The following is a 132659-nucleotide window of genomic DNA, read 5'->3' as shown; positions in this document are numbered from 1 at the left end:
CTCCCTCCCTCCCCACCCCTTCCCTTTGGAAGGCAAGCAATTCAATATAGGCCATATCTGTGTAGTTTTGCAAATGACTTCCATAATAGTTGTGTTGTATAGGACTAACTATATTTCCCTCCATCCTATCCTGTCCCCCATTACTTCTGTTCTCTTTTGATCCTATCCCTCCTCATGAATGTCGACCTTGAATTGCACTCTCCTCCTCATGCCCTCCCTTCTATCATCCCCCCCACCCTGCTTGTCCCCTTATCCCCCACTTTCCTGTATTGTGAGATAGGTTTTCCTACCAAAATGAGTGTGCATTTTATTCTTTCCTTTAGTGGAATGTGATGAGAGTAGACTTCATGTTTTTCTCTCACCTCCCCTCTTTATCCCTCCACTAATGAGTCTTTTGCTTGCCTCTTTTATGAGAGATAATTTGCCCCATTCAATTTCTCCCTTTCTCCTCCCAATATATTTCTCTCTCACTGCTTGATTTCATTTTTTTTTTAAGATATGATCCCATCCTCTTCAATTCACTCTGTGCACTCTGTCTCTATGTATGTGAGCGTGTGTGCATGTGTAATCCCACCCAGTACCCAGATACTGAAATGTTTCAAGAGTTACAAATATTGTCTTTCCATGTAGGAATGTAAACAGTTCAGCTTTAGTAAGTCCCTTATGACTTCACTTTGCTGTTCACCTTTTCATGGTTCTCTTCATTCTTGTGTTTGAAAGTCAAATTTTCTTTTGAGCTCTGGTCTTTTCATCAAGAATACTTGAAAATCCTCTATTTCATTGAAAGACCATTTTTTCCCCTGAAGTATTATAGTCAGTTTTGCTGGGTAGGTGATTCTTGGTTTTAGTCCTAGTTCCTTTGACTTCTGGAATATCCTATTCCATGCCCTTCGATCCCTTAATGTAGAGGCTGCTAGATCTTGTGTTATCCTGATTGTATTTCCATAATACTTGAATTGTTTCTTTCTAGCTGCCTGCAGTATTTTCTCCTTGACCTGGGAACTCTGGAATTTGGCCACAATGTTCCTAGGAGTTTCTCTTTTTGGATCTCTTTCAGGCGGTGTTCTGTGGATTCCTTGAATATTTATTTTGCCCTCTGGTTCTAGAATCTCAGGGCAGTTTTCCTTGATAATTTCATGAAAGATGATGTCTAGGCTCTTCTTTTGATCATGGCTTTCAGGTAGTCCCATAATTTTTAAATTGTCTCTCCTGGATCTATTTTCCAGGTCTGTTGTTTTTCCAATGAGATATTTCACATTATCTTCCATTTTTCCATTCTTCTCTCTTTGTTCTGTGATTTCTTGGTTTTGCATAAAGTCATTAGCCTCCATCTGTGCCATTCTAATTTTGAAAGAACTATTTTCTTCAGTGAGCTTTTGAATCTCCTTTTCCATTTGGCTAATTCTGCTTTTGAAAGCATTCTTCTCCTCATTGGCTTTTTGAACCTCTTTTGCCAATTGAGTTAGGCTAGTTTTCAAGGTGTTAATTTCTGCAACATTTTTTTGGGTCTCCCTTAGCAGGGAGCTGATCTGCTGTTCATGCTTTGACTTCATGTCTCTCATTTCTCTTCCCAGCTTTTCCTCTACCTCTCTAACTTGATTTTCAAAATTCTTTTTGAGCTCTTCCATGGCCTGAGCCCATTGGGTGGGCTGGGACACAGAAGCCTTGATTTCTGTGTCTTTGCCTGATGGTAAGCATTGTTCTTCCTCATCAGAAAGGAAGGGAGGAAATGCCTGTTCGCCAAGAAAGTAACCTTCTATAGTCTTATTTCTTTTCCCTTTTCTGGGCATTTTCCCAGCCAGTGACTTGACCTCTGAATATTCTCCTCACACCCACCTAGCCTCCTGATCTTCCCAGCCAGCGTTTGGGGTGTGAGATTCAAATGCTGCTTCCAGCCTCAGGGCTTTTGGCGGGGGCAGGGCTGCTATTCAGTATGAGATTATGTTCTGGTGCTGAGGTCGGGGCAGGGCCACCTCTCAGGCTCAGTTCCCTCAGGGGGTTTATGCACAGACCTTCCACAATGGATTCAAGCTCCCGCCTGCTTGGGGAGCCCCTGTCTGCAGCCGCCTCTCAGCTTCTACCTCCCGGGGGGGCCTGAATTATGGGGGCACCCCACTCCCCTCTCGACCCGCCAAAGAGACTCTCTCACCCACCCCTGTCACCTGTGGGTGGAGGGACTTGTGTGGCCGCTGGAGATCCCGTCCCTGAAGCCTGATCGGATCTGTTTCTCTCGGTGCCGCAGCCGTGGCCGCAGCAGGTCTGGGCTGGGCTTTGCGTCTGCAGCGCGATGGACCTTTTGCGAGAGGTTTGCAGATCCCTCTGTGGGTGGAGGGACCCGCGTGGCTGCTGGAGATCCTGTCTGTGAAGCCTGCTCGGATCTTTTCCTCTCGGTGCCGTGGCCGCTGCAGGGCTGCACTCAGCTCCCAGTCCCGGCGCCCAGTCCGCAGCGCGAAGGACCCCCCGCGAGAGGTTTGCAGGTCTCTCTGGAACCGAAATCTCCCTCACTCCAATGTTCCGTGGCCTCTGGGTGCGGAATTCGCCGTGAGTTACTTCCCTGTAGCCATTCTATGGGTTGTGGGTTCAGAGCTATGTGTATGTGCGTCTTTCTACTCCGCCATCTTGGCTCCGCCCCGACTTGAAAAATTTTGAATGCTAGATGAAAATGCTTCATCTATAACTTTGAAATTGGAAGTAGGCCATGACAAGCAATAGACTGGAATAATTTATAACTGTAGTAGTACATAAAAGTTGTTTATCTAGAACCAAGCTTCAGGAGATAAGAAAACACTAAAAGTGCCCACTCCATCTCTTGGAGCTCTTCAAAGAAAATAGGTTTTTAGCCTTGAGAATTACATTTACACACATAACATATGTGCAAAGTTTCCCCAAACCCGTACGAAATTATTTTTTAAAAATTATCTATAAACAAAGTGCACTCTCATTTTGGAAAATGATTAATATTTACACATGCATAACCTTGGTGAACTACTGATAAGAAGCCTGTAAAAAGGGGAAAAAATAACAGTGTCTATAGAAATGGGCACGGAGACAAGAAAATTTTTTGTGAATTTTTACCTGAGAACATGGACCATGACAAGTAGAAATTTAATTTGAAGTTTCAATTTAATATCTATATTATAAAATGATATGTAGATTTTTAAAATTTACATATTTAAATACGAACAATTCCACACCAAATAGAGAAATTAAGACAACTTCCTTTTTTCATCAGACTGGGTCAGAGTGGCAGCCTAGAGAAGGTTACTGATCGGTTGGAACTTACCTTTAAGAATAATGCAGCTCACAAGAACTGGGACTAATTAGAACATAAATTGTAAAGAGACTGATTGTACAGTATAGGTGAGAAACTTGGTGATGAGTCACTTTGTGTACATAATGTAGTTAATTGTCTTTCCTGTTCAAAGTGTCTATATTTCTGCCTCCAGTAAATCTATCGCTGCTTTCCCTATTTATCATAGTTTTGGAACTGTGCATGAGTATGGACAACTGTGAAAAAGCTACCTCATTTTCTATGGCCCATTGAATTGGAAGTTTTATTCATCTATAGAAGATTTATCTCATCAGAAGTATTTAAGACAAAAACTCAGTTACATAACCACTAGGCTATATTTATTGCCTTATTTAGTTTTAAATTTATGGATTAAACTGTAATGTAATAAATATGGTGAACTCCAGTTAGCATGCAACTGTGCTCTCAAAATGCGAACAATCTTCTATTTTAACATGAGAGTAATCCTGCAGAAACAAAATTTACAAGTAAGCACACAAAGGCAGGACTAAAAGGTCTTTGGTTGTTTTCTTGATGGGGAGGGAGTTGGTTTGTTTGGGTTTTTTTAATTCTAGGGTAACCAGAAGGTGTCACTGTGGAACAAAGTTGCCTGAAAACCCTCACTCTTATTCCTTCTCCTCCTCCCCAAAAGAGGGAAGAGCTGATTCTTTCCCACCCACAGTTTTCTCCTTCCATTAGACTGCCCAGAGCACAACCTTAGCGTTGGATCTCATTTTATTCCCCACCCAGTCCTCTTCCAGTGAGAGTCTGAAGTGTTGCCTGATGGACCTCTAGTTTGAGCAGCCACACCCATACAGCCTTTAGTTGAGCTCATTTTCTAGTGCAGGAACAAATGACCCTAGTTCTCCTTGTATCCCATTCTCTGCTAGGTTAGGGACTATACATAAGACAGAAAGTTATTAATAAAATGATAGTTCAGAGCCCCCATTTAGGAAAATGTTTAATTTCAGGCAAAGGTTTAGATCCCTGACCTATTTAAACTTTCTGTTTTTTCAGCTAACCCCTGTTTTTTTTCTATTGCCCTTTATTCAATGTATAATAAGTATAGAGATATAGAATACACAGAATTTGAACATTTTATATGAAACAAAAATCAAGATGAATAAACAGCTTAGTCAATTAGTAGAAAAGATCATATATAAATGCCTGTTAGCACAGCCAGGGGAATTTAGGGAAACCTTTTGGAGCTTTCCTCAGTTCTTACAGTGGTAATTTTAAGCTGAAGGCATCTTCAGTCTGAATACTTTGTTCCAAGATGGGCGCAGGTGATGGGGTGCTTGGGTGCCTGTGCTTGGACCTCAATTCTAAAATTTTATTGCTCTCTAAAAATCCCATTTCTCCCTGGCAGTTTCTTCCCAACCCAAGGACAGCCTGCCCTAGATCTCTTCCTGCTACAGTAGCCAGCTGCACCTATAGAATTTATTAATTTGAACCAACTGTATATTGGCTGAACTTGCTGTGTACTGGGTCTTAAAGATACTTACTAGTCATTGACCTATCATACGTATCCTAGACTCAGACATATATTGCCTCACGTTTATCTTGTCTAACAAGACATTGATGGGAGCAGCCTGAGTATTTCTCAGTCAGCTCGGACCATTAGTTGACTTAGTGATGTTTCAGGTCTAAAACTACACCTCCATGTAGCTCCCCTTGGACTATTTCTCAGTGAATTCTGGGTAAAATACCTGCATAGTAAATACTAAAAGTGCATGTTCCTTTAAGAACTAACCACTCCCTAATCGCTCCCAGAATCACCTAGTTAGCATATTTGGCACATGTTTTGCTATAGAATATTCTATATAAACTTTACCAGTGCCTTTTTCAAATTGCAAGTTCCCTGAGAACTCTTGCCTGCTGAAAAGCATAACAATAAATCTTTACCACTTTGACTTCAAGAATGCTTGAATCTGTGAATTGATTCCAGATGGCCCACCCCATGCTCCCCCTCTGAGGGGGAGAGCCCCCAGAATTTGCACTGCACTCATCACAAGAACAGGAAAGGTTCTTTCCAATTGCCTCTTCAGTTGCTACCTATTCGTCTCTCTACTACAGCTCAGCTCTCTCTACTCTCTCTCCCTGATCACCCATCATTATTGCCCCTCAGCTGCCAACTGCTTGATTCTCTCTTGGTTCTATGACAAACTGTCTTATCCAATAGTCTTCCAACTGACTTCAGGGAGTCTTTCTCACCTCCCTGTCATAGGTAGTAGATAGGCCAAGACTGGTTTGCCTATCCCAACCACCCTCACCCCACCCAACTAAAAGATCACAGTAGTTCATAGATGTTGTATTAAGTGTTGCCCTTAACTCCATCTCTGACCAACATGAAAGTATCTATAATTTCCCTAGAAAAAAAAAAGGTAACCTATATCTGCACTTCATTGTAGCCTTGGGTTGGAGGGGAGGTGGGAAGAGGGGAAAAAGAACTCAATAAAAAGTGTACAGCAGAAAACAAAAGAAAACTTAACAAGGAAGAAAAAGAATAGATGGACAGCTCTCAGTACAATGAGTAGTATTTATTATATAGGCTTTCTTAGATGGACATTGTAAGTAAAGAGGATTTTGTTATCCTTTTAGAGTTTAGTTTCTCAGGAACCATGGCCATGGCAATGTCTACTTTACAGGTGTTAGATAATAACTCTGAGAATAACCCCAAGGATCCTAGATAGTAATTCCTAGAATCATGGTGACAGACAGTCCTATTGAGACTGCACCATGAAATATGGAGATGACATAATTGATATTTACTACTCTTGTACAGAATGACAATATTGCTAAAGTTAACCTGTGAGCTTAATGGTGGCAGGATGCTCTCTTTGTCTGTTGCTCTATAAAGCAAGTGGGCACTCACTAGTCAGTGAGTGGGGAATCTGTGTGTTCCTTGACCAGCCCTCATCAAGGCTTGAGGGGAACCCATAGGAGAATCCATTTGGCATTTGGGTAGAGGAATGCATGTACCTGCCTCAACTGGCCCCCACTGAGACTTGAGGGGATTTAGGGGTATGCACAAGCTGTGCCTGTCTTGTCTATTGACCTCATCAAGATGTAGGGGTAGTTGTCTCCCCTTCTCACCTGCCCCTGCAAGAAGTGTGATTAGAGAATGCTGTAGGAGGTGATTATTAACCCCTCTGAAGCTTTCTTCCTGTCCTTCCTGTCTGACCAGATCAAGAGTGAACCTGTTAGAGGCTGGAGTCCAAAAACTCCAGCGTCTCCCGAGTGCTATCTGTGAAACAGACCTTTATTGCTATATATTTTGAATCTTCTCTTATGTTCTGCTGTGCACATGACATTCTCTTTTCCTCTTTTCTTATTTTGTATTTAAGTTTCAATATTTAAGTTGATAATGTTTCCTTTTCTTTTCTCTATGCATTTAAGTTTTAGTATATAAGTCTAAAATTTAAAAAAGAAAACTGAAGATGTGGAAAGGAATTTTAGACCTTGGCTTATTTCTATTTTAGGGTTATTTGGTTCTATTTGTGGTGTGGTTTCTCTGTTGTACAATGTTGTCCTTTCTCCACAACAAGGAAAGAAGTACGTAGCATGCTATGCTACATCTGTTTCATACAGAGAACTTTAGAAAACAGAAATAAGGAACCTGGAACACATTGAGGTTTTAAAGAAACCATCATTGTTTTAGTTCTTACAATATTTGTAATATCAAACTTTCATCTAGAAGCACTGACTGCTTAGGATATCCAATTCACTTCTTATTTACTTACATGTATTTTTGAGTCCTCCAAAGAGAGAATTCTTGATTATTGATTGTAAGTTATTGATTATCAATTTTGGATTACTGATTTTGGATTCTTATTGAGTCTTTGGAAAATGTGTTATGGAATTATTTAAATCATTATTGAATATTATTTATATATTGAAGCTTTATTGAAACCATAATTATTTGATACTTATTTTTCCTCATAGACAATTATTTTCCTTATGGTACAGTACAAATTGTAAACTGAGTGGCATTCTCCACAGTCTCTTGACCCATATGCTCATATAATGTTGAGAAAGACAGTAAAAATAATGAAATATCAGATTACCTTTACACTTTTGTGTATGAAAAGTTGTCCAGTTGCTGTGAAACATGGATATTGTTTATTAAAGACTTTCATTCCCAAGTTTAAAATCTCCATGCCAAAACATTGAGGAGAGGAACCCTCACTTTGACACATTTTGGGAAAGGACCTTATAAGGTGCCTTAAACTACCAGAATTGCTATTAAATGGTGGGACCTTCCACTTTGGATTCTCAAGTCCCACTTTTTTATTCTCTCTAGAGGTTAACATTAAGACATGAGAGCAGAGTGCTTGTTACAATAACTTTTTCCTTATCTGAGAAGAGGAAAAAAAATACAGACCTGACAGCCTTGAAGTCATCAAAACCATTTTTACTAATCTTAACAGATCCTTTCCTGGTTTTGAGTGAGCTCCTATTACTTCTTTGTGAAATCTCACAGTCATCGTTTTATTTTTTACAAATGTTCATTTGAATATTTGCTTTGAAATATTATTATTAATTGTATGCTTTATGTATATAATAATATACATAGAGTAATGCTAGTTGCACCAAAGGCAAAGATTTTAAAGCATTTAAAACAATTTATGTGATCATTTGATATAAAAGATGTTTTCAATATTATATTATCATGCATTATGTTGCAATTGTTACAACCCCAATCTTGTCCTTAACCTTGTGGGATAACTCCTATTTCCCATCATCTTGAAGATATTACTGATAATGGCTTAGAGATCATATCTACAAGTTCTTTCAGTACCCAAGAATATTGGGCCAGTTGACTCGAATTCATCACAGGCAACTTGGTACTTTCTTATTATTTCCCTACTTATCTTGGGAGCCTTGTTATCCATTTTTGTTCTGTCATTTCCCCTACAAAGGTCATTCTCCTTGGCAGAGAAAACCAGCAAAATATGAACTCAGCAGCTCTTCCTGCACAGTTTTCAGTTATCATCATCCTATCCATCCCAAGCAGAAGTCCTATCCTTTCTTCAATCTTTCTATTTCTCCCAATATAACTTATTTAAAAGTCTTCTTTGTTGTCCTTAAATTCCCTCACCAGCCTCAGCTCATTCTGAGCTTTAGCTCTCCTGACACTATTTTTAGGACTATCCCACATTCTTATAATTATCTTCTATCCCCTGGCCTTGCTTCCATCTTCTATACATTTCTCTTTAAAATCTAAGTTGGTCTGTGAGTTCCTGGTGCATCCACATACATATTTCTCTTCATATATTTCTCATTTTTGCTCTTCATTAGAATTATTATTTCCCCTTGTGTCTTCAGACTTTTATTCTTGAGAAAAGCCCCTCCTGTACTGACTTCTTGTAGAATTCTCTTGTAGTCCATTGGGATTCTATATATCCTTCCTTTGAAACTTTTGAAATCTGCTTTCCCAAATCTAGGGTGTATGTCACCCTGTGTCTGAATTTTCTCTTCTTCTGTATCACCAACTCTAGGAGGGAATGGTTACTTCTCCCTAGGGTTCCTGTGATTTTTCACTAACAAGCAGAAGAACTGGTTGCTGGGGGTGAAAATTATCAAGGCAAGTCAAAATGTGTTATCTGAGAGAAAGCTCCAGCAGATGTCTGGATGACTGAAGTCTTCTGAACCTAACAAAATAATTGAAACTGTGCAATAATTTTTTCTTTCTCTGGTACCCTGTTACTTACTCAGACCTTAATAGCAAAATGCAGTGTGTTGTCTTTTGTTGTAAGATCGTCTGCCGGCAAAGACTGATGATATTTGATCATGCTGTAGGCATGAATTGACCATTTTGTCCTAGATTTCACTAGTCTGGAACGGTATACTTTAGTAAATCTAACTTACTGTGAGCATCGTTGTGTATTTCTAATGATGTCACCCTTACAACTTTTCTGCCTGAAGACTTTAGTCAGGGTCATACTTGAATAGACCTCTTGCCCCATACCTGTATGATATAATCAGAGTAATTAGGAAAGTCCCTCAACCCCAGTTGGTGCTACTTCTTGTAATGCTATCCAGAGACAGTGTGGAATGCTCAATAAACTTGGACTAGGACAACTTGGTTTAAGTACCCACATTTATGGGCCTGGGGAAGTAATTTAACTTCTCTGAGACTCCGATCCTCATCTGTAAAATGAGGGTAATAATCCTTGCCCTGCTTACCTCTTGGATTATAGTAAGAGGCAAATGAACATGTTGTGAGCATAACATAGCTTTATATGTGTAAAGTATTGTTAACCTAAGAGATTCATTCTTTCATTTGGGGAGGCAGGATAGTACAGTGGAAAGAAAAATGGATTTGTAGTTAGGAAATCTGGCTTCAAGTCTTGACTCTGCACCCTTATTATCTGTGTGACCTTGGACAAGTAATTTAATCTTTCTGGGTCTCAGTTTCCACATTTGTAAAGTGAAGGGAGGAGAGTTGAACTTCGATTCTTGCTCTAAATCTATAGTTCTGTGTTTAAGGAATTAGAATCTTCAAGAGTCCTTTGCTGAAATACATTGACCATATATTATGTCTCACTCTGCCAGGTTACTGAGTCCAAAAGGACTGACATCATATCACAACCAGAGTTCACCGCAGGGAGGGCTGATATATAGAGCTATTATCAGCTCTTAACCCTGAGTTGAAGAAATACCTTATTCATCTTTGTATTCTTTGCTGTGCTTGCACATAGGAAGCACTCAAATATTTGTTCTGATTTTTTTCTTTAAAAAATCATATATTGAGCAGCTAGCACATTAAAGGCACTGTGCAAGGTACTGGGGATACAAGGATAATGAGATATAGTCCCTGCCTTCCAAGAACATAGTGGGGAGAAGGAAGAATGTTGTTTGATGAATGATTTTTGGTTTAGTTCAGTAAACATTCAATGGATAGATGAGATCCTTTCTAGGCACAACTAGGCGAGAGATGTATAAGAATGGAATGTGTCCTAGAAAAATTGGTTTGGGAGTGAGGGAGAAGGGGAAGAGATAAATCCTGAGCTTGGAGCACCCTAGTAGGAGCCATGGGTAGCCAGGGACCAGCACTGGGTACAATGGGAACAAGGAATAAAACAGGAAACAGACACTGAAGGGAAGGGTGAGGCTTCTTGGCCTATTTCACATATTAGCCAAGGGTCAGTCTAGGATTTAGCATTTTCTTCTTGACTCTGCCTCCATCCCTAGAGAGAGGGTGGAAGGCAGGCACATAGACAGAGCCTGACTCATTTTTTTGGAAAAAAAAATAAAGCAAGTGGCAGGTTTCCCTATGACCTGATTCCAGCTAAGTGTAAACAAATGACATGATCCTATATCCAGTGGCTATTAACTCTGGGAGGAAAAGAACAGGTGTCCATCAACACCAGAGAGCAGGATCATAACTGCCTGCCAATGCCACACCTCCAGGGGTGTATGTAATAGCAGCCTACTCGCCCACTGGCAAGAGGCAAAGTTAAAAAAAAAAAACAGCTGCTGGCCAACCTGCTGGCACCAGAGGGAGTAAGGCAGCTTCTTCACAAACTGCTGGCAGTAGGGGTAAAGGACAGCTGGATACTTATCCTCATTGGCAAAGGGCATGGAGAAGGAAATACAAAGAGCAGCTGCATCGCTCAGATTTGGCATAATGATGACTTTTGATGGGCAAGAAGCCGGCCTCATTAATCCAACAAAGCAGGGTACAGACAAGGGACACACTGTGCCTGGAGTATCTCCCTCCAGGTTATTTCAGATGAAGGCCTGCTGCCCTTTTAATGGTAGATGCTATTTCCAAAGACAAGAAATCAGAGAAACTGCATAATAAATAATTCTCTGAATTTATCAGATTGGTCAACTGTTCCCTCATGTCCTGGCTAAGTTCATGAAATTGTTCTTATAACCAAGGATGAAGAGAGACCTAAGTCATTGCAATTCTCTCTCCATCCAAAAGGATTGACATCAGTATGAAAGGAAAATTCTGATGATCTGATGTGCAAAGAGACTTCCTCTCCTCTCTAATACACTTAGGTATTCACCCACATTGCTTTTTTGCCTCATATGATGTTCTGTCTTGCCCTCTGATTACTGAAAAATCACTGAACACAGACATCCATCCCATTTCCCTTTCTGCCCAGTTCTAAGCACCAGGGAGGAAAGCATAATTAGACACAGTATTTCCTGCATCCATGTTTGTCTTGAATCCCACAGCAATGATAAGGTTACAAGAGGTGCCCAGGGAACATCTGTTTTTCTAAGGATGGAATCTCCTAATATGAAGGTTCCTGCCTGATAGCTCACTCAATTGGTCACTAGGTTCCTGAGACCTAGTGATGAGAGTGTATGGAGGAGCTGTCTTATCTGTGTCGTTGCCATAAACAGCCACAACACATACCACAAGGAGGGTGAGAAGTCCAACAGGAAACCACAGGAACTGCAGGCTTACCTCTGAAATGGTGACACATATCACTAAACAACCAGGAGGGCAGCTAAAATGACCTGGCTTGTTTCTTTTTTAAGTTACTCATCAGTTCCTAGACTCATTGGACCCAAATATAAGCAAGAACAGAAATCAGAAATCAGGGTGGAAGGAACTATGAATGTACAAAGAAGCAAAGTCAAACTCTGCTTGATTCTTTTAATAACAAGCTATCCCGTGTAGGAGTCGGGCTAAGGGATAGCTATCCCATGTGGTCACCAAATGTGCCAGGTGAGCAGGCAGCATCTGAGAGACTTTTCTACCCTCGGATACCTCACAGCAAGCAGGGTTCGTGGGTATCCTTTGGACACAGCCTTTTTACTTACACAGTGACACTCCCCATCCTGTCAGGGTCCTGAAAAGGGCATGAGAGGGTAACAAGTCAATCATGAGGAAGGCTTGAAAACGGAGTGAATAGGAATTGATCTATCCATATAATAAATCTTTCCTCAACTTTGCTATAGTCCAACCACCACTAGTCCTGGGAGCTGTAAAGAATTTCTCTGGAACTATGTGCTAAAACCAACTTTCTCTGGGGTAAAACTGCATTCAGTGGGAAGACAATAAGACTACTTTTCTTATTTTCCATGATTTACGTTGCTCTATTTAGTAACCCTTTGAACATTTGCTAATTAGTTCCAGTAATGGGAGTGGAAATTGTTTCTTCTGGGAAACTCAGCTATATTACTAAGCTGTTAAGGGATTTGTATCCTGTTGGAGGCAGGACATTGCCAGTCCTTCATTCTCATATGTTCCCCTCTCTGATAATTTCATATGTATTTTACAGTTGCACAAAAGGGCATTGCAAAATTCAGGAATAGATAGCATTTTTCATTTAATAAGAATTCCGTGGAATGTAGATGGAGTGGAAACAGCAGTCCAGGAGGAAAGTGGCATTTCAGGAGGGATTCATCTTGGTGCTTGGATATCAAGGAGAGAAGGTGCTGGTCATGGAAAGATAAAAGATTGTAGTTAGCCTCGGCACTGGGAAAGAGGCTGAGGAGCTGGCTTATGGCTCAGCATTGTGTTTGATCAGATACCCGCTAAAGGTGATGTAGGTGTCAAACTCATCACTGAAGATGGCATTCTCTCGCTCCCCTTTGAAGAGCCGAACCCACACCTCATCCTGCTCTTGCAGCTCCAGCATCAGGCTCTGGCTCTGCATGATGCTTCGGTCGCTCACCTGGGCATATAGTATTACCACTTCAGCATCATTCTTCATGATGTGGAGATAAGTCTCCTTCTGGTTCCAAGTATGCACGTTGAGACTGAAGAAGTAGATGCCTGGCACATAGCAGTAGAATTTACCTGTGAACATGTTGAAGTGACTGTAGAGGTTGACAAATTCCATGTCAAAAATCAGTGTCTGGTAGTAATCGTTGCTGTGCAAGGGCTTCTTCCGTCCCACTGAGAAGGCAGCATAGTGGTTTTTACATCGGTCTCCAGGAGCCCCCATTGTGCCCTTCTGTCCCTTTGGTCCAACATGACCCCTGGCACCTATTGATCCTGTTTTGCCAAACTTCCCTTGGAGGCCTCGCTCTCCTCTGTCACCCTTTTCGCCTAAAAGAGATAAAAACATATAGCATTAAGTGGTCCACATCTCTGTTGTCATCCCAGGAATCAGGTTTCAATCTCTCTTCCCTCATACTCTCAGCACTAGGCTAAGGGTTCCCAGACTAATTCTTCATTCATGGGGCAACCCTGAAAATCCTAACTTCTGCTTTGGCCATCCCAACTTTATTTTTCCTGTCCTGGGCACAAGGATGATTTGATTCCCAAATAATCCATCCAAACAACATCAACCCCAAAGAACTTTCTATTTTGATCCAGAACCAACAATTTTTTTCTCTTGAAAGCCCTGGCAAGGAAAAAGGGAACATGTGGCTTTGTCCAAAAGCAGCAGTTTCAGTGACCAAGCCCATGGCTCACTTTAAGCGAATTAACTGCAGATGTCGGAGCTCCAGGATCCAGCCTCCTCACCACAAAATCCAGGTCACATGTGTTCCCAGTTAGATTTTGCAGTGTTGTGCAAGGTTATCTGATGCTCGCAGTATTGTGGCGTTCAGGTGGCATTTCAGAAAACAGGCTAGGGAGCACCAAACCTCAAAACAAAGAACAAAGAAACTTGCAGTCAAGAATGCAAGTATGGGGAGAAGAGATCCAAACTGTCTCTATGCCTTGTTCTGCTCTGTGTTATCCTGGGGATACATCTCCTGACCCACATCCTGAAGAGGTAATCACAACCTTGCCTAGAATCTCAAAAGGGAGGGGAGGAGTTTCCTTCTCTCCCCTCTAGGCAAAGAACCACTATGGCCTCCTAGCCCAACCTGCCCCAGAAGAATTTATCTCCCTTCTAATTAGAGTATTCATGCTCAGCTATGGGGGTTAATCCCCTGGGTTCATTTTTGAAGCATTCAGAGAGCAAGACCATCTCACTGACCTTTTAAGATAGTGATATTGATCTGAGGCATTGGCATTGGTTGGTACATGGGGTTGCCAGAGTCACAACAGCGGAAACATTTCGAGTCAGAGGACTGTTCTTCCAGGCTGGGGTTCTTCTTTTCATGGTGATTTTCAAGCCTGAGTGAAAAAAGGATTGCAGAAAAGAAAATAAGACTTTCTGACTAAGGAATAACCCCTTTCAGTCATTCCACTAAATAACTTCCACAGGAATGTGGAAGGAGAACTGGATTTCGAGTCAGAGAATCTGGGGTCACATCCCATCTATAACTTCAAGCTTGTCAAATTCATCGCATCTAGATGTTGTTGAAGTGTTTTAATCACATCTGACTCTTTGTGACCCCATTTGGGGTTTTCTTGGCAAAGATACTTGGAGTGGTTTGCTACTTCCTTCTTCATCTTCATTTTACAGATGAGGAAACTGAGGCAAATAGGGTTAAGTGACTTGCCCAGGGTCACACAGCTAGTAAGTATCTGAGGTTGGATTTGAAATCAGGTCTAAGTGACTTCAGACCGAGCGCTCTATCCACTATGTCACCTGACTGCCGACAGTTTGACTAGAGTTACATAAGGCTCAGATGGCAAGTAACCTGCCCATGATCACCACACTAGTCAGTTTTAGAGGATGGATCTTAAATCCTTGTTTTCCTGATTCTAAGCGTACTAACAGGATAAATCTAAGTGACATAGAACACCTTGCATGTAGTTTATTTTTATGAAAATAAGAATAGTAAAATATAAAATAAAATTCATTCTTGGCTTGGTTCCTCACCTGTCCCATAAGAAGGTTATTTTTAAAAATTATCTACAAGACCTCATCCAGTTCTAACTTTCCATGTATTACATCTTGAAATTGGTTGGGCTAGAAAAATCACTAGGGCTATGTATTTCAGTTTCATGCTACCACCCAGTGGTTTCCTGTTGAATTGCACTGAGATATCTTGAGTCAAGGACAATTTTTAACTAGGAGCTCTGGGTCACGCAACTGATCCTACACAGACTGGGAAATAGTGTTCTCATTAGGCTTAAAATTTTAGACTAGAGTTACATAAGGCTCATACAAGTGAAATGATCTTCCCATGGTTACCCAGCTTGTCAGATTTATTGTCTAGACCCAACTTCTCTTAATTCTAGATTTTTTTCCTTTTTTCTACCTGAAAGAGAAAATTAAGTCCAGAAGTTGCCCGTATAGTGCTACTCTGATGCTTTGTTCTCAGCCCAGTTCAGGTCCCCTTTCCTACGTCCTCACCACAGAGATAAGGAACAGGGGAGATAAATTCTCAAGACAATTAAGAGAAAAAAGAAATGAGGTGACAATTTCAACATAGGTTTTTTTTTTAGTCTTAGAAGAAACTTAATGTACTTTATAAATATTATGACAACATTCCACATACGTTGGAGTCTACACACCCAGGGCAAGTGGAGAAAGATTCAAAGTTTTTCCATGGAACAGCCTTCTCTGATCTTGCTGCCTTAATAAGGAGATAGAAATCATAAGAGAACAAGAGGAGACAGTGTGGTACAGTGGAAAAAAATATAAGATTTGGAGTCAGAGGACCTGGCTTCTAAGTCTCCCTCTCTCTCCATACTACCTGTGCAAGGTTAGGCAAATTGACTCACAGCCCTAATTTCCTCATCTATAAAATGAGAGGATTAGACCAGAACTTCTAGTCCTAAATGTATGATTTCATGATGTATCCTATGATCCTTCTGCACTAGAATCATAGGATTCAGGACTAAAAAGGGCCTTAAAGATCAACCAACCCTCTCCCTCTGCAGGTGAGGAAACTGAGTCACTGAAAAGTTAGGCGAATTGCCCAAAGTCACACAGATAAATTAGTAGTGGAAGCAGGACTTATCTCATGCATCCCCACATTCCTCTACATGTGGAAGGAGACTAGGACTATTCAGTTATTTATTTTTTTTTAATTAACAACCATTTATTAAGCCTGTGCTGGATAGGCAATGAAAATATAAAGATAACTAGGACACAGATCATACTCTCAATGAGTTTACTCTCTAAGAGTAGGGAAAGACATGCACTTATATAGATAATTATATACAAGTAGCATGGTATAAAGGACAGAGTGTTTGTATTGAGGTCAGGAAGGCCTGCGTTCAGATATGACACAGTAAATCTGGGCAAGTCACTTAACTTTTAGTATCCCAGGCAACTCTAAGAAAATATGTTATAGACAGTGATGATCTTCATCAAAGGAAATTTCCGTACTGGGAATTAGCTATGAGTATCCAGACTAAAAGATTATTCATTTTCGAGATAAGGAGATTGTGTCACTAACCAGAATGTTCTGAAGATTGCAATCTAGCAGGAAAGTTAGGCTTAGAAAGCAGGAATCCTGTCATATTAGCTAAGGGCTTTAGACCTAGCAAAGTAATAAGCTTGTGAAGCTGGGAGACCCTGTATCAACCTCATTAACCAATGATTAAGGGCTCACATTCATAAAATCATAGGATTTAGAATTAATAAGAGATCATATAGATCAATGTTTCTTATTTTACAGAGGAAGAAAATGAGATTCCTCAAGAATAAATAACTCCCAGTCAGTAGGAGAGTCAGGATTTGAATCCAGGTTCACTGATTCCGAATACAGGACTGTTTTCATTATATCACACCACCAGGACAGATAGGTCCCATAGTCCCAACTCCCCTGCCCTATACCAGTGCCCTCAATGTCTCACTTTTCAGGGTGATCCAGCAATGGTGGTGGTAGGTCCTCCACCTTAACCTCTTCCTGAGTCTCCTCCTGCTCCTTTGGAGGTTGCTGCTTTTGTGATGCCCTGCCCAATGCTGTGTCACACCACATGAGAGTCAGCAGCAGGCAGGATCCAAAAATGAATCCCAATTTGCAGAAGCCAATCATTTTTCTTTGCTCTAGGATAGAAAGAGAGACCCAAAAGGAAGGTTAGAGAGTCAGAACCATGGTAGATGAAACAATAACTGAGGTGCCCACCCCTTATCTACAGCTATGGAAAAATGCCTCTGCCAGGGCTCATTTTGATCTTATAAACTATAATGATAGAAACCACAACCTGGGACCTGAGCCCATCTGTTTGAGGCTGGATAGATGGGAGCTGACTGGCCAATCGCTCAGAGTAACAGTCACTGCCCCGGCATAAGAACAAAGGCTCTTCTAAAACCTTAAAGAATGAAACAAATGGAAATTCACATTTAGAACCCCATTAACCATTTCTATCCCAGTTATTAGACACCCAGTTATTTAGAGGAAGCCAGATATGATGCAACAAGCACCAGACCAGGAGCCAGATGGTTTGGGTTTGAAACACTGCTCTATGAGTCACTGGTTGCATGAAGAGCGAGCTACCTCAAGTTTCTGAGCCATGTTTCTTCATCTGTAAAATGGAGATAACAATTCTTGCCTCACCAACTCATAGGATTGTTGTGAATATAAAAAGAGGTACTAGGTGCTGAACTGGGGCTGGGCATGCATGGCTCCATGGACAGACATGTGCTCTGGCCCAGTGCTGAAGGGTATGGTTAGCAAGCAGCTCCTAGTAGTCTTTGTGTGTCCCTGTGATTAAGTGAAGATGAAGGACAACCGAACCAGGAAGAGTCACCCTCACTAGGATTTAAGAGCAATTTAAAAAACAAAAACAAAATTCTGCCTTCTGCTCTTTTTTGGCTATAGGATTTCCCTCCCCTCCCTATGGCACACACACAAGGAAGCAAGAACATGGGCTGGCTTACCTGAGCCTGAGACTGGACCTCAGGTTTCTAGCTCCCTGTTCCTTTTTCTCTTTCTTTCCCTAAGCCCAGATCACTGAAGAAAGGGTCATTAAAAGCCCTGTCAGTAACCTTGTAAATCTGAGAGGTCGGGACCTGGCTGGGCACTAGAAGGTGATTTTCTCTACATTTTCTCACAAGAGAAAATGATAGCTACCACAAGGATCCTGTGGCTAAAAAGACTGATAACATTGAATAACATCGAAGCCATATCATGTCTTACCAGGAGATATATATGAATTTCTGAGTTGCTCAGACTCAGATCTAAGGTGAACATGAAATATCTTTTGAACAGTTCTACAAAGTTGTCTTTAATTTCCAGGAGAATATAATAGGTGATGAGCTACCCTTTCATTTTTTAAGTATTCGTTAATGTACACTTATGAGGCATATGAGTTTGTGGTAAAGGAAATAAATACTATCCTATACTTGATATCTGTTTTGTATACTGAGTATCTCTTTTAGAAGAGACCCAATTAATTTCTTTAATTTAATAGAGACCCTAGACATAAACCGTGCCTGCATTTTATTTAAGAGATTTCTTGTGGCACTCTGGGGTGAGTATAGTGAGCCAAAGAATGTGAGAAAAGCCTCTCCAGGATTGAAATCCAGGTCCAGGTGAATCCAAAGCCAAGGTTCCCATGGAAAGGAGGGCTCTCCCTGGGCCATAGGTAACACATAGAAAGTGTTATTCTAGAGTATATAAATGTGAACTGTTATTACTGGACCCACTTAGAAAAGGAGAAAAATCCCAAGTGAATTTGGAGTCACTGCAGTGGATAAATCATTCCATGATAGTACTCTATGTGACACTGGATTATTTTCTTCCATTGTCCCTCCCCAGTAAATTAGGTGGTTAGAAAAGTAGGCACATTAACTACAATAGTCCTCTAGGGAATTATTTAATATGCCTCCTGAAACATCTAATTTAGAAAGAGTATTCCTGCCCCCTTCAAATGATACTACTCTAATCCAACTTTCATTTCTCTTTCATATCTGCTTTCTTAAAAAGCTTTAAACCTTAAAATCCTTAACAAAGTCTCAAAGTGTTCATTTTTGAAAGAAGCTATAGAGTGTTTGATGAATTATCTGTGGCAGGACAATTCTTGAATTTAAAATAAGGAAAATTTCATACATGTTTTCACCATTCAGAACTGGGCATTTCAAGGCTCTCTTGGACAGTGTCAAGTTGGTTCTTCAAGTTACTTCTACAGTATGAAGTTAAATTTAGGCCTGATGCTTGTATATACTAAATCTTGGGATTGGTAATCTCACAGGAGTCAGAATGATCTCTCATCTCCGATGAAGTCCACTCTATCAGACCTGGCTTGACTTAATAGACCTAGACTCCTACAGCTGGAAGGGGCATTAGTAGATAACCTCATTGTTTTAGGGGTATAGAAACTGAAGTCTAGAAAGTAAGTGATTTGCCCAAGGTCACAAAGTCTGTTCCTGTAGAGTACAAGTTAACTGGGACAAAGTAAAATAATTAAATTTATCTACTTCTACAACAAACTTTATAATTTTTTATATCTTAAAAAATTTTTAAATATGTAAAATATGCTATTTTTGCTGCAATCACTTTTTTTACACAATTTGGCATTGAGTTCCCAAGAATATGACACATATTCTTTGTCACAAACCAACACATTCCTTTGGATATTAAGTATATATCAAAGTCTAGCTTTAATTATAGGTCACAGTTTTTGTGGTGGGAGTTATATCCTAACCCCTTATCTCTGTTGAGGTCTGGGGATACTGGGACCCCGAAATTCAAGGGCAAATGATGCAAGTTTGCCTTGAATGAATTTGACCCAAAGTTTCTTTCAGCTAAAGACAAGGATTATTAGAAAACTGGTAAGGGTGGGCGAGATTTTAAGAATTTTGAGAATCTGCCATATTTGTGACACTTGTATTAACAAGCAGGCCAGATTGAATCTGAGCATTGGCCAGACTCTTAAGGAATCTGAGCATGTTAATGGAGACAAGATGGACATTGTATTCAGAAGAACAGAGAAGATCTGGATGTGATATAAGAGTGGCCAAATGGTCTGGGCTGACTGGGAGGTAACAGAGAAGGACCATGGAAGGGGTCTAGATGGAATCAAGGAGTCCAGGGTGGGGTCAGGTGCAAACACCAGGGCCACAATGAAAGGAAGGGAAGGGTCAGGTGTCCCAGGGAACACCAGGGACCTGGGCCACGTGGGAATGTTCAGGATTTTTTTATCTTTTCCTTTTGGTGGTTCAGATCCCAAATCCATCACCTCCATGCAAGTTAAGCTAATTTTTTCCTCCAAAGGTATTGAAACAATCCTTGAGACAAAATTCTCAGGGAATTAAACTTTGGGCTGTTAACAATACTTCTAGGTTGCCTGAGTACAAAAGAGCCACAAGGAACTCCAGGTGCTCTCTAATGCTTGGCTGGTGGACCACCTCAAGCAATTTCAGAGGCAGAGTAGCTTCACTCAGATGAATCAACTTGCAGTATCCTCAATACATATCCTTGTTGAATATCCTTATCCTTCTGTGGCTAAGTAAATCTCCTTTTGTTAACTGTTGAATGACAACAGGTGTCTCATTCCATTCTAATATCAGATTTAAAATACCAGGGAACAGTCTTGAGATTGGCCCTGCCCACACAGGTTTTCTATGGGGTTTAAATCAAGTGAGTTCCTACAACACTGAAAGGAGTTTCTCTCTCTCTGTCTCTCTCTCTCTCTCTCTCTCTCTCTCTCTCTCTCTCTCTCTCTCTCTCTCTCTCTCTCATTACTTTCTTAACTTTTTATGGCAAGGTACAAAGATGTGTTTGTATTATTTTACCTCTTTGGGGGAATTCCTGTCATTCTACAACAGTTACTGTCCTCAACATATCAATATACTTATTCCCTCAATGGCCTATTGGAAATAAAAAAAATCACCCAAAATTTGGGGGTGGGTGTCTAGTGAAGACATTCAAACTTTACAGGGTTATCTAGATGACTTCTGGTATTCATATGATCTTCAGTGGAAAAAGTGAGTTCTGTCAGTAAAAATTACCTTTGAGAAGGCTTAGTACTCCATATTTTGTATTATCTTTCCCGTAATAAGCAATTTTTTTATAGCAAGAGTGGTTTTTTCTCTTCTTGTAATGTTTTGAACATTATTAACATCACAGGTGATATCTTGACTCATGAGTGAATTGAATTTAAATGAGACAGAGTTGTACAGTCATCAGCCTCACTCTCTTTCATCAAAATTCAGTGGCAAGACAAAATTCAGGATAACTGTTGATGGCCTGGGGTGCAGTGGATGATCTTGGCATCTTCCATGTCTGATCAAGCAATAAGTGCTCCATCATGCCTGTTTCAGCCTCCTTCATAGCCATTGGAACAAATTGTTCTACATGTTTTCTGGCATCCTCACTGTTTTTCTAATTTTGAAAGACCTATGCCTCACTATAGAGGAATCAGTAATAACTGCTCAAGGTTCTAGGTCCCTCTGAAGGTCTTTACTTCTTTCCTGAAGATTAATTAGACTGTTTCACCTAACAATAGCTTGGTGGGTTCTTGGCATTGTTTTTGTCAACTGTTCAGTTTGTGTTTTGATGTAACCGACTTTATTCCATGGTAGGCTTGATTGATCCTTCAAACACCAGTAGCCACTTCAATACCTCTAACAGTCATTGAAATATGCTCTTTAAGAACTATAACTTTTGCACATTTCTTTGAATAACACACATTGTTTAAAACCACAGAATAAAAATGAAACAAATGAAATACATCTGTATGGAACTAAGTCCAACAATCAACTGGCAGAGAACTCACTAAAAATGGGGAAACCAACTCAATCCAATTGGATCTGGTCAAGGTTTTGAGTGACAGACACATATGACTATTGCTGTTACATAATGAAATCATATCAAAATTATTGTTCTCAAGTAATTTGTGTTCTATTGTATCATATTAGCAATCGAACGTAGATCTCTTGTGCTCCCAGTCCAAAACTGTGAGGAAAAATCAAACTTTATCAAGAGGAAAGGAAGAGAGAAAATTTATAAAGGTCTTATGCATGGTTTTTTAAAAAAATCATTTTATTAGTGTCACTGTATACAGCAACAAGATTGCTTTCATCAGTTTATCCAGATGAGTTGTGTCATTTTTCATTGTGTGATGATTATGACATTAGTTCTGACACTTTAAAAATTTGTGGAGGAAGGACTCTCTTCTTTGATTGTTGGAAATGATTTGCATCGTAAATGTAAAATAATTGATAAGATTCTGGAAGATCACTTCCTTGGAGATACCTGAGTGATGGATGAGACCAAGGTAGCCTAGAGCACTAGGTAAAACTGGCTACTTCAACTGGGAAAGGAAAGATCCTTCACTGAGCTCAGGATTAATCAACTGTCTTTGTTTTACAAATGAGGTAGTGTCCCTCAGACAAGAAACAAGAACTTGGGGGATAAAATATTGTATTCTTCTTATGTATTTATTATTGTCTTTTGCATTTTCTTATGTATTTATTTACATGTCAGAGAAAAGAAGACACTCTCTTCTCCACTCCAACCCACCCTCCTTTCAGCCGCTAAAATGATATTCCCAAAACCCATATACCCACACCTACTCAGTAAACTCTAGTGGCTTCTAACTACCTCCAGGAACAAATAAAAAATGCCCTGTTTGACACTCAAAGTCCTTCAAAACCTAGCCCCCTCCTACCTTTCCAGTTTTCTTACAACTTACTCCCCAACAGTAATCTTAAATCTGGTGACACTGACCTCCGAGTTGTTCTATGAAAAAAGACACTTCCACCTCTTGGGTTGCAGCATTCTCTCTGGCTGTCCCTCATGCCTGATGTTCTCCTCTTCAGTTCCAACTAATGACATCTCTGGCTTCCTTTAAGTTCCCGCTAAAATCCTGCCTTCTACAAGAAGCCTTTCCCAACTCTTCTTAATTCTCATACCTTCCCCCTGTTAATTATCTCTGTTTATCTTATATATAGACTACTTTGTATATATTTTGTTTGCATGTAATCTCCCCCATTAAATTGTACACCCTGAGGGAAGGTTTGGTCTTTTGTCTCTTTTTGTATCCCCAGCACTTAGCAGAGCACTTGACATATAGCAGGCGCTTATTAAATGTTTATTGATTTATTGATGGAGTGACACGTAGAGCCAGATTCCAACCCAAGTCCTCTGATTCCAAAGGCAAAACTCTTTGTACTTTACCACACTGCTACCTCGAAAGACATCAGAATTCTGATCAATACAGTAACCATTTGTGACTTCAAAAGACTTTCCTTTGATGAGGTGGGATTACTTTGAATTGCCTCTGGGAATGAGGTTAGGGGGAAAAAGTGGTTTGTCTGCCACTTGGCCTTGGCAGAAGTGAGCTCTTGGCCACCTCTGTCTCTTTGTGTATGTTCTTTCCTGATCTCAGATGAAAAAGCATTATGAAATTGACCCTGTGCATTTGGAAAATCCAGGGGTCAGATATGAAAGGTGGCAGTAGCATTGTCCACTAGCAGTGCAAATACCTACAACAGACAAGGATGGCAGCAGCTTCTGGGAGTACCGCTTCTCGTTGCAGAGGGAAGTTCCAGCCATGGCCTTAAGGGAAACTTCATGAGAATTCAACAGAGAAAAGGGCTTCCAGGGCCAGGAACTGGGAGGTACCCCTTGGTCACATGTGTTCTCCACATGTGTGCCTTATTTCCATTATGCGTTAAGACTGAGTCAACTCTCCCCATGGACATTATGTGCATTTATGGGAAAGTGTGTCCCAATGTTTGGGGAAAATATTTTGTACCAACTGATCTTGTTCTAACTTTTCAATAAAGATTTTCCAGTAGCTAATTAAGTTTTGTTGATTGGCTATTATTGGGGAATACTCGTGTGAGGAGATTCGACTAAATAAAAACAATGCTAGCAGCACAGTCCTGAGGGTTACTCCTAGAATCCTGAGCAAGTAGTAGCCATCACTCTTCTAGGGCTTCCAAAATGCAAGTGTGAGTGTGAGATGGCAGAGTGAGCCACAGAAAGGGTGCTATGAGTCCTCTGGAGTTACTTGGTCATTGAGCTGATTTGAATCCTGATATCTTTTAAACCTGTTGTCCCTTATATTACTGCGGGCATTATAGTCATTATTTTCTTGGTTCTACTTACTTCACTCTGCATAAGTTCATCCAAGTCTTTCCAGGTTTCTTTGAATTCCTCATATTTGTGATTTCCTATTGAGTAATCATTATTCTATCAAATTTACATGTCACTGTTTGTTTAGCCATCTGGGTACCTACTTTGTTTCCAGTTTTTTGCTACCCCAAAAAAAGCGTTGCTATGAATATTTTGGTCTATTTGGGATTTTTTCTATTGTTGTTTTGTTTTGTTTTCTCTTAGCCTCTTTGAGCTATCTACCCAGTATCTGGATCAAAGGGTACAAATAGTTTTGTCATGTTTCTACAGGATTCCAGATTGTTTTCTGGAATAACTTTCCCAATTCACAACTTCACCAACTGCTTATCCATGTGCCTGTCTTTCCATAGCCCCTCTAACATTAACTGTTTCCATATTTTGTCATTGTTGCCCATTTGCAGGGTATAAAGTGAAATTTCTGAATGCTCCTTCTACTATGCATTATGGCTTCTCTAAATCAAACTTCAAAGGATATAGGTTTCTTATTAAGGAAATATTGAAAAGAATATTCCACAGACTCAAGATTTTTTCAAAAGGAGAGTTCCTATGGTGTTTGGAAGTCATGCCAATTCATTGAGGGCATGCCCGTCCTTCCAAAGTAACAACACACCTTTAGATATGCGAATATCTAGGAAGTAGAGAACGTTATGTCATCATTCCCAAGAATATGGTTCTTCTCTAGTGAGAGACTTCTTTACATGATCACTAGTTCCTCCTGCCCATTCAACATTTAGCTGATGCCATTAAAAGAATAATAGGATTGACATATGCACAGTGGGCTAAGGGTACCTATCTCTCAGTCAGACTCCGCTTACTTTGGATATTTCCTTGATGTAGTAGATTTTGCACTACTGCAGCTCTGGCTAATCGACCACTCCCAAGTTTACCCACCTACCTGCCTTGAACAGTCATAAAAACACTCACACTTTCCTGCTGTTTCAAGAGGTCTCTCGAATTCAGATTTGAGGGAAAGAAGAAAAGATGCAACCCCATTGGTCTTCTCTAAGATAAGGGGAAGAAAACCTTTCAGTAGTTCTTTCCGTCTTCCCCAGAGAGTTCACTCATCACACTAATTGTTCATTTACCAAAGTGAAGGAGGTGAAGAGAGGGAGAGCAGCTTTTAGTTGATGGATGATATTTGCTTACGTCTCCAGAAAACCATTTAATACCTAATTCTGCTGCTATATGGCAACTCAGATTTTGAGTTGTTCCCAAGCGCTTGGTCCTGGAACTAGGGGGGGCAGGAACAGAGTTTTTGTGGTGTTTTGTTTTCATTTATCATTAGGGTTTCCTAAGCTCTGAAGAGCTTTGGATTTAACCTAGTGGGAGACTACCCAGAGTACCACTAACTCTGACTTTCCCAGAAGAGACTTGTGGGTAGATGAAAATGGAAGACAGAGCAAATAGAAGGAGTGAAGGTGAGTAAAATGGAGAAGGAAGCTGTCACAACAGGAGAGATACACTCAACCCACAATTTGGAGCCATCGAGTGAGGACCTGTTGGAAAGCAATACTGATCCCGTGCTATGACCAGGTACCAATGAGAGGAGCATCTCGAGGACTTGCAGCCTTAGAGTGATGACAGCTGGCTGATGGGTCAGAACTATCCCTTTTCCCTTTCTAGTCAAGTTGCTTATCCTTTCTTCCAGTCCAAGTGCATTCTTGTTTGTTTCATATCTATTATTCGAAGGTTAGATTTTATTTACCTACCATAAAACTCTGTTGAACAGCAGAAATGCTAAACTCACTGTGTGTTTCATTTAATGATTACAAAAGAGAAAGTATTCCCTCCTTTAAAATGACAAATATTTGATCCAAACATATGAATGGCTAGACATGGGGACAGAACCATTAGGGTAAAGCATGAAGATCAGTGGTGTTTAACAACTAGTTCACCAGGAAAATGTACATAGGACACACTTTTAAATTTAATCTGCCTTATTAACATCTTCTCCATCACACTTTCTTAAGTCTAGAACAAGTCTAGAACAAGTCTAGAACACGTGGCCCTCTAGCTCCTGAAGTGTGGCCCTTTGACTGAATCCAAATTTCACAGAACAGAATCCTTTTATTAAGGGGATTTGTTTTGTGAAGTTTGGATTCAGTCAAAGGGCCACACTTGAGGACCTAGAGGGCCACATGTGGCCTCACAGCCGCAAGTTCCCCACCCCTGGGCTAGACAATCAACCAAACAATAACTGAAGTACAGATTGGGAGCATTTGCTTATGTCTGAAGTATAAATGCTCACACTGAAAATTTAACAATAGAGTTGGCTCTACTACACCCCTGAGGGGAACCTAGAACTAGACTGTTGCAAGCCTGGCAAAGGATCCCAAAATTCAAAATCTGAAGGCTTTAAAATGTATGCTGATACTAACCCCAAGCTGTGAGTGAGCAAAATATAGGCATTTTCCTTCTCCCTCCCCTCTTTTTTTTTCTGGCAGCAGATATTTGGCACATGGAGTTTGAAAAATAAATCAAGATCCTACAAATTACTTAGGCGGAAAAAACTAGGTCCTGGAGGGAAAAATAAGCAGGAGGAAAGCTCCATCAACAGGAAAAGAGGTGGATGATTTGCTTGAGCATACCCAGACAGGTCCTTTGGCTCAGGAGATGACTGACAGCTCAATCTTGATTACCAGTGCCACCTGGTGATTTACTCATACATACATACATACGTATTCATATATGTGTATATGTGTGTGTGTGTGCCATATAAACAGATAATTGCCTGGTCTCACCAAAACAACTGAGATTTTGAGGTTTTGATATGTTTCATTTTCTGAATCTTCTATTTTTTTTACTGTTTCCAAAAAATTCTCTATCTTTAGAAAAGGAACGATTAGTTGAGATGAGAAGGGGGACAGGAGTTTCTTTTGTTAGAACTATTCATTGTAAGACTAAGGGTAGGGAGAGGATACTCTTGAGCTGATTTCTGGTTTGTCAACCAGTGGTTTCCTTCCTTCTGGTCTGGTCTATAGCAAACATAAAAGAGGGAGAAAAGACAGCCTTGTAGATAGATATCAGTGGTCCCACAAGGGTCTAAGCAAAGTTTCCCCCTGCCTTATAAAGTCCCCACTTTCTCCTATTGAAATTTCATGCTCTTCGAATCAAAAACCTCCACAGTACATGGTGAGTCTACTCCGTTCAAAGCACTGAAGAGAATTTGGATCGCCTGGAAGTCTAAGGACCAAGACTGATCTCACTGTTAGAGTGAGCTCTGCCAGCTCTGCGTACCAGTTTGGCTTTCTACCCTATTATTCCATCCCAGTAGAAACACCAGTTTCCTCTGGTAAAAAAGATGTCCTCATGTTACCTCCTAGCTTCAAGCTCTCAAGCAGGAACCTTACTTTCTATCAGAGAAACCCATGTGTTAGAGCTAGGATAGGAAAAAGAAGATTTCTAATGAGACTCTTTGTCAGAGAAAAGATAGACTTCTGTCTTGTCTATGACTGATTGCTCTCATCAGTAGCTGGTGACACTTTTGAGACCTGACAGCTCCCACAGTGAAGGGTAGTAAAGTGTTTTGGTTATTCGTAAGGCTTTATGTATCCAGAACTCTACTAGGATTATTGATTGATTGACTGATACCAGGAACAAAAATAGCTTTCACCAGCTCTTCCAAGACTTGGAGCCTCCCCCCAAACCTTATCGGCTCCCAATCCTCCAATCACCACCAAGTAAAGCTGCCTAGAAGATAGAATTTTATTCTGCTTCTAACTGCAAATAAGACAAACCGAATATCCATTGTAACCACATAACAAAAACAATTAAGAGGGTTTATTTTTTATCTTTCAAGTATATGCTACAAAAAGCCATGGATCCATTACAGTATCACTGTCAATGTAGCAAAATAATCAATAATAAAGATTCAGTTTAGAGCCATCAGATCATGTCGTAGACTTCTTGGCTTTTGAAAGTATGGCAGTAGGTCTAATCTTGTTCCTATGGAGGATATAGGAAGCATGACTAAGTTAACTCATGGGGGCAGCTAGGTAGCACAGTGGATAGAAAGCTGAGCCTAGATTCAGGAATACCTGAATTTAAATCTAACCTCAGACACTTACTGGCTTTGTGATGCTGGGCAAGTCAACCTCTGCTTGCCTCAGTTTCTCATTTGTAAAATGAAGACAATAATAACACAATAGGGTTGTAAAGATCAAATAAAATAATAGTTATAATTTAAAATTCTAAATTTAGCACAGTGCCTAGCACATAGTAGGTGCTTATAAATGCTTATTTCCTTCCTTCCTTTGTTTTCATTCTACCTGACCTATTCAGTTTGGGACCATAATGTACCTTTGCTCTTCATTAGACTTTTCTCCTCTTTTTCCATGCATAGGTCAAGCCTCTATGAAATAAATAGAACAGTATAATACCTTGGTCATAACAATCCTCTCCTCCTCTTGCTTTTACACAAGCAGTAAGCAGAGTTTAGATCCATGTAATGAGCTTGGGAGTTGGTGTTGTTTTGTGCACCAACTTGGGTCAAATCATTATCTAAGGATAACACATAAATATAAACCAGCTTGGAACTTAAAACAACAATCCCTATATATTCATATATACCCATACCCTCAAATGCCCCTTTGGCTTCCAGGGTCAGTCTCCTAGCTGGAGGAAGAGTGTGCATAGTTGGAGAGATCCCCAAATTAAGTATTTGGCATGCATTGTAAGCACTGAGTGCTACTGAGGTTGCTGGAGAGCATGCAGGGATAAGCAACAGGGATGGTGAAAGGCCTTAAGATCATGTCTTAAGAAAATATCTTGAAGGAATTAGGAATGGAATAGAAGAGAAAATGAACGCTTATTAATTCAATAAAAAATATTTTTTTAAACGGCGAACATGGAGGTTCTGCCATAGAAGGCCCTGTAAAAATAGAAGCTCATTGAAGGCAAAGAATATTTTTTTATTTTTTCCTTTATATCCCCAATCTTGCAAATAGTCAGCATGTAGTACTATAAAGTACTATAGTCCTTGAGAGAGTGGCTTCAAGGAAGTAAGGAAAATGATAAGAGGGTAGAAAGTAAAGCAAAGAAAGCAGACAGGTACCAGAAGATGAGTTTCATGATTTTTGTAGGGCCAGTTCACTTTAGAGAGCACAACAGTCCCCCAGATAAGTATAGCTACTTTTATTGAACACCAATTATATATGAAGTTGCACTCTCTCAGTTTCTGATTAGCAGTGTGATCTTGGACACAAGATCAATTAAACTCTGTAGTAAAAGCAATATTATTTCTTACTATATAGGCAGGACTAGTTTTCTCCCAAAAGTCAAGTCAAACTTCCTCTGAGCCATGACTGTTCAAGAGGACCAGGGCTGGAGCCACTGACATGACTTTGCAGTTGCCTAACACATAAGAAAGACAGCCCACAAGGAGTTAGTGTCCCTCAGACAGGATGGATGGTCTCCTGCCATGTAAATCAATACATTTTTCTGACCCTTTGACCGGATGCACTTCTGTATGGATTCAAGAATGGTTGTGTCTACTGAACCAGTGCTGTATCCTTGCTGAGTATCCTCTCCATGGTCTATGAGTATCCCACTTCCTTCCAAACCAACCTGAGTCAGCTCCAACCCAAGATAGCTGTTTCTTCACCCATAAAACAGAGATGATAAAACCTGTGCTATCTATCTCATAGGAATGCAGTGAAGTAGTGCTTTGTAAACCTTAAAATGCTAAATAGGTGAGTTATTTTTATTATTAAAAGAGGCATGATCCTCAGTCTTGCAGAGATCACATTCTATAAGATTAACACCACAATGAAGAAGATCTATTATCCACAAGCTTACCTAGATCCATATATTGCATATTTTTGTAGTAACCCATATTAGACTTTTTCATATACAAGACCCAGAATGGCCTAGTGAACAGAGCATTAGGCTTGGAGGCAGGAAGAACTGGATTAAAGCTCTGCTTCAGCTGTGTGATTATGATAGTCACTTTAACTCTCTTAGTTTCCTCACCTATAAAATTAAAGCATTGTCAGTACAACTCCATAGGAATGACATATACCTCATCCTAATTCCCATATGATTTTTATCTCCTCTGCTAAGTGTCTATACTTTCAAAGTTTTTTTTTTCTAGGAAGTTTGGAAATTGTAGGTATGTGGCATGGCGGCATCTTTTAAAAACATTGTTCTTAAGTTTTTATGGATCAGTGTGATGGTGGGTGATTGTGGACAACAGGGAAGTTTCTGATAATGATGCAATTCCCGTCCAGTTTATTGATTGATTTCTTCAGGATATTCTTGAGGTTTGAGTTTCAACTATGGGGATTTATTGGTCCATGAAAGACACCAAACTTGGGTTATATTATTCTAACCACCAGGAAATGTCTTTTTAGGTATTTGATAGGGGTCCAATTTTTGCATCCTGCAAGGATACATTTGCATAGTTTCTAACATGTCTTTATATAATCTACATTGATTAATAAATCTCCTTAAGTATAACCTTCCTGTAATTTTTTTGTCAAATGACCTGTCCCTGAATTGTCATCATAAACCTCTTTATGGAGCAAAACGACTTTCAGCTACATCTGACAAATCTAATGTCATGTACATATTGCTAGCCTTTACTATTGTTCTGTGAAGTGTTGCCTTCTTATTCCAAAAGTTTTTCTGTCGGTTTTTGACATGCTTGTCATGTGGTACAACAATGTTTGTCTTCTTTCTCTTTTTTTTTTACTGCCTTATGGTAGTGTATCTATAGTCAGTTAATGTACAAGTTTTTGTTAGGATACTTTCCAAATCTGTTATGATTCATTCTATATTTCCAAAAGTGAACAATAAGGCTAATATAACAAAAATATTAACAGTTTTAAATGTATTCTCTCCATTTAGCTTTATTTCAGGACAACACCAATTAATAAGCATTTATTAAGCTCCTTCTTTGTGGCAGGCAATTCAAGATAGTGCAAATGTAAAGAATGAAACAATCTCTGTACCCAAGAACTTAGATTATAATAGGTCAGAAAACGAGTACTTATATAAGTATATATAGAATAAACAGAAGGAGAATAAATTCAAGGTAGTTAAGGAAGAAGGGCATTAGCAATTGGGAGCATCAGCAAAGATTGCATGTGGAAAGAGATGCTTGATGTATATTATGGAGAGAGAGACAGAGACAGAGACATATATTCCAGGCATGGGTACTGTCCAGTTCAAAGACATAGATTCAGAAATGGAATGTCTTGTATGAGGAACAGAGAGAAGGTCAGTTTGTCTGAATGGCGGAATATGGGATAAGTCTTAATGTACAATAAGGTTAGAAAGATAGGTTGAGTTCAGGTTATGAAGGGCTATGAAAGCTAAACAAAGGAATTTATATTTTATCTTAGAAGCAATAGGGAGTCATTTGAATTTATTGAATAGGGGAATTGCACTTGAGGAAATTACTTTGATCCCTATGTGGAGGACAGACTGGAGTGGTGAGAGACTTTGGATGGAGACTAATGAGGATGCTACAATAATACTCTAGGTAAGAGGTGATAAAGTTTTGAACTAAAGTGGTAGATACATGAGGAGAGAGAAGGGGTAGAATGTGTGATATGTTATAGAGGCAAGAATGGCATGATTTGGCAATGGGCTATGTAGGATGAGGGAGAATGAGGCACCAAGGATGACTTCAAGATTATGAACCTAAAACATTGCCAATAAGTCTCTTAATATTCAATCTTACCCTTCTCGATATTTTTTGATTCAATGTATCTTGCCTACAGGAGGTCAAGGCATTTGTAGGTATCATCTTTACCCAATTCAATGTGACCTCCAGTTTAAAGCTGGAAACCTCTTCTTAGCCTATGTTAAGCCAAGTCCAAATACCATTTTTATATCATTGGAGAAAGATTCCATGAGATGAAGTGTTTAATATATTTTGTGGTGAGACCATATGCTTGATGTCAGTTGTGTACATTAACTAATTTATAAGATGCTTTGATTTGACTTCCTCTTTAATTTGGAAGTCAAAATTTAGGAATTTTGAGTAAAGGAGATATTAGGTTAGGCAAACCATAATGAGCTTACACTGTCTCTCTGAAAAATATGTTTTCTATAATTTGTTCTTGACATGATTGTATGATGTTAGCATGTTTTTTAAATAGAGAACAGTTTTCCAAGTAGATGAAAAGTATAAAATACTCTAGCACTTTCACTATACTGTACTTGTTTCTATTTCATGTACAGTATTGTATTACATAAATAAGTCATGAGCGTGGAACCAAATCCAAGGCTTTGAAACAATCAACAATAGGTATCATCATCATCATCATCATTATATGTAGACCAAAAAGAAAAGTACTGTGTGTTGCAAGGCACTAAATCTGGAGAACACACACAGAAACCTTTGGAATAGAGTCCATAATTGGAACATCTTATGACCAAGAACCTACGTGCCTCTTGCCCAAGTACCTCAGGAAAACGTCAGTCCTGGGTGGCTTTCATAAATCTGAACTATTGGGAAATATAATCCACTTCTCCTGTGTTTAGTTGCCAAATATTCCACATGGGGACTAGTAGCCAAAGCCGAAAGGGGCTTTTTTTTTGGAGGGATGCAAAAATTAGAACTTTGCCCTAGGCCAACAACAACAATATTTGAACTATCCTTCCCTCCTCCCTCTTTCTCTCTCTCCTTCCTTTCTCTTTTTTCCATTGGTCTCCCTGCCTCTTGTTCTGTTCCATTTCATTTCAAGGAAAATTCCTGCAGGAGCCAGAGAGATGGGCATACACTTTGAGCACATCCTGTTCTACTGTAATGCAGTTCAGAGTCTTTAGCACCAGTCTTGCAGAAGAAAAAAGCAAGGCCTGGAAACAGAGAGAACTTCTGCTTCCAGCTCACCACACAGTAGTTGTTGGGTTAAGGATTGCTCCAAAGCCTGTCAAAGATATTTCAGGGGCATTATACCTGACCCCAAAACTTTTCTGCTGCTATGGACAAACCTGTACATACCTCAGCCACACTCTTTAAAGCCAGACTGTGCCAGCAGGGATGCCAAGCCCAGTTAGGAAAAGCAAGCATGAACAAGAATATGGAGATTTAACCATATTATAAAATACTTGAGAGGACTACTTATCTTGCCTGGTTAATAAGCATAATTTAGTTACTATTGTAAAGGAAAGTCTGAGATAGGTTTTTTTCTCTGTAAGGGGATTAATGTTTTCTCTCTCTCTCTCTCACACACACACACACGTGTGCGTGCACACACACACACAGTATCTTCACACAGAGAAGAAACAGGATCAAAGAGATGTGTTCAAGCAGTGAAAGTCCCAATACTTCACTCTAGGGATCAGCAGAAAGGAAAGCCCAAAACACTCACTTTTCACTTCCATGTTTATAGTCAAACCTTGTAGAGAGCAGACACAGAAATGTGACTAAGAACTAAGGAAGGTAGAAATGAGTTATACAATAAAACAGCAGTTTTGTAGTCCTATACCAAGTCACCTGCAGAAATAAACAAGAAGGAAGGAACAATCATTTATTAAGCACCTACTGTATGCCAGGTGCTAGGCTAAGCACTTCACAAACATCTCATTTCATCCTCATAATAACCCTGGGAGGTAGAGATTATTATTGTCATTCCCATATTACAGATGAGGAAACTGAGGCAAACAGAGGTTAAGTGACTCACCCAGGGTAACACAGCTAAGAATCTGAGGTCAGAATAGAACTCAGGTCTTCCTTACTACAGACCCAATATTTCATTCCTTGCACAATCTACCTGCCTTGGTTACAGACAAGAGAAACAGAATAAAGTTCCTGAGGTTTGGAAAGGTCTTTCAGAAGTTAGCATCCAAAGAATGCAAATGATTTCTTGCATTGAGAGAAGCATGTCATTATCCCAGAGTGACTAACTGTCTCATTTCAAACCTAGTATAAGGAGAATGCTACAGACCTAAGCCAGAAGAAAACCAGAGCTAAGACTCTGGAGAAACGGTTACTCCCATACTTCATTACCAAATGAGCCTTTAGTATCAGACCTTTCCTTCTTAAATTTCTATGGAATTCTTCAGACTGTCAAGGATGAGACAGGTGGACAGACATGTGAGTTTGTTATTTTCTCCTTTATACAAATTACAAAATAAAACAGCTGTGGGGAAACATTTCTTTGACCCTTCCACCTTCCCAGTTTTTCCCATTGTTACAGTCACCCCATTGGTATAGGCCCAACACATGACCCATCTGGTCCTTGGAGCCACAGCTACCATCAACCCAAGGAACAGAGAGACACACCAGGTACTGGCAATAGAGGACAAGCGAAACAGTGGCGAGTGTATAATGTAGACACTTGGCAGCATGATTGTGCCTACAAAATTCTTTTTATCTTTGTTTTGATGGACAAAGTTCAATGCCAGAATATTTGGTTTATGAGTCATACTAATTACAGCTGAGGGAGAGAGGAGGGAACCAAGAACAAAAACTAAGCATGTTCAGGGGAAAAAAAATGTTCCATACTTATTAGATTGAATAGGGAAGCTACAGCCTAGGAATGAAGAGGGCCAGATGTTCCCTTCCTGTGAGAGTATTGGATTGGGTCACTCCCAGTGGACATCAGTGACCTTCAGCAGCTGTATGTACCTGTCACACTAACTACATCACCAGGACAGAGAACTTTTACACTGGCAGGAAGAGGGCGCTTCGATCTAAAATATGTATGCCCTAGTGTCCAGTAGTTCTGCCTCTCACTCCGAGCTCCCTCATTTTAAACTGCAAAGGTCACCTTTTGAGAGGCACATCCCCTAACCTTTTGCAAGGTGGAGGTGAGAGTACCATTCAATAGAGAGAGGAGATGAGATAAGATCCATAAGTAAGAGAAAGCATAATTCCTCCTTCCTACGCAACAGGGAATTTTCCACAAGCACAGAGGTATAACTTCTTAGGAGCTACAAAAAATTAAATTAAATCCCACAAGCATCTATTAAGTGGTTTGCATGTGCAAGGTATTGTAGCTAAGCACATGAGATCCAAAGACAAAAGTCCCAACTCTGCCACTAACTTACTGAGTCATCTTGGAAAATTATTTGATCTCTTTGAGCCTCAGTTTTTTCATCTTTTAAAAATGAAGAGATTAGACTAAATAATTCCTAAGTTTTCTCACTGCTTTAAAGCTCTATATTTCCAGAGGGGAATGGGAGAGGAAAAAGATGATATCCTTTAGCACTCTTCTCCCTGGGACACTGAACAGATCCACTGAAGAATTTCCTAACTTTCTGTCCCCAGATCCAGTTGTTGATGGTGTCAAGGTGAGAATATGGCACCAGATCTCTAGCAGCAGCTGCAATTGTACAAATATAGACAGATATGCACACACAGGAATAAGCACGTTTATTTGCAAAGATGCCATGTGTGCCTTGGCAGACCATTTGAAGAGCTTATGTTTCTTTGCTCTGTTAAAAAAAAAAAAAGTAGGAGCAAAGGAACTTCCAAGGACGTCACACACTTCCCACTGGGACCTGTGGTACATCTAGCCTTTGGGAAAATTCATTTTCTCAGGGAACTTTACATTTTAGTTTAGGTTGCTCAAGCAGGACATTCTCATGTACACAAAATTCCTCAGTTTTTAAAACCTAGAAGAGGAGGAGAGAGGAAAAGAGAGCAGAGACAGAAAACAGAAAGAGATAGAAAGACAGGAGAGGGAGAGGAAGAGAGAGAGAGAGAGAGAGAAAGAGAGAGAGAGAGAGAGAGAGAGAGAGAGAGAGAGAGAGAGAGAGAGAGAGAGATTAGAGAATCAACATGCTTCCTCATACCAAGTGGAGGAATTACAAAATAGAGTCACATAGGGTCATCAGCACAGGAAGACACATGGTGAGGGATTAAGATGATCTACAAAGAAATCTGGGACTGGGATAGGAGCTGCCTTTGGAAAAAAAAGTGCACAGATGGCAAGGATCCTTCCCCCCTTCCCCAGCTAATTGATGTCTAAAGACAGAAAATCACCAGAGTGCACAGAAAAACATTTATGGTGACTAGAGCCTCCCCCTCAGACACACCCTACATAGATAGAAACACATCTTCACAGGTTGTTTGTCCCGGGTCAACTTGTGTGTGCAGGTTGTGTGTTGTGTAGTGTGTTACACAGCAGTCAAAGACACTCAGTTGGCATCATATGTTGTATCTCCAGTATCACAAATGTACCCCCACGCAAAAGCTCATACTCTCCAAGGCATGAGCAGCAGCCCTAAAGCCCCTCAAGCGAGCCTGGTGAAGTGACATTGTTTTTTCCTGTCCAAGCTGGATTTCCTCCAGGAACATCTCAGTTATTTAAATACAGAAGCTGAAAGTCAATGCTTCCGGTAATATTTGTGGAGACAGTTGGGATAAATCTTGACACCCCAGTCATAAAAAGAAGCTGCCCATGGTGGGTAGCTGTTCCCTACCAAGCATATTCAGGCAGTGGGTCCCATTCCTTCTCTTTTAAGTCCTTCAGGAAAGCACACACACACACACACACAAACACACACACACACACACACACACACACACACACACATAAACCTGAAGATGAAAAAAATAAAACCTCAGAAAGAACAAAAGGAGGTAATGTCCGCTCCTGAGAATGTTTACGAGTAAAAGTCTTCGGGAGAAGTTCCCAAGCACTCGTTCCCTTTCCACATCCAGAGAGTAAGGCCCTAAATTGTAGCCCTTGTGTAAGAGGATGGGGTGAATGACAGCAAGGAACAACCGGGGACACCGAACGGACCTCTTCCCTTCTCGTACGCCTGTCAGCAGCACCAAACGCTCTTAGCCTCAGCCCGGAGAGTCTGCCTGCTGCAAAGTTCTCCGGACAGTTTTGCTGTGGGGGCACTCTGATAAAGAATTGTGCCGGGGTCAAGGAAGTAACAAGCCAAGTCACTGTCGGGCTCCCCTCTCTACTTTCACCCCTTTTTGATCCCCGCCCCCATACACATACCCCCCCGCACACGTCCCGTTCAGCCTACCTTGCTGTTAATTTCTCTGGTTCGGGATTTTGTTTTCTATCTTGTCTTCCTTTCCCACCAGCAACTGCCTTGTTGCCTCAGCAGAGGCTCGATCTTTTAGAGCATCTCCTGGGGTCTGGAACCTCCTCCCCAGTCAGGTCTGAGGGAAAGTACAGACTTGTCTGAAGGAGAGACAGCAAGGGGGGGAAAAGTCCCGAGGGAAGAAAACAAGCAAAAAGGGATTGAGGGGTGGAGGGGTGGCAGTACAAGTAACAGCCAGTCCCTTTCTAGCACCTTTATCTCCACGGCTCCACGATTTCTTTGGCCAGAAGCGGAAATGCGGTTTCTCGAAAGTCAAGGAAGAGAGGAAGAAACCAGGACAAACACGTAAAGAGAAAACTCTAGCCAGATGTGAGGCGCAGTGGAGCCTTGAATGGCTCCCAGTGCATTTTATACAAACAGCAGCAGTTAAGTATTAACTCTGTGTGTGCCCGGGTTGGCAGCGGGAAAATCAACCTCTGCTGTTCTCCGCCACCCCTTGGGAGCCAGCCCAAACTGAAGAATCAGACTGGCAACATCTGAGTATCTGAAAGTCAATCCAGATGTTAGTCTATTTGTGCCTGTGAGAGCTAGGAGGCAGTGGCATCAGGAACCCAGACCAAGGATGTTCAGAGCCAGGCTGAGAAGCATCAGAAGCCAGAGGGACTCAGGGTAGGGAAATGCCTGTGACCTAATCTGTGAATTTTAAGCTTCCATTCTATGACAAATCTGAATTGGACCCTAGAAGTTTAGGACATATGAGGGAGGAGAGGATTTGATGCCCTATTTCCACTCCTCACCCAGGAACTAAACCTAATGGCAAGCTCATTAGAAGAGGAGGAAATCTGACAAAGTTTTCTGCTACAAGCAATAACTCCCTTCTCCCTCTTCTCACGTCTCCTTCCGTCCAAGCCCGATGTAAGAAGTGCCGGGTATGGGCAGAGTATCTCTACTTTAGGGAACCACTCCTACATGAACTCCTTCTGGCTGTATCTGGGCAGGAGATAAGGCAATATAGTGAACTGGCATTGGGTTCCCAGGGGAAAGATGCTTTCCCTTACTTTGGTATTTCCTTCCTGGATCTCTCCACATATTTCTTCTTGGAATGCCAAGTACAAACATCTGGGGGGTGGGGGAAGGAATTTTTTAAAAAATGGAGTAGCTACTATACTTGATGCACATCTGGCACAGGTAATGACCCCGGGGTCTAGGGGTCAGGCAGGAAGCCAAGTATGGATGAGGATTGAAGAACAAGAGGAGATCAATTGCAGATGAGCAATGACATCCCATGGCAGATACCCCCATGCAAACTACCAGCAAAGTGAGCAGACAGCAATACACCATTGTGTAAAAGAAGCTAGTACTGCCAAATCCTTATAGGGATTTTAAAATTTTGTCAACTACTTTTTAGTTCTTTGTTATAGTATTTAAGACCAATTTATTCTGAATTCAGTGAAGAGTGCCCAGTTTATTTTTAAGGGACATTATTAGGAGATTAAATGCTTTGGCTTCCTGAGGTTGCTAGTCCAGATACAGTTCTAGCTAATGATAAGAATAAGGTCAGAAATCTCACATTCTGTAGGATTTATGTCTAAAACCTGGCAAACTTACATCCTTTATAGCTTATCAATTCAGGAAAATTCAGAGATAAAGTCTTTTTCAGTTCTGTAAGTAACTTAAGGAAATTTGGGAATGAATAAAGGCATGAGCCCAACAAACTGACTGATTTTCCCTTAGCTACTTTGTCCTCAAATGGCCTTCCCAACACTGATATCACAGGAAAACACCATAATCTGGTGAGGAGCAGTTGAGAAAGAACAAGGATTCAATATCTTTATGGAACTGCTGTTTAAGAGAATCCAGGAGCTATCTACAGTCTTCCTGGAATTAGGAAATTTCCTAGATTGGGTCCTAGTTAATAAGTCTTGAAATTCCCCCATTTTCCTCCCCTGGTAGCTCAGAAATGTTGCAGCAATGGATTAATAATGTTATGCTTTGTTTTTTTTTCAAATGTTGAATTTATATTACTATTTCTTTGAACATCACCTTTTATGAATATATAACCCCGCCATTCTCCTATCCTACAAATCATCCCTTGAAACAAAGAACAAAAAAGAAAGAAAAAAACAATTCAACAAAAATAACCAATTCATCAACCAAGTTTGACAAGTATATGCAGTATTCCACATCAAAAGTTCCCCACCTCTAAAAAGAAGTGGCAGAGGTGAGATGAATTTTCTCATTCTTTCCTTGGGTTCAAACTCAAGCATTATAATTGCACAAAATTTAATTTGTGTTTTCTGTTGTTTCCATTTTCATTTTTATACTCATTGTGTATATTATTTTCCTGGTTATGCCTACTTCATTCTGTATCAATTTATATGTCTTCCTATTCTTCTCTGAATTCTTCATATTCAGGCATAAGAAGAGGATGCTAAGTAGTACAGGGGTTAAAGTGGATTTGGAGTCAGGAAAACTTGAGCTAAAATTCTACCTCAGGTACTTACCTCAGGTACTTTACCTGGGCAAGTCATTCAACTTTTTGGCTTTGGTTTCCTCATCTATAAAATAAGAACAATAATGTGAGAAACTGTCTCACAGTGTTTTGTGAGAATTAAATAAGATAGCACTTGTAAAACACTTAAATGACTAAAATGGGCATCTACTTTTTTGTTTACAGTTCTCTCCTACCACATAAGTGCTGCTATATGAATATTTTGTTGTATGTGGGATCTTTGCTTCTATTTTCTTTTTTTAAATTAAATTATTTCATTTGTTTTCAGTGTTCAACAGTCACTTCCATGTATTAGGTTTTTTTCCCTCACTTCCCTTTCTCCCCCCTCCCTCCCTACTCCCTCCCTGAAAGGGCATACAATCTTATATAGCTTCTATATGTACGTTCCTATTAGACACATGATGCATAGAAGAATTAAAATGGGAGAAACCATAAAACAAAATATAATACAAAAGAAAATAGTCTGCTTCTATCTGTGATCTAATTCCATAGTTCTTTTTCTAGATGTGGAAGGTGTTTTGCCTCAAGAGTCCATTGGAAATTATTTAAGTCCTTGCATTGCAATGAAGCACTAAGTCTACCAGAGAAATTCCTTGCACACTGAGGTTGCGGCTGTGTACAAAGTTCTCCCAGTTCTGCTCCTTTCACTCAACATCTGTTCATATAAGTCTTTCCAGGGGGCAGAGCCAAGATGGTGGAATAGAAAGACCGACTTGTAGAAGTTCCCCCACATAGCCCATAAAATACCTGTAAAAAATGACTCTAAATAAATCCTAGAGCAGCAGAAGTCATAGAACAACAGAGTGAAAGAGATTTCCAGCCCAGGACAGCCTGGAGAGCCGACAGGAAGGCTCTATCCCACCAGCATCGAGTGGAGCACAGCCCAACCCAGGCCATGTGGTGCAGTGGGGACAGGACCCAGAGCGGGCTTCAGGGAACCACCAGCAGCAACAGTTGCTCAACCCAAGGATGCCACAGACAGCTTCAAAGGTCAGTGAGAAAGCTCCTTCACCCAGAAGGGAGCATGGTTGAGACCCAGCATCCATTTTTGGAGCTCTCCACCTGGAGCCCCTGGGGGAATTGAATTGCTGATCTGAATCTCAGGCCTGAGAGTGGCCCTGGGGTGGTGGAACTGTAGGTGGTTGTGGAGAGGGAATTCTACTCCCAGATCCTGGGCAAAAAAGTTTTTGATTGCTCCCAGACCAGTGCACAGATCAGGAGAGGAGTAAACCTCTCTCCTTTGATTGTGCCACCTTGGAGGAACTGAGAGTTTACAGGTCCCCAGAGTATACCCTCCTCTTGACACAGGACTCAAAAGTCAAGTTACTGACTAGGAAACTGCCCCAAAAAAGGGGAAAAAAATAAGACTATAGAAAGTTACTTTCTTAGTGAACAGGTATTTTCTTCCATCCTTTCAGGTGAGGAAAAATAAGCTTACCATCAGAGGAAGTCAAGGCTTCAGCATCCAAAACTTCCAAAATAAATAGGCAACAATCTCAGGCCATGGAAGAGCTCAAAAAGGATTTTGAAAATTAAGTAAGAGAGGTGGAGGAAAAATTGGGAAGAGAAATGAGAGCAATGCAAGAAATCATGAAAAGTGAGTCAACAGCTTGCTAAAAGAGACCCAAAAAAATGTGAAGAAAATGACACCTTTAAAAATAGGCTAACTCAATTGGCAAAAGAAGTCCAAAAAGCCAATGAGGAGAAGAATGCTTTCAAAAGCAGAATTAGCCAAATGGAAAAGGAGGTTCAAAAGCTCACTGAAGAAAATAGTTCTTTAAAAATTAGAATGGAGCAGATGGAAGCTAATGACTTTATGAGAAACCAAGAAATCACAAAACAAAACCAAAAGAATGAAAATATAGAAAACAATATGAAATATCTCATTGGAAAAATAACTGACTTGGAAAATAGACCCAGGAGAGACAATTTAAAAATTATGGGAATACCTGAAAGCCATGATCAAAAAAAAAGAGTCTAGACATCATCTTTCATGAAATTATCAAGGAAAACTGCTCTGATATTCTAGAACCAGAGGGCAAAATAAATATTGAAAGAATACACTGATCACCTCCTGAAAGAGATCCGAAAAGAAAAACTTCTAGGAATATTGTAGCCAAATTCCAGAGTTCCCAGGTCAAGGAGCTAGCTGCAAGCAGCTAGAAAGAAACAATTTTAGTATTGTGGAAATACAATCAGGATAACACAAGATCTAGCAGCTTCTACATTAAAGGATCAAAGGGCTTGGAATATGATATTCCAGAAGTCAAAGGAACTAGGATTAAAACCAAGAATCACCTACCCAGCAAAACTGAGTATTATACTTTAGGGGGAGAAATGGTCATTCAATGAAATAGAGGATTATCAGGCATTCTTGATGAAAAGACCAGAACTGAATAGAAAATTTCCAACACAAGAATCAAGAGAAGCATGAAAAGGTAAACAGGAAAGAAAAATCATAAGGGACTTTCTAAAGTTGAATTGTTTACATTCCTACATGGAAAGATAATATTTGTAACTCTTGAGACTTTTCTCAGTATTTGGATAGTTGAAGGGATTATACACACACACACACACACACACACACATGCATATGTATATATAGATAGAGAGCACAGTGTGAATTGAATAAGAAGGGATGATATCTAAAAAATAAAAGTAAGGGGTGAGAGAGGAATATGTTGGGAGGAGAAAGGGAGAAATAGGATGGGGCTAATTATCTCTCATACAAGAGGCAAGAAAAAGCTTTTTCAATGGAGGAGAAAAGGGAGGAGGTGAGAGGGGAAAAGTGAATCTTACTCTCTTCACATTTGGCTTGAGGAGGGAATAACATACATACTCAATTTGGTATGAAAATCTATCTTACATTACAGGAAAGTAGGGGAGAAGGGGATAAGTGGGCTGTTGGGGGGGGATGACAGAAGGGAGGGCAAATGGCAGAAGGGAGTAATTGGAAGTAAACACTTATGGGGAGGGAGAAGGTCAAAGGAGAGAATACAATAAATGGAGGGCAAGATAGGATGGAGGGAAATATAGTTAGTCTTACACAACATGACTATTATGGAAGTCTTTTGCAAAGCTACCCATATATAGCCTACATTGAATTGCATGCCTTCTCAGTGGGGATAAGTGGGAAGGGAGAAAGGGAGAGAAGCTGGAACTTAAAGTTTTAGGAATGAATATTGAGAATTGTTTTTGCATACAACAGGGAAATAAGAAATACAAGTAATGGGGTATAGAAATCTATCTTGTCCTACAAGAAAAGAGAGAAGATGGGGACAAGGAGGGGAGGGATGTGATAAAAGGGAAGACATATTGAGGGAAAAGATAATCAGAATGTAAGGCGTTATGGGGTGGAGGGCGAGGAGAGATGGGGAGAAAATTTGAAACTCAAAATTTTGTGGAAATGAATGTTGAAAACCAAAAATAAATAAATAAAATTTTAAAAATGAATTAAAAAAAGACTTTCCAGGCCTCTCTGAAGTCTTCCTGTTCATTGTTTCTCATAGCACAATAGCATTCCATTACATTCATATATCACAGCTTATTCCTTTGCTTCTATTTTCTATCTTTGACCTCCTTGAAGCACACACCTAGCACTGGGATCTGGGCAAATCTTAACATGGTATATAAATTTCAGTTATTATTATTATTGTTATTATAAACATTATTTTTCTGTTCATTTTTTTTCTGTTCTCTATTCAGTATCCTCCATTCAGATGGCATGACAAGCCTGTCCGTTAAATTCCAGTGTTTCCCTGTCACCTCCAGTATCAAATACAAAATCCTCTGTTTGGTGTTCAAGGTCTTTCTGGTCCACCCTCAAACTTTCTAGTCTTCTTATATCTTACATCCCAACACACGCTCTTTGATCCATGATAATGGCCTTCTTGCTATTCCCTGAAAAAGATACTCCATCTCTCAGCTCTGGTTGTTTGCTCTGGCTGTCTTCCATGGTTAGGATGCACTCCCTCCTCTTCTCTGTCTCCTGGCTTCCTTCAAGTCCCAGCTAAAATTTCACTTTCTGTCAGAAGCCTTTCCCAGTTCCTCTTAATTCTAGTGCTTTCCCTCTGTTAATTATTTCCTATTCATCTTGTATATAGTTGGTTTTGCATATTATCTTCCCAATTAGATTGTGAGTTCCTTGTTTTTGTATTCATAGCTCTTAGAACAGTACCTGGCATAATATTAGAAGCTCAATAAATGCTTAACCAATGACTGATTGAAATGACCATCTACTTTTTGTTTACAGTTCCTTGTGAACACAAAAGTACTGCTATGTGAATATGTTGTTATAAATGGAAACTTTCTATCTTTGACCTCAAAGCACACAGCTAGCAGTGGGATCTGAGCCAAAGTGTACATTTTCATCATTTTTTTTGGTATGACATCTTTTTTGCTAAGCTCTCCCACAGACTACAGATACTGTGATTGAACTTTCAAAAGGCCAATGAATTGTGTAAATGGCAGTCTTAACAATCAGTTTGGGAGAATGTTAAGAATAAAGACTTGAGAAAAACGGAAGATACTCTTTTTCCGTCATGGCTGGACAGAAGCTGGAGATAACAAGAAAAAAAGATGGAGAGGACGTCTTTCTTGATGGAACTTTTTAAACCTTAGAAACTGAAGAGAATTCTTACTCAGAATGTTTTTGTTATCCTTAATGAACTAAGTGGTAGGGAACTGTGTCCTCAAAAGTGAATCTGCAATGAACAATTAAGGTTTGAGGTATTTATGGTTATGATCGTTCTCATGGCTAAAATACCGTAAATAATTATCTTTTTATTAGAGTTCATTGTTGACAAGTTGTGTATTCAATAACTGTAATATTTACTTAATCGTGGTAGATAAAGTAATTTAATGTAGAGACATAGGTAACTCTTATTGGGAAAAGTTAGTTTTTCCAGTTTACTGAATAAATAATATTTGATGAACTTGTTGAAGCTCTGAGATTAGTTAATTAATTGAAAGATATGTTGAAATTATATTAACTGAAGTAGAAATATACAAACATATCTCTGACTTATCCTAGAATGCAGGATGACAAAATGAAATATGGTAGCAAATCAAATAGTAGTCCTACAAGTGAATATGGTCAGTCCCAAACCCTTAAATCTTGTTACAATTCCAAATTATTTTCCAAAATGTTCAGATCAATTCATATCTCCATCAACAGTGTATTAATATGCCTGCCTTCTGTCAGCCTCTCCAACATTGATGGAATGCCCATCTTTTGTCATCTTAATACTATGATTTTGTTCAAACAAACAAACTAAGCACAGACAAAAAGAGCAAAACATTAGGAAAATTAAAATTTTCAAATGCTTTATTTTTTTGCCTCTAAAAATAATACACTGGAACTTCAGAATAATACTATTCATTACAGTGAAAAATTCATCATAAGACAGACCCAGAGTAGTTTAGTTACCAAAGTATTATAAGAAAATGCCAAAACTAGAATTGTTTTTTTAGCTTTGGATAAAATTATTTAGAGGAAGTTGTAACCAGAAGACATATATGAAGAAACATGGCTTCCTCACATCAGTCAGGGAGGGCAGGTAGGCTTTCACACCCTAGAACTCGGGGGGCTGCAGAACAAGCTTTAAAAACAAGTGGATATGTCACCAGAATAATGGTTTGCAAGGATATGGCTGTAATTCTCACAGAAAATCTTAAACTCTACATGTCCAAAATAAAACTTATTATCTTTCCCCCTAAATTCTCCCCCTTCCTCTTATTTTTCCTATTATCATAGAGGGCAATACTATCTTCCCAGTCCCTCAGGCTCACAATCTAGGAGTCATCCTGGAGTCCTCACTACTTCTCACCATCCTTCTCCCCCTTCACCATATCCAAGCTCTTGCCAAGGCCTGGCAATGTCTCCTTTGTAACACCTCTCAAATAAACTACCTTCTTCCTCTGATACTGTCACCGCTCTTGTGTAGGCCCCCATCACCTCACGCCTGGATTACGGCAATAGTCAGCTGGTGGGCCACCCAATGCTCCATTCAACTGCTGAAGTGATTTTACCAAAGCCCAGGTATGACTATGTCACCTCCCTACTCAATAAACTCCAGTGGGAAAGGGGGAGGGAATATTTATGTAGTGTCTACTATGTTCTGGGCACTGTGCTCAGCACTTTTACAAATATTATCTCATTTGATCCTCACAAAAACCTGTGAGGTAGGTACTGTTATTATCCCCATTTTACAATTGAGAAACCTGAGACATACAGAGGTTAAGTAACAAGATCACATAACTAATAAGTGTCTGAATTCAAATTTGAACTCAGGTCTTCCTGAGTCCAGGTCCAATACTCTTATCCACTGTGCCAAAAGCTGCCTTCAGGATCAAATACAAAAATCCTCTGGTATACAATGCCCTTCATAACTTTAACCAGCTCCTACCATTTGAACATGACTGAAATGACTGAACAACAACCCTTCCAATCTTCTTATATCATACTCCCTGACACATACTTTTTGATCCAATGACATTGGCCTCCTTGTTATTCCATGAACCAGACAAAGAGGTTTAGTTTTATTTGATTTTTGAATAAATATCATTAAGAATATTTGTTTTCTATAGTTTTGTTTTTCTGCTTTATCTCTACCTGGTTTAAATGTCAGAACAATATTTTTGCCATAATTTTTTTGGGATCCTTTCTTTAACTTATTTAATGGCATAGGAATTAAACTGTGATTTTATTGATGTAGGGAATCCCTGAATGGAGAAACTCCTCTAACCAATGCAGGTTGGTACCTACTCTACAATTTATGGTTTTAGAGATTGACGTGAAGCAGAGGTATCAAATTTGTGACTTATGGAGACACATGAGACCCTTAAGACTTCAGAATATGTCTTCAAGCTGGATTAAAATGTAAATGAAAAATGTTTAACAAAATAAATAAAAATACAACAAAACACAGATGGTGTCGATTTGTAGTTTTCTGTATATAGCTGGGGGGCAGCTGTTTTGATTTGAATTTGACACCACTGGCATAGAGTACTGAAAGGTTAAGTGAATTCCCCCATGTCATACACACGCAAGTGAAACTTGAACAAAGATTCTCCTGATTTAAAGGCTTATTTTTAATCTCCTGTGCCAGCTGCTTCATGATGTCTGGTTCTTTGGTTTCTCCTTTACAAGGGGTTAGTTTTTTAATGAATTTTTTAAGTTCTTTTTGTGAGATTGAGTTATGCATAAATCTCTATTTTCTCTTAATCTGGGCATTTTATATTTTTATAAACATCTATTCATTTCATTTAATATTCGTTTTATTGGCATATAATTGGCCAAAATGGTTTCTAATAATTTATTTTCTTTCCATTTGTTATGAATTATTTTTTTCAGTTTTTATATTGGCAATTTGGTATTCTCTTTTTATCAAATTAACTAAGAGTTTCTCCTTTTTATTGATTTAAAAAGAAGTTTCTAGTTTTATCTATCTTTTCAATTGCTTTTTTTTTTTCAATTTTTTGTCTCTTTTTTTATTTTTGGAATTTCTATTTTTGTGTTTGGTTGGGATTTTTTTATTTGTTACTTTTCTAATGTTTATGTTTTATACCCAATTCATCAATCTATTTTTTGTCTCTTTTGCTGATGAATGTGTTTAAATTTTGCCTAAGAGCTGTACTTCCTGTGTTCCAAAAGTTTTGGTATATTTATGATCCTGTGAAATTATAGATAAGATACCAATTGGCACTGGTAGAATTCCCTATACCAGTAAAATCATTGTGTGGTTGGGAGTGGAGTGGATACTAGGAGAAGAAAAGGTCTATGCAACTGTGTGTATTCAATCTTGCTTCATCTGGTTCTGATAAGTGTGAGATTCATAAAACACCTGTTCCCCCAAAACTTTCATGTTTATATACTAATGCCCTAAAATTATTTGAAATAGCATATTCCTCTTAGTTTTCCTCATTTCTTCCTTAATGTATTCCTTTTTCCCTCACTTCTCTTTCCTCTCTTAAAACCCACAAAATAGAGCAAAACCAAACCTTTTCAATATTGTTGTAATATTGTCTCTTTCTTACCTCCCTCCGTGACCCTTGGAGATAGAGATTCTGAAGATTCACTAATCTCTCCCTCATTAGAATGTAAACAATTAACCATAATCTGTTCCTTTCCACTTGCTCAAATGTATTTACCTTTCTTTGTTTCTCATGATTAGTACATTTGCATTTCAAAGTTTCTATTCAAGTTTGCTCTTTTCATCAAGAATGTTTGAAAGTTTTCTAGGTCTTTCAAGTTCCATTTTCCTCCCTGTGAGATTAAATTTATTTTTTGCACAGTAAGTTATTTTTGGTTTTAAGCCTTTACCTTTTGGAATAAATTATTCAAAGATTTCCTCTACATTGTACTAGCTTCAGTGTACAGTAGTCATGTGGCTTTTGAACTCTTTCTTTCTAACTACTTCTAGTATTCTTTTTTTCTTCAACCTAGATACTATTTGACTTGATATTCCTAACTGTTTTCATTTTAGGACTCTATGGAAGATAATGAATTCTTTCCATTTTCTTTTGGCTTTCTGGTTCTAAGAGATCTGGGCAGTTTTATGATTTCTTGAAATCTAGTATCCATGTTTTTTGTTTGGTCATGGTTTTTAAGGAGTCTAATGATTTAATTTTTTTTATTCTGAATTTAAGAAACACCCCACAAAATGAACATTACCATATACAAAGTGGAACAGAAAAAGGGAATCATAGGTGAAACCACAAATCTCTACTACATAAATTTCATATTCAACTCTAATTTCTTCATCAGGAATGTTTAGAAGTACTCTATTTAGAAGTACATCTTTTCCCCTATAGCTTAATTATTTTATTTTTAAAATTAATTTTTAAATCAGTGAAAATCCACCTCCTCTTTTTCCCATATCCCAATCTCCATTAAGAAAAAACAAAATCCTTGTTACAGATATTTATAATCAAGCAAAACAAATTTCCACATTGGCCATATCCAAAAAAATATATTCTCAATATACATTCTAAGTCTGTCACCTCTCCAATAGGAGGTATGTAACATGTTTCTTCATGAGTCCTCTGGAATCACGTTTGGTTGTTTCATTGATCAGAATTTCTAAGTCTAAGTTGCTTGTCTTTTCAATATTGTTGTAATTGTTTAAATTGTTCTCCTACTTATATTCACTTTACATTATATCAGTTCATAAGAGTTTCCAAGTTTCTCTGACACTTCATCATCATTTCCTATAGCACAATAGTAATCCATCACATTCACATAGCTAACTTGTTCAATTATTTTCCAACTGATGGGTACCCCCTCACTATGAAATTCTTTACCATTGTAAAAACAGCTGCTATAAATATTTTTGTACATTTAAATCTGTTTTTCCATTTCTCTGCTCTAGAGAACCTAGCAGTAGTATTACTTGATCAAAGGAAATGTGTAATTTAATACATTTTGGGGGGCAATTGTTCCAAATTGCTTTCCTGAATGACTAGCTAGTTCACAGTTCCACTACCAATTCACTAATGTATCTCTTTTCCCAAAACACCTCCTGCATTTGTCATTTTCTTTTTTCAATAACTTTGCCGTTCTGAAGGGTATGGGGTAGAAACTCTGAGTTGTTTCAATCTACATTTCTCTACTAGTGATTTAGAGCATTTTTTAACATGCTGATCTTGGATTTCTTCTCTTAGAACTGTCTGTTCATAGATTTGGATAGTTTATCAATTAAGGAATGGAACTTATTTTGATAAATTTCAGTCAGTTCCTTATATATCTGAGAGGTAAAAGAAACCTTTATCAGAAAACCTTATTGCAAATATTCTTTCCCATTTGCCTGCTTGTCTTCTCATTTAAATTGCATTCATTTTGTTTCTGCGTTTGTAGTTATGATGATTTCCTTTCATCTTATTTTCTTATATTCTTCCTTCTTTTTGTTTCCCAACCTCTCTTTGTAAAGAAAATAATAGTAGACGAGCGTATTCAGAACCTCATCTAGGTTTGTTGCAATCTGTATCTGTTCTCCCATTCCTCTTCTCTTTTCCTCATTCAAAGCCTAATCATATCCTTTCTTTTCTTTTAAGCCCCTTTTAAAGATCCACTCCCTTTAGAGTTTGTTTTGCTTAGAGGTAATCCCTCCCCTTAAGGTACCTCCCTTTTCTCCTTTTCCTCCAACAATTTCAGTGTTGGGTGAAATGTATTTCTGTACCCCACTGTATTTTTTCCTACCTTTGACTAGTTCGTATAACAGTGAGGATCAAGTGTCATCTACTGACCCCACCCCTTCCTCCTTGTTTGTATCGATCTTCTACTTGTGCACATCAATTTCGAGATCATTTTCTCCTACCTTCCTCTCTTTTCTCCGCAGTTTCTTCCTTTTTCCTTCTTTTTCCATTCTTCTTTTCATATTATCAAAACATAAAACTGATTCCATATCCTCTGTCTTAATAGACTCTGTTAGCCCTGATGGTGATAGGGTTCAGAAGAGTCACATGTATCATCTCACCATAGCAGAATTCAGTTCATCTTTGTTTAATTTTTTATGGTTGTTTACTCATGTTTACCTTTTTATATTTCTCTGGATCCCTATGTTTGCATTTCAAATTTTCTACTATATAGCTCTGATTTTTTTTCATCAGGAAGGCTTGGAAATATATTTCATTAAAGATAATTTTTTTTTGCCAATGAGGGTTTATATTAGTTTGCTCAGAAAGTTATTCTCAGATGCAAGTCTACATCCTTTGCCTTTTTACATTCCAAGCTTTTCACTCCTTTAAACTTGACAGTGACTCCTGGCTACTTGAATTCTTTCTTTCTGGCTACTTGTAGTATTTTTTTTTTTTATCTGGAAGCTCTGGTATAATTTTCTGGAATAATTTCTGGTATAATTTTCCTGGAAGTTTTCATTTTAGAATTTTTCTTTCAGGAGGTGGATTCTTTCTATTTTTATTTTATCCCTAATTCTAAGAGATCTGGGCAATTTTCTGATGTCTTATGATATTAATTGTAATATAATGTCTAGACTCTTTTTCTCTTTTCCTTATGACTTTCAGGTAGTCCAGTAATTCTTAAATTGTATTTCCTCTGAGTTCCTGGTCAATTGTTTTAGCTGTGACATACCTCACATTTTCTTCTATATTTTTAGTCTGTTTTGCTTTTAATATTTCTTACTGTCTCATGAAATGATTAACTTTTTAGTCCATTCTAATTTTCAAGGAGTCTGTTAAATAACAGTGCGGAAGTTTTGTCCCTCTTATGCCAAGTTGTTAAATGCCTTTCCAATCTTCCACAGCACTCACTTCTAATTTTTCCTCTAGTACACTCATTTCATTTATAAAAATATTTTTAATTCTTTTGCTTGAACTCTTGCTTCATCTTTTCTGGAAATTCTAGTTCAACCCATACTCAAGTTGTGAAGCTTTTCTTGTAAATGTGGTGGAGTCATTCTCTTTTTGTGGGTTTGTGGGTTTGTGTCTTGAGAATCCCTGTCACTGTAAGAGCTCTATGGGTGGGATTATTTTGTTTTAGCACATTCTTACAGCCTATGTCCTGATTTTGGACTTGATGTTAGGGCTGGACTCTGGGCATTTCTGGAGGAGGCTCTTTCTGCTACTTTCTTGGGATACTGAGTGTTGTGTTATTCCAGGATCTCAGGGACATCTTAGGTTTGGAACCTGAACGCTTGCAGTGTTCCCAAAGTGGTCTGATCCAGGGAAAATTCTGATAATCTCCTAGTCTAAGCTCTGCAAATTCCTGACCTGGATTTGGGTTTGAAAAACATGCCTAAGGGCTTGCCTCATTTGGAGTTTCAGTAGACTGCTGCTAGATTCAGCCATTATCAGCCAGCTGGAAAGTTGTAGTGATTCAAAGTGAACAAACTATAGTCTCCTTTTTAGTCTGGTATTTCTGCCCTCTTTATTCTATATAAACTTTAGACTGGGCTGGAGGTTGTAACTAAAAACCTTCTTCTGGTTCCCAAGAACAGAGCCATAGAGGTAGTTTGGTTTCTGACTCGTACCTTGCTCTGTACACAGCCTGGGGCCTGTGACCTCTCTTCACCCTGCAATACTACCTCTAGGTGTATGACTTTTCCTCAGTTTACCTTGAATCTGTGATCTGGAAGTAGGTAGTAACAGATCTACTAGCTGGTAACCGTTCCTGTATCTTGCACAAGTTCAGGCCTCTCTGTGGATCTAGAACCTCTTCTTGTCCTGATTCACAGCCTTTGTCCTTTTTCAAGCCCTGTGCTGGTATGTTCCAGGTAGCCATCCATAGATAGGCCCCTTCCCCTATATCAGCATCTCTCAGTTGACCTCCTTATATGTCAACCTGAATTGGAAAAATAACTAACTTTGATTTTTTTCCCCTTAGATTTCCCAGTCAGGACTCAGTCTAATACATTTTCTAGATTTATGTGGAGAGGTTGCATTAGAGGAATCAGATTGCACTTGCTCCTGTACTGTGCCATCTTGGCCTCATTTCCCCTTTTGTATATTTATACTCAGCTGTGCTGGTTAAGCTGGGCATCTAATTGGTGCAGTGGATAGAGTCAGGAAGACCTGAGTTCAGTTGTGGCCTCACTCCCTAAAAGCAGGATGACTCGGAGCAAATCATTTTAACCTCTGCTTTCCTCAGTTTCCTCAGCTGTAAAATGAGGATAATAAAAGCTAATGATGTTGTTATGAGGATCCAATGAGATACTGGTAACATGCTTAGTACAATGCCTAGCACATAGTAGACACTATATAAATCCTTATTCCCTTCTCCTATTCCTCATTCTAAGCCTTTAACTTTTGGTTTTTGGAATACTGTATTCCAAGCTGTCTGCTCTTTTATGCTGGTAGCTTTCAGGTCTTGACAGTGACTTCTTGGTATTTGAGTTCTTCCTTTCTGGCTGTGTATTTTTTTCTTTGACCCAGAACCTTAGGACTTTTCCTGAGAGTTTTGATTTTGAGGTTTCTTTTAGAAGTTGACCAAAAAATTCTTTGTAGTTTCAATTTGCCCTCCAGATCTAGTAGATCTGGGAAGTTTTCCTTTATGATTTCTTGAAATATGGTTTCTAACATACACCATATAATTTCTTCAAATTTTTTTATTCTTGTTTTATTAGACGAATTCTAGTAGATTGTGGCAAATCCATGATTTTGTTTGTTTTACTTGTAAATTATGTGGAATTATTCTCTTCTTCTGAATTTGTGGCTTAGTTGTGCCTAACTCCATAATATTTTTAACACTTGTTTTAGCTAGATATGGTTGCACTTGCCTGTAACTCCTGCTACTGGGGCTGAGGTCAGTGGATCACTAGAATTTGGGAGTTTTGAACTGCGCTAGGACTAAAGTTGATCCAGTGTTCTCAGTAAGTCTGGCACAAATGTAGCAAGTTCCCTGGAGTTAAGGACTCCCAGGCTATGGAGGGGTGAAGTGGTCTAAGTTGGAAATCAGAGGTGGTTATAAAGTTTCCATCCTAATCAATGTTGGGATCAGGCCCACAAGTGGTCATTGCATTCTGATCTGGGTAAGACAGGGAGACCCAGTCTCAAAAAATACTATCTTTGTTTCATTTATTTTCCTCATTTTTCTAGGCTTACTTACTGAATTGGGACTTTGCATCAAATCCAGACTCTGAATCATTCTGGAAGGAATGATGGGGCTTTATTTGTTGTCCTGATCACTATTATCCGAGGTCCTACCACATCTTCTTCTATTCAGTGGACTGTACCAGCAGGGTTCAATTCAGGGCAGGGCCTAATCATTCCCCTCCTGTTCTGAGCTCCTCAGGCTTTTGACCCTCCAGTTTACAGTCAAAGCCTTACAGCTTTAGGCTCCAGACATCCCTGATCTGCCCCTGCTCTGAAAGCTGGATGGCTTCCATGTACGATACTCTCAGGCCAAGATTTTCTAACTGGACCTCTGACTAAATTCCCACATACTTCTGGTTATCTCTTTATGTGGATTTGTGCTGGGAAAATGCACTTACTAAACTTTCTTCTTGGATTTCTTGATCATCATTCTGTATAGCACTCATATTTTTTTCATCCTTGCTGAAGTAATTGTGAGAGAGATGAGCTTCTTTGTATTACTTCAGAAAAGGCCCCAGGCATGCTTTACATCCCCTGAGACACTACAGCTACCTATCTTCTGGCTCTGGAGAAACCTCGGCCCTGGGACCTGGGCCCTGATTGACTACTTCTCCTCTAAGACCATTACTTTATAAAAAGTCCTATTCATGTTTCACCTAATTCCCAGCTCTCTTGCTGTCTCCTCCACAACCTCACCAGACAAGTACATTCCCACCCTCTCCACCCCCAAGTTCTGGAACATGCTATTGGTTCTGGATGGAGTATGTCAATTTATTCCTATATGCATCACCCCCCCCACCTTAACCAATCCTATAAAAACTGACCTGGAAAAACAGGTCAGTTTTTAAAAATTATTATAAATGCCTTATGTTTTTATCTATGCTTTCAAGTCTTTGACTTTGTTGAGGACTTCTGGAGACATTAGAGTTGGTTTTCTCCATTTTACTTTTCAATGAATCTGCTATTTGGGTAAATTTTCCTAAGCTACTTAGTTTCCTGACAATTTATTTTTTCCCTCAAGAATCCTTACTTCACTTATAATTTCATTTTTATCTCCCACTTTATTTCTTCCAGCCACTGTTAGAGTTCTTGTGCCCAAACCATCCTTTTCCCCAAGGTAAAACTTGTATTGTTGTGAAGTCACACTCTTCTTTTGGGTTTACTACAAAGAATTTTTTGGTCAACTTCTGAAAGAAACCGCAAAATCAAAACTCCTGGGGAAAGTCTTAAGCTTCTGGGTCAAAGAAAAAAATACTTTACTTAGTCAGAAAGGAAGAATTCAAATACCAAGAAGTCACAGGCAAGATCTAAAAGTTACCACTACAAAAGAGTAGACAGCTAGAGTAGACAGTATTCCAAAAAACAAAAATTAAAGGCTTAGAATGAAGAATAGGAGAAGAGAATAAGGATTTATATAGTGCCTACTGTGTGCTAGGCACTGTACTAAGTATCCTTAACTTCTAGTATTTCTTTATTGTATTCAGTATTTCCCTCCTTGTTTATTCTTGTTTGCTCATATCTCCAGTCTGTTTCAAGTTTGGAAATTTATACCATGGCCAGACTCCATCTGTCCTATACTCTTGAATGACTTGGGCAGGACTTGTTTAATCCTGTCCCCATTGATTTCCAGTACTCCGAGAATCTCTGCACACAGGTTTCAAATCCCTCTACAATGTCCCTAGTCAGAGTGTTTCTGGTTTAGACTACTGGGAAGCATTGCTAGTCATACCATTGCAGGCTTTAAACTCCTATAACAGTGCCAGTCAAAGTACTTCAACTGCCTGGAATGTTGGTAAGCTTTAGGCCCATTTACCTGGATTCATGTTGGATTTCTCAGAATAACCTCTCTCCCATGACCTGCAGGCTACTGGCTCTCTTTTTGAGCCTGGCTCTCTTTATGAACAGTCCTGGGGTAGATGGAGGATCTTACTATTGTCTCACTTTGGATTTCTTGGTCATCATTCAACTTGGGGCCCTATTTAGCTCTTTAATGGAATATTATGCGTGAGAGCTGGGCTCCTCTATAACCTTTCACATTATCATCTTAACTGAAATTTCTGAATATTCTTATCATGCTATTACTTTGTAAACTTCTTTTGTTAAATGTTAAACATTTTTTAAAATATTAAATGTTAATCTTCTGTGCTTGTCTTGTTTCATTCCAATGCTGAGCCTGAACTACAAGATCTTCCTGACATAGACCTGGACTAGAACATATGAGTTCAATGAACATCGCTACACAGATGACTCCCAGATCTATACATCCATCCCAAGCTTTTCTCCTAGGCTTCAATCCTGCATCACCAATTGCCTATTGAACATTTTGTACTAGATATGCTATAGGCATATCCAACTAAGCATTTCCAAAACAGAAGTCATTCATTCTCTTTTTCCCCAAACTCATTCCTTTTCTAAACTTTCATATTTTTGTTGAGGGCAACAATATCCTCCTAGTAAACCAGGTTAGTTGGAGTCAACTTTAATTCCCCACTCTGCCTCATTCCCCATATTTATTTATTTTTAATTTATTTATTTATTTTTAGTTTTCAACATTCATTTCCACAAGATTTTGAGTTCCAAATTTTCTTCCCATTTCTCCCCTCCTCCCACCCCAAGACACCATGCATTCTGATTACCTCTTCCCCCAATCTACTCTCCCTTCTGTCACACCCCTCCCTTCTTTTATCCCCATCTTCTTTCTTTTCTTGTAGGGCAAGATAGATTTCTATACCTCATTACCTGTATTTCTTATTTCCTAGTTGCATGCAAAAATAATTCTCAACATTCATTCATAAAACTTTGAGTTCCAATTTCTCTCCCTTCCTCCCTCCCCACCCATCCCCACTGAGAAGGCAAGTAATTCAATATAGGCTACACATGTGTAGTTGTGCAAAAGATTTCCATAACAGTCATGTTGTCAAGGACTAACTATATTTCCCTCCATCCTATCCTGCCCCCCCCCTTTATTCTATTCTCTCTTTTGAACTTTTCTCTCTCCAAAAGTGTTTATTTCTAATTACTCCCTCCTCTCATTTGCCCTCCCTTCTATCATTCTCCTCACACTCCACTTATCCCCTTCTCCTCTACTTTCTTGTAGTGTAAGATAGATTTTCATAGCAAATTGAATATGTATGTTATTCCCTCCTTAAGCCAAATATGATGAGAATAAGTTTCACTTTTTTCCTTTTAACTCCCCCCTCTTCCCCCTCCAGTGAAAAACCTTTTTCTTGTCTCTTTTATGAGAGATAATTTTCCCCATTCCATTTCTCCCTTTCTCCTCCCAATATATTCCTTCCTCATCCCTTAATTTTATTTTTTAGGTATCATCCCTTCCTATTCAACTCACCCTGTGCCTTCTGTCTATATGTCTATGTTACACATATATATGTATATATGTATTATGTATGTATGTAACTACCCAAATACTGGGAAAAGTAGGAATGTAAACAGTTCAACTTTAATAAGTATCTTATGATTTCTCTTTCCTGTTTACCTTTTCATGCTTCTTTTGATTCTTGTTTATGAAAGTCAAATTTTCTATTCAGCTCTGGTCCTTTCATCAAGAATGCTTGAAAGTCCTCTATTTCATTGAATGACCATATTCCCCCCTGAAGTATTACACTCAGTTTTGTTAGGTAGGGGGTTCTTGGTTTTAATCCTAGTTTCTTTGACTTCTAGAATATCAGATTCCCAGCCCTTCGATCCCTTAATGTAGAAACTGCCAGATCTTGTGTTATCCTGATTGCATTTCCACAATACTCAAATTGTTTCTTTCTGGCTGCTTGCAATATTTTCTCCTTGACCTGGGAACTCTGGAATTTGGCTACAATATTCCTAGAAGTTTTTCTTTTCAGATCTCTTTCAGGAGGTGATCGGTGGATTCTTTCAATATTCATTTTGCCCTCTGGTTCTAGAATATCAGGGCAGTTTTCCTTGATAATTTCATGAAAGATGATGTCTAGGCTCTTTTTTTGATTATGGCTTTCAGGTAGTCCCATAATTTTTAAATTGTCTCTCCTGTTTCTATTTTCCAGGTCAATTGTTTTTCCAATGAGATATTTCACACTGCCTTCTACTTTTTTCATTATTTTGGTTTTGTTTTGTAATTTATTGGTTTCTTATAAAGTCATTAGCTTCCATCTACTGCATTCTAATTTTTAAAGAACTATTTTGTTCAGTGAGCTTTTGAACCTCCTTTTCCATTTGGTTAATTCTGCTTTTTAAAGACTTCTTCTCTTCTCTGGCTTTTTGGACCTCTTTTGCCATTTGGGTTAGTCTATTATTAAAGGTATTAATTTCTTCAGCATTTTTTTTGGGTCTCCTTCAGCAAGCTATTGACTCACTTTTTATGATTTTCTTGCATTACTCTCTTTCTCTTCCCAATTTTTCTTCCACCTCTCTTACTTGATTTTCAAAATCCTTTTTGTGCTCTTCCATGGTCTGAGACCACTGCATATTTATTTTGAAGTTTTTGGATGTAGAAGCTTTGCCTTTTATATCTTCCTCTGATGGTATGCTTTGTTCTTCCTCATCCAAAAGGATGGAAGAAAATGCCTGTTCACCAAGCAAGTAACCTTCTATAGTCTTATTTTTTTTCCCTTTTGGGGGTATTTTCCCAGCCAGTTACTTGACTTTTGAGTCCTTTATCAAGTGGAGGGTATACTCTAGGGACCTATAAGTTCTCAGTTCCTCCAAGGTGGTGCAATCAAGGGAGAGGAGTTTACTTCTCTCCCGGCCTGCACTCTGGTCTGAGAGCAACCAAATTCCCTCTCCAGAGCCTCCACCAGCTCTACCATACCAGTGCTCTTTCTCACTCCAGGGTCATCACTCAGAACTGAGACTCAGATCAGTCACACAATTTCCCCCATGGTCTTTAGGCTGAGAACTCAGAAAATGGACACTGCTACTGTAGTGGCTGCTGCTGCCTTGGGGCCAGGGCTAGGGCCAGACCCTGGTCCCTTCTCATCTAGGTGAAAGAGCTTTCTCACTGACCTTTGAAGCTGTCTTTGGCATTTGTGGGTTGAATAATCTGGGAACTGCAGCTGCTACCCATGATTCCATGCCCTGAGAACTGTTCCAGTCCTGTCTGCAGCCTCACCGCACTCCACTCCAAGCCCAGTGTGATAGACCTTTCCTGTTGGCCTTCCAGGCCATCTTTGGCTGGAAATCTCTTTCACTCCACCGTTTTGTGACTTCTGCTGCTCCAGAATTTGTTCAGAGTCATTTTTACAGGTACTTTATGGGCTATGGGGTAGAGCTAGAGTAAGTCTGTCCTTCTACTCCACCTTCTTGGCTCCACCCTCTCATTCTCCATATTTAATCAGTTATCAAGTTTTGTCAATTCTTTCACAACATCTCTCAAATCTATCCTCCTTCTCTCTGCTTTCATGGTCACCATTCTAACTTAGGCCCTCTTCACCTTCACTATTACTAAAGTCTCCTAATTGTTCTCCTTACCTTAAGGCTTTCCCCACTGCAGTCCATCCTCCATAAAGAGGTCAAATTGCTAACACACAGGTTCAACCTTATTCCTCTATTTTATAAACTCTGATGGCTCTTCTAGAAGCCTCTGGATCAAAACTTTTAGGATGAGGACAAACTCTTCTGTTTGATGTTTAATAATAAGATAATAATAGCTAGTATTTATATGTGGTACCTATTATGTGTCTGGCACCATGCTAAGCACTCTGCAAATATCTCATTTGATCCTCACAATAATTTTGGGAAGCAAATGCTATTATCTCCATTTTATATCTGAGGGTGCTGAAGCAAAGTTTAAGTGTTTAGCCCAAGATCAAACTGCTAGTATCTGAGGCCAGATTTAACATGATAGGATCAGAGATTCAGAGCTAGAAAGAACCTCAGAGATAACCTAATCCAATGACTTCATTTATCAGATAAATTAACTAAAGGTTAAGTGATTTAACTAAGGACACACAGGCAATGGGTAGCACAATTGGGATCTGAACCCAGGTCCTCTTATTCCAAAGCTAGTGTTCTCTCCACTGTACCAAGTTCTTCCCAATCTGCCTACAACTTACCTTTCAAGATTTATTATTATTACTTGGCACACTCTGCAGTCCAGTCAAAATGGCCTTCTTGCCATTCCTTACACATGACATTCCACCTCCTGTATCCATACCATTTTGTTGCCTTTATTTATATGTATGTGTGATTAGCAATAAGTCTCCCAGGAGTGGACATACTCTATATAACATGCACCCAAATAAGTACAAGATGATTTGAGGTAGGAAGATGTATTAACAATTGAGGGATTCAGAAAAGGCTTTCCCTAAGAGGAATCACCTGAGTTGAACTTGGAAAGAAGCTAAAGTTTCTAAGAGGGAGAGATAAACAGGGAACGAATTCCAGGTATTTGGGACAGTCTACGAAAATGGACAAAAGTAAGAAATAAATACCTAGTCTGGGGAACAACAAGCTGGCCAGTTTGGCTGAAATGCTGAGAGCATGATGAGCCTGAAAGTGAATGAATCTGAAAATTAATAATAATGTTAGCTAACATCTCTATGGCACTTTGCAGATATTATTTTATTTGTTCCTCACAACAACCCTGCAAGCATTATTATTACCTTCATTTTATAGATGAGGAAACTGAGGCTGAGAGAGGTTAAGTGACTTGCTCAGAATCACCCAATTGATAAATGTCTGAGGCAGGATGTGGATTTCAGTCTTCTTGACTTTTAAGACTATCTGTCCATCCACCATGCCACCTAGGTAAGTGGGATCCAGTCTGTAAAAGGCTTTAAATGCCAATATGAATTTTTATCTTATCCTAGAAACACTGTACAATGTGGTATTATTTTTTTCACAGTGGTAAATATGGAAGGGGGAATATTTGCAGACAATGATTATTTTAATCATTATGTGTGGACTACTCTAAACAACTGAGGACATGAATGCTCTTCTTTGTTAGAAAGATGTTTTTTTCCTGCGTATCTCTGTTAATGCCACTACAGAAATAGTGGCAGCAATGCCCTGATGCTCATATTGTGTTCATCAGCTCTATGACGGCTCTGTGGCCAAGGCAAACATTGGAGATGCTACATTTTTCCCTCCACAAAATACTTCTCTTGGGAGCAGTGTTCCTGGAGATGAGAACATCCCTGAAGTCCCCTGAGAGCCTGTACCTCCCACACAATGATTATTGTGCCAAAGTCCCTTAGGGCTTCTCAAATATTCCCCCAAATCATGGGCCATCTAATTGCTCAGACAAGAGATGTTTCCCTGGGATAATGGACCCTTAAGAATTACAGAGCCAACAAGGGGGCACTTATGAGCTCTGAAGACAGCAGTTTCCTTCGTGTTTTGAACTTTATTTTTGTTCAGTAACTTTGGACACATTACTGCCAGTCACTATGTCTGCTTCCCCATCAGTGGAGAAAAAATATCTGGCACAGTTAAATTCCTTAAAACACTTTGAAATTTGGTTCTTGATAAGGGCTATTATCTGTAGTGTTATATTTTCCATTGTGACTCCAGCAGTTTGTCATTCCCAACTTTTCTGGGTGGGGCTGGGCTAGACTGTCCAATGATCTTTATAAGGGCAGAGGCCTGTATTGCAAAATTTTGAATTCCATTCTGAAGGGTAGCGACCATCAGACTAAGACTGTACTGTGCCTCTGCCAATGGGCTGGGGGTAGGGAGATTGTTACTGTGAATTTCAAGAGCTAAGATGGAAAAGTGGAAACTTGGCAGTGTGTTCCAGTCTCCCTGGATGCCTGCCCATGCTCACTGTTCCTGGGATGGTAAAGCCATAGTTCTGGGAGTCTTGTGGCAGGTGGATCTCACTACTGGCAGCTGCACTACCTAATAGGCTATTTTGTTATGTTACGTTAGTCATACCTAGTAGAGGTCCGCTTCCACTCTTATTCCAATCCCACCCTGGCCTCTCCGGCCCTTCCTTACAAAATTCTCAGAGGTCGTTTAACTCTATTGTGACCCCCGCCTCCCTGCCTTCCCTGTGAAGTGTCTCAGCCCAGACCTCCTGTTCCTCTGGCTTTATTACTGGCAATTGATTCCTCATCCCTGCCCTTTTCCCAGGGGTTTGGGAAGCTTCTCTCCACTTTCTCTCCTTCCGAATCTAGGATTTGGGACTCGCTTCTTTCACAGCCCTTCCGGGTGTACCCCAAAAGCACCCAGGATTATCTACGCTCCCAATCCCTGTTGGGGCGCCAACTGCCAAGCCTAGAGGCCTGTATTGGGCTACCCGAGTCTTTCTTACCTGTCCCAGGTCTTCGGTTGGCCAAACCGGATAAACGTATGAGAGAAAGGACGTTCCAGAGTCGAACAGGGGTTGAGCTTTATTACAGGGTCTGGGTTACAAATGCAGGGGAGTCTTCCTTAGGAGGAAGAGGGGGAGATTTCCTGAGGAGGCTAAGCTTAAGGGATTGGAAGTAGAAGTACAAGCGGGGAGAGAGGGGGAGGGGAGAGAGGAAAGAAAAGAAGCGGAGCCCTACTTTTCTCTTTGGCTCCACACGTGCTAAGAGAGAGCTTTCTGGCTTCCTCAATAGGTAACTAGGTGTGCTCCAATCCGGGACGACCTCGAGGGCAGGGAGACTCCACCCATCAGGTATCTCTGGGGGAGAGGCGGAAATACCCGAGCTAGCCGAGCTAGCTCAGTCTGACCTTCTCGAACCCCCGCTGTTCATGGAGGGCCTCGTAAGACTCTAAGATTTAGAAGTCCCACTTTTACCCGCCCGAGACCGTCCACACGGAATTGAGCTTCCAGTCCCAACAGAGGTCCATGAGAATTATAGAAGCTAAAAAATCTAGAAAAGGACTCCAAAAATCATCTAGTTCAACTCATACCTAAACAATGAATTCATCCAGCCTCCTTTTGAAGTTTCCCAGGAACGGGAAGCTGACCACTCCTAGGCAGTCCATTTCTTAGTGGCTATAAACACTTGACTAAAGAGACCCACAACATAAAGACATTTTATATGGCAACACTGGAGCCAGAGAAAAACCAACAAGTACCATCTACCTCATTTCTCTTCCTTATACCACACCCTCAACCCACAGATGCCATGGCATAAGAGAGGTCCAAGACACAGGGGGCATGATGCCAATGATGATCCAGCAAAGCCTAAGAAAGAGCAGTCAGATAGGTAGGAGGTCAAGTGAAAAAGAGCAGCAGCATGAAAACCCAGCACATTTAAAATTCTCCACAATCTTTTAATAGTTACTGACAGTGGTTGAACAATTGCAAGAATCTTTTTTTTTCTAGGACTCTGCAACATAAGAAGGAAGGAAGGAAGGAAGGAAGGAAGGAAGGAAGGAAGGAAGGAAGGAAGGAAGGAAGGAAGGAAGGAAGGAAGAAGTCAGGAAGGAAAAAGGAAGGAAGGGAGAGAGGGAAAGAGGATGGAAAGAAGGATGGGGCACTTTGGTCTGAATGGGAATGGTAAATGGGGACCATAAGAGAGTAGACTGATACCCTCTATTTCCACTCCATTATTTCCCCTTCTTGGGAGAGGCAAGGGAGACCAAATGGTCCTATACCATTCTCCCTCAGAGCAGTGGTGTACCACCAGAGATCCACTTTTTTTTATCTTACCTAGCACATTGGGTTTGCACATACATGCTTAAGAAACTCCCACAGACTAAAGATTTGATGGAGCAGGGGGAGATCACTGCTACAGTATTTATCTGGAAAAAAAAAAAGACCTCCCCATTCACTTCCCTCTTAACAGGTTATCCTAATGATACTTATACATTATATCTTGGGATGCTTCTGGAAGACTGGACAGATAATGACTATGTCTTAAGAAGGGAGAAGCACCTGAATAGCAAGGCATACAACATTGTAAATATGGGCAAGGCAATTTGCCAGTGAGGGCACTCTTCATTTTCTGTGTCATCCTCAAGGAATATTATTGTTGGTAGCAATAGGCAGCAGAGAGGTGGGGTTGATAAAATGCAGACAACCACAACATAGATGTACCTTTTCCCAACACAGTATATACCTTTTCCTATGAATGATGGAGGCTACATCCTACCCTAAAATTGCATCAGAATTAATCTTCTACTGGAAATCAAGGGGATGCCCATCAATTGGGGAATGGCTGAACAAGTTGTGGTATATGAATATAATGGAATACTATTGTGCTATAAGAAATGATGAATCTCTCCACGTTCACCCATCCCATCCTCATTCCACCATCTTGCAGCACTGCCACCATGGTGCGCATGAACCTCCTGGCAGATGTGCTCAAAAGCATCAACAATGCAGAAAAGCGCCAAGTTCTCATTAGGCCATGCTCCAAAGTAATTGTCTGGTTCTTAACTGTGATGATGAAGCATGGTTACATTGGCGAATTTGAGATCATTGATGATCACAGAGCAAGAAAAATTGTTGTGAACCTTATGGGCAGATTAAACAAGTGTGGTGTAAGCAGTCCCAGATTTGATGTTCAGTTCTGGAAAAGTGGCAGAATAATCTGCTACCATCCCGTCAGTTTGGGTTTATTGTGCTTACAACCTCAGCTGGCATCATGGACCATGAGGAAGCAAGATGAAAACACATGGGAGGAAAAATCCTGGGACTCTTTTCCTAAGGGTGTAAAATATACATACAAATACAATGCTCCAATGGACAAAAAAAGAAAAGAAAAGAAAAGAAATGATGAACAGAAAGACCTCAGAGAAGCATGGAAGCACTTATATGAACTGATGCTGAGTGAAAGAAGAAGAACCAGAAGAACTTTGTAAACAGCAACAACCAGTGTGTGAGGAATTTTTCTGGTAGACAGCCCTTCACAGCAATGTAAGGACTTAAAAAATTTCCAGTGGACTTTTGAAGCAAAATGCCTTCCACATCCAGATAAAGAAACGTGGAATTGGATAGCAGAATGAAGCAGACCATTTTCTCTTGTGTTATGTTTTGTTTTGTTTAATGGTTTTTCCAATTCATTTTAATTCTTCTATGCAACATGACTAAGGTGAAAATGTATTTCATAAGAATGTATGTGTAGAGCCTATGTAAGATTGCATGCTGTCTCGGGGAGGGAGTGGGGAAGGAGGAGGAAGAAAGGAGAAAACATCTAAGATATATGGAAATGATTGTAGAAAACTGAAAACAAATTAATTTTTAAAAAAGAATTAATCTCCCATTGTGAGGGGAGAAGGAACAATATGTCAACTTTATAGCTCAGTGAGACTTGATTCAGGTACACTCTCTTCTTTGTCCTATATATTGACACAGAACATGTTATTATCGACTGGCCTGAAACCCATCTGCATCAGCAGACAGAGTATGGACTGAATTGGATTTAAAACACCTGGAGAATGGATGGAAAATTCTTCAACTTGTCAGAAAGTCTTTATGTATGTAAACATCTACCCCACAGCCTGGGGTGTAGGGTGCATTCAGAGAAGACTAATATCTCTGATGTGATGGTTGCTGAGCCCTTTTCAGGGCTGCCTTCCATCTTTGGTGTCCACCTGTTCTATCCATCCTGTGGCTCCAAGAAGCTGTAGCATGTGCAGCAGCCATACTCTGGTAAACCATTTTGGCAGACAGGTTAAACTAAGTTGAGGGTAATTGAGGGGTCTCAAAGCCATTGGGGAGTTAGGGAGGTGTCTACCCCAAGCATGTGGAGACTTCCCCCTGGTGGAATGGGCAGATGAGAACTATTTGTTCCAACGGTCATGAAGGCAGCTGAATCAGGCACTGGTAGAGAACTTAGAGCTTGGTTAGATACAGAAGACACTAAAGTCATCCACTGCATCTTGAGCTATCACAGTCATCTTGAAGCTGTCCTGCCACTGGATTATGATGACTTTGGAGGAAAGAGTGAGGCTGACAACTTCACGCAACTCTGCCTCACTTAAATCCAATTTATGCAGGAATCAAAAGATATCACCCATACCATTTTACCATTTTATTTATCTCACAGTCCTATGGCAACAGGCAAGTGATGAAGCAACAGGTACAGATATACTGGGAGTTGTAGTCACAATTCTAAACACAGGTGGCCCACACCATACGGTCATTTCTCATTGGAAGTAGCAGTGGGATTTAGCAGCCCCCCGAGTGTCTGATCCTTTTTAAGGATCGCACTGCTCACCTCCAGGTGTGAGAAGGGGGCTAGAGAAGGTACTCTAAAAATTGTCTGCCTGATTACTGTGGCAGGTGGGGAAATCCCACTCTAAAGTCAAAGCACACACACACACACACACACACACACACACACGTACAAAAATGTCTGCAAAGACAATTCTATTCACCATTTGTAAACAGAATGTGTGTGTACATTTATAGACAACACAAAATCCAGTAGACCTGAAAGACAAACAGTTTTCGTTGCAAGAGAACTCAGCAGGTATCACATCCAAACAGCAGCCCTGAGTGAAACAAGGCTGGTAAAGGAAGGTTAGTTTACTGAAATTGGAGCTGTATACATGTTTTTCTGAAGTGGCCACAGTGAAGGGGAGTGCCATAAAGTTGGTATAAGTTTTGCAATCAAAACTAATCTAGTCAACAAGCCTATATGCCTACCAAAAGGAGTGAATGACAGGTTCATGACAATGTGATTGCCACTTGCAGGAAAATGTCATGCTATCATCATCAGTCCCTATGCTTCCACCATGAAGAACCCTGATGAGGTCAAAGAAAAATTCTGTGAAGACCTGGAGACCCATATCAACAATGTGCCAAAAGAGGACAAACTTATAATTCTGGGTGACTTTAATGCCAGAGTAGGCTCAAACTACCAGACTTGACAAGGAGTCCTAGGGAGGAATGAAGTTGGAAGCAGTAATAGCAATGGTCACTTACTACCAAAGACATGCATCTCATGCATCACTTAATACTATCTTCTATTTACCTAAATGCAATAAAACTTCGTGGATACATCCTTGCAGCAAACATTGGCATTTAATAGACTATGTGATTATAAGGAGAAGAAACAGACAGTATGTGAGGGTGATGAAGGCAAAATGCTGGACTGATCATAGACTTATCCTCTCCAATATTTGCATTCAACAAAAGCAGCATCCCCAAGGCAAAATGACTACCAGAAGAATTAATGTCTGCAGATTAGAGCTCTTCTCTGAGAGGGAACAGTTTATTGCTTATTTGTAGGGAAAGTTGAGCCAACACACAGCTGGCAATAATGGAGTAGAAAAGTAGTGGGCTAAGATACTCGCAAACACCAAGACTGGTTTGATGAAAATAAAGGGGAAATTCAGAAGCTGCTAAATGAAAAACGAGAATTCCACAGGGTTTACCTTCATACATCTCTAAGAACACAGCATTTAATTCCATCAAAAGTAAAGTATAAGCAAAGCATAAAGAGATGCAGGATTCTTGGCCCAGTTAGAAGGCAGATGAAATTCAGTTTTATATTGATAGTAACAACCTAAAGTGCTTTTATGATTCCCTGAAGGCTACTTATGGGCCAAAGACCTATGTTGCATCTTAACTATTCAGTGCTGATGGAGCCACATTGATCAGTCATAAGGATATGATCCTAGAGAGATGGGCTGAACACTTCCATAGTGTTCTCAACCAACCATCATCAATCAATGCTGAAGCCATTGACGATTTACCTCAGGTTGAAGTCAATCCCTCCCTAGCTCAGGTCCCAACTGAAGAAGAGGTTTTGAGGGTCATTGGGCTCCTTTTATGTGGCAAAACACCTGGTGCTGATTCTATTCCAGCTGAGATTTACAAGGTGGGAGGTGGTCCATTGCTCACACAAAACTGAATGTAATTTTCTAGGTTATATGGCAAGAGGAGGTTATCCCTTGGAAGTTCAAGGATGTCTCCATTGTCCATCTCTATAAAGGTAAAGGGGATAGATTGTTCTGCAGCAATCATGGGAAAGAGGGGTCTCTCTCTTAATCATTGCTGGGAAGATTCTTGCCAGAATCCTCCTTAATAGGCTTAATAGGCTGATCCTTTACTTGGAAGATGGTCATCCATCTAAGAGCCAGTATGGCTTCAGAAAGGCCTGAGGAACAGTTCATATGGTGTTTGTTGTTCAACAACTCCAGAAGAAATGCCAGGAGCAGAACAAAGTTTGTAGATCTAAGGCCTTTGACACGTCAGTCATGAAGGTCTTATGAAAAATTATATTAAAATTTGGGTACCTGGAGAAGTTCCATCAGCATTGTACATCAATTTCAAGATGGCATGTTTGCCTGGCTTCTGGATAATGGATGATGCTCTCATGCCTTCCCAGTCACCAATGGAGTGAAACAAGGGTATGTGCTTGCTCCCTTGCTTTTTAGCATGATGTTTTCCGCCATGTTGTCAAGTGCTTTCAATGAGGATTAACACAGCATCAAAGTTAGCTACAACACTGATGGTAGATTCTTCAACTTGAAAAGGCTACAAGCCAAGATCAAAGTGGAGGGAGTGATGGTACATGATCTTCTGTTTGCAGATGATTGTGCATTCAACGCAGTCTCTGAAGCTGAGATGCAACAAAGTATGAGACAATTCTCTGCTGCTTGTGCTGATTTTGACTTAACAATTAAGACCAAGAAAACAAAGGTCTGTGGAACCATTATAGCAAATGGAGAAGTTTTGAATGCTATGGATAAGTTCACTTACCTTGGCAGTATACTTTCCAGGGATGTACATAATGACAATGAGGTTGATACACACATTACCAGAGTTAGCTCAGTGTTTGGGAGGCTCTGAAGTAATGTATGAGAAAGAAGAGGTATTAGACTGACTAACAAATTGAAGATCTAATTGAAGATTGAAGAGCTGTTGTGCTGATTTCATTGTTGTATGTCTCTGAAACCTAGACAGTATACCAGCACCATGCCAGGAAACTGAATTGCTTCCATTTGAACTGTCTCAGGACAATTCTGAAGATAACCTGGCAGGATAAGATACAAGACACTGAGGTCCTTTCTCGAACTAAATTGAAAAGCATTCAAACTCTGCTTCAGAGAGCACAGTTCCAGTGGGTTGGTCACGTTGTTTAAAAGCAAAACATAAACTTGCCAAAAACACTATTTTATGGAGAACTCACACAGGGTAAGTGTTCACATGGTGGTCAAAAGAAACAATATCAGGACACTTTCAAGGTCCCTCTCAAGAACTTTGGAATTGGTTGTGTGACATGGGAATCACTAACACAGGACTGCTCAGCATGGCATGTCCACGTCAGAGAAGGGGCTGTGCTCTTTGAGCAAAGCAGAATTGAAACAGCTCAAAGGAAATGCAGGATGAACATATTTAAAGAATCCATCCCAAATGTTCACATGGACTATTTGTGCCTAATCTGTGGTACAGCATTCTGAGCTCGTATTGGTCTGATCAGCCACAACCAGACACACCGAAACTTGATTCTAGCATAGTGAGGTCATTTTGGTCCTTCTTGAGAATGAAGAACAACAACCAACCAACCCCACAACCCTATGCCAGGAAACTGAAAACCAAAAATCTAGTAGAACCTTCAAGGATTAGACTCCAGGGAACAGGAAATTTGCAGGAGACTTTACACAGAAAGACAGGGTGAACAAAGGTACTCTTAGTTTCAGCTAATAATGGTACCCATTATCTGAACTTAGCCAGCAGACTACCTGCATCTCCCGTTCAAGTGAGCCAGTTCAAGCCAGTCTGAATCTAACTGGTTAGTGAAACCCCTTTAGCTACAACAATTGATATGTTTCTGGATTTCCCTAATTAGACTTTTTGATTAGGTTATTTAGATTGAGCCAGCAATGCCAGAAGAGTCCTGAAGAGGTAGCTGTTTTGAAGGGATTTTTGTAAGGTGTTTTTTCTCTGCTGCCAGAAAAAAATGAATTTCCTCATCTAATTCTTTTATTTTTACCACCTTTAACAAAAGTTCTTTTTGCTACCAGATAGTGATTCTCGTTGTCCTGACATCCCACAATTCAACCTCAGGCACTCCATATAATATACTCACATAATCCATAGTCCATTAGCCACTGGGGTAATAGATTACAGAATAGTTCTACTGCTGCTACCAATTAAAATAGATATTTATAAAAATTCCATGGTGTTTTATATTCTGTTTTGTATTTGTTTGTTGTCCTGGTTTTATCTATAAATGCTCTCAAGGTCATATGGCTTAGCTGAATTTCATGCCATGTTTTTCTTCAGCTGCTTTTCACTGCTCTTTAAGATGATATAGCTTTGTTATTTTTCTCTGTAACGTTTTGAAAATGAAGTTGTACTTTAAACCAGTGTTTTCCTTGCCCACGTTTTTCTATTTGACAAACAGATTAAAATGTAAGATGATTGAAGTAGTTTCTGTTCTTTTTCAGTCTTTTTGTTGGGGTGAATGTTTTGTATCAGTAAAACAACTTTAAGAAATAATAATAGCTATCATTTAAATAGTACTTTAAAGTTTGCAAAGTGATTTATGTATCTTATATCATTCGATCCTCACAACAGCCCTGCAGGGTGGGTGCTATTATTATCCTCATTTTATAGCTAAGGTAACAGAGGCAGAGAATGGTTATGCGACTTACTCATGATCACAAAGCTCATAATTATCTGAAGATGGACTTGAACTCAAGTCTTCTTGATGTGAAAACTAGCCTTCTACTCACTGGGCCACTTGGAAATGTTAGCTGGGCCATCATGGCCAGTCGTCTTTACTCTTGTCTTGCTGCTGGACAGTGAGAACGATGATTATGTACAGTTTTGTCTCACTTAAACAAGTCAAGAAATCACCCCATGATGTCAGTGGTCCTCTTCAAGAGCAAAGGACGAACAACATGGAAATGTTAAGACAGGGTCTTTACATGTTGCTTATATATTTATTTTATTCAATAAATAAAATGAAATTCCATAAATAAGGTATTCTGGAGCAATAACTATTGTTTTATATTAAATTTACATTATTGTTTTATATGAAAATACAATTCACTGAAGGCATGGTTGAGAAGATAGATGACCATCAGACTCAGCCTGATGGTCTGTTTGTAGGTTTCATTTCTTTGTTATGTGCACTTAGGGCCCACCTGGAACTCCATGGAATAAAAAATGCTAAATAGTACAATTCTCACCCCTGGTTTGCATTACCACCCCATTCTTTACCTTTAGTAGATATGTATATGTGGATAGAGCACTGTGCCTGTAATTAGAAGGACCTGAGTTCAAATCCAGTCTCAGACACTTACTAGTCACTTACAAGTCACTTAAACCTGTTTGCCTCAGGTTCCTCATTTGTAAAATGAGCTAGAGAAGGAAATGGCAAACTACTCTGGTATCTATAACAAGAAAACCCCAAATGGAGTCACTAAGAGTCAGATGCAACTGAACAACAACAAATATGCCATATATAATACTTGTTAGATATTTCCCTGTCATAAAGGCTCTGTGGTATCACCTTATTTCACAAATAAATTTATATTACCCATGACTGAGAGCCCCTCCAAGGACTCTAGGCTAATATGGGAATAGATTCGATCTTGGACACTAACCTGAAAAGGGTCATCCTCTAGCTTTCGCACTAAGTACATTCATGATATAGCTTGCATCTTGGTTTCTCCAGAAGTCAGTAATAGGGCCCCCAGTTCCCATACATATACTTTAGTAAAGATGATCAAGGGAACCTCTGACTGATCCTGGATCAGTCCCTGGATCCACCTCAAATTATAGGATGTGGACCCTTGTTGAACTGAAGTACCTCCCATGAAGCTTGATATTACTGAGGACTATTCACTTAACAGGAGGATACGGTAAGCTCCTCTGGTTGGACTTAGTAAGTGAATCTATTTCCTGAAGCCCAGGAGGACAGATTCTTGTCAGAGGGTCCTCCCTTCTGTGGCCTATAGGATCTGAGGAGAAAAGTTGCCATCAATCTCTTTTGGGCACTTCTCAAGCATTTAATTTCCATTGTACTTCCAGATGGAGTACACCAAGGGTGCGGGGGTGGGTGGTTGTGAGTCTTCTCTCATCTCTAGTAGAAAATGGTGACATGTCAAAGCATATATATCATTATGGGAGATTTGTGTTCATATGCAGTCTTACTGGAAGTTTCCAGACTTCACTTGCTGGCACGTTCTTCTGACTTTCTGCTTACTTCTCTGAATAGGAATCAGTGATGAATGATCCCTAGAAATGCATATTTCTAGAATTGGACTTACTTAACAGGTATTTCTGAGTTTGAGGACTCCTGAGTTCCAGAGTTAAACAACAGTTCTCCAGAAGAAGTTTTCCTTAATTACATACTTCTCAGAGAAAAGGTTTTATATCAAGAAGCATTCTACTAACACTGACAAATCCTGTGAAATTCTTCTGACGAGCCCTGCAAGATTCAAAGTACCACCCTGTAGTTTACCTACTCTCCCCTCCCTCCCAAAAAGTAAAGATACATTGGGGTAAGCTGAAAAAGCAAATCCCCTTCCCATTAGACCCTTTGATGCAAAAACTCACTGACTTTGGTCTCCAAATAGGATGTTGAAGTCAGTCAGTCAGTCAATAAATATTTATTAAGCAACTACTATGTGCCAAACGTTGAGCTAAGCCCTGGGGATACAAAGAAAGTAAAAGACAGTGCCTGTTCTTACCAAGCTCACAGTCTAGTTGGTGGAACAACATGCAAACAACTATGTAAAAAAAAGTCATACAGCTTTTCTCTCTCTCACTCTCAGCTTCTTGGAGTCCATGGAGTGCCTATTAGCACAGGCAGTAATGTAAAGATGGCTAAAGAACCATACCACCCACAATCAATCATGAAAATGGCACAGAAATGGCACCAAGAAACCTGGGTCACAGAGATATGAGTCTCTGAAAGAAGCTGGGCCCAAGTTTCTGAGAAACATGTACCTTTCCAAGAAATACAACAAGAAGGGGTTGAAGAAGATGCAGGCCAACAATGCCAAAGCTGTCAAGGATAAAGTAAAGATCATTAAGGCTCTGAGTACTAATACCTTCACAGCCAAACTCCTCAGGTCCAAGATCCCCAAGACGTGGTGCACAGGCCCCAAAATGGCCACCAAGCATCCAGACCTAAGAGTCAGCACCAAATACGTAGGCTCCAGGATTATGAAACCCAGCTCTAAGGTTACCAAAACCACAGACCCCAAGGCTGCCAAGCCCACTGACTCCAAGGTTGCCAAGTCCACTAATGCCAAAGTCACCAAGCCCACTGATCCCCAAGGTCACTAAGTCTCACCTCAAGACCACCAAATCTGGCTCCAAGGTCACTAAATCTGATTCCAAGGCTGCTAAATTTGAAGCCAAGTTCACCAAGTCTGATCCCAAAGTTGCTGAGTTTGATTCTAAGGTCATGAAGCCCTGTGATTTTGAGGATACTAAGGCTTCTGATGCCAAACCAGCTGAAGTCAGTTAGTCCACCCACCTTAAGGCTGCCAAACCCTGAGATACTAGGAGCTAAGGCTACTACTCCCAAGTCTTCAAAATAAATGCTTCAGGAGAGAAGGACTTGTTTAAACTCTGAACTACTGGGGTTTTTTCTCTCAGTCAGGGTATGATAATTTACTATTTTGTACAAATAAGGAAATGGTGAGTCATGGGGGAGAGTCATATACAGGATAAACTGGAAATAATAAACAGAGGAAAGGCACTAGAATCAAGAGGGTATAAGAATAGCTTACTCTAGAAGGTGGAATTTTCTAGAAGTGGATTTTTAGTTGGGATTTGAAAGAAGCCAGGGAAGCCAGGAGATAGAGACGAGAAGGGCAAGCATTTCATGAATGAGGAACAACCAGTAAAAATGACTAGAGCATAGCAATTATGGATATAATCTTCTTTCTCAAAAAAAGAAAATGATTCTTTCAGCATCAGAAAATTCCTTTGGGAGGGGTTGGAGCCAAGATGGTGGAGCAGAAGCAGGGAACTACTTGAGCTCTCCACCAAAACCTTCAAAAAACCTGTAAAAAATGACTCCAAACAAATTCTAGAGCAGCAGAAGCCATAAAATGACAGAATGAAGCAAATTTCCAGCCCAAGACAATCTGGAAGGTGAACAGAAAGGGTCTATCGCACAGGGCTGGGAGTGGAGTGCAGTCCAACATGGGCCATTCTGACACAGACAGGGCTGAAGCAGGCATTAGGGAACTGAATCACTGACAGTTATGGTGGTTTCCAGACTTCTCAACCCACAAACCCTAAAGACATATTTGAAGGTCAGTGCAAAAGGTCTCTCACCTGGGTGAAAGGTGAGCATGGTCCAACCCTAGCCCCAGTACTAGTCCCAGGATGGTGGCAGCCACTGTGACAGTGGTGGCTGCTTCTGGAGTCCTCCACTTAGCAAAGAGCTCAAAAGTCAAGTAATTGGCTGGGAAAATGAGCAGTCAATGGGAAAAATCAGATTACAAAATCTTACTTTCTCAGTAAAAAGGTATTTTCTTATGTCCTTGGTGAGAAGGAAGATCAAAACATACAGCCAGAAGAAGACAATAAAGTCAAAGCTCCTGCATCCAAAGCCTCCAAGAAAAATATGAATTGGTCTCAGGCCATGGAAGCGTTCAAAATCAAGTCAGAGAAGTAGAACAAAAATTGGGAAGAGAAATGAGAGTGATGTAAGAAAATCATGAAAACAAGTCAACAGCTTGCTAAAGGACACTCCAAAAAATGATGAAGAAAATAAAACCTTTAAAATTAGACTAGCTCAAATGGTAAAAGAGGTCCAAAAAGCCAATGAAGAGAAGAATGCCTTAAAAAGCAGAAAGGGCCAAGTGGAAAAGGGGGTCCAAAAGCTAACTGAAGAAAATAATTCCTTAAAAATTACAATGGAGCAAATGGAAGCTAAATTCTTTATGAAAAATCAAGAAATTATAAAACAAAATCAAAAGAATGAAAAAATAAAGATAATGTGAAATATTTCACCAAAAAAACAAACAAACAACAACAACAACCTGGAAAATGAATCCAGAAGAGACAATTTAAAAATTATTGGACTGCCTGAACGCCATGATCAAAAAAAGAGCCCAGACATCATCTTTCAAGAAATTATCAAGGAAAACTGCCCTGATATTCCAGAACCAGAGGGCAAAATAAATATTGAAAGAATCCACTGATCATCTCCTGAAAGAGATCCCAAAAGGAAAACTCCTGGGAATATTGTAGACAAATTCCAGAGCTCCCGGGTCAAGAAGAAAATATTCTAAGCAACCAGAAAGAAATAATTCAAGTATTGTGGAAACACAATCAGGATAACACAGGATCTAGCAGCTTCTACATTAAGGGATCAGAGGGCTTGGAATATGATATTCCAGAAGTCAAAGGAGCTAGGATTAAAACCAAGAATCACCTACCCAGCAAGACAGTATAATACTTCAGGGGAAAATATAGTCAGTCAAGGAAATAGGGAACTTTCAAGCATCCTTGATGAAAAGATCAGAGCTAAAAAGAAAATTTGACTTTCAAGTACAAGAATCAAGAGAAGCATGAAAGGTAAACAGGAAAGAGAAATCATAAGAGGCTTACTAAAGTTGAACTGTTTGTATTCCTACATAGAAAGATAATTATTTGTAAGTCTTGAGATTTTTCTCAGTATTTGGGTAATAGGAGGGATTATATAAAAATAGACAGAGGGCACAGCCTGAACAGGAAGGAATGATATCTTAAAAAATAAAATTAAGGGGTAAGAGAGGAGTATATTGGGAGAAGAAAGGGAGAAAAAGGGGCAAGGAAAAGTTTTTTCAATGGAGGGAAAGAGGGGGGAGGTGAGAGGGAAAGAGTGAACCTTACTCTCATCAGATTTGGCATAAGGAGGGAATAACATGCACACTCAATTTGGTATGAAAATTTATCTTACACTATAGGAAAGTAGGAGGAAAGAGGATAAGTGGGGGTGGGGAGATGATAAAAGAGAGAGCAAATGGGAGGAGAGGTAATTAGAAGTAAACACTTTTGAGGAAGGATAGGGTCTAATGAGAGAATAGAATAAATGGGGGCAGGATAGGATGGAGGGAAATACAGCTAACCTTTCACAGCATGACTGCTATGGAAGTGTTTTGCATAACTACATATGTATAACCTATATCGAATTGCTTGTCTTCTCAGTGGGAATGGGTGGGTAGGGAGGAAGAGAGGAAGTTGGAAATTAAAGTTTTAAAAACAAATGTTAAAAATTATTTTTACATGCAACTTCGTATAGAAATCCATCTTGCCCTATAAGAAAATAGAGGGGATGGGGATAAGAGAAGGGAGAGGTGTGATAGAAGGGAGGGTAGATTTAGAGAAGGAGTAATCACAATGTATGTTGTCTTGGGGTGGATGGAGAGGAGAGATGGGGAGAAAATTTGGAACTCAAAATCTTGTGGAAGTGAATGTTGAAAACTAAAAATAAATTTTAAAACTTTTTTAAAAAAGAAGGCAATTCAAAAAAAAGGCAATTAAAAAAAAATGTGGGGAGGAGCCAAGATGGTGGAGGAGAAAGATACACATATGCTAGCTCCTAACCCACAGCCTATAAAATACCTGTAAAGAAGAACTCCTAACAAATTCTGGAGCAGCAGAAGCCACAGAACAACAGAGTGGAGGAGATTTCTGTTCCAGAGAGACCTGAAAAACTGACACGAAAGGTCCGTTGCGCCCCGGACCTGGAGAAGAGCCCAGCCCTGCCTTGGCCAGGGCACTGAGAAAAGCAGATCCGAGGAGGCTTCAGGGACAGAATCTCCAGCAGCCATGCAGGTCCCTCCACCCACAGGCATCAAAGGTCAGTGAGAGGGTCTTTTCAGCTTGCCGAGAGGGGAGCAGGGTGTCCCCATGACTCAGGCCCTTGGGAGGCAGCAGCAGATAGGGTCTCCCAAAGCAGGCAGGAGCTTGGATCCATTGTTGAAGGTCTCCACATAAACCCCCTAAGGGAACTGAGCTCAGTGTGGTGGCCCTGCCCCCACCCGAGTAGCTGAACTTAACCTCACACTGAATAGCAGCCCTGCCCCCGCCAAAGCCCTAAGGCTGGGAAGCAGCATTTGAATCTCAGACCCCAAGCGCTAGCTGGGAGGAACTGGAGGCCAGATGGGTGAGGAGAGGAAACTCAGAAGTCAAGTAACTGGCTGGGAAAATGCCTAGAAAAGGGAAAAAAAATAAGACCATAGAAGGTTACTTTCTTGGTGAACAGATATCTCCTCCCATCCTTTCAGATGAGGAAAAACAACACTTACCATCAGGGAAAGACATAGAAGTCAAGGATTCTGTATCCCAAACATCCAAAATAAATATTCAGTGGGCTCAGGCCATGGAAGAGCTCAGAAAGGATTTTGAAAATCAATTTAGAGAGGTGGAGGAAAAACTGGGAAGAGAAATGAGAGAGATGCAAGAAAAGCATGAAAAGCAGGTCAGCACTTTGCTAAAGGAGACCCAAAAATATGCTGAAGAAAATAACACCTTGAGAAATAGGCTAACTCAGTTGGCAAAAGAGGTTCAAAAAGCCAATGAGGAGAAGAATGCTTTCAAAAGCAGAATTAGCCAAATGGAAAAGGAGGTTCAAAAGCTCACTGAAGAAAATAGTTCTTTCAAAATTAGAATGGAACAGATGGAGGCTAATGACTTTATGAGAAACCAAGAAATCATAAAACAAAACCAAAAGAATGAAAAAATGGAAGATAATGTGAAATATCTCATTGGAGAAACAACTGACCTGGAAAATAGATCCAGGAGAGACAATTTAAAAATTATGGGACTGCCTGAAAGTCATGATCAAAAAAAAGAGCCTAGACATCATCTTTCATGAAATTATCAAGGAAAACTGCCCTGAGATTCTAGAACCAGAGGGCAAAATAAGTCTTCAAGGAATCCACAGAACACCGCCTGAAAGAGATCCAAAAAGAGAAACTCCTAGGAACATTGTGGCCAAATTCCAGAGTTCCCTGGTCAAGGAGAAAATATTGCAAGCAGCTAGAAAGAAACAATTCAAGTATTGTGGAAATACAATCAGGATAACACAAGATCTAGCTAGCTTCTACATTAAGGGATCAAAGGGCATGGAATATGATATTCCAGAAGTCAAAGGAACTAGGACTAAAACCAAGAATCACCTACCCAGCAAAACTGAGTATAATACTTCAGGGGAAAAAATGGTCTTTCAATGAAATTGGGGACTTTCAAACATTCTTGATGAAAAGAAAGAGCTGAAAAGAAAATTTGACTTTCAAACACAGGAATGAAGAGAAGCATGAAAAGGTAAACAGCAAAGAGAAGTCATAAGGGACTGACCAAAGTTGAACTGTTTACATTCCTACATGGAAAGACAATATTTGTTACTCTTGAAACTTTTCAGTATCTGGGTAGTTGGTGGGATTACACACACACACACACACACACACACACAGCACAGAGTGAACTGAATAGAATGGGATCATATCTTTAAAAAATGAAATTAAGTGATGAGAAAGAAACATATTGGGAGGAAAAAGGGAGAAATGGAATGGGGCAAATTATCTCTCATAAAAGAGGCAAGCAGAAGACTTTTTAGTGGAGGGAAAAAGAGGGGAGGAGAGAGAAAAACATGAAGCTTACTCTCATCACATTCCACTAAAGGAAGGAATAAAATGCACACTCATTTTGGTATGAAAACCTATCTTACAATACAGGAAAGTGGGGGAGAAGGGGATAAGCAGGGTCGGAGGGAGGATGGAAGGGAGGGCAATGGGAGGAGGGAGCAATTTGAAGTCAACACTCTTGGGGAGGGACAGCATCAAAAGAGAGAATAGAAGCAATGGGGGGCAGGATAGGATGGAGGGAAATATAGTTTGTCTTACACAACACGACTATTATGGAAGTCATTTGCAAAACTACATAGATATGGTCTATATTGCATTGCTTGCCTTCCCAAAGGGGATGGGTGGGGTGGGAGGGAGGAAGAGAAGTTGGAACTCAAAGTTTTAGGAACAACTGTCGAGTACTGTTCTTGCTACTAGGAATTAAGAAATACAGGTAATGGGGTATAGAAAGTTATCTGGCCCTACAGAATAAAAGAGAAGATGGGGACAAGGGAAGGTAGGGATGATAGAAGAGAGGGCCAGATTGGTGATAGGGGCAATTAGAATGCTTGGTGTTTTGGGGTGGGGGGAGGGGACAAATGGGGAGAAAATTTGGAACCCAAAATTTTGTGAAAATGAATGTTAAAAGTTAAATACATAAATTTAAAAAAAATTATCATTACAACTCTTTTCTGAGATATTATCCAGGGATAATTTCACAGAAGACAAAACTCACTTTACTGTGGAGAAAATAAAGAATGTGTTTGTGGAGTTGGGAGCTGGTACTAAATTACTCAGAAAGGGATTTTATAATGTTGGTCCCAATGCCTCTAAAATATGTTATACATTCCCTCCTCCTTCTGCCTCACCAACCACTTTTAATCTGGCTTCTGACTCTGACAGACACTCTACTGAAACTGAAACTGTTCTCAAAGGTTATCAGTGATTTAGAAGCAATGTGGTAAACAGCAATGGACTTTCAGTCATGAGGCCTAAGTTCAAATCCCAGGTAAGATCCACTTTCAGGAGTTCCCTAGTTCAACACTTCTGGGATCAGACCTAGGATTTTCTGATGCTGGAGAAATCATTTCTTTTAGAGAAGAAGAAAATTATCTATATAATCCCTGTGTTTCAGGCATATGATACTGGTTAAACCACATAACCTCTATGAGTTTGTTTTCTCATCAACAAAATCAGGGGGTTAGATTAGAACCAGGGGTGGGGAACCTGTGGCCTTCTAGGTCCTCAAGTGTGGCCCTTTAACTGAATCCAAACTTCACAGAACAAATCTTTTTATTAAGAATAAATGATGATTTCTAGGGTCTCTTTCAGCTTTAATCTATGATTCTACAAATCTATTGCCTGCCAAGTCCTAAGGCCTTTTTTCCTTTTCTTTTCTTCTTTCTTTTTTTTTGCAGGTAATCAGGGTTAAGTGACTTGCCCAGGGTCACACAGTCTGTGGCTGCATTTGAATGAAGGTCCTTCTGAATCCAGGGCCAGGGCTCTGTCTACTGAGTCACTCAACTGCCCTCATGGCCTTTTTTCAATCCATCCACCTTGTATTTACCACCACTATCATCCCCATTTCTTTCCAGATACTCTACCCTGCCTTGACTTCTGTGGAACACTTCTTACCTGGTTCTTTTCTTGCCTGTTTTAGGTTCTGTTGCTGGATTTCTTCTGCCTTCTAAGGGTAAATGTCCTCCAAAACTGTATTTTGGACTTCCTTCTCTCTCTCTCTTTCTCCTTCTCTTCTCTTTCTGTCTCTTCTTCTCTCTTTTTAATGTCATCTGATCCTATGAGCTGGGAGGGGAGGGAGAAGGGAGCTAAATCCCTAGTGAAGGACCATGCCCCTTGTCCTTCTTAAACAGTTTTATCTGTAATTATTCCAGGAAGAAGTCAGTGGGCAAGGATTCATCTCCTAATTGGGAATCATTTGTTACTATTTAGAAGAGGGAATTTCTCTCTCCTCTCTCCTCTCACTAGCCATGGTCCTTTACAGAAAAGCTACCCAGCTATCAGAGAGCTCCCCCATTCCATGGGGTGCAATTCAAAAAGTTGTGGAGTTGGGGGCCGAGTTGTGACACATCTAGGAGAGACTTGAAATATGTGATTTCTATGGGGATATGGAGACAAAGTGTGTAAGAGTGATCTGACCGGTCATATACTAGCGCTCCTGGTTCCTAATCCTGTGATCTTTTGTGGAGTCAATTGTCTTAAACCACTTTATGGAAAAGAAGTATGGGGAAACTGATAAAGTCAAGACCTGGAGTCAAGAAGACCTGTGGTCAAGTCTTGCCTCTGACACTAACTGTGTGACCAGAGTCAAGTAACTTCACCTTTCTTGAGCTTCAGGCAACTCTGTAAAACAATAAGTTAGATTGCGATCTCCTGTGAAAGGAGTCCCCCAAACAATGAAATGACTGTTCATGGATGTGTACTGAAGCAACACAATGGAAGGGTAGGATGAGAGCAGAATGGAACTCTGCTCTCATTATTCTAGCATGATAACAGTTTTGCATTTGAAGTGGGAAGTCTAGTACATGGCCTTTGTCTAGTCACTCCTGGAGTCCTTTTCCTCATCTGTTTCATGTTGCACCTATTCTGGGGCCATCCCCCAATTTGTACTTGAAGATGGATCCTCTAGGGAAAGTAACCACCTTCAGGTTCAAGGCAGCCGTCTAAAATGACAGATTTCCAGCTCCTACCAATGAGCTCCCCTCTAACAGTCTGAAAGTAAATACAATTAAATACAGGCATTTACTGAGACAGAACTGTTGAGAACAGAAGCAATCAATCATTTCTCTATATACCCAGCGTGTGCCTTCCCATGACTACAGGGTTGTGTTCGGTCCTGTCCAACTCTTGGAGACCCCATTTGGGATTTTCTTGGTAAAGATCCTGGAGAAGGTTGACATTTCCTTCTTCAGCTCAGGCCAACAGGATTAAGGGACTTGCCCAAGGTAACACAGCTAGTACGCGTCTGAGACAGGAAGATGCGCCCACCGCTCTATCTGCTGCGCCACCCAGCAGGGTCGGTATGAAGAGATGGCACAGGCAGGGCAGAGAAGCACACGGAGGAAACACGTGGCCAAGCAGCTCCCGCTCCCGGAACGCCTGGGTCCATTCCCTTCTCCTCACAGGCTCACCGCTGCTTGGCAGGTCACTCAGCAGGTCCTCTCCACGACTTCGGCTCCCCAAGCCCAGGGCGGACTCTTCTCCGCTCAGAGCTGCCCCCCCGGCTCAGGGCTGCCCCCCCGGCTCGGAGCTGCCCCCCCGGCTCGGGGCTGCCCCCCCCCGGCTCGGGGCTGCCCCCCCGGCTCGGGGCTGCCCCCCCGGCTCGGAGCTGCCCCCCCGGCTCGGAGCTGCCCCCCCCCGGCTCGGGGCTGCCCCCCCGGCTCGGGGCTGCCCCCCCGGCTCGGAGCTGCCCCCCCGGCTCGGAGCTGCCCCCCCGGCTCGGAGCTGCCTCCCCAGCTCCCAGCTCCCCGGGCCGTGTTAAGTGCAGCGTTCTCTACCGGGAGGATGGCCCCAAAGCCGGCCCCAAAACCGCGAGCAGGGCAAGATGGGAAGGCAGAGGGAGACAGAGACCTCTGGGGATTCCCTCTAACCGCCGGGACCCTAACCCCCAGCCGACTTTCTCCTCTGTGGATGGGGGGACACGCTCTATCTCCATTGGGGGGGACGGCTAAGGGCCCCCCAATGCCACCACCTCGGAGAGGGGAGCCCCCGGGGAACCTTGAGTAACTTTCCCGTTACTGCCATCCGTTGGCCTGGGGGGAAGGGGACTATCCAACTGAACGGGGCTCACACCCCCGAACCTCAACTACAGGTAAAATGGTGGGTAGGTCTCAGTAATTTCTTAATTCTCTTCAGCTCCAACCTCTTCCATCCATTCCCCAGACCGCGCACACCTTTCTCTCAACCTCTCGCCCTTTAATGTCCAAAAAACTACAATTCTCAGCAACTCTCCCTTCTTCCCAAGCGGAGTCTTCGAGCAGAGACTGTCGGGAGTTGTAGTTTCCTCTCGAAAGGGGGCGAGGCATGCGCGGGGCGGAAGTGCAGACTTCCAGGCCCCGTCCTCCTGCCCTCCCTGGAACGGATCGAGGTTCCTCCGGTTGCCGCCGCCGGCCCGCCCTCACCGGCCGTGCTCCCCCTCAGGCTGCCCCGCCCGAGCCGGCACCGAGAAGGGTGAGTGGAGGTGGTGCGGCCGATGCCGCTGGCTCCTCCCCCCATCCCCCCGCCCAGCCCCGCTCTGGGCGCTTCCCTCCTGGCCCCACGCCCGCCCTTTCTCCCCGCACCCCGCTGCCCCCGGGCTGGCGTCTTCTCGTCCCCGCGGGGGTCTCTCCTGGATGGTGACCCCTCCCCCAGCGCCGGCTGGCGCCCCCTCCTCCTTCCTCGCTCCCCCGACCTCTACCCTGGCTCCCCTCCCCCTCCCTCTCATCTGGCATTTTCCCTCCTTCCTCCTCCCCGACCCACTAACTTAGTTCGCACCCAGCTCTTTTCCCCTACCCGCCCCACCTCCCAGCGGGCACTTGCCTTTGCCCTCTCCATCGCTGGGCTGGCGCTCGGGCTTCTCGCCTCTTTCCGAACCGCTCCTTTCTTGTCCGTCCTACGTGACCCATCCCTTCCTCGAACCTGCTTCCCTCCAAGTCACTACAGAAACTCGTGGCTCTCTCCGCCCCCCCCCCCCCTCCCGCCCGCCCGAGAGCATGGGCGCAGCCAGGTGTGTTGGGGCATACGGAGGTGCCCGAATACGCCGCAATCAGCCCTCGCCTTTCCCAAATGCCGGAGATGGCCCTCCCGGCCAGCTCTGCCCCCAGGGATCGCCCGCGGAGCGGGGCTGCCGCCGCTGAGGGCAGCCCTCCTAAGACCTTGCCCAGCGTGGATCAGGGCCCCCGGGAGCCAGCGGTGTCGGGCAGTGAGCCCTCCATTCGTGCCCCGAGCTCCCTGCTGAAAGACCCCCTGAAGGAGCCAGCCTTACCAGGAACCCCCTGCCCCATGCCACACGGCCCATCTGCAGGGATGGCATTCAGGTGAAAAGCTCCAGAAAGCAGCCACTGTGTTGGGAACCTCACTGTCAGGAAAATACATTCAAAGCCCATGCATTCCATTTTTTTCCCTCAGAGAGTGTTTTATATTAAAATTGCCCATCCTCCTACAGTTTAAACATAGGCCTGCCTCTTTGCATTTACTACGTTATTCTTAATTTAGGTGGGGTCCATCTGAAGAGAAAAGCCCATGAGTTGATACCACTTGGCTGCCTTTCCTTCCCCAAATTTCTAAACCTAGATGTAATTCAGCCATGTGTTCAGGGTATGTAACTGCTTTGCAAACAGATTCAAAGCTTCCACTACCTTTCACAATTTGGACCTGGCCTTCTTTCTACGATTCCTTCTTACTATACTTAACATTATGTCTCTACAAGATGATAATAGTGGGAAAGAATAGTGAAGGGTAACAGAAGCCTGTAGACAAATGATTTCACTTGCTGTGGGAGATATTTTCAGTGTTTATTATTAGTGGACTTCTTGTGTGACCCTGGCCAAGGCACATATCCTGTCTGGCTCAGTTGCAAATTGAAGGGTTGGTGGGAGGATAAAATGAGATATTTGTACACCATTTTGCAAACCCAAAAGTACTATATACATGCTATGTGTTATTACTGAAAAACTTACTGGCCTGCAACTTATATTTTTATTTTAGGTTTTTCTTTCATTTGAACCTCAAAATACTTTGCAGTTATTAACTTGGGCAAAATTCACAGGTACACTAGAAGATAAGCGTATAAATGTTAATATTCTCTTCCCTTTAAAAAACCAAGATAACCAGGGCCTAAGAAGATTAAGACTAGACCTTAACCCTAAAATGTCAGTAACATAGACAGGAATACAAGATCATCCTTTCACATATCTATGTTGTAGTCAGGAGTCCTGGACTGGGAGTCTAGAGAGCTTGGATTTGTTTTTTGGGTTTTTTTTAAAGAGAACTTGGTTTCCTGCTAATTCACTAGGACAGTGCTCCTTGAGTCCCATATTTAAAATGTGAGGGTTGCATTAGATATATTGTTTTAGATTTTTCATAACTTTTAAGTTCTACATAATTCCATTTCTGTGTCTCATTGGAAAGTTGGGAATCTGTTGGAGAGCCCTAATACACTTAAGCAAATGGATAACTGACCACTTTCTATGGATTGGCTACAACTTTCATAATACTTTTGTCTTAGGTTAAATCCATTTATGGACCTTCAAATACTTTTTAGTTTGGTAGAAAAAATATTGACTACTAAAGAATTCTGTTTATTGGAAGAATTTATAGCCTTATCTTTTTCACTGTGTTTATTTTTTACATTAAATGTATTCCCAGAGATGGACACAAGATTACAGAGTGGTAAGAAGTAGTGCCCCAGGCTCCCCTCCAAAAAACTTCCACATAAATCTAGAAAATGCACCATACTCAATCCTGATGGGAAAATTCAGAAAAGGCCACAGTGAATCATTTGTCCAACTCAGCTTGACTTGGAAAAACAAGGAGATCTGGGTATGTTAGGGACATGATTGGGCCAGGAGTATATAATATGCCTGAGCATTGCAGTGCCCTGTGAGAGGCTGTGCACCAGGGTAAGAGGACTCATGCTAAGGCCCCTACAGGGCATTTTGACAGGGATAGGTGCCAACTGGCAGCTTTGTCACTCCCTTCCTACTTCCAGGTCACAGAGAAAGAAGGGGACTTGTGCAGGGGAATGTCATTCCAGGTACAGAGGCCTTGGGCCATGTGTGGAAAAAAGAGGAAATTCAAAACACTGAGTTGTGATGAGATTCAAATCCTAACCTCAGAGCAAGGTCTTGCTTCCAGCATCTAGCTCAGTTTGAAGAGAAATAAGGTAAGAATCCCAGACAAAAGAGGGCCTACAGTTCTGCCATTCTGAACTAACAGAGCTCTCCAGCTGGCTCAAGGGAATAGAATCCAGCAACAGTCTACCCTTATTCAGAACTAAGTCTGAAGTTCAAAACCAAGTTCAGAACTGAGACAAAAGTGAGGACAACAATCAGGCATTGCTCTGGATCACACCTTTTGGGGAACGCTGAAATTTTACAGGTCTCCAGCCTTTCCCTGAGAGCCTAGAATAATACAACAGTTAAAACCCTAAAAAAGCAGCGACAGAACCAGCCCAGACCTACCTTCTAGAAGTATGGTGGAACCTGAACAACAAGTCCAAAGTCAGGAAGTAGTCTGGAAGGAGGAACAACAAAAAAGAATTCCCACCATAAGGAGCTATTATGATGGCAAGGACACTCAAGGTAGAAACACAAAATAAAAGAAAGACTCCAAAACATCTATAAGCAACCAACTCCACTTGGGCACAAACTCAACAAGAATTCCTGGGAGAGATAAAACAAGAATTTTTTTAAAGTATTTAAAATGTTTTTTATAAATGGAATGAGAGTGCTTGAGAAAAAGACTGGAAAAGAAATAAGAGCTGTGAAAGAAAGAATTGGACAAGGAATTAAGAGCTTAGCTCAAGAAGTAGAAAATCTTGCCCAAGCAACCAACTCTCTTTAGAATGGGCCAAATAGAAGCCAATGACTTCATGAGGGCAACAAGAAATAATGAAGTAAAAGGTTAAAAAAAAAAAAGTAGAGGAAAATTTAAGGTATCTCATAGCAAAATACAATTAACTTGGAAATTAGATAGAGGAGGAAAAAATTAAGAATCATTGGACTCTCTGAATGCCATGATCAAGAAAAGAGCCTAGACATCATATTTCAAGAAATATTCAAGAGAAACTACCCAGATCTTTTGGCACCACAAAGACAGAGTAAAAATAGAAATCACAGGAACATCAGCAATTGCTCTGGGTCAAAGAAAAAATACTGTTAAGCAACCAGAAATACAGAATTCAAGTATCAACAAGCCACAGTCAAGATCACACATGATTTATCAGCTACCACTACCATAAAGAAGCAGAGTACTTGGAATGTGATATTTCAGAAGGCAAAGGATGCCCAGGAATAACTTACTCAGCAAAAGTGAGTATAAAGCTATAGGATAAAAAATGGATCTTTAATAAAATAGAGGACTTCAAAGCACTCCTACTGAAGATACACTGCTTACATTCAAATATGGGGAGATGATACTTATGACTTCTCTGAACCTCATCATCAGGGATCATTTACAGAGTCTAATCAGACAAGGGCCAGGAATGACTCTGTAATATCTTAATGGTTTTAAGAAAAGAATGAAAAGAGAAGAGGGAAAGGAATACATTCGAGGGGGAGGGAGGTTAGGAAAAATAAATCTCACATAAGTGCGCAAGTAGACATCTATACTAACAAGAAGAAAGGAAGGGAAGCAGCTGATCCTTGAGCCTCACTGTCATCTGAAGTGATCAAAAGAAGAAAATAACCACACAAAGTTGAGTACAGAAATACATTTTACTAACCAGGGAAATAAGAGGGAAAGGGGAGAAGCAGAGAGGGAGAATTAGAGGAAGAGTCAATTAAGGAAGGGATTAGTCCTAATCAAAACAGACTCTAAAGAGGAACAAAAATTTTTTAGGGCTTTTTAAAGTGGAAAAGAATGGAAATTTGAGGGTGTGTCCATAAGTTGGGGAATAGATGAATAAGTTATGATATATAAATATAATGGAATAATATTGTACGGAATTATTAGTGTTATCCCACCAGGATTCCTGATGACTAATGAAACATACTACTCACCTTCTGATAGGATTCAAAATGCAGAATGAGACAAAAAATTTTAGACATGTCCAGTGTGGGAATTTTCTTTGATAAATTTTGTAATGAATTTTATTTTTCTTGTGTTTTTCATTGGGGGGGTGGGAAATTGGTGTAGGAAGGTGTGAGGGCAGATCTTGAATGGTTAAAACAAAATATCTTTTAAAAATGTACACCCGTTATAAATCCAGCAATTTAAATAGACCTAATGTCTCCTGATTTGCATTCCATTACTTTTAACTCTGGGTAGTTTTTTGGTTTGTTTATTTTTGGTTTTTTTAATGAGTGTAGATTCTTACAACATATCAGAAGGTGGCGCCTAAAGTTTAAGACAAACAATACTGACAGCAGAAATACAGAGAATATAATAATGGCTAGCATTTATACAGCACCTTAAGGTTTGCAATGAATAAACTCAATGCATACATATATCTTTACAAGAAGTACACAAATGAGTGACCAGGCAGTTGGGGGTAATCACATTTTATAGAGAAATTAATCGAAGAATGAGTTGATTTAGACACATTTTTAGAAATGAGAGTACATAGGCTTGGGAGATAGGAAAGAAAATAAAAGATTGGATGAAATCCACTATGATAATAATACTTAGTACATGATTTGAGGCTGGATTTAAGAGTGAAGAGTGGCAAGAGTTTCTTGTTTAATTGGGTCAGTGCTATGGTGACATTGCCCTTTAGGATGGAGAAACTGAGTACAAAGCTGGTTAAATGTAAACAGAATTCATATACTGGCTAAGAGTAAGACTACACGCCCTTGGAGATAGATCCTTTTCAATTATAATTTTATGATTACTGTGATGCTTTAATAGGGAAGGAAGCAAAAATAAGCGAGGCATATACCTTGTTCGATTCCCATCAGATTTCCACGTGGACGTGATTACTTCCTTTAGAGTGGGAGGTTCTTATTTCCTCATTTTTGGTCCCTGTGTGTAAAACAATTTAATTAGGCAAAATGTGGTAGTATTTTTTGTTGAGCCACTTGTAACTTATAAGATTGCCCTTTTGCTAAAATTCTTCTAAAAGTAAGGAGGAGTATATTACAAATTTAGGCATCTCCTTTGGCCAGACCATAGCTCTGATATTTATTATTTATAATACATATAAATGTTAATTGTGAAGCTGTCAACAGACTCAAAAAGCTGACCACTTTGTCACAAGATTGGCAGATTATGTAGACAATAATTTATATGAACCATTATAAGCTCGAAATGTTTGAGACAGAAATTCTCTCTCTGATCTTGTGGAGCAACTGGCTGCCCCTCCCCTCCCCCCCAAAAAAGAGGCCTAGAAAATGTTATAGTACTGCCTCTATGATAACTTTCCCCAACTTGTATTTGCCAGATTCAGTACTTAGAGGACAACTGCTACTTTCTCATTCTAGGGATATCTATCAGTGGTACCTTACTCCTAGAACTGTAGTTCATGAGCCCCTGCCACTGTGCTGCCCATTAACAATCAACCAACAGACGCTTAGCTGTTAGCAAAAGCGTTTACTAAGTGGCACAGAAAAAACAGTAATTACAAAACATTCCACTTTCTTCCACTTCCCCTCCCCCACTTCTTCAAAACAAACTAGAATACATTCTCCTATTAATCACACAGCTTCAATGGAAAGAGCTGGCATAAAGTACAGTGGTAGAAATGAATAGGGACAGCTAGATGCCTCTCTGGGTAGAGCTCTGGGCCTGGAGTCAGGAAGACCTGAGTTCAGTTCCAGCCTCAGCCACTCGTTTTGTGACCCTGGACAAGTCACTTAACCTGTTTGCCTTAATCCACTGGAGAAGGAAATGGCAGACTACTCCACTGTCTTTGCCAAGAAAACTCCATGGAGAGTATGGTCTATGGGGTCATGAAGAATCAGACATGACTGAATGACAAAAGAAATGTTCAAATATAAAGAACACATAACCAAGGTAACTGGTACTACCAAACCTCAAAGTTCTTATTCTCCTATGAATTCTTCAAAGAGCTCCCCCTCTGCCTTGGGTGAAATATCTCTGCTAGGCCTTGCTCAGCTGGGCCTCCAGAATTTGTTCCTTTCTGACTCTCTGTTGTAAGAGGTAGCTCTCTCTAGTTCTTAAGTTGCTCTCTTTTCTATTGCCGAAGGTTTTAGTTCTTAAAGTAGCTTCTCGGTCTGTCTGAAGCATCTCTGCTTCCTAAACTGTGCCTTGACCTCCTTTTGTGCCAGCTCTACAGCTGTTGGATGGGATATCTCCTTCTGAGTGAAAATATCCCCTGCTAGATTCTGTGACTGATGGGGATGGAGAGAAAGAAATCCCTTCTTCCCTATGAGAGTCTCCTTCACAGTTTCTCCTGACCTATACTCCCTTGAATTATTAATACCAGCAAAACATAGTACATCAATAAAAATTTGCATGGCTTTTCCTCCGATTGTTCTTCAGTCATGTCCAATTCTTCATGACCCTATTTGGGTTTTTTTTTTTTTTGGCAAAGATACTGGATTGGTTTGCTCTTTTTTTCTCCAGTTCATTTTACCAATAAAGAACTGAGGCAAACGGTTAAATAACTTGCTCAGGGTCACACGGCTATAAATGATTGAGGCCTGATTTAAACTCATGAAGATGATTCAGCACTCTATCTACTGTACCACCTAGCTGCCTGTGATCCTTCCAAGTAGGTTTAAATTCCAGTCCTTCTTTAAAGATCACCAGAGAAGATATGTCATCAGCCAATGGAAATTGCCTTTTCTGATTCACCCAGAGCAAGGTCTTCACATTTCTGTAAAGAGACCACTGTTAACACCTTGCAAATACATTAATGGCCTTATCATCAGTAATTGAATCAGCTGAACTAGAAAACTAAATCATCCCTTATGTTGCTTATCCAAGGATCCTACTCATTTGGCTAGTATTTGACATAGAGATAAAAATTCATTCCATTCTCAGCTCTTACTCACCAGTAAGTCTTATTTCCTAAACCTCACCCTCCCAGATCATCCCCAGTACAAATCTGAATTTGTGTTTTCTAAATTCAATAGCCTGCTACGGCAAATCCAAAGCAGAAAATTTCTTTGATGGTGATTGGTCAAGAGGGCTTTTTCAAAGCTCTTTGATTTGAGGCTCTTAATATTTGCTGTCACCATTTCCAAGGAGTTTCATAAAGTCAACAGAATTTGCTTTTCCCATCCTACAGGGAAGTATTCCTTTAGCAAATAGCTGAATAAAAAGCTGAGACTGGCCTGCTCTGTCAGCTTGGGCTCTTGTGTTTCACGCACGTCAGCATGTATAGGAAAGAGGTTGTCTGTCCTTTAAGACTGAAGCTGTGCTTCTAGGAGATACTGGCTGCATAGGAGTGGAAGGACTATGTCAATCTTTTTGAGGAAGCGGGAAGTTGGGGGTTTTATCACTTGTTCTCTCATGAGGTATGTCTTTAACTAGCACTGCCTAGATCCTGGAAGGGGAGGAGCTTTTCTTGATTAGCTTCTATTGAGCTATTGAGTTCTGCCACCTGTCACACAACACTGTAGAACCCTAGCCTTGGGGAGAGAGAGCAGAGTGGGATTTGTCAGGTGGTCTGGTAACTTTAATCTGTGTGCTTTTAGAGATGAGTGACAGCTTTCTGGATCCATGAAGGTAAGCAACTTCTGAGTGTACTTTTTATTAAATAGGCCTTGTAGAAGGGGCTTCATCCTCACACAAAGGAGAGATGGGTTGTGGCATTATTTTTGGCGTCATCAGCATTCTGCATTAGAAGAAATAAAAGCTGCTCCCTTACTTGCCTCTGTGCCTCACAATATAGGAATCTGCTTTGAGTTTCTCAAAACTGATCTGATATGACTGCGCCTGCACATTTATTCAGAATAGCTGTTTTTGCAAGCTGGCCATAATCATATGTTGTTTTTTAGGCCTGTTTTCACAGAGAAATACTAGTTAACTAAAACCAACAGATGTATGAGTGGTGGAGGGAGCTTATTACACAGCTCCCTGATGAAGTGGTGGAGAGGGAATTAGGCTGCAGAACAACTCAGATAGTTTGTATTGCTTGTAGTTATTATTGCCATGTTTGTTGTTACCTGGTATTTAGGCTTGCACAGTATAAAGAGAACGTCAGTGGAACTTTAGTCCCTTAGGGTTTCTTAGCTAACAAAAGGTTTCATTCAGACCTGCCTGGATAGACCTGGCAGACCATGTTCCTCCATGATTTTATTCTGTCATACCTTGATGATGTCTTATTCAATTTGGGGCTGTTGGATAAAGGGAGATCAGCCTCAGAATGAGCAGTGATATTGGCAGACGTTTCTTGTGGTAGGTATCACACATAAATGAGTGTTTTGGTGGTTTAGACATGTGGATAAGATTGGACTACTCTAGATGAGTCCCTTTCCTTCTGTAGCTACTTTGCCAGTCTCATCCCTGGCCTTCAATGGTTTCTTTGTTGTTCATAAAAGGGCATTAAAGTTCTTTCTTGAATAAAAACACAAGCAATCCCACCTGATTCAGTCTCTTTAGCAACAAGTACACATAAGCACATAAGTCATATACAAATAACCTTACAGGTTACTTATGGAGAGCAAAAGAGATGGAATATGATTGGAAGCTTTTTGAAGTAGTTATAAATGGATGACAGAGATTTTTTTCATGATGATCTATTAGAGGTAAGTATTTCTTTTTTTAAAAAAAATTATTTAATTTTGGTTTTTAACCTTCACTTTCATAAGCTTTTGAGTTTTAAATTTTCTCCCCTTCACTTTCCTCCACCCTTCTCAAGATGGCATGCAATCTGATTTAGGCTCCACATATACATTCATATTAAACATTTTCGCATTAGTCATATTGTAAAGAAGATTTGGGGCCAATGGTAGGAACCACAAGAAAGAAGAAACAAAGCATCAACAAAAAAGGAGAGTAAGCTGCTTCCATCTGCATTCGGACTCCAAGGCTCTTTCTGTGGCCGTGGACAGCATTTTCCATCAGGAGTCTTTTGGATTGTCTTAGATCCTCACATTGCTGAGAAGAGCCAGGTCTATGAAAGTTAGTTATTGCATAATGTGGCTATTACTGTATGCAACCTTCTCCTGGTTCTGTTCACTTTACTCAGCATCAGTTCATATAAGTCTTTTCAAGTTTTTCTGAAGTCTGCCTGCTCATCATTTCTTATAGCATAATAGTATTCTATTACATTCATACACAACAACTTATTCCCCTGTTCCACAGTTGATGAGCATCCCTTCAACTTTCTAATTCTTGGCCACTATGAAAAGAGCTGCATTTTTATGATCTCCTTGATATACAACCCTAGAAGTAGTATTGCTGGGTCAAAGATTATACACAGTTTTATAGCCTTTTGGGTGTAGTGAGAAAAGTATTTTATTAGGATACTAAGGAAAAGACAGAAACCTGCTAAAGGATGGATGAAGACAGTATTGGTTTTCCCTAGAAAGGAAATTGTTTAGATCCTATATGGTATGACAGAAGTTCATTGTAGGGCAAAATGTATGTATAAATGTCTCTATACTAGTACCACTGAAAAAACTCAGCAATTAAATCTGTAAAATTGAGACATGCAGTTCAAACATCTTATCTCTATTTAGCTTGTGTGCAATTGTTTTTTAAATGGGTTCCCCACCCAGGCAGGCCTTAGTGATAAACTTTAGTCATAAAAATAAAGGAGATATTTCTGAGTAGTCTGGTAATCCCTCAGTTTGAATAGCAGGGTGACTATACTGCCCAAAGTTTGGTAAATTTGAGTTCTTTATCTTGAGTTCAATCAAGTTTGGCACAGTTGTTGTAGACACTGTACTACTAGGAAACCATTGATTAACATAAAATTTGACTCCATCCCAGAGATCTGTATCTTTTGCATTATTTGTGCCCTGCCTCACTAAAGAATCTTAGATTTAGAGCTGGGAAGGACCTGATGGGCCATCTAGTTCAACCCCTTTGTTTTATAGAAGAGGAAACTGAAAGGTTTAGTGCTTTGTTGAATAGAGTACTGGACCTGGAGTCAGGGAGGCCTAAATTCAGATCTGGCCTCAGCAGCTTACTATCATTGTGACTTCTGGGCAGGTTGCTTGACCCTACTGTCTTCTTTACTTTCTTGATCTGCAGAATGGGAATGATAGCACCTATCTCCCAGGATTGTTGTGAGGATAAAATGAGATATTTGTAAAGCACCTTGCAAACCTTTCAGAGCTATATAAATGCTAGCTTTTATAGTTATTATTGTCCAAGAAGACACAGGCATTATACATGACAGAGGCTGAATGTGGACCAAATTCGGCAGACTTCAAAGCTAGTTGGTGCTTTTTTCTTAGTTTCTTGCAGCCTCCCTGCTCCTTTATCTGACCAGAAGGGGAAAATCTTACAGCTTAATTTCTCAAACAGAAGCAGTATGAACCTTATCTTATGAGTTCTAGACTGAATAATGAGGGGGATGGAGAAAAATCCATTGGGCCCCCCATTTCAATTAATCAGTCAATCAACATGTACACGTTAAGCACCTTCTGTGTGTAATTAATTGTGCTGGGGATACAAAGACAAAAGCAAAATAAAGGGGAAAGACAGCATGTACATAGAAAAGTACAAATACCTAGATAATATTAACAACAAACCAAATACAGGGTGACCCTGGAAGGGAAAGCAATAACTGTAATGGAGGCTACAAGGAAAAGCCTCATGTAGAAGGTGCCTTTTGAGCTGAGTTTTGAAAGAAACCAGAGATTCTAGGCAGCAAAGCTGTAGTAGTCAAGCATTCCCAGGCATAGAAGAGAGCCCATGACAAATATGAGATGGGAGCCTGTATAACAGATCTGCAAAATGTGACAAGGAGTCAAATGTGTAAGTAGACTAGAGACAGATTGCAAAGAGTTTTAAATGTCCATCAGAAGAGGTAATTTTTGATCCTAGAAGATCAGTAATAATACGGAGGAGTTTGTTTGTAGAAGTAGAGAATTGATATGGTCAGACCTTCACTTTAGGAAAATAATTTTGGTGATGATGTGGAGAAAGAATTGGAATGAGGAGAAAGTAAGACCAATGCGATTGCAGTGGGCTAGGATTGATATGATGACCTGAACCAGGGCAGTGGTTGTGTGAATGGTGAGAAGGGGATCTGTAGGAGAAATATTGTAGATTTAGAAACTGACAGATTTGGGCAAGTGATTATATGTGTAGGGATGAAGAGGGTTGGATTTGGGGGGGAATGATAATCATTTCTGTCTTAGACATTTTAAGATGCTAACAGGACATCCAGTTCAAAACAACTAATAGGCAGTTGGTGATATGGGACTAGAGTTCAGATTAATTTGGGGCTCGATATACAGATTTGGGAGTAATCTACCTATACAGATGACAGTTAAATCTATGGGAATTGGTGAAGGTCAGCAAGTGAGAGAGGGTAGAGAGAGAAGAGAACCCACAGCAGACTTGGTGTAGCTACAGTTAGTGTGCATGATAAAAATGATGATTCAGACCAAGGAGCAGCCATCAGAAAGGTACAAGAAAAAAGGTTGGGGAGACTCATCACAAAAGCCCAGAGGATATCCAGGAGGCAAGAGTGGTTGACAGTGCCTGAAGGTGCTGAGAGGTTCAAGAAGGATAAGGATCAAGAGCTTGAATGAGATTTGGTAATAAGAGATTACCTAGAACTTTAGAGGGAGAAGTTTCATTTCAGTGATACGACTGGGCAGAAGATTAAGAAGAGAGTAAAGGGAGGCATCGAGTGTAGACAGATTTCCCAAAGACTTTGACTGAGAAAGGGAGGAAATAAATAGACCAGTAGCTAGCAGGAATGATAGGACCTAGTGAGGTGTTTTTGTTCTTTTGCTTTGTTTTTTTAATGGAGGAAAATTGGACTTGCTTTGGAGGCAATAGAGAAGGAATGGATGAATCAGGAGAGATGATTAAAAAGAGAGAAGAGCTGATGGTGCAGGCAGTCACTTGGAGGAGATAGCCTGGAATGGCCTCAGGTAGAATTGTAGAGGAGTTGACCATGGTGAGAAAGGCTGCCTCATCATCAGAAACTGGAATAAAGGAGGCAGTAGTCAGGGATGAAGTCAAGAAGTGCGATGGAAAAGGAGTTCTTTCCCACTGGCCTCAGCTTTCTACTTAAAGCATGAGGTGAGATCCTTAGCTCAGAGGCTGAGGGAGAGGGATTTGTGCGAGGCACAAGACAGACCATTGGAATCAGCCACTGGGGTAAATGAGATAGAGAATCAGGTAGGGAAGAGTTTCCATTCATTCCACTTGTCTCCATATACTTTCCTATTACAATTTCGTCTTTGCCCTAGAGTTAAGTCCAGTGAAAACAGTGGATAGGGGAGGGGAAGAACAGTGGATGAGAGGAGGAAGAAGGAAAAACTGTTTGACTTTCTTAGGGACTTAAGAATGAAAGAGCTGTTGTTACTTGGGGAAATATGGGTGGGGAGAGCGCTGACTGGTCTCTGGTATCTCATAGCAGAGGAATGAGGAGCTGCTAATGCAGTAAACAGTTACCTTCCAGACTGGGACCAGCCCTGCTGCCTGGAACTTACCAACTTGCTTCTTCCTTTCCTTGTGGTCAGTTGTGAGACAGCTTTTCAGCTTCTTGGGCCATACCGTGGCCTAGTGTCTCTTTGGCCATGTGAGTTCTCTATACTTTGCGTTTCTGAGGTGGGGGGAGGTGAAAATGTTGAAGATCTCTATTTCTTAATCCTATAACTGTATTTCTTTTTTCTAAATTTGATTTCTTTTATTCTGAATTTAACAAATACAAAAAAGCACTTATACAAAGTAGAATTCATAAAAAGTATTGTAACATGAAAGTATAAATCTCTTTTCCATACTGATTGCTTTTTAAGAAGTATGTACTAAATTCAACATACTACTTTCAAAACTACCCTGCTTACTTTACTTCCTTCTCAGTTGCCTTCTGTTCTCCTTTATGCATTTTAAAAAATGTTTCAGTGGCCCTCTGCCTTTTCTTTTCTTTTCTTTTTTTTTTTTAAAGCATTACTGTTAATACTCCCTTCCCCACACCCCTTATTAAAACAGGAGGGGAGAAAACCCCTTGGAACAAATAAACATAATAAAGCAAAAATAATTCACAGTGTCATATCCAAAAATATGTATCTTTGTATACACCTGAGTCCATCAGCTCTCTGTTAGAGAGGTGGGAAACATAGAACTTTCTGAGCTGTGGTGGGTCATTGCTTTGCTCAAGGTTTTTATAGTGTTATTTATAGTTCTTTATAGTGTTGATGCCATTGTATAAATTGTTCTCCTGTTCTTTCACCGTACATCAGTTCATACTTTCCAAGATTCTCTGAAATCATCTCTTTTGTCATGTCTTATAGGGCAGTAATATTTCATCACATTCAGCACACAGTTTGTTTAGCCATTCTACAATTCCCAGATCTTTTTCCTCTCTGTTTTTCTTTTCATTCTCCCTTTAGGATCTGGACATTTGTTTTTATTGTGACTGTGTTTCTCCAGAATTATCTACCTATCACTCCTCACCTGTTTCCCTGTTGAGTTTAGTGTATTTTTACACCTAACTTTATTTGTGAACGTGCAAGTGTGAATGTGTCCAACCCTCCTTTGTCTGGGTCAGATAAGAATGAGGTTTCCAGTTGCCCACTTCCCTGATCCGTTTCTCTGTATATTTTTCTCATGAACCTTCCAGTTCAGAGAAATAGCAAGTTTCATTCCTTTTTCTTCCTTTCTACATTAGTGTATTCTTCCTTTTAAACTTCCATTCTCTTTCCTCTTTTCAAACACAGTCTACCCCCAGGCCCTCTATTTTCTCAATTAACTTCTTTAATACCCTTTGAAGACTTTAGCCCTTGTTTCTTCTCCCATTATTAGAATGTTAGCCCTTCATAATGATACAGCCCCTTCTAATTGCTCACATAAATGTACTTTTGTAGATTTCTCTTGAGTCTAGCATTTTGCATTTCAAAGTTCCTACTCAGCTCTGATCTTTTCATCAGAAATGCTTGAAAGTCCTTCTATTCGTTAAAAATCCAATTTTTTCCATTATAGAGAAGATACTTATCTTTGCAGGGCAAGTTATTCTTGTTTGTAAAACTATATCTTTTACCTTTTGGAATGCTGTATTCCAAGATTTTCTCTCCAGGTTTTGTGTTACTATAGTTTTTTTGGTATTTAAATTCTTTCTGGATGCTTGCAATATTTTTTTCCTTTGATGTGCAAGCTCTGAATTTTGGCTGTCATTGCTAGGACCTTTTCTTTTGAAGTTTCTTTTGGGCAATTGGTGGAGTCTTTTGAATGATTTCTTAAAATATAATGTGCCGGGAAACAATTTTTACAGCCAGTGTCTCTGATAAAGGCCTCTTTTCTAAAATAGAGAACTGAGTCAAATTTAGAAGAATACAAGTCATCCCCCAGTTGATAAATGGTGAAATGATATGAGCAAGCAGTTCATATTCTTTTTAGGAGAATTTCATTGATGAAGAAATTAAAGCTATCTATAGTTATACAAAAATGCTCTGAATCACTATTGACTAGAGAAATGCAAATTAAAATAGCTCTGAGGTACCATCTCACACCTATCAGATTGCTAATATGACAAAAAAAGAAAATGGAAAATCTTGGAGAAGATGTGGGAAAGTTGGAACACTAACAGTGGTTGGTGGAGTTGTGAACTGGTCCAGCCATTCTGGAGAGCAATTTGGAACTATGCCCAAAGGGCTATAAAACTGCGCATACCCTTTGATCCAGCAGTACCACTACTGGGTCTGTGTCCCAAAAAGAACATAGAAAAAGAAAAAGGACCCACGTGTACAAGAATATTTATAGCAGTTCTTTTTGTGGTGACAAAGAATTGGAAATTAAAGGGATGCCCATCAATTGGGAATGGCTGAACAAGTTGTGGTATATGAATGTAATGGAATACTATAAGAAATGTACTATATAAATGTACTATTTAAGAAAATTACTATAAGAATTCTATAAGAAATGATGAGCAGACAGACTTCTGAAAAATATGGAAAGACTTACGTGAATTGATCCTGAGTGAAGTGAACAGAGCCAGGAGAACATTGTATACAGTAATAGCAACACTGTAGGATGACCAACCCTGGTAGACTTAGCTTTTCTCAGCAATACAGTGATCTAAGACAGTTCCAAAAGGCTTAAGATGGAATATGCTATCCACATCCAGAAAAAGAACTATGGGGTCTGAATGCAGCTCAAAGCAAACTGTTTTCTTTCTCATAGCTTCTCCCTTTTGTTCTGATTCCGCTTTTACAACATGACTAATGTAGAAATATGATAATATGATTGTACATATATAGCCTATATCAGATTGTATGCCATCTTGGTGAGGGGGGAAGGTAGGAAGAAAACAATTTGGAACTCAAAATCTTATAAATGTAAATGTTGAAAACTATTTTTACTTGTAATTGGAAAAAAAATAAAATACCATTAAGGAAAAAAATATAATGTGCAGACCTTTTTTATTTTTAAATCATGGTTTTCAGGGAGTCCACTGATTCTTAAATTATTTCTTCTGGAGCCGTTTTCCTGATCTATTGTTTATCTTACCTTTTTTTTTTCCTTTCCCCCCCCTTTTTGTTTTTGGTCTTACTTTTGTTCCAGTATTTCTTGCTGTCTCATGGAATCGTTGATTTCTATTTTGTCTGTTCTGATTTTCAGGGAGTCTATTACTTAGGTAAGGCTTGCCATTTTTTTTTAAGCTATTTATTCTCCTTCTAATTCTTTTCTCCAGAGCTTTTGTTTCATTTTTTTTTCTTGTTTCATTTCTTCTAGGCATTCATATAGTATTTGTAGAAAATGCATTTTTTCCTTCGAGTCTCTGCTTGCAGTGTTAACAGATTTAGTTTCTTTCTACCTTAGATTTTGGAATATTTTGGTATTTACAATAATCTTTGTAATTTTCAGTATCTTCTTTGCATCACTCATCTCTCCAGCCTGAGTTCTTTTGCTGAGCCCTTATACTAAAGCCAGACTCTGCCATCTGGGTCACTTGGATTCCTACACTGACCTTAACTTCTTTGAATTAACACCTAACTCCACCCCTCAGATCTTTGAGATTCAGAGTGCTAGATCTTCAGAGCCCTCTATGGTATCTCAGGACAGAATGCTATTGACTTTGGAACCCGAGGACCTGAGGTACCCTAGTCTGAACGCTGTCACTTTCGGTTGCTTCCAAGGTTCCCACTGTGAGTGCCCTGAAACTTTCTAGCGGGGGAGCCTTTCACTGCTGCTGCTTCTGGATAAAGAACCTTACAACCTACAATTAGCTGAATCTGGCCAGTCTTCAATCCATCCTGAGGCTACCACAGGTGCTGACTGGTGGACTTGCTTCTCTTGGCTATCTTTTTATGCAATTCTGGAAGGAAGAAAGTCACTTGCTGTGTTTGCTTGGATTTCTTGATTACTATTCCGTTTTGTACTATCCAGTTTTTCGCTAGAATAGAGATGTGGAAGCTGAGCTTTCTGCCTCCCTCCAGGCAGCCATCTTAGCCTGAAGTTCTGTATTTCTTATAACACAAATTTCAATGTTTATGTGTTGATTTTATTGCTCAGAAGGAGCCAAAGACCTTGTCTGTGCCAAAAAGTGAAGCCTATGCATAGAGAATTTCTGGTGCTCTAGACAGTGGAAGATCATCTGTGTTTAGTCATCCCTTGATTTTAGTAACAGTAGTAATAATGATAGCTGATATCTGAATAGCACTTTTAAAATTACAGAGTAGTCTCTTCACAACATTATGTATTATTGCAAGGGAGCAATATGATAGGTGATAGAGAAACCATAATTGGTTTTAGGTGTGTTTTTTGGCCATGTTCAAATGAAACCATAATGAAGATTTGAGACAGGAGGATCTGTAATACTGTTCACCTTTCTTGTGCTCTCTTACTTACGTCTTTTACTGTTGCTCATACTATACCAATGATGCAAATGCACCAGCCTAAGAATAGCTCTCTTTAAGCTATCTGTCCTCTGGTCTAGGGCAGGGGAAAGAAAATTATTTTACTTTAAAAAAAACACCTGCCTTTGCTAGACAGAAACAGATGGGGAGCATGCTAACATATTCACAGGATTTAATTAAGGAGAGTCATAAAGTTGGCTAAGTATTAAAACTAGACTTCAATGGGAAAAGTTATAATGGAAAGAATCTAATTTGAAATAATTGAAAGTTGACTATATTTTCAAGGTTACTACCATCTCTCTTCCCTTTTTGGATATGTAGGTCCCTGCTGACTTTCAGTCTGATGCCAGTCCAACCCTATGACCACTTGGAATGGAATGATTCTATGCACTCCCTTCGGATAACTGTGGGTGGCCTTCCTGTCCTTGCGTCCATGACCAAAGCTGCTGACCCCCGCTTTCGACTCCGCTGGAAGGCGATTGTCGTATCCTCGCTGTGTTTTGGAATTGTGCTCTTGTTGCTCTGCTTCCACCGTTCATCCTCAGGAAGACCAGTCCAGCCCAACGTCCACAACCGGAGGCTTAGTCAGTTTTCTATTGACCGCTACAATGACACCTATCCTCTCTCACCACCCCAGAAGACTCCCAATGGAGTTCGATACCGAATTGCAGTTATCGCTGACTTGGACACTGAGTCCCGGGCCAAAAAGGAAAATACCTGGTTCAGTTACCTGAAAAAGGGCTACCTAACCTTGTCAGAGAGTGGAGACAAAGTGACTGTAGAATGGGATAAAGAGGATGGCATCCTGGAATCCCACCTGGCTGAGAAAGGAAGGGGCATGGAGCTCTCAGACTTGATTGTTTTCAATGGGAAGCTCTACTCAGTGGACGATCGAACTGGGGTGGTCTACCAGATTGAAGGCACCAAAACAGTGCCTTGGGTGATCCTGTCAGATGGAGATGGTACAGTGGGAAAAGGTAAATTGGAACAGATTTTATTTCCTGAGGGTAACTGGTCGTGGTGGTGGATGAAGAATTTTGCCCATTTGTAACAAAAAAACAAAAAACAAGCTGGGACATGAGTAAGAGCCTATCCTTGCCACTTCTATCTAAAGTAATAAAGCTAGAATAAATAGTGTTCTACTCCTCAGAATTAAAGAATTTTACAAAAGAAGATGTCCAGGGCTAAATTCAGTGTCATTTAAGTCTTTCTAGTAATAGGTTTCTTTTCTGAATAAATGAGTCTTTATTCCCAACCCCCAATGTTTCTTTTTAGATATGTGGCAAGATCTTTTCCCCTGTCCTGTTCTTGAGCTAGTAGAAGGCTTGTTTCATTCTCTTTTTTTTGATACATGTGTATGTGTGTGTGTTTACTATTAAACCTTAGATCCTGTTATATGGAGACATCATGGTACAATGGAAAGAGCGCACTACCTCTGGAATCAGAGATCCTGGATGCAAATCCTCTTCAATACTTATTTTCAGTGTGACCTTGAACAAATCACTTAAACACCCTGGGCCTTTTTCTCTTTACCTAAAAAATGAGAGGGTTGGACCAGATGATCTTTAGTTCACTTCTGCTTTTAATCTCTGATCCTGTAATCCCATCTAATTAAAATTGAACTTCCAGGCAATGAGGGACAGCTCTATGACCATGTTTCCTTATGCATATATATCTGCCGTAAAAAAGAGGTTTGTGTCAGAAGGCTAGGCAGAAACACTGGAGCAAAGTAAGCTGGCTCGTAATGAGAAAAAAAGAACAGGGCAATAGAGAAAGGTTCTTTGACATGGAATGGGAAGGAAAGCCTTAGCAGAGGTATGAGTACAGAGATATTTCATATATGTAGACTCAGCTTGGCTCTAATGCTCTGTCCATTCTATGTTTTTTAAACTCAACAGCAGCCTTTCCAGATTTAAATGAATTGTAATTTAAAAAAAAAAATGACTTTGGTGAGCAGTGCCACCAAGTACATAAAATCTCCTCTGTGTTGCCCAAGGTTCAGGACAAGTATTCAGTGCAAATGGTGTGGCAGATGCCTGCCACTTTTTTCTTGGCTAGGTCAGACAGTGTAGAAATTGTCAGGAGTCAGGCTGATGATTTGAGTTGTGGCCCATCTCTTTGGATAGCCAGTTATATAAAGAAAACAAGATTATATCGTCATTGAGGAGAGCTTTGTTTGACGTAGAGATAAGTAAGTTTGCCTACATGTTGTGAAGATTTTCTTCTAATGACTGTGGTAGGTACCACAGTGGCTCCCAGTGACTTTTTTTTGCAGAAGATGATACATCATCATTATTACTGTTCAGTCATTTTTCAGTCCTGTCTGACTCTTCATGACCCCATTTGAGGTTTTCCTGTCAAAGATACCAGAGTGGTTTAACTTTTCCTTTTCCAGCTCATTTTACAGATGAGGAAACTGAAATGAACAGTGACTTTCCCAGGGTCACACAGCTAGTAAGTGTCTGAGGCCACATTTGAACTTGGAAAGATAAGCCCAGGTGGAACGGGCACTGGGCCCCCTAGCTGCCTTATCATCATCATAGCTAGCATTTATATAGCAATTTAAATTTTACAAAATACTTTAACTATTATCTCTTTTTTGATCCATAAAACAAGCCTGTGAGGCAGGCGCTATTGTTATTATCATACACAGCTGTATCTGAGGCACAATTTGAACCCAAGGCTTCAGACTCCAGTTCACTGTATTCACTGTGCCATCCAGTGGCCAAAAAAACACTGAATTCAGGCAATCAGGATATATGTGTATGTGTATATGTATGTATGTATGTATGTATGTATGTATGTATGTATGTATGTGTGTATATGGTTTTATATAGAATTGTGTGTATGTGTGTGTGTCTGTGTATGTATAGTTTTATATGGTTATGTAGTGGGAATGGGGGAGTTGATCTTCCAAGAACAGATTACTGTGGACCATTTCAGATGGTGCTTCTGCCTATCTAATAGTCACAGATTGGGGGGCATCAAGAAAGGAAGAAAGGTATTGAGTATATGCTAGAACAAGAAAGGATTGTTCAACTTCTAACCTCTCTTTCCTAGTCTTCCTTTTATTTCTGTGGACTGCTTAGTGCTAGTGGCTCCTGAGAGTCAAGGGAATTTGCCCCATTGAGACAATTAGTGAATTTTTTAAAGTGATGTAGAGACACTATAACTCTGTGTCCTTGTCTCTAGGTTTTAAAGCTGAATGGTTGGCTGTGAAAGATGAGCATCTGTATGTCGGAGGTCTTGGCAAGGAGTGGACCACTACTACTGGTGAAGTGATGAATGAAAACCCTGAGTGGGTAAAAGTGATTGGCTACAAAGGCAGTGTTTATCATGAAAACTGGGTGTCTAACTACAATGCTTTGAGAGATGCAGCTGGGATTCGCCCCCCAGGTAAGATATTCTAGGATTTCCCTTCTGGATTGGATTGGACAGCCAGACGATCAACATGAAAGCTACGATCACAGCCAGGATGCTAATTTTCTTCCCCTTGCCTTTAAATGTATGCATTTAAGTAGGTCTCCAGGACCATTGTCCCATTATGTGTCAGTGAGGTTGGTGGAGAATGTCTGAAAATCTGTCTTCCCATGTGATTATTCTTCTCATTTCCAGATCCTTATCCATTCTATTAAGCTGTCTTCCTTGTAAGTCCACTGTGGTCCTGTGTAAGCTGACAGATATTAATCTAAATTCAGCATCTTCCTGCTAAGACATATCTGGTTTTCAGTAGACATTGGAATACATTTAATACAATTCCTGAGGCTTTTTAACCTCATGGTGGAGACAGCCCAGGACCCTAAACCCAAGACCCTTGGGAAAAGTGTTGTCCCCCAGACCACCAGACCTGTTTTCAGTACAGCTTACCATAGCCACCATTGAAGGGATGAATCATTGTGGAGAAAGGACCAACCACTTTCCTTGTTATCACCAGATACAGTTCTGGCCAACTGCCACTAATAGGCAGATAGGTGCAGGAACCCTAAGGGAAGCAGCATCCCAAGACCTCTAGTACTGCTTCTGGCCCAGCCCTCACAGCCACTTTCTGCAGAGATAGCTCCTGTGGATAAGGGGCCAGCCACTATCTATAGAGAAGGCAGATAAGCCTAGCTGAAGCCGCGAGGCACCCTGAGGGAGAGACAAGAAGCAACATGAGCTGGGCAAGTCAAACCGCAACCACCACTTTGAGTACCATCTTCCTTCAGACCCTGGTGAAGAGAGCCCAGGACCCTGAACCCAAGAGCTTTGGAAATACTGAAGTACTGGGCCTACTTCCGGCACAAACGTCATAGTTATCATTGTGGAGAAGGGGCTCACCATCCTTGTTACCACCAGCAACAGCTGCTGGCCAACTGCCACTGAGGCTTAAATAAGTGCAGGAGTCCAGGGGGTGGTAGACTCTCTCACCCTCAAACCTCTGGTCTTGCTTCCAGCATAGCCCTCAAAACTGTTGTCCAAGGAAGCAACCCCTGTGGACAAAAGGCCAGCTATCCCCACCAGCTGCCGTGCACAGAGAAGAGGAGCCAGCCCAGCTAAAGCTGACTTCTCTGAGGTAGAGACACTGAAATAGGAGGCACTGAGTACCAGGGAGGTCAAAGCACCACCACCACCATGGCCACCATCTCCCTATAGACCCTGATGGAGACACAACAGGACCCTAAACTCCAGAGCTTTTGGAATAGCAATGCTTCCAACCCACTGTCATCAGAAACTGATAGAGTTTTATCAGTGGAAATGACATTAAAGATGAGGCATCACCATCTGTTTTGTTTCTGCACCCTAAAGACCATAGGACCTTTCCACATGCATTGTCTCCCCTGTTAGAATACAAGCTCCTTGAGGGCAGGGATTATCTTTTTTATTTGTTTCCGCAGTTTGTAGAATAGTGCTTTGTACATGGTAAGCACTTAATAAATGCTTCATTTGTTTATTATATTTTGGAAGTCTCTGACTGCTTTAGGCAAATTACTTGGATATTTTTCTATCTGTAAAAAAATGAGTGTTATGATCCTCTTTTGTAAACGTCTTGCTAGGTTATCATCGAAGCCTGCTTTGGGGCAGCTCATTGAGCGTCTCACTGCAGCCTCCTGCCCAACCTCACAAATTAGAATCTCTGCTAGCTTTGCTTCCCTCCCCTTAACTCTTTCATTGCTCCTCCACTAAAATGTGGGGAAAGAACAAATGAAAATTCAAGGTTATGAGGTTGGCTGCTTTGAGGAAAGAGGGGAGATAATTCAGACTAATGACTAAAATAATAAGGCTTTAAAGCCAGAATGTAAAATCTTCCTGAAAAATGTGAAATTCTAAAGAGAAGAATAACAAAGCTGGGATTTATGGAAAAATACTCAATTGGTACAGCATCAGAATGGTCTGTGAGCTTGTGAAAAGAGCAATGCTTGTGTCCAAGGAAAGCTTGAATTCCGTATTCAGACTTTTTTTCTGTATTCAGGGCACTGGCATCTGATTTGAGCACAGGTGGCTCTGATTGTGAGGAGGGGGAGATGTAGGATGAAAGCATTCAGTTGCTAGGTAATATAGGAAGAGACCAGAATCCATTCACCTCTTTCATAGACTTTGTTAATTCCATATGCCTTTGTCTGTATCTCCAGGCTACCTAATTCATGAGTCAGCTTGTTGGAGCGACACATTGCAGCGATGGTTTTTCTTGCCCCGTCGGGCCAGCCATGAACGTTACAATGAGAAGGAAGATGAACATAGAGGTACCAACCTTCTCCTGCGCTCTGCTCAAGACTTTGGAGACATCTCCGTGAGCCATATTGGGGAAGTAACCCCAACACATGGCTTCTCTTCCTTCAAATTCATTCCTAACACGGATGACCAAATCATCGTGGCCCTGAAATCAGAGGAAGATAATGGCAAAATTGCTACCTACATCATGGCCTTCACTCTAGATGGACACTTTCTTCTTCCAGAGACCAAGATTGGGAGTGTAAAATATGAAGGAATAGAATTTATTTAAAACAGAAGAAGAGAGAAAAAAGACTTTCATGGAACATAGCCACGTGGCTGGAATGTGTAAGCTGGGTCATTACTTTGATTTTATACAAATGAGAAGACTTTAGATTTTATTTTTATGATTTATTTCTTTTTTTGCTGCAGTGAAAGATGTGTGCCCTGATTGGGTGATTGCCAGAGGAGGGAGATCTTAGATCAATTCAGGGAATGTGAGTTCCAAGGCTTCTTCGTAGTTGCTGAAATGGACACTCTTCAGTAACTGACTGATGGCTTGTGTTAGTGGTGGTTGTGCCATAATGTGTTTCCACATTGGCACCTGATGGTGAAAGATAGTCATTATCTTAAATTCTGCCTGTGCTGTACAGTTCACCTCCTCCTGCAGGACTTGTGAACAGTTCTAGCACCCAATTCCCCCCACTTTTATTTTCTTGAAAAAAATATTTGAGAGCCAGTGGAGATTGGGGGGAAGGATAACTTTGATAAGGAAAACTGACTCTGTGGACATCAATATTAAGGTACCAGGAGTTAATAAGTGCCCTGAGAAAGAAGAACTCTTTCCTTTTTCCAAGTTTTATATAAGATTATCTCAGTGGCAGCTGACCTCATTTTACCTATTTAGGGCAAACTACATTATAACAGCATGACACTTTTAAGTTTAACTTATTTTAAGAAAAAATAATGTCCTTTGTTATAAAATTGAATCACCAAATTTAATCACACAATAGGAAGCCCTATACTTAAGTCATTCACCCATCAGACAGTAAGTGGCCATTGGGACATCTGTTCTGGGTCAAGACTAAAAAATATGCATATGGTGAAAGAATGTTGTAATTAGATAGGAGATAGGAAGCTAACAGAAAAAGAAACTTTAAACCTCTTCAGAAACAAACTGGAAACATTCATATCTCCAAAAGTTTTCAGAGACGCCTTGATTTTTCACTTTCTTGCCTATTGAGTGGAATGATGGTTTCTGACATAAATAAACTTTTGTTCCCTGGACTTCTTTATTCCTTGAAACAGCGTTTGGAGTTGAGACGCAGGCTCCAGATTTCCCTGAAATAATTTTAGTGGGGCATCCATCATCCTGCACCCTTCTGTCATCTCACCTTGATCCTCAGGCTGCCTCTGTTTTTCTGATGTTTTCTCTCAATAGTCCTTGATACAGGCAAGGTGGCATTTGAGAGAGAGAATAACAGAACAAGACTACGAAGGGAAGTTTCTCTCAGTGTGCAGTGTTCCTCCCTAAAAAAGCTACCTCATTTTCTTATTTTTTGTTTCCCCTGTAAGAAAAATGGTGCAGTTGATGGGTGTTAAGGATGAGTGAGCAAAATGAGAGGATCTTCTTTCCTGGTTTAATCAATGACAACTTTTTTTCAACTTGAAACTTTGGCACAATTTCTTTGAGAAAATCCAATTATGACCTTTCTTGTTCTAAGGGTCTCAGTTTCTTTATGCTGTAAACACAGGGGGACAAATATGTAAATTTAAGTTATTGAATGGTCCTTGTTTACCTAGAACTTAGAGGCACTAATTCACATCCAACTGGTATACAGATAGGCCCCAGGCTAGGCTGTCTGAGTAACCTCCTGTCCTCTTTCTTCTGTTTGGTGAATGTCAGCTGTATATGGATTGCATAATTAAAAAGCAAAGAGGTTTTGGGAGGACATGGAAAATTTAAGAGAATCATTAGTTTGGAATATTTTATGCAAGGTTTGACGTCAGGCATGAGGAAGACCTTTTAAGGTGTTTTGAGGTCAGTGAGAATGACTTTCAGCCCCTCAGCCTTGGCATTACTGGATTCACCATTTATACATGGTCAGTGATTTTCCAATATCTTTAAATTATGCTGCCTTTTTTCTTCCCTCTCTCTTTACTACTGTAAACACAATGATTGTGTTCCTTGCCTGCTGGATCCATGTGTCATAATAAAATTTCAGAGGGGAATGTGAATTCTATTTTGTTTCTTGCTCTGTGTTACAATTATTTGAGATCTTAGTTCCCTAGGGGAATTGACAGCAGGTAATGCACACTGTTGCCTGTCCTTTTTATTATCTGGTTTAGGATTTTTTTCTTTCTAATGCATCTTCCAGTTTCCAAAGTAGCTGACTAGGAATGTAACATCTAGGTTGTATCCACTGCAAAGAAAACAATAGTGAGGTGAGCTTACAGCAATGGTTTTCAAATTTTATGTAGAAATAGTTTTTCCACAAAATATTGACCCTCAACACTTCATTAAAACAATCTATGCAAATAAGTTTCTTAGCTTGTATTTTATTCAAATAAAATTAAGAATTTATTATAATTTTATAACAGATCTTAGGTACATAATAAAATAACATGATATACAGAGATTTTGTTGATAAATTATTTATAATTTTCATATATATAATTTATGAAAATAATCATAACTATAATATTAATGTGATGAGTGGGCTTGTTTTTTAGTATAAAGTTTCTCAAAATGTCATTTCATTGGTGACATTGCTACTTATTAGTTTCACTTTCAGCAGAAAAATTCATTTCAATGCAAAAAGATGTTACAAATGGTAGTAAAATTTGTATCACTTTGATAAATCAGAGAGTTCATTATTTACCTACAGCCAAAACATAAGATTTTCAGAATCAAACACTTATTTCAGGATACTTGTTCAATCATGACTGACTCTTTGTGACCCCATGGAATGCTTTGCCATTTCCTTCTCCAATGGATGATGGCATACAAAGGTTAAGTACCTTGCTCAGGGTCACACAGCTAGTAGTATTTGAGTTCAGATTTGAATTCAGGTCTTCCTGACTCTAGGCCCAGTGCACTGTCCACTGAGCCATCTAGCTGCCTCCTTAGGGTACTATAACAGAACAAGTCTATTAACGGTTCTTATTCAGATGGAATAAGACTAAATATGATATTTATCCTTGGCAAATAGGTTTCTTATTCATTCATCGTCAGAAATGTCTAGGTCCTTAAAATAAAATGAGAATTGCTTCTGTAGAAGGTTGAGTGATTAATAAGATTTTCCTTTCTTCCACTTCACTTTCATGGTAAGTATTTTTAGTTGCAAAATGTATAGGAATACTCTTTTATATATTTATAGCTCTAATTTTTTATCAATAGAATAGATTTATCCTTGTGGATGAGATAATGAATTTTAGGACATTGGACTAATTTTTTTTTAAAGTACTCAGCTTTTCAGAAATATCCCCTAACTATGCAAATTTCAAGAGGAAATTATTGTTATAAAATTAATTTCCTTCAAAACATCCTTCCAAATCCTTTAGATAAGAAAAAAAGATCATGCTTTGCAATAATAATTTATAGTAATAAGAAGTACCTTACGCTCTGTTCTGACATCACACAATTTGATTAATCATTAAGTCAGTAAACATTTACTGTCTATGTTCTAAGCACTGTGCTAAGCACTGGTGACACAAAGATATAAATGAAACAAACCCTGCCCTCAAGAAGTTTATATTTTAAAGAAGAAACAATTTGTACATACGTGTAGTTTTTATACCTGCATTTACATACAACTTATTGGGGGGGGAGGTGTCATATTGGTTACACTTATAGCAACTTGGAAAATTCCAACCATTCTCTGGTATTTTTCAGTACAAGTAACTGTGTGAAGTGTGCAATATCCAAATTATATAAGGTGACGTATTTTTAGCACATTCTTGAATACCTATGTTTCTTCCTAAAATTAATTGAGCTCTGTCAGTGCAGAGTACAGTACAGTTCTCCCACATACCATTTTCATGAAAAAATCTGCCAATTAATATTTAAGATTTCTCAATCTGGTATTGCCATCCATAGGTTTATAAGGAACAAGTCTTCTCTAACATTAGTTTCAACAACACACCATATGTAATCAAGTATCTTTTACTTCATTGATTGCTTCATACACTTGCAAAAATAGAAGGATTGAAATCATCAAATATCATGAAGATCTTCAGAAATACAGGCAGTTCTCCTTCCCACCATACTTTCTGCAAGTCGAGCTGTTTGAAACTGCTTTGCATATGATTCACCAACCATCATTCTGACCATACCAATAAGTGTGCAAGTAGCACCATTTCTTCTCAGTGAGGCTTTTGACACTTAACAGCTGTATAAACAACCTTATAAGATATAAACAATCCTTTTGATACCACAGACTTTTACATTTTTTTTTTATGTTTGCTTCTGCTCACTAAAAGCATCGAATGGAAAAATTCACTTGCCTTGTCCACATCACAACTACATTTTCAAGATGCCATTTCAATTTATTAGGTTAATGGTATTTGCAATTAAAGTAGACACATGTAACAAACAGCATTGTTTTCTATCATTAGTATTTATCAGTCCTAGTCATAAATGCACAGGGTCATTGTTTCTGGATTTGGGCCTTTATTTTGTGTTTATATTTTTGTCACTTACATTCCTTTTTTTTTTGTCTTTGCTTGTATTAGTTTTAGCTGCTGCAGTGGATTTTCTCTTCAAACTGCCTGCGTATTTGTCCATCACAAAGAGATATTATTTCACTTTTAAACATTAGGTACAATAAGCATTTGACAATTAGGTGTAAAAGTAATTGCTAAAAAATTCAAATGATGATGACCACTCTTTTAATGTTTTATTAGTGTTCTTTTTTAGAATCACTTTCTACTGATTCCTTTCCCATTTCATAATAGCGCCCCCCCTTCCCCTTATGACAAGTAAATATGGAATTAAGCAAAATGAATCAGTGCTGGCCATATCTGAAAATGTATGCCAAAATTATATATCTAGTCGGCTACTTCTCCACCATGAGATAGAAGGCAAAAGACTTCTGAAGTAATGATTGCCCACTGTATTCATTACAGCCATAACCATCCTTGAGTCATTTAAAATTATTTTTAGAAGTTATGAGGTTTGGGGAAAATGTTATGTTATTCTTACCAAAATTAATGAGAAATATGACATTTAATAATTAGTTTAGATCTACATAGATTATTTAAGGCTTTACATTGTATATAATTTCTATAACTTCACATTAAAAGGTAGCAAACAGTACAACAATATAACTCACCTGTGTTTTGAGCCTTCACTGAATTGACTATAGTAGATCATTCCAATGTCAAGATTCAACATGTACTGACTCAAATTTGACCTTATTTGTGCATACCATATTAAGTACTCCCTATGCTGCATTCATCGTTAGTTGGAGCAAATTCACTGTGTTAGTGTTGCTTTCTTGATTTTGATTTGAACTTTCTTTTCATTGAAAAAAGTGGATATACTGTTATGGAAGTTAGTTGTACTTGAAAATATCCCGTAATTTTCGGCCTTCCCTTCACATCCCCCCAAAAAGGTCTTCAGTCCCTTAGAATGATGCACCCTGAAGTTTAGAAAACTCTGACCTAAGGTAAGTTTAATGAATGAACAATGAATCCTTACTAGGGATTCTAGTTACATCTGGGCTCCTAAATCCTTTACTTACCCCTGTTGTCTGCACCATGAAAAGTACTGAGTTGTAAAAGTAACCAAGGAATGTAATAGTGATAGCTGACTCTTGTGTTGCTCTTTAAGATTTGCAAAGCACATTTTCATTTGCTCCTCAGAACAACACTGTGAGATAGAACCAACCAATGTTATTAGTCCCATTTTGCAGATGAAGCATCTGAGGCAAAAATGACTGATCACAAAAGCCATTCTCCAGTTGATAAGTGGTCAAAGGATATGAACAAACAGGTCTCAGAAAAAGTGCAAACTATTAATCACGTGAAAGAATGTTCCATATCACTAATTGTAATAGAAATGCAAATCAAAACAGCCCTGACGTTTCACCTTGTACTCTGCAAATTGGAAAAGATGACAAAAAATGGGAACAGTCAATATTGGAGGAGTTGTGGGAAGATAGGCATACTAGTGCATTGTTGGTAGAATTGTGACTTATTACAGCCACTTGAAAATCAATTTGAAATTATGCAAATAAAGTAATTAAAATATCACCCTTTGACTCAGAGATTCCATTATGAGACTTATATTCCAAGGAGGCCATTGACAAGAAGGTTCCTATATGCATCAAAATATTTACAGCATCACTTTTTTGTGATAGAGAATGGGAAACAAAGTAGATGCCCATTAGTTGAGAAATAGCTAAACAAATCCGTGACACATGAATGTAATAGAATTTTCCTGTGCTGCAAAAAATGATTAATGTGATAAATACAGAAAAGGATGGAAGGATCTATGTGAACTAAAGATGGGTGAAGTAAGCAGGGCCAAGAAAACAAAATGCGCAGTGATTTTTGTTGTTCAGTTGTATCTTATTCTCTGTGACCCCATTTTGGTTTTTTCTTTTTTTTTTTTTAATTTTATTTTTCATTTTTAACACAGTTTATAACAGATAAAACAATTCAGACTTTTGGTCAGGTGATACTTCTTTTTAAAGCATTTACAATATGGACCACAAAAGAATTTTTTTTTTAAACATTAACCAACTGAGACACAAATAATATTTATGTTGCCAACTTCACAAGCCCTTGACCTAATTCTCTCCACAGTATTACTAAGAATTAAAGGACCGTAACTTATTGTTGTTGGTGTAAAGTCCTATGCCTAATAGCTTAATTTTAGACTTAATCTTGGATGTTTCCCTACCAATAATCTATAATTTAATAGATCTGGTATTAAGCTTACAAACCCTTTGACTATAGGAAATTGCCACCAAGAGAAGGGACATTGCAGGAAAACAATATCTCCCCAACTTCATGTCAATTCCAGGCAGAAGTAGATTGTGAACTTGCATTCAGTCAGGCTTAAAGTCTGCCAGGTGTCAGTGGGGAAATTGAGTCAGGAGAATCCTACCTCAGCCTGGGCTGAACAGCCACTCTCCTACCCTTCCCATGAGATCATCTTTTGTAGTTCATACCAGCATCTCACCAGCTTACTGGCATCATGGATTGGAGGTTCAGACCACCTTGCTTGCTATCCATACATGGAGTTAGACTCAGAAGAACAGTTGCTTAATAGTCCCATAGCATCTAAAAATGGCAAGTTCCAATAACCAGGTTTCAAATATGATTATAATTTCACTTTGGCTAAGAAACATCTTTTGAGGCAAGTCTTAAGTGGCTTACATGCCTTTCTATACTTGTTCTAGTTCCTGATTAAATAGCAATCATAAAATCAAATTTACCATTAAAATCTTAACTTTTCCATCAATGCCAAATTTTACCCAAGGCTACCTTTCTCTAGGAAATTTAGACTAAAATTCTTTTCCCCAAACTCAATATGTCATTGATTTATTCTCAGTAATTAATTCAGTCAATTGTTTTAATACTAATTGCTTTTACCTCACTTTGTAATATGTCCAATTTTTCTCCCCATCACTCCCCTTCCCCCGCTTCCTAATACCTTGCATTCTGATTACTCCTTCCCTCAATGTACTCTCCCTTCTATCACACCCCATCCTTCCCTTATCCCCATCTTCTCTCTTTTCTTGTAGGGCAAGATAAATTTCTATACCCCATTCTCTCTGTTTCTTATTTCCCGATTATATGCAATAAAAATTCTCAACATTCGTTGCTAATACTTTGAATTCCAACTTCTCTTCCTCCCCCCTCCCTCCCCAACCCCACTGAGAAGGCAAGCAATTCAATACAGACTAAATATGTGTTGTTTTGCAAAAGACTTCCATAATAATCATGTTGTATAATACTAATTATATTGCCCTCTGTCCTACTCTGTCCCCTCTTATTTTTCCCCCCACAATTGACCTTGTCCCTTCTCAAAAGTGTTTATTTCTAGTGACTCTCTTCTCCCATTTGCCCTCCCTTCTAACATACCCCTCACCCCACTTGTCGTCTCCTCTCCTACTTTCCTGTGGTGTGATATAAATTTTCATATCAAATTTAGTGAGCATGTTATTCCTTCCTTCAGCCTCATGTAGAGAGAGTAGCTTCATTTTTCCCTTCTCCCTTTTCTCCTCCATTGAACAAGATTTTTCTTATCTCTTTTATGAGTTATAGCCTGCCCTGTTCCATTTCTCCCTTTCTCTTCGCAGTATTTTCCTCCTTCATCCCTTAATTTTTATTGTGTGTGTGTGTGTGTGTGTGTGTGTGTGTGTGTGGATATCATCTCTTCTGATTCAACACACCCTGTACTCTATCTATATATGTGTATATGTGTGTGTGTGTGTGTGTACAATCTCTTCATCTACCCAAATACTGAGAAAAGATTCAAGAGTTATAAATATTTTCTTTCCATGTAGTAATGTAAACAGTTCAGCTTTAGAGAGTCTTTTATGATTTTTCTTTCCTGTTTACCTTTTCATGCTTCTCTTGATTCTTGTCTTGGGAAGTCAAATTTTCTATACAGATCTGATCTTTTCCTCAATACGAATGACTGAAAGTCCTCTATATCATTGAATGACCATTTATTCCCTTGAAGTATTATACTCACTTTTGGTGGGTAGGTGATTCTTGGTTTCAATCTCAGTTCCTTTGACCTCTGAAATATCCTATTCCAAGCCCTTCGATCCCTTAATGTTGAAGCTGCCAGATCCTGTGTTATCGTGATTGTATTTCCACAATACTCAAATTGTTTCTTTCTAGCTGCTTTCAGTATTTTCTCCTTTATCTGGGAACTCTGAAATTTGGCCACAATATTCCTAGGAGTTTCTCTGTTCAGGTCTCTTTCAGGAGGTAATCAGTGGATTCTTTCAATATTTATTTTGCCCTCTGATTCTGGAACATCAGGGCAGTTTTCCCTGATAATTTCATGGAAGATAATGTCTAGGCTCTTTTTTTGATTATGGCTTTCAGGTAGTCCCATAATTTTTAAATTGTTTCTCCTGGATCTATTTTCCAGGTCAGTTGTTTTTCCAATGAGATGTTTCACATTATCTTCTATTTTTTCAAATTTTTGGTTTTGTTTACTAACTGCTTGGTTAACTAGTCATTCATTTCCCTGAATTCAATTCTCTCTTTCAACGAATTATTTTGTTCAGTGAGCTTTCGAACCTTCTCTTCCATTTAGCTAATTCTGCTTTTTAAAACCTCCTTCTCCTCATTGGCTTTTTGGACCTCTTTTTCCAATTGAGTTAACCTCTTTTTAAAGCTGTTATTTTCCTCAGCATTTTTTTGGTTCTCCTTTAGTAAGCTGCTTACTTGTTTTTTAAGGTCTTCTATTGCCTGAACCCAATTTAAGTTCCCTTTGGAGGCCCTGGAGGCAGAGGCCTTGACTTCTTCTGACAGTATGCCTTGTTGTTCCTCATCTGAAGGGATGGGGAGAGATACCTGTTCCCCAAGAAAGTAACCTTCTATGGTGTTATTTTTTTTTCCCTTTTTTGGGCATTTTCCCAGCCAATTACTTGACTTCTGAGTTTCCTCTCCACAACTATCTGGCCTCCAATTCTGCCAAACCAGCACTGGGGGCTGAGATTCAGATGAGCTGCACCAAAGCCTCAGGGGCTTTAGGGGGGGGCAGGGCTGCTATTCAGTGTGAGATTAAGATCAGCTGCTCAGGTGGGGGCAGGGCCTCCACACAGGGCTCAGTTCCCTCAGGGGGTTTATGATGAGACCTTCAACAATGGATTCGGGCTACTGCCTGCTTTGGGAGCCCCATCTGTCGCTGTTGCCTCTGCTGCTGCCTCTACTGCTGCCACCTGAGGAGGCCCAAGTTATGGGGACACCCTGCTCCCTTCTCGGCCAACTGAAAAGATCCTCTCACTGACCTTCGGCATCTGTGGCTTGAGGGATCTGCACTGCCACTGGAGATTCTGTCCCTGAAGCCTGCTCAGATCTGCTCCTTTTGGTGCCATGTGGCCAAAGCTGGGCTGGGCTCTGCTCTAGGTCAGTGGGACAGACCTTTCCCATAGATCTTTCAGGTCACTCTGGGATAGAAATCTCCTCCGTTGTTCTGTGGCTTCTGCTTCCCTAGAATTTGTTGAGAGTTGTTCTTTACAGGTATTTTTATGGGCTGTGGGGTAAGAGCTAACGTATGTGTATCTTTCTACTCTGCCATCTTGGCTTCGCCCCCCTCCCCCCCGAGTTTTTTCTTGACAAAGATACTGGAGTAGTTTGCCATTTACTTCTCCAGCTTATTTTACATATGAGGAAATAGGATTAAGTGATTTTCCCAGGGTCACACAGCTAGTAATTGTCTAAGGCCAGAAGTGAGCTCAGGAAGATGAGTCTTCTGACTCCCCTGGGCCACCAAACTGCCCTATGTACAAAGATTACAACAATGTAAATGGAAAGAACAACTACAAAAAAGTCAAAATTATAAAGAACAAGTATAATACAAAAGAAAGAGCCATATTGCACAAATTTTCATATTTTTTCAATGTATAGATTAATTTTTTTTTCCTTGTCTTTAAAAAAATATTATTTGTTATATAGAATTGCTCTCTGGGAGGGGAGAGAAAAGGATCCTGGGGGAAACTGGTAACATAAAGACCAATAAAAACTTCTTAAAAGAATGATTGGTCCTACAACTAGTAAGGCAAAGTTCAGAGTAAAATAGGTTGATACTGCTGGGTTGAAGGAGGCTGGTTAATTTATTTCTAAGTATAGCAGTGGTGTGGTAATATAGCAGGTGTGGCAAGGGGTATCTGAGTGCCACTCTTTCCTAGATCCTCTTTAGTCATGACTTTCTAGCCGACTCATTTGACTCCATCCCTCAGGCATGGCTTAACTTTCCCTTCAGTCCAAAAGTTGGAAAGAAACAATGAGAGAGCTTCCCAAGGCAGCTGCTACCTTACTAGTACCAACTCCCAAACTGCTCAAAATCTCCTCCCTACACAGGAACTACCAGGCTCATTTTGGGTCTAAGATAATCTTTTTCCTTGCTTTGGGGAAGCTATAAAAATATGAATCAATAAAGTTTCTCTTTTGAATAACTCCAAGTCCCCATGGTGCTGGGAATGGTCCTACTAGTATTTAGATCTCTCTCCCTCTTTATGTCACCACCCATCACTTCTCCCTAAGCTGCCTTTTAGCATTGAAATATATACAGGTCAGCAATATAATTGCTAACCACAGTTTTATCTTAATATTGACTTTTCAAAAAATGTAAATAAATGTTAAATAGTTAAGCTCTAGAGAGGAAGAAGGAAGAGGAGAAGTCAAATCATTCTCTTGGATCTATTCCACTGGGTAAGCGCAGCAAAAACGAGATCTGCCTAGGTTCCAGACATCATCCCTGAAGCTTTTTTCTTGTTTCCTTGGCTTCTGCAGTTGCAGTCTTTGACTCCTCTGCTCCTATTCTCTAGCAAGGCTGCTGCCAGTGTATGCTTTCACTTCTGGGGTATGGCAATATACTGTTTGCTCATGCCCATCCCTCCTCCCACTCCCTTAGGAATAGGGGAGTGGGGCAGAGAAGAGTTCATTCTCCAAAGGGAGGGGCTCAACAGAAGAACACTGCAGAATTTCCAGCCTGGCAAGGCAATTTGTATTCTCCATAGTGCTTTGCAAATACTTGAGTTGATATCCTGGGTTTGCTGTCCTGAATAAAGGCCATGCAACTTAACAAACATTTATTAAAGACCTCCTACATAAGGCACCATTCAAAGTACTGTATCTAGTTCTGGAGATTCAAAGACACAAAATTCTTGTCATTTCTGTCTCCCTTCTCAGTGCCTTTGTGTTAGCTGTTTCCCATGCCAGAAAGCTCTTACCATGATGTCTTACTCAGCTCAATCACTACTGTCATCAGGAGGCCTTTCTTGCCACCACCACCACCACCATTCCCCTCTCATGTACTAGAATCTCCCCCTCTAGAGTTACTTACTATTTTGTGTCTTGTGTATATATGTATATGAATATGTCCTTTCATTGGAATGTAAACTTCTGAAGGTCAGGGACATTTTGTTTTTGTCTTTGTGTCTCCAAGGGCTTAGCACGGTGCCTGGAATGTAGTAAGTACCTAATAAATGTTTAATTGCTTGAAAAAGCTATCAAATATAAAATAAATCCCACATATGATGAGTGCTTAATTGTAATATGCACATGTAATGTGAGACTCTCTTGCAAGGTTTGATGAATCTGAATTAATACTGGAAATCCCCTTTAGAATCATTTGCCAGGTTTCCTTTCAAAGGAATTAGGGGAAGGCAGGAAACTGTGTGACTCTCCCAAATTCCTCCACAAATAAAATAATGCCTCAAAGTAAATTTAAGAGTGGCAGAAATAATTAAAAGTCAGAGTAAAGAAATTGTCTAGCCTAAGAAAATTTGGGAGGACTAGGAAATATCTCACCTCCCAGGGTGGTGTTCTGGCCTGATTGAAGTGTAGATACCTCCAGACAGGTACTGCCAAGTCAATAAACAGTAAGCTCTGGAGGCAACCTTGTAGCAGACAGCCTTAGTTTCTGGAGCTTTCACACCAGTGATGGTATGGGAGTTGGGCAGGTTATCAGGGGAAGATTTCAGGACCCTTCACTGGTGCTGGAGGAGGAGACTTGACTTATTGATCAGGCTGTGACTTTGTGTAAGGAGGACTGAGCACATGCCTGTTTGTGTGATTGCAGAGGGGTGGGATGCTGCTGGTTATGATTACTCAAAGGAAAGCAGAATCCCTGGTGTTCCTTCTAGGGAGAAGGATAAAGTGACACCTGCAGTCACCTGAGGGATGGCAAGGAGCAAGAAAATTTGTGGTTTAGGGGTGCTGGGAGTCCTAGTCGCAGAGAGGATTACCTGAGATCACTTATAGACCAAGGTGTATGCTGGAGGAGCAGTGTCCACACCTGGCCTTAGATTATAATATTGGAAGAACCAAGAGATCAAAGGACCCCAGACAGAGCTCAGAAAACAAAAGTATGAAAAACCTAAAGCCTGAGACATTAGCCCTTACACCCTGGGAGCAGAGCCTATGTTAACATAAAGTTAACAGCTAAGAAGTAGACTTTTTAAAAATGAGTAAAAAACAGAGAAAGAACCCAACCATAGATAGGTCCTATGATGATAGAGAAGATGAGGGTCCAAATTCAGAAAACAAAACTTCTTGTTAAGCTTCAAAGAAAAATGTAAAATGTTCACAAGCCCAAAAAGAGTTCTTGGAAGAGCTTAAAAAGGACTTTAAAAATCAAATAAAATCCCCAATTGATAAATGGTCAAAGGACATGAACAAGCAGTTTCAGAGGAAGAAATTAAAGCTATCTATAGTCATATGAAAAAATGCTCTAAATCATTATTGATTAGAGAGATGCAAATTAAAACAACTCTGAGGAACCACATCACACCTATCAGATTGGCCAACATGACAAAATAGGAGGATGATAAATGTTGAAGAAGATATGGGAGAGCTGGAACACTAATTCATTTTTGGTGGTACTGTGAGCTGATGTAACCATTCTGGAGAGCAATTTGGAGCCATGTCCAAAAGGCTACAAAAATATGCATACCCTTTGACCCAGCAATATCACTTCTAGGACTGTATTCCAAAGAGATCATAAAAATGGGAAAGGGTCCCACATGTACAAAAATATTTATAGCAACTCTCTTTGTGGTGGCCAAGACCTGGAAATCAAGGGGATGCTCATCAATTGGTGAATGGTTGAACAAGTTGTGATATATGAATATAATGAAATACTATTGTGCTATAAGAAATGATGAACCGAAAGACTTCAGAGAGGCCTGGAAAGACCTGTATGAAATGATGATGAGTGAAAGGAGCAGAACCAGGTGAACTTCACAGAGAGCAACAACCACAGTGTGTGAGGAATTTTTCTGGTAGACTTAGTCCTTTATAACAGTGCAAGGACCTAAAAAATTCCCAGTGGACTTGAGGCAAAACACCTTACACATCCAGAGAAAGAGCTATGGGATTGGATTGAAGAATGAAGCAGATCATTTGCTTTTGTATTATGTGTTGTTTTATGGTTTCTCCCATTCATTTTAATTCTTCTATGCAACATAACTAAGGTGAAAGTATATTTTAATAGGAATGTACATGTAGAAACTATATAAGATTGCATGCCATCTCAGGGAGAGAGTGGGGAGGGCAGGAGGAAGTAGGGGGAAGGAGGGGAAAAAATCTAAGATATATGGAAGTGATTGTAGAACACTGAAAATAAATAAAATAATTTTTAAAAATCTAATAAGAGGGGTTGGGGAAAATTGGGAAAAGAAGTAAGAGTGCAGATCAAAGCATATTATTTGCTCTTTTTCCTTGATTTGTTTATTTCTCTCTCATGGTTCCTCCCATTCATTCTAATTCTTCTATACAAAATGACTAATGTGAAAATATGTTTAATAGAAATGTATATGTAGAGCCTGTATCAGATTGCATGCTGTCTTGGGGAGGGAGGTTCCAAAACTTATGGAAGTGAACGTTGAAAACTAAAAATAAATAAATTTTAAAAAAAGAAATGAGTGATGCAAGGAAAGCAAGAAGATTATGAAAAGGAAGGCAATCAATTGGGAAACAATCCGAAAACTTAACAGAAGAAAATAACTCTTTAAAAATTAGAATTGGGAAAGGTTCTCCTTGCCCAATGGATTTTGCCTTAAAACAATAAGTAGCACTTACCTAAAACCATTTATAAGCATTATTTGTAATGGGGATAAAGTGATGAAGGCTCATCACTTCATACGACATCAAAAAATAAAACAAAATCAAATGAATGAAAAAATAGAAGAAAACATGAAACATCTCAGTAGAAAAACAACTGTCCTAGAAAACAGATCGAGGAGAGATAACATAAGAATTGTCAGACTACCTGAAAGTTATGATTTTTTTTTAAAAAAAGCCCAGACACAATATTATACTTATTAAGGAACATTGCCCTGAAGTTCTAGAACTAGAAGGTAAAATAAAAATTGAAAAAAATATCTACCAATCAGCATCTGAAAGGAATCCCAAAATGAAAACTCACAGGTGCATTATAGCTAAGTTACAAAGCTTCCAGGTCAAGGAGAAAATATAACAACCAATTAGAAAGAAACAATTTAAATGTCATGGTGCTAAATCAGGGTAGGCACCTAAATGGCTCAGGGGATAAAGTACCATGCCTGGAGTCAGTTAGACTCATCTTCCTGAGTTCAAATCTGTCCCTAGATACTTACTAACTGGGTGACCCTGGGCAAGTTACATAACCCTGTTTGCCTCAGTTGCCTCAGCTGAACAAAGAAATGGCAAACTACTCTAGGAACTTTGCCAAGGAAACCCCAAATAGGATCACAAAGTGTTGGATATGACTTAAAAATGCCTGAATAATAACAGTCAGAATAATATAAGCTTCAGCAGCTTCTACATCAAAAGACTTAAGGGCATGGAATATAATATTTCTAAGAGCACAGGAGCAGAGTTTGCTGCTAAGAATAACCTATCCAGCAAAGCTGATTGTAATCCTGCAAGGGGAAGAATGGATATTTAATGAACTAAAGGACAATCAGGTATTCTTAAGAAGAAGACTAGAACTGAACAGAAAATTTAACTTACAAGAAGAAAAATAAGGAGGTAAATACAAAAGACTAATTATAAGGGATTTAAAAAGGTTAAATTTCTTATGGGAAAAAATATTTGTTTTTTAAATTAATTTATTTGCTTTCAGTTTTCAACAATCACTTCCATAAGTTTTAAATTTTCTCCCCCTCCCTCCCCCCCTCCTCCCCGAGATAGGATGCAATTTTATATGGGTTCTATACTACATTCTTATTAAATACATTTTCATATTACTCATGTTGCATAGAAGAATTAAAATGAATGGAAGAAACCATGAGAAGAAAATAAAGCAAAATATAACTCAAGAGAAAATAGTCTGCTTCATTCTGCATTCTGATTCCCTAGTTCTTTCTCTGAATGTGGATGGCATTTTGCATCGAGTCCTTTGGGAATGTTTTAGGTCCTTGTATTGCTGTGAAGGGCTATCTATCAGAGAAAAATGATGTTTGTAACTCTTAAAAATGTTGTCATTACTTCGGTAGATCTTAGAAGGCTTGGGGTGGAACTATTATAATGAGGTGATGCTAAAAAAACAAAATTGGGTAGGGGGAGGTAAAAATGGACTATTTGTATCATACAAAAAAGGCATGAATGGAAGAACTCTTAGAGTGGAGGGATGGATAGAATGGAAAGTGGGTAGTCAGGGAACCTTATTCTTATCAGAATTGGGTGAAAGAGGGAATGACATACACTTAGTAAGATATAAAAGTCTTCTTAACTCATCTAGAAGTAGGAAATCAAAGAGATAGAATAAGGAAGGATTTTTTAGAAGGGTTTGTAGATTAGGTCAAAAGTAAATTAGATTTCTGAGGAGGGATAGGATAAAAAAAAGTAGCGAGAAGGATAAACAGTGAGGAAAAATAGGATGGAGGGAACTACATAACTGGTAATTATAACTTTGAATATGAATGGGGTGAACTCACCCATAAAATGGAAAGAGTTAGCAGAAACTGACAATATGTTGTTAACAAGAAATATATTTAAATATATTATTATACTTATAACAAATAATAATAATAATATACATTGAATATATTAAAATCTATTGTAAAATGAGAGATACACATAAAGTAAAAATAAAGGGCTGGAGAAATTTACTATACTTCAGCTGATATAAAAAATAAAAAAGCAGGGGTAGCAATCATGATTGGAAATAAAGCTAAAATAGATTTAATTAAAAGAGATAAAGGAAACTAGATTATGTTAGAAGGTACCATAGATACTAAAGTAATATCAATGCTGAACCTATATGCACCAAATACTGTAGCATTCAGATTTTTAAAGAAAAAGGTAAATGAATTACAGATGGAAATAGATAACAAAACTATCGTAGTGGGGGATTCCAACCTTCCCCTCTCAGAACTAGATACTTCTAAATAAAATATAAGTAAGAAAGAAGTCAAGGAGATTAATAGAATCTTAGATAAACTAGATAGACTAGACATCTGGAGAGAATTGAATAGGAATAGAAAGGAATATACCTTTTCTCAGCAGCACATGGCACCTTTACAAAAATTGACCATATACTAGGTCATAAAAATTTTATAATTAAATGCAGAAAAGCAGAAATATCAAATGCATCTTTTTGAGGTCATAATACAATAAAAATTACTTTTAATGGGAGAACAGATTAAAAATTAATTGGAGACTAAAAACAATGAGTAGACCAAAGAATAAGTCATTGAAACAAAAAACAATTTCATATGTGGGATGCAGCAAAAGCAGTAATGAGAAGAAAATTTATATCTCTAATGCTTACATTAATAAAATAACGAAAGAGCAAATCAATGAATTGAGTATTCAATTAAAAAAAACTTTGTAAAGGACAAATTAAAAATCCCCAATTAAACACTAAGTTGGAAATCCTGAAAATTAAAAGTGAGATTAATAAAGTTAAATGTAAGAAAATCATTGCACTGATAAATGAAACTGGGAGTTGGTTTTATGAAAAAAAACTAATAAAATCAATAAACCATTAGTTAATATGATTTTTTAAAAAGAGAAAAGAAAGCCAAATCACTAGTATCAAAAATGAAAATGTGAATACACCATAAGTGAAGATAAAATTAAGCAATTATTAGAAGTTATTTTGCCCAATTATATGCCAATAAATTTAACAATTTAGATGAAATGGAAGAATACTTTAAAAACATAAGCTGCCCAGAGAAACAGAAGAGGAAATCGAATATATAAATAATCTTATCTTAGAAAAAAGAAATTGAACAAACCATAAATTGGCTTTCCAAGGGAAAAAAAAAATCAGGACCAGATAGATTTACAAGTGAATTTTACCAAATATTTAAAGATCAACTAATTCTAATATTAAATAAACTTTTTGAAACTGTAGTTAAAAGAAGTCTTATCAAACTCCTTTTTTGAAATAAATATAATGCTGATACCTAAGCGAGAAAGAGTAAAAACAGAGAAAGAAAATTATAGACCAATTTCACTAATGAATATTGACACAAAAATTCTCAATAAAATACTAGCTAGGAGACCACAGCAATATATCACAAATATACTCTATGAACAGGTGGGATTTATACCAGGAATATAGAGGTGGTTCAATATAAGGAAACCTATTAACATAATTGATCGTATCAATACCAAAATGAACAAAAATCATATTACTATATGAATAGATGAAGTAAAAGCTTTTTGGCAAAATAAAACACTCATTCCTATTAAAAACATTTAAAAGCATGGGTACTTATGGATTTTTTTCTTAAAACAATAAGAAGCATCTACCTAAAACCATCAGTAAGCATTATTTGTAATGGGGATAAGCTAGAAGTCTTTCCTGTAAGATCAGGAGCGAAACAAGGATGTACATTATCACCAGTGTTATTAAATGTTGTGCTATAAATGTTAGCAATAGTAATGAAAAGAAAAAAAATTTGAAAAATCAGAATGGACAATGAATAACAAAACTATTTCTTTTTGCAAACAATATGATGATATTCTTGGAAAATCTAGAGATTCAACTGAAAAGCTAGTTGAAACAATAATTTTCAGCAAAATAGCAGGATATAAAATAAACTGACATAAATCATCAGCATTTCTATATATCACCAACAATGCCCTGCAAGAAGAGATACTTCATTTAAAATAACCATAGACAATATAAAATACCTGGGAGTACACCTGCCAAGGCAAACCCAGGAACTATATGAACATAATTATAAAACACTTTTTATACAAATAAAGTCAGATTCAAATAATAATTAATTATAAATATATATAATATGTATTAAACATAAATATTAAAAATAATAATAAATATTAGAAAATTAGAAAAACATTCATTGTTCATGGGTGGGCCGAACTCCCTAAATTAATCTACTTATTCAGTACCATCCCAGTAAAATTACCAAAAAAATGTTTTATTGAGCTAGAAAAAATAATAAAATTCATTTGAAAGAATGAAAAGTCAAGAATATCAAAGGGATTAATTTTTTTAATGTAAAGGAAGGAGGCCCAGCAGTGCCAGATCTTGAACTGTATTATAAGACAATAATTATCAGAACTATCTGGTACTGGCAAAGAAATACGAACAATGGTGGATAAGTGAAATAAAATAGCTATATGATACATGGTAGTAAATGATTATGGATGAATAAATAACCTTATATTGGATAAATATAAAGATTTAAGCTTTCAGGTTAAGTATTCATTGGTAAAAAATAGGTGGGGAACTGAAAAATTCTGGAATTTGGAATCTGGAAAAATCTAGGTTTAAACCAATATTTTCTTTTCACATTCCTATTTATTTATTTATTTTAACTTTCAACATTCACTTCCACAAGATTTTGAGTTCCAAATTTTCTTCCTATCTCTCCCCTCCTCCACTCCATGACAGTCTGCATTCAGATTACCCCTTTGCCCATTCTGCCCTGCCTTATGTCACTCCCCCTTCTCTTATCCCCTTCCCCTTCTATTTTCCTGTAGGGTGAGTTAGATTTCTATACCCTATTAGCTGTGCATCTTATTTCCCAAGGGGTTTTGTAGAGCTGTTTTCAGAGATACTTCTAGGGTCCTGTAAGTTTTCAGTTCTTCTAAGGTGGTATAATCTAAGGAGAGGTGTTTACTTCTGTCCTGGCCCATGCTCTGGTCAGTGAGTGACCACAAGCATTCTTTCCTACTCAGAAACTGTGGGGACAGTTCCCTCCCCATTGCTGCTACAAACTCTGCTGTGCCAGTGTTCCTTCTCACCCCAGGACTGCCACCTAGGAGTGCAACCCAGATCCAAGTGCCACCTAGGAGTGCAACCCAGATCCAAGTATGGGCAAAGCAACAGAAACCTGCCTCAATGCCAGCAAAGAGATCCCTGTAATCTCCTTCTGATCAGTTGTTCAATCCCCTTACTCTCTGTGGGCTGAGAGCTCTGGAAGCAGCTGCTGACACTGCTGCCACCACCACTGCCCTGGGACTGCAGCTGCTCTGGGTTCCTCTCTCACCCAAGTCTTACAAACCTTTCCCACTGACCTTCTAAGTTGTCTTTGGTGTTTGTGGGTTGAGAAGTCTGGAAACTACCTCAGATGCCAGTGATTCAGTCCCCTGAAGCCTGCTCCAGGTTTGCTGGGGCCCAGTCTGTGCTGCCTTAGCCCACACTAGACTGAGCTCTTCTCCCACCTTCCACAACAGACCTTTCCCATTGACCATCAAGTTGTCTTTGGCTGGTAATTTGTTTCACTCTGTCTTATGGGTTCTGGTGCTCTAGAATTTGTTTAGGGTCATTTTTACAGGTATTTGGAGGGGCTTGGGGAACAGCTCAAATGAGTCCCTGTTTTTATCTTGCTCCAGAAACCAATATTTTACACCATTTAACAAGATGAGGTCAAAATGGATGCATGACCTAGACATAAAGGGAGATATTATAAGTAAATTAGAAGAAAATGAAGCATATAGCCTATCAGATTTATAGACAGGGGAAGAATTTATAAATAAATAAGAGAGAACATTGTGAGCTGTAAAACAGATAATTTCTTTATATTATATTGCATTACATTACATTAAAAAGATTTTGTACAAATAAAGACAATGTAGCCAAGATTAGAAAGAAAGCAGAAAATTTGGGCAAACTTTTTTATAGACAGTTTCTTGGATAAAGGTCTTATATCTCAAATATATAGATAACTTTGTCACATTTACAAGAATACGAATCATCCCCACAAATGAAAAATGGTCAAAGGATATGAACAGGCAGTTTTAGGAGAAAGAAATCAAAGATACATACACACACATGCACATATATGTATAATATACATATGCTCTAAATCATTATTGATTAGAGAAATTAAAATTACTTTGAGATACCATCTCTCACCTATCAGATTGACTAAAATGATAGGGAAAATGACAAATTTTGGAAGGGATGTGGAAAAATTTGGGCACTAATTCACTGCTGGTGAAACTATGAACTGATTCAACAATTTTGGAGAGCAATCTGGAATTATGCCCAAAGACCTGTAAAACTTTGTCTACCGTTTGACTCAGCCATACCACAATTAGGTCTTAGGAAAGACTTTGCATGAAATAATGAAGTGAAATGAGCCGAACCAAGAGAATATTGAATACAAGTAACAGCAATATTATTTGAAGAGTAAATGTAAATGAGCTAATCTGAGTTATATGAATATTCAAATTAAATGCAAATAACCTATCAAAGAAGATGCTTTTCACCTCCAGAGAAAGAACTGATACATGAAACTATGTGTTGCATAGCTTCACATTTATATATGTGTCAGATGTTGACCTTCTGTAGTACAGGATTGGGAGCGAGGGAGTGAAACAGCTTGGAAATCAGATGTAACACAAAGAAAATAATTTTAAAAAATGAGTTACCAGCCCCAAGCCAGTTGGCCAACTTTCACAGTAGAGAAGCCAGCAAGTCTTGTTACTAGTTCCCCACCCTGATCCTAGGCTTGCTTTTGGGGTTCTTAATCTACTCTTTTAGCCATCTGGTGAAACCTATGGAATCTTCTTAGCCTAACATCTTTAAATGCATAAAATCCTATTTATTTACTCAGCTTCTTGCCTGGAGTGTCCAGGATGCAGTCTCTAATTAGATAAGTATTTTGGCTGTTGTGCCTCCTCTGTCTGTCTCACCATCCCAGGGGCTCCTTTATTTTACTAGGTCATCATGGGTCTTTTAGAATCCTGGGTAAAAAAATCTATAGCCAAGGAGTGAGGGTGGACTCCATGTATACAGAAGAGGAAGGGCTGTCTTTCTCTATGACTGAAAAGGAGGCAGAATAAACATCACTAGCCTCTTCTCTCCTGACCCTTCTTCAAGAGAGACTTTAATTCCTGCCAGGAGGGAAAGCAGGAGGCTGGGGCCAGAGACCACCACTGAGAGAGAGAGAGAGAGAGAGAGAGAGAGAGAGAGAGAGAGAGAGAGAGAGAGTATGGGCTTAGAATTCTATCTGCTTCTTTAAATACTGTTTGTCTGGGGGATATGATCAAGTTTGAGCTAGCTTCTGATAGTTTTGTCATTTTTTAGGGGTAGAAGGATCCCAGGTTCCACATCTAAGACTTGACCCCTTTTCCACCAAATACCACAATGAGCACAGAGTGGATAACAAAGAAAACCCATTTGTTCAAGTCATAGTGAAACAGAAACCAGAGAATCTGTATATGTGAGAACATTGTGTTTGTCCTTCATTCTCTAAGAGGACCACAACATCAAGATGATGACATGATTTGCAGTTGACTTTGATTTGAGTGAGGGAGGGCTGTGCAAGGTCACCAGCCTCACTTTGTCCTCCAGAGTCATCTGAATCCAGCGAACAGGTATTCATCAGGACTACTGGAGATGGCCCAGGATGCAATGTGAGACCCTGGCCATTTTAGGTTAAGGTCTTATCAGATTCTCACTTTGAGTGAGATACACCCATTCAATGAATGGGCTTCTTTCTTTAAGTAGTTACTCAAAAGATGACCCCTTTAATAAAAAAAAAAAATCAAACTGGGAGGGGAAGACCTTCAGGGTTTCTGAGTAAAAGAGAAACAGCTACTATTTAATATTTAGTATAGTATGAGAATATATACCAGGATGAAAGAGATCAACCTAGAGAGTGTCCTGGATCTCACTGAAGGGGAAACTCCCCACAGTCTCTAGTGTAGCAAGCTTGGGGCAGAACTATGATGGAGACTGACAGCTCCTTGCATGTCTACTTAGGGTCTTTTCCTTCAGCTCATGAAGAAGGATTCGTATTTTCCATCTTCTCTCTCAAACTAGAAGCCAGAAGTGCCTGAAGTGGCTTGAAAAAGATTTGAAGCTGAACGAGTGCCATAGGGGACTAGCCCTGAAGAGTACTGAAGGGGGACTCTCAAAGGCTGAAGCTCTCTAGCCTCTTCTCAGCTCCACCACCACAGGGCAAGGCAGGACATTCATCTCCACCAATAAGGAGAGAGTTCCAAACCAATGGACTTTGGGATAGAGGTTATTACAAGTCTGTTTGGCTACAATAGTCACTTCCTTACATTCCCATAGTCTTGAAAAATATCAAGCTGGGGCAGAAGGCTTTCTGAGTAAGGATGATTCAGAGGTATACTTGGAAATAAACGTATTGTAAAAAACACAAAGTGTCAATAAAAATTTTTAGAAGAAAATTTGTGGTAGATTTGTGGTAGTCTAAAAAGAGATGTGACCACACCTAGGTGATTCATTACTTTATGTGCCTGGTGAGTTTGTGTTCTTTGTTTTAGACAAGCTGCCAGAAAGCAAATGGATTTATTCTTTTCTTTGATACATTTAAAACCTAATCATGTGCAAATGAACCAAATCATTTGGATGATTACTACTTTGTAATATAGTTTGACATCTAGTACTGCTAGATCCCTTCTATCCTAATTTTTCTTCATTACATCTTTAGAGAGTTTCACTCTTTAATCCTTACTAGAAATTTCTTTATGTTTTCTAGCTCTCTAAAATCATTCTTTCTCAGCCCTTAATAAATAAGTTAATTTAGATAGTGTTGTCATTTTTTGTTATATTGGCTGAGTGCACCCCTTATTTATTTTTTTTTCAGTTTTTAGCATTCAGTTCCACAAAAATTTGAATTCAAAATCTTCTCCCCATCCTCCCCACACCCCTACCCCAGGATGGCATGCACCCATATACCCCTTCCTCCAGTCTGTCCTCCCTTCTATTACTCACCCTTCTTCCATCCCCCTTCCCCTCTATTTTCCTGTAGGGCAAATAGATTTCTATACTCCATTGCCTGTATAGTTTAGTTTCCAGTCACATGCTAAAACAATTTTTAACATTCATTCTTAAAACTTTGAGTTTCATATTCTCTTCCTCCCTCTCAAACCACCCTCATTGAGAAAACAAGCAATTCAATATAGGTCATACATGTGTAACAATGCAAAGCACTTCCATAATATTTATGTTGTAAAAGACTAACCACAGTTCCCTTTATTCTATTCTGCCCTTCATTTATTCCATTCTCTCTCTTGTAGGTCTATATTTCTTTTAAAAATATTTTGGATTTGGATTCATATGAGTATGTCTGTAGATAGACTCCCAAATATTTTATGTGTTCTGTAGTTATTTTGAGTAGAATGTTTCTTTCTATCTCTTCCTGATAGGCATTGTTGGTAACATACAGGAATAATGAAGATTTATGTGGATTTATTTTATATGGAAAAACCAGTCCAGTAGAGACCTTACCCTTAGTGCCTTACTCAGATTATACCTCCTCCATAAAGTCCAAGCAGAAATGAGGTCATTGAGATCTTTCAGAATATGTACTTCTACTTCTTCTATACATTTATTATTCCTTTTTTAAATTTAATTTTGCTATTTTCTCAGTTTTCTCTCCTTCCCACTTTGGCCCCCCTCATTGAACAATAAAAAATAATGAAATCTTTCTAACAAATAGAGTCAAACAATATGAATTTCCATGCTTCCCATATACAAAAATGTATATCTCATCGTACATTATAAAGATCATCACCTTTCTATCAGAAAGTAGGTAACTTTCCTACTCTTTGATCTTCTGGAATTATAGTTTGTTATTATATCAATGAGATTAAATCTTTCAAAGTTGTTTTTATTTATTATACTGTTATTATATAAAGTGTTTCCTAGTTCTGCTCATTTCACTCTGCAACAATTCCTAGAGATAGAGGTCTTCCTAGTTTCCTTTGAAATTCAAGTGTTTTCATTTTTTATTATATTGATTGGGTCCACCCATGAGCAAATAATGTTTTTCCAATTATTAGGTCTATATTCCTGTAAAAAGTATTTTGGATTTGGATTCATAGGAGTGTGTCTGTAGATAGACTCCCAAATATTTTATAATTATTCTGTAATTATTGTGAAGGAAGTTTCTCTTTCTATCTCTTCCTGATAGGCATTGTTGGTAACATAAAGAAATAATGAACATTTATGTGAATTTATTTTATATCCTGCAAATTTGATTAATTTATTGTTTCCAATATTTTAGTTAAATTTTCAGGCTCTTCTTATTAAACCATAATATCATTAGATGATTTTGTTTCTTTTAAAAAGCCTTTTCTTCTGTTTCTCTTTCTTATCTTATTGCTACAGTTAACATCTCTAGCACTATGTTAAGTAGTAGTGGTGATAATGGGCATTCTTGCTTCACCATTGATTTCACTGGAAATTTCATTCCAATTGGAAAGGTCTTGAACTTTTCTCTATTATATATACTTGCTATTGGTTTCAGATATTATTTATCATCGTAAGGGAAAATCCATTCATTCCTCTGCTTTCTAGGATCTAACAGAAATTGGTATTGGATTTCATCAAAAGTTTTTGCAGTATCAATTGATATAATCATTTGGTTTTTATTATAGTGGTCAGGTGGTGCTACTGAACTTAGAGTCAGGAAGACCTGAGTTCGAATCCTGCATGAGACACTTACTAGCTGTGTGGCCCTGAGAAAGTCACTTAATTTCTTTGACTCTATAAAATGGAAATTATGATAGCATCTATCTCACAACATTGTTGTTAAGGATAAAATGAGTTAATATTTGTAAAGTGTTTCTCAAACCTTAAAACACTATATAAATGCTGGCTGTTATTACATTATTTGCTATTAATATAGTTTATTTTCTAATTTTGTCTCTTTTGAACTAGCCTGATATACTTCTGATAAAAATTCAACCTAGTTATACTGTATAATCTTTTAAATATATTCTTGTAATCTATTTGCTAATATTTTATTTAAAATTTTTATAACAATGTTCACTAGGTATTGGTCGATAGTGGGGTTTTTTCTGTTTTGTCTCTTCCAGGTTTAGGTATCAGTACCATATTTGTATTATATGAAGAGATTGGAAAGCTCTTTCTATTTTTAAAAACAGTTTGTGTGATATTGTAATTAACATTCTTTGAATGTTTGATAGACAGCACTTGCAAATCCTTCTGGTCCTGGAGTTTTTTACCTTGGAAGTTCATGTGTGGCTTGCTCCATTTCTTTTGCTGATATTGGGTTATTTAAATAATTATTTCATCTTGAGTTAATCTGGACATTTTATATTTTTGTAAGAATCTCTGCATTTCCTCTAGGTTATCATTTTTGGTAGCATGTCATTGAGCAAAACTAGTTTCTGATAATTTCCTTTATTTCTTCTACAGTTGTGAATTGTACTTGTTCATTTTTTATTTGAACAACTTGGTTTTCCTTTTTAAAATCAGTTTAACTATTTGTCTATTTGATCTTACCTCTTCTATAAATAAGAAGGTGGTAGAAGAGGGGGAGTTTGTCTAACCTTTGTGATCTGTAAATGAAGTAGCTTGTTTTCATTCTATTGCCTTTCTTCTCCTTGCCTCTTCTTATTTTTGATTCCTTTCATTTTAATCTTCTCTGTTTGTGTTTCGTTTTCTGAAATGGGAGTTTATTGAGTTTATTCCTTTACCTATTTTACCCTTTCCCTCTTAACCCTTACTCTTAGTACTTCCTATTTCCCTTTTGAGTTTAGTATTTCTATATTTTGATCTGTGTGAGGGTCACAATGTTCAACCTTCCTTTGCTGCCTCGTAGGATGCCTGTTCCTTCCATCCCTTTTTGCTTTGACCTAGAAACCTTGAATTTTCACTGACATTACTGATAGTTTTCATTTTGCATTTTTTTCAGGAAGTTATTGGCACATTCTTTCTATTTTCATTTTGTCCTCTGGTTCTAAAAGACCTAGGAAGTTTTCATTTGTGATTTCTCAAAATGCTTCATTTTTTCAATCATGATTTCCAGATAGTCCAAAATCTTAGTCCAAAGATTTCCTTGACCTGTTTTCCATGTTTGTTGTTTAGAATATTAAATTCTTTGCATTTCCTTCTTCTTTTTAGTCTTTTGATTTTATTTTAATGTTTCTTGTTTCATTGAATCATTTTCTGTTTGACCCTTTCTACTTTTCAGAGCATTCCATTTTGGGGTGAGTTTTCCTGTTGTCTCTTCTAAGGTAGCAGTTCTCCTTGCCATTCTTTTTGAATTTTGTTTTATTTCTCCTAGGTACTCTTATAATCCTTGTGTCTAGCACATTTTTTTCTCCGAGGCTCTACTTGGTCTTGTAGTGGGATACCCTCTTGTCTGGGGTTTACCCATTGGGCATTTCTCAGTTCAAGCCATTTCTTCATATTATTGAGTGTTATCTTTAGTTTGATTATATCAGCCTCAATTCGCCTTGCTTGACAGATAGTTAATACTTTAAAAAAGATCGTTGATTGGGTTGGGGCTAATGCTTGGTTTAAACTCTGCTCTTATACACTGCTTGGTCCTGAATATAGTAACTAAGAGTCTTATTATTATTTTACTTTGTTTCCTTCTAGGTGGTATAGTAGATAAAGTTCTAGGCCTAGAGTCAGGAAGACCTAAGTTCAGATTCACACTCCGACACTTACAAGACCTTGGGAAAGTCACTGGACCTGTTTTCTACTGCAAATGCTCACAGGGTTGTTGTAAGGATCAAATGGCATAATATTTGTCAAGTGCTTAGCAGTTCCTGGTATGTAGCAGGTGCTATACAAATGCTTATTCACTTCCCTTCCCCTTCCCCTTCTCTACCCACTGTACTTCGGGCCAAGATGCCTAAATAATGGGTTGGGCTGGAGCTGCCTGGATGCTACCCAGAG

At 39.4% G+C, this 132659-nt stretch overlaps 2 protein-coding genes and 1 pseudogene across 10 annotated transcripts; 2 read left to right on the top strand and 1 right to left on the bottom strand.

Annotated features, from left to right (window-relative positions):
- Window positions 1–12568: 12568 nt before the first annotated feature.
- Window positions 12569–82205, bottom strand: C1QTNF1 (C1q and TNF related 1). Of its 6 annotated transcripts, none has more exons than XM_072645198.1 (5): window positions 80381–80798; window positions 79203–79370; window positions 16911–17103; window positions 14191–14330; window positions 12569–13310 (listed from the first exon to the last, which is right to left on the bottom strand). In XM_072645198.1, the coding sequence occupies exons 3-5, from the start codon at window positions 17090–17092 to the stop codon at window positions 12760–12762; spliced, it is 873 nt and encodes a 290-aa protein (XP_072501299.1). In that variant the 5' UTR covers window positions 17093–17103; window positions 79203–79370; window positions 80381–80798; the 3' UTR covers window positions 12569–12759. The 6 variants fall into 6 exon arrangements, with proteins under 6 accessions (XP_072501299.1, XP_072501300.1, XP_072501296.1 ...); XM_072645199.1 differs by lacking the exons at window positions 79203–79370; window positions 80381–80798 and adding exons at window positions 15621–15682; window positions 37082–37666; XM_072645195.1 differs by lacking the exons at window positions 79203–79370; window positions 80381–80798 and adding exons at window positions 37082–37220; window positions 37355–37664.
- Window positions 63285–63820, top strand: LOC140527901 (small ribosomal subunit protein uS8-like; annotated as a pseudogene).
- Window positions 81009–107101, top strand: CANT1 (calcium activated nucleotidase 1). Of its 4 annotated transcripts, XM_072645192.1 has the most exons (5): window positions 81009–81755; window positions 98456–98587; window positions 99497–100152; window positions 102368–102571; window positions 104785–107101. In XM_072645192.1, exons 3-5 carry the CDS (start codon window positions 99519–99521, stop codon window positions 105153–105155), a joined length of 1209 nt encoding a protein of 402 aa, XP_072501293.1. In that variant the 5' UTR covers window positions 81009–81755; window positions 98456–98587; window positions 99497–99518; the 3' UTR covers window positions 105156–107101. The 4 variants fall into 4 exon arrangements, with proteins under 4 accessions (XP_072501293.1, XP_072501292.1, XP_072501291.1 ...); XM_072645191.1 differs by lacking the exon at window positions 98456–98587 and having other exon boundaries at window positions 81011–81755; XM_072645190.1 differs by lacking the exons at window positions 81009–81755; window positions 98456–98587 and adding an exon at window positions 82219–82600.
- The last annotated feature ends 25558 nt before the right edge of the window (window positions 107102–132659 follow it).

Source organism: Notamacropus eugenii, chromosome 2 (assembly GCF_028372415.1).
Source record: "Notamacropus eugenii isolate mMacEug1 chromosome 2, mMacEug1.pri_v2, whole genome shotgun sequence".
In the NCBI taxonomy this organism is placed as follows: domain Eukaryota; kingdom Metazoa; phylum Chordata; class Mammalia; order Diprotodontia; family Macropodidae; genus Notamacropus; species Notamacropus eugenii.
This window is presented reverse-complemented; position numbering and strand designations above follow the sequence as displayed.

Excerpts from the sequence above, each read along its gene's own strand:
- C1QTNF1 (XM_072645197.1), bottom strand. The coding sequence starts at position 17,092 with ATGATTGGCTTCTGCAAATTGGGATTCATTTTTGGATCCTGCCTGCTG. Across the intron at positions 14,331-16,910 it reads TTGCTGGATCACCCTGAAAA|GCTTGAAAATCACCATGAAA; the intron begins GTGAGACATTGA and ends TTTTTCACTCAG. Across the intron at positions 13,311-14,190 it reads CAATATCACTATCTTAAAAG|GCGAAAAGGGTGACAGAGGA; the intron begins GTCAGTGAGATG and ends TATCTCTTTTAG.
- CANT1 (XM_072645190.1), top strand. The coding sequence starts at position 82,350 with ATGCCGGAGATGGCCCTCCCGGCCAGCTCTGCCCCCAGGGATCGCCCG. Across the intron at positions 82,601-99,496 it reads TCTGCAGGGATGGCATTCAG|GTCCCTGCTGACTTTCAGTC; the intron begins GTGAAAAGCTCC and ends TTGGATATGTAG. Across the intron at positions 100,153-102,367 it reads AGATGGTACAGTGGGAAAAG|GTTTTAAAGCTGAATGGTTG; the intron begins GTAAATTGGAAC and ends CCTTGTCTCTAG.